We start from the raw sequence: 136,349 nt of genomic DNA, 5'->3' as shown, positions 1-136,349 counted from the left end.
TTCAGCAGACTGTGTTCTTCTATTGTTGTGACTTAGATGACGTTCAGAGCACATTTTATGCCCAATTCATGCAAAACTCCACGTAATCCCAAGGGGTTCACATACTTTTTCTTGCAACTGTATATATAAATAATTATATATATATATATATAATATATATATATATATATATATATATATATATATATATATATATATATATATATATAAAAATATATATATAAAAATATATATATATATTATATATAGAAATATATTCTGAAATATGTTGTATATGGCCACAATTCTACTATTTCAAATATATGGCAGTATATTTGGGGAGAATATTTTTAAAATATATTTCAAATATATTTTTCTTCCATGTGGGTATGAAGTGAATTTTTGTTAACATACACTTTTTAAGAACACCTTCATAAGAGTTCTGTTTCCTCCTCTGGACCACATCCAATTGTTCCCTGAAATATGGATATACTGTATGTGACTATAATAAACGCATCCAGCCTTGTCAACATATGGAATTCTAAATGCAGTCACAGTCATTGTAATCCCAAACACAAGGAACATTGGAGTTAATCTGGTATACTCTGTCCTCAATACATTGTCAGATCTCTATTATCAACAATTCATTCAATATATTTTTTGCCAACTGTTTTGAGGATGGACTTTAGCAGCATGCTGGACAAACATCCCCAGTTTGTTCTGTGGCCACCTTCTATCTTTTTCTATCTCCTATAGCTGTCCCTTCCTTCTTGAGAGCTCTCAGTGTTAGGACCAGGGGCGGACTGACAACTCATGGGGCCTCCGGGCAATAGGGGATCATGGGGCCCCTGTGTCCTTGCCCAAACTCAAAAAAGCCAATGAAAAAGGTACCAGGGGCATCTCATGGGGCCCCCTACTGACCCCGGGCCCTCGGGCAGTGCCCAAGTTTCCAAATGGTCAGTCCGACCCTGGTTAGGACTGGTTCACACCGCCACGATTTCAGGTGCAATCTGGGAATTGAAACTGTACCTGAAATCGGATCTAATGACTGTGAATGTGAGTGCCTTAACATACGCAATTTGGTGCAGCGTGATTTCAAAAGTAGTTCTTGTTTTACTTTTTCTGCAGTTTAGTTCAATTTCACCTACATAGACTACAATAGAAATTGCACTGCAAAACACAATGGAAGACGCAAGAAATCGTTGAGAAATCTTCAGAAAATGTAGCAAACAAAATGCACGATTTTTAGTTGCATCCAGTGTGAACCAAGCCTTAACCTCCCTGGCGGTATTCCCGAGTGTAGCTCGGGGTAAAGTTTCAGTACCACAAGCGATAACCCCGAGCTACACTCGGGAATACCATGCGGCGCTGCTCTGGGATGTCTTCTCTTACCTTGTCCTGCGCTCCTGCGATGTCCCTCCTGCAGTGTCCCCGGGCCATCTCCTCCGGCCAATGCCGGCATCCGTCTTCTGGGTTCCGTTCCCTGCAACGTCGGGACGTACAGGACGCATAGGGGACAGAACTGGTGGGAAATTCAAAAATGTAAAAATTTGACATTTATTAACCACTAGCCTACAGGGCACTTATACCCCCTTCCTGCCCAGGCCAATTTCCAGCTTTCAGCGCTGTTGCACTTTGAATGACAATTGCGCTGTCATGCAACACTGTACCCATATGAAATTTTTATCATTTTTTTTGTGACAGAGCTTTATTTTGGTGGTATTTAATCACCTCTGGGGTTTTTATTTTTTCTTAAACAAACCAAAAACCACTGAACATTTTGAAAAAAAATTTTTTTTTAGTTTTTGGTATAAATTTTTGTAAATAAATGATTTTTCTCCCTCACTGATGTGCACTAATGAGGCTGCAGTGATGGGCACTGATAGGCTGCACTGATGGACACTGATAGGCACTGATGAGGAGGCACTGGTAGGTGGCACTGATGGGCATTGACAGGCATCACTGATGGGCACTGAAAGGCAGCACTCATATATGGCACTGATAGTTGGCACTGATAGGCGGCACTGACTGGCACTGTTAAGTGGCACTAATAGGCAGCACTGATGGGCACTGATAGGTGGCACTGATGCACACTGTTAGGCGGCACTGGCTGGCACTGGTAGGCAGCACTGACTGGCACTGATTGGCAGCACTGTTAGGTGGCACTGACTGGCATTGATAGGTGACACTGAAAGGCAGCTCAGATGAGCACTGATATGTGGCTTTGATGTGGCACTGATGGGCACTGTCAGGTGGCATGGATGAGCACTGATAGCTGGCACTGATGGACACTGACAGGTGGCGATGCTGGGGCTACACAGATCATCAGGACACACTGATCATCAGTGCTCTGATGATCTGTGCACATGTCCCCTCCGAGGAATGACGATTACCGGCTCTCCTCTCCTCACGAGACCACTAGGGAGGTTAACCTGCAATTACATTATGTTGAATTGAGCACATGATAATTATATGCATAGATACAGAATTGAAATATTCCATTAGTCCTTAGACATGACTTTTGATATTTTTAATGGGTATATCTACATGTTTTGTGTGTTTTGGTTTTTAACTAATAACTGAGATTTGTAAAGTCAATGATATCTGTCGGCACCAACTTTTTTCTAGACACGCAGTTTATTTGTGTTTATTCAGTATGAACAATTTTGACTTGGGTTGAGATATTGAGCAAAATCCATTTGTTATATAAGCTTTTTGACTCATCATTTTTTTTAGTGGTGTAGTCCCTCCCCCTTTTGTATACAAATATAAATATGAGACCTGGTAGGATCTGTGCCTTTTTTTTTTGTTAAATATCAAAATGGGTTACACCTACTTGTCAAGCTGAGCCTCCATCATTGAAATCCAATGAATGAAAATGGTGGGCCTGAGACAGTCAGGCTTCGGAGGAAGGCCCTAAATGATGCTGGATGTCCTCCAGCCAGGAAATGAGGTGGGCTCTATCTGACTCGTTGCAGCTTCTAGCGCACACTTCAATAGGCTCACAGTGTGCAGTGAAATCAGAGTAAGTCATTTCAGACTACAAGATTGAAGGGAAGGCTAGAATTTTAGCTTTGATGTTAAATAGGCAACTACTTAGACCTTAGGTCACATATACAGGCGAATCTCAATAAATTAGAATATCATCAAAAAGTTTCACTTTTTGAATTGAATTGCTGAAATAAATTAATTTTTTGATGATATTCAAATTTATTGAGATTCACCTGTACTGTATAAATATATGTAATCTCGCATTGCTGTCATGGGCCCCATTGGTTCATCATTAATGACACCCCACACTGGTGCAGTTGAGGTATATGTGCCCAGGGGCGGACTGACCATTTGGAAACTCGGGCATTGCCCGAGGGCCTTGGGTCAGTAGGGGGCCCCATGAGATGCCCCTGGTACCTTTTTCATAGGCTATTTTGAGTTTCGGCAAGGACACAGGGGCCCCATAATCTCCTATTGCCCGGGGGCCCCATGAGTTGTCAGTCCGCCCCTGTACGTGCCAGTACATGTTTCTTCTACAAACGATGTATTTTTTATAGGTCACAATGACCTTCAAAACACAAACTGCGCTATAAATGTAAGCTACAAGGATCAGGGCCCTCCTATCCCTCTTGTATTGAACTGTATTGTTGCTGTATTGTCTCCCGTTATATTGTAAAGCGCTGAGCAAACTGTTGGCGCTATATAAATCCTGTATAATAATAATATAAATCCTGTATAATAATAATAATAATACTAATATAAATCCTGTATAATAATATAAATCCTGTATAATAATAATAATAATACTAATATAAATCCTGTATAATAATAATAATATAAATCCTGTATAATAATAATAATAATATAAATCCTGTATAATAATAATACTTATATAAATCCTGTATAATATTAATAATAATACTAATATAAATCCTGTATAATAATAATAATATAAATCCTATATAATAGTAATAATAATACTAATATAAATCCTGTATAATAATAATAATAATAATAATGTGAAAGGGAATAAAACAAATAACTTCCTGCCACATTAACCTAAATAAAATAAAATATATAAATCATATGCTGTGAATACAAAATATTAGTGCGGCGCTCTGTCAATCATAATATAATAAACAACTGAAAAGTCCATAAATTCCAGTCCTTTTATGATCACCACTTGAAATGATTCCATTTTCCTAAAATCACCACGTGAATATTCAAAATAATTCTTCAATTGTGCCGTGCTCCCCTTTTAGGTATGCACTCACCAGAAATAATTACCTTCCATTCTCATGGTTGGCATTTGCGCATTTGTATATATAATTCTCCAAAGGACAGATATTCTCTCAGGACACAACAGGAGTTCTTCCAAGGATGGCCCAAATTCTCCAGTATATTAATACCTCTGACGGATACTTTCCACAAACACTATTATTATTATACAGTATTTATATAGCGCCAAAACGTTTGCTCAGCACTGTACATTATAGTGGGGGACAGAACATGAGACAATACAGTAACAAAACAATACACGAGGGGTTCGAGGGCGCTGCTCTTTGGAGCTTACAATCTAGGAGGGAGGGGGTAGAGGTACAGGAGGAAGTGGCTGTGGGGGATGGAGTGGTAGGAGGAGTGGAGGAGATCGGCTGTTAGGTGAGGGTGGGGTAGGCTTCCCTGAAGAGATGGGTTTTCAGGGTGCGCCTAAAGGTGAGGAGGGTAGGTGACAGTCTGATGGATTGGGGTAGTAAGTTCCAGAGGATGGGGGAAGTCCTGGAGAAGTCCTAGGAGGAGGAGACTAGGGAGCTAGAGAGTAGGAGGTCTTGTGAGGAGCGAAGAGTACGGGTTGGGAGGTATTTGGGTATCAGATCGGTGAGATAGTTTGGGGCAGCGTTATAAATGGCTTTGTATGTCAATGTTAGTAGTTTGAATTTAATGCGTTGGGCAATCGGAAGCCAGTGGAGGGAATGACAGAGGGGGGTGGCAGAAGCGGAGCGGTTGGTAAGGTGGATGAGTCTGGCCGCTGAGTTCAGGATAGACTGAAGCGGGGATAGTCTGCGATGAGGTAGGCCGGTGAAAAGGGAGTTGCAGTAGTCCAGACATGAGATAATAAGGGAGTGAATGAGTTGTTTAGTAGAGTCTGGGGTTAGGAACGTACGTATTTTGGAGATGTTGTGGAGGTGGAGCCTGCATGAATTTGCCAGCGATTGGACATTATTATTATTATTATTATTATACAGTATTTATAAAGCGCCAATAGTTCACTCAGCGCTGTACATTACAATGGGGGACAGAACATGTGACAGAACAATACCAATACAATGTGATGCACGAGGGGTTCGAGGGCACTGCTCTTTTGAGCTTACAATCTAGGAGGGAGGGGGTGGTGGCACAGGAGGAGATATCTGTGGGGGATGGAGTGGTAGGAAGAGTGGAGGAGGCCGGCAAGTTAGCAGGGGGTGGGGTAGGCTTCCCTGAAGAGATGGGTTTTCAGGGTGCGCCTAAAGGAGAGGAGAGTAGGTGATAATCTGATGGGTTGGGGCAGGGAGTTCCAGAGGATGGGTGACACCCTGGAGAAGTCCTGGAGGCGGGCATGGGAGGAGGAGACCAGGGAACTAGAGAGGAGGTGGTCTTGTGAGGAGCGGAGTGTGCGTGCTGGGCGGTACTTGGATATTAGGTCAGTGATGTAGTTCGGGGCAGTATGGTGGACAGCTTTGTATGTCAGTGTTAGGATTTTGAATTTGATCCGTTGCGCAATCGGAAGCCAGTGGAGGGATTGTCAGAAGGGGGTGGCGGAGATGGAGCGGCTGGAAAGGTGAATGAGTCTGGCAGCCGTATTCAGGATCGACTGAAGCGGGGATAGCCAGCGGCGAGGCAGGCCAGTGAGGAGGGAGTTGCAGTAGTCGAGTCGTGATATGATGAGGGAGTGGATGAGCTGTTTAGTGGTTTCTGGGGTTAGGAACGTGCGGATTTTGGCGATGTTGCGGAGGTGGAGTCTGCACGAGTTTGTTAAAGATTGGACTTGGGGCTGGAAGGATAGGTTGGAGTCCAGAATGACACCCAGTACTCTGGCCTGCAGGGCGGGTTTGATGGTAGCGTTGTTGGATGTGACGGAGAAATCAATGGGGGGTGGTGTCCGGGCTGGGGGGAGGACAAGAAACTCGGTTTTGGAGAGGTTCAATTTAAGGAAGTGGAGCGACATCCAGTCTGATATGTTGCTCAGTAGGTGTGTGATTCGGGCTGAGACCAAGGGGGTGAGGTGGGGGGTTGAGAGATAGATTTGTGTGTCGTCGGCCTACAGGTGGTAGTTGAAGCCGTGAGAGTGTATGAGTTGGCCAAGGGAGGAGGTATAGATGGAGAAGAGAAGGGGCCCAAGGACAGAGCCTTGAGGGACCCCAACAGAGAGTGGGAGTGAGGGGGAGGTGGTAGCATTATAGGTAACGCTGAAGGAGCGTTGTGACAGGTAGGATGAGAGCCAGGAGAGAGCAGAATCTCTGAGGCCGAGGGAGTGTAGTTTTTTGAGGAGGAGGGGGTGGTCGACTGTGTCGAAGGCCGCAGAGAGGTCAAGGAGTAGGAGCACTGAATAGTGGCCATTAGCTTTGGCGGTTAGCAGGTCATTGGAGAGTTTGAGTAAGGAAGTTTCGGTGGAGTGTAGGGGACGGAAGCCGGACTGTAGGGGATCGAGGAGGTTGTTGTCGTTGAGGTGAGAGCATAGGCGGGTGTAGACTAGGCGCTCGAGGAGTTTAGATGTAAATGGGAGCAGGGAGATGGGTCTGAGGTTGTTCGGGTCATTGGGGTCCAGGGAGGGCTTTTTAAGTATGGGGGTGATGTGTGCATGTTTCAGAGGGGAGGGGAAAGTGCCTGAGGAGAGGGAGAGATTGAAGATGTGGGTGAGGGAGCGTAGGATGGAGGAGGAGGAAGGTCGTAGGAGTTGTGAGGGGATAGGGTCGAGGGGGCAGGTGGTGAGGTGGGCATCAGAGAGGATCTTGGAGACTTCCTCGATGGTAGTAAGGTCAAGGGTGCGGAGTGTGGGGGGAGCTTCAGTATGAGGAATGTAGGGTGGGGTGGAAGAGGAGGTCAGAGCAGTGGTGGGGCCGTGGGAGAGGGGTGATGAGGGGGAAGCTGAGTGAGGGTGAAGGGGGTTGGAGAGAGTTTGAGCAGCGACGAAGTCCCTGCGGGTTATGTCGAGGGGGAGGGGGGATAAGGGGGTAGCTGTGTGAGAGGGGACGGTTTGAGAGGGTGTGTGAGTTGCAGCAATGTCCTTGCGAATTGTGTCAATCTTGTTTTTGAAGTGATTGGCAATCTCAAGGGCAGTGAGTGATGTGCTGGGTGGAGGTGGGGGTAGAGAGAGTAGAGAGTTGAAGGCAGAGAAGAGTCGGCGAGGATTGGAGGAGAGGGCCTTGATGAGGGTCAAGAAGTAGGCCTGTTTGGCAGCATGGAGGGAGGAGGTGTAGGTGCGGAAGGCAGATTTGTAGTGGGTGAAGGCTTGTTGGGATTTGGTTTTGCGCCATAGTCGCTCCAGGGCACGACTTTGTCGTTTGAGGGTTTTGGTGTGATCAGTCTGCCAGGGCTGGAGCGGTCGGGGTCTGATGTTGCGTGTGGTTAAAGGCGCTAGTGAGTCAAGGGCTGTTGAGAGCGCATTGTTGTAGGCGGTCAAAGCCAAGTCGGGGCAGGACAGGGGGAGGATGCGGTCGTGGAGTTGATCAGCTGCAGAGTGGAGGGAGGCAGGGTTAAGGTTGCGGAGGTTACGGCTGGTAGTAGTGTGACATTTGGAGGGGTAGGCGTTGGAGGACGAGGAGATAGAGAAGGTGATCAGGACATGGGGTTGGAAGGACAGATTGGAGTCAAGGGTGAAACCTAGGACTTTGGCTTGCGGGGTGGGACTGATGGTGGCGTTATTGGTCGTGATGAGGATGGGGGGGGGGCGCGGGCTGGGGGGAAAACTAGGAGCTCGGTTTTGGAAAGGTTTAATTTCAGGAAGTGGAGTGACATCCAGTCTGATATGTCGTTCAGTAGGCAGGTGATTCGGGCAGAGCCTGAAGGGGTGAGGCGCATCACATAAAAAATAAAAAATAGAGACCCGACATGGTGCAGTACCACTTAAATCCATTTATTCTCTGCCCGAGAATATTACATACAAGACATATGAATACATCAAGCCCAAAGATATGAATATGTCAGTAATATCGGAGAGGGGAGACCGCACAATGCTCTCACTACTGCCGTTGTAACTTGTCTTTCAGGAATCTTTTCCTGAGAATATAATCTTGTTTTACCACCAACACCTGTCCCCTCCCCAACCTCTACAAGACCTCAATACACAGGGGGGGGTGGCGGAGTTTTGTTAAATAGGTAAGCTTGTCCTTTAACCCTTTCGCTGTCAGAGCCATTTTTGAGTTTTTTGCACATGTTTAAAAAAATTATTTTAGGTCTGAAGAGTCTATAAAACCCCCAATCATTATATATTTTCTAAAAGCAGAAAAAAAAGAGTGGTTGTTCTAATTTTTTACGTCACACAAGGTGGTCCTGGCCAGCTCAGTGGATTGCTTTAAAAAAGTCCTGGATTCTTTCTTGGATACACAGAATATAACTGGATATAACATTTATAGGTAAAGTTGATCCAGAGAATATCCGATTGCCTCTCAGGGGATCAAGAAGGAATTTTTTTCCCAACAGTAGCAAATTGGATAGTGCTTTGCTGGGGGTTTTTTTTTTGCCTTCCTCTGGATCAACTGTGGGTATAGGATTATAACTTTTTATTTTTCGTTATGTTTGAACTGGATGGACTTTTGTCTTTTTTCAGCCAGGCTAACTATATAACTCTCCCGGGTGAGTCCTTATATGACAGCTGTCTCAGCCATCCACATCTCTGGAGTGGGCAATTTGCACAAATAACTTCCTAAGCTGCCAACACCTCGATGCACAGGAGTAGTCTATGTACCTTGAGATCTTTAAAAATTTCTATCAAAGGTAGGGAAAGCCAGATATGGATATCCTGGCCTCCAGGTTCAAAACAAGAATACACAGAATATAACTGGATACTAACATTTATAGGTAAAGTTGATCCAGGGAATATCCGATTGCCTCTCGGATCAAGAAGGAATATTTTTCCCAGCAGGAGCAAATTGGATCATGCTTTGCTGTTTTTTTTTGCCTTCCTCTGGATCAACTGTGAGTGTAGGATTATAATTTTATTTTTTTAATGGTTGAACTGGATGGACTTTTGTCTTTTTTTTCAGCCAGACTAACTATGTAACTGTGTAATTACTACAAAAGTCTAGGAAACGCAACATTTTAGTAAAAACACACTAAAGTGAATTTTAGGGCAAACAAGTGCAATAAATTAACCAGAGTTTTGTTAAAATATAAAAGATGAGGTTGCACCGAGTAAATAGACACCCAACATGTCAAACCTTAAATTTGTGTGTTCCCGTGAAATGACGACAAACTTCAGTATCCTATATTTTCTATAGGCAACGCTTCAAAAGCACCCTGTAGCATGACCCTCTTAGGAGTTGCTGAAGTTTTGGGTCCCCCTACAGTCCTGCACAGCCAGGCAACATGCATTTCCACACAGACTTGCATCCAGGCGACAGGAACCAGTCTTTGAGCTTTTTTTTTTGGATTTTATTAGGGGAATTGAACTTGGATGGGGTAAGGAATATATGGGATGCCCAAAAGGAATGGCAACTGAGGACATCTTGCTGGAAACTATGTACAAGTCTTTTTAACAGCAGAAAGTTATCTTCTTGAAGAGCTAGCTAGCAACTACTGGTGTACCACCCCAGACCCCAGATACTCCTCTATCCAGCTGCTTGAAGGAATCCCTTTGCAGGTGATCAAGTACCTGTCACTTTAAATATACAGTCCTGGGTATCAGCTAATCCAGTTTCCCACTGGAGTGATCCTTCCCCTTTCTGGCCCAGGGGGTTTAGGTCTACTCAGTCAGTCCTCTGTCTGTGAGTTGATGGGTTGGTGGCTGGTCTCAGGTCTTCTGATGGGCCGATCCTTCTCTGCTCACAAAATATAACTATATAGTCCTCCCGCGCTCAGAATGTCAATCTCTAAATACAGCCGCTAACACCCTACCACAGGGCTTGAAATTTCCACTTGCCTGCTCACCAATGGCGAGGGAAAATTATGGTGGGGTCGAGTGTGTCCCCCAGGGCCGTCTTGCTGAGCTCGGAGCTCATGTCAGATCTGTCACTGGCAGTGGGAGCCGTCAGACTGCTCAATAGCTGAGCGCAGTGAAAGCAAAGCAAGGAGTGTGTGCTGTGCTCTCTGCCTCCCCCTAGAGTGCAGTACCCAGATCTGTGAGTGAACAACGAAGTACTGCAACTTTTTATGGGGGGGAGGGTGGTGGTGTGTGTGTGTATGTGTACATGTGTGTATGTGTGTACGTGTACATGTGTGTTTGTGTGTGTCTGTGTATGCATGTACAATTGTACATGTGTCTGTGTGTATGTACATGTGTGTACAATAATTAAACAGTACATGTGTCTGCGTGTTTGTACATGTATGTGTGTGTGTACATGTGTCTGTGTGTGTATGTACATGTGTTTGTGTGTATGTACATACATGTGTCTGTGTATGTATGTATGTACATGTGTCTGTGTGTGTGTATTTCTGTGTATGTACATGTATCTGTGTGTATGCATGTCTGTACGTGCCTGTGTGTGTATACATGTGTTTGTATGTGTGTGTGTACGTGTCTCTGTGCGTGTGTGTACATGTTTCTGTGTGTGTATGTACATGTCTGTGTGTGTGTGTGTACGTGTCTCTGTGCGTGTGTGTACATGTTTCTGTGTGTGTATGTACATGTCTGTGTGTGTGTGTACAGGTGTCTCTGTTTGTGTGTGTTTGTTGGTGGTGAGTAACTCAAAGGCCTGGCTAGTAGCTCAGGACTTGAAATTTTAAGCCCAGTCCTACCACATACCACAATGGACAATAATTAAATAATATAATAATATAATACCCCTACTCATTCACCAAAAAAAAGAGTCAAAAGTAAATAAAAACACAATCACATTTTTTTGAGCACTTTATGAAATAAGTAACATAAACATGTCCCCCAAAGTATATCCATCGTCCTGGATTGGGTGGGACTTTCCTGCATTTTCACCTTTGTCCCCCGATCCCGGTGTACAGGGGCTTTGTCCCACATCACTCGATCTATTCTTTGTATGCTAACTTCCAGCCGAGCAGGACCTGCAGCAGTGTGAACATTTAGCCCAGCCAGGGATTGGCGGGCAAGCCAGTGGGTCTTGCAGCTGCATTGAGAGAGAGCGTGCAGCTGTCAACTCCAACCTGTGATGTCAGGATGGGCGGGGCTGATATACGTTTCAAGGGCTCCTCCCCCTTTGTCAAACAAGCACTGCATAGACAAACAGCTGGCATTTATACAGGGAAGACAGTGACAAAGGGCAGGACCAGGGGCGGACTGACCATTTGAAAACTTGGGCACTGCCCTAGGGCCCGGGGTCAGTAGGGGGCCCCATGAGATGCCCCTGGTACCTTTTTTATAGGCTTTTTGGGTTTGGGCAAGGACACGGGGGCCCCATGATCCCCTATTGCCCAGGGGGTCAGTAGGGGGCCCCATGAGGTGCCCCTGGTACCTTTTTCATAGGCTTTTTTGAGTTTGGGCAAGGACACAGTGGGCCCCATGATCTCCTATTGCCCGGGGGCCCCATGAGTTGTCAGTCCGCCCCTGGGAGGACCAACTGACAACCACTGGTACAGGCCAACTTTTTTTTCTTTTTTTTTGAATAGTGACTCCAGTTGGGCATTAATATGTATGTATAGCCCCCTGTTGCCCTACCTCAAGGTAGCAGGGCGCCCCCTATTGTCAGCAAGCCTCTACCAGTTTACGGTCTGTATAATATTGGGAGAAATTTAACTTCCTGTCCTAGAAGTGCAAAAAGGAAGAAATCTCTGTAAAATAAGTTTTTTTGGCTATACAAACACTTTGATAAGGAAGACACAAAAAAATTATGCAAAAGGATGCAAAATATTTTTCATTAGATGACTAAACTATCTTCCATAAAGGAACGGTATTGTGGTGATCTCAACATTCCGAAGGATAATGTCAGCCGGCGAATCCATATTTAACGTGCAGTTTCAGATGCAGCATTTTTCTAAAAGGCATGTTTACAGTCAATATTACCTTTTATGTGTAGATCTGGAGATAAGGCTACGTGAACCGTGTCTGCAATATTTCCTGCATTGTTTAGGTTTCCAAGGAAATGTTTTGCAGAAACTTGCTTTAAGACGTGTATATCTGTATATCTAACGTCAAAACCATTTTTTATTATTTTGCATGAGGTGATTGTAGATGTATTAGTGCACTTGTGACAGAAACAATTGAGTATTGTCAGTGATACATGTTTTATTTGCACTAACATACAATTTTCTGGAATTTCGGGGTATGTCCCCTTCTTCAAGGTCCGAGCAGTACTAATCACAAAGTTTTAGCAAAATGTTAAAAGAAACAATCTCTAAGGGGGATGGGGGGGAACAAGAAAAAAAAAGAACAGAAAGAAACACACACAAACAAATGTTCACGGCAATGGTTATAAAATTAGGATTAGACTAGAGATAAGACCATTTGGAAACTCGGGCACTGCCCGAGGGCCCAGGGTCAGTAGGGGGCTCCATGAGATGCCCCTGGTACCTTTTTCATAGGCTTTTTTGAGTTTTAGCAAGGACACAAGGGCCCCATGATCCCCTATTGCCCGGGGGCCCCATGAGTTGTCAGTCTGCCCCTAGATAAGACAGAGCAAAAGCAAAGACTGGGGGGGGAAGGGGGACAACACTCACAGAGGGGTCATAGAACTGTTGGATAATGAGTGAGGAATCCCATGTCCAAATTAAGGCCGTTATCTTTTGTATCAAATAGAAATATCTTTCTAATGCCCCGTACACACGATGAGAATATCGGACGAATGATCAGCTGTTTTTTTTCATCTGCTAGTCTCACATTGAAAGTGAAGAGGTTACTAAAGATACGAAAATACTCCTATGAAAGAAAAGAATTTCGAAAGTGATGTCATGTATTGCATTGTATTTGTATTATATTTTCAGACGACTACTGTACTGATTAACCTCCCTAGCGGTCTGATTATTTCAGATTTTTGGTGCTGAAAGCAGTACCATTATTTTGCATGGAAATATGTAGTTTTTTTATTGTAGGCCTGTAATTTTTAGGAATAACTCACTGAAATCTGTCCAAACAAGAGTCTAGTAAACATCCCGGGTAGGATAAAATTTGAAACACGAAATCATAAATTATAATTTAATAAATAATCCTAAAAAATAATAATATAATAATAATACATTTAATTCAATAATATAATCAAACCAAAAACACTGAAATTTGAAATATAGCGCCAAGTTCGCACATCACTGAGTAAAGTCGCAAAATCGTTTTCAGTGTCTGATGAGGAATTTCCCCCACGAATCATTATCACTCAATTCTGCAAGTGGTTCTGATTTACTATCGCTGTTCTCTAGCTGATCTAAACCCGCTTTTGACCTAAAGGGACGCTTTTTGGACGCCATGGACGTTTCTCAGTTTCCAGGCAGAAAGAACAGTCAAAATGCAGGCAGGGCACAGGACAAAGCACTCGGGACAAAATTTATGTGAAATGGTTTGAAACAGCAATGTTTTACTATGTAAAATTCGTTTTGAAAAAAATTACATTATTTTAAAATTTTCAAATTTCCCGCCGGCGGCGGCGCCCGTACGCCCGACATCACAGGGACCGGAACACAGAAACACGGATGCCGGCATCAGCCGGAGGAGATGGCCGGGGACGCTGCAGGGGACACATCGCGGGAGCGAAGGACAAGGTAAGTGCTGCAGGGACTCCCTATGCAGCGCCACATGGTAAGCCCGAGTGTAGCTCGGGGGTTACCGCTTTTGGTACAGAAATTTTACCCCGAGCTACACTCGGGAATACCGCCAGGGAGGTTAAACGAAAATCGTACGATCTGGTATCGTACGAGAAACATTTTTGCGCTTGTCCATTCAGATATTGTCGTACGAATTGTCGTGATCGGCTCTCAAAAGCTGTGTACTAACGATCCGATTATCGGATGATCGTTCCTTGTACGAAAATTTTGGTACGATTTTCTTATAGTGTGTACGAGGCATTAGGCTCCATGTACACTGCAGCTGATAAACTCACGTTTAGGAGCTTTTCTGCATTTGTTTTCAGCAGCCCCTGAACTCTCCCTAATGTATTCCTATGTGTCCATGTACACTTTGTCGTTTACAGGCAGTTGAGTTTACAGTCCTTTTTTTTAATGCACCAAACTTGCGTTCAGTAGTAGATTATATCAGCGTTTAAAAAAATGTACATATTCTTTGTTTTGAAAGTTGATTTTGTGATGTAACTGTTCGTTTTGTAAAACTTGTGATATCCTTTGTTTTTGATGGTTGTTGTACTTTTGTTGATGAACCTGTGGAAAAAAGGAAAAATGTTTGTGAAAATTTTTTTTGATACATTTTAATAAAAGAATTAAAAAAAAAAAGTAGATTATATCAGCGTTTAAAACACCAAATGCTTGTAGACGCGTGTAAACGCAGCTACCTGTGTTTGTAAGCATTTGCATTTTGGAATTTTTTCAACTCTTCCATTTCCAAATGCTGTCCAGAGCCTTTTTTCATCATGAAAAATGCATGCAAAGCGTTTTCCCGGTACTCAAATGGACCCGGTACTCCATATTTTGAGGTTTCGCATGAAAGAAAATATGTTAGACACCGATGCAATAATTTCTGCAGAGAAATGAGCTGGAACACATCCAAACACCACAAAAAAAACCAAAAAGAGCTAATCTCAACAAATACTGCTTTCTCTGCTTCTGCTCTCTCTATTCCTCTCAAAATGTCTGAAATAGTTATTTTTTTTACTGTTTTTCAGTGCATTCTGGGCATTTTGGAAGGTCTCCTGAGGTTATCTTTAAAAATGCTTCTAAACGCATAAATGCGGTATGCAAACGCGGCTAAACAGATGTTTTTTAACCTACGTTTTCCAGCAGTTTCCATCGTTCAGAAGTGTTTTCCAAACGTCCTGTGTACATGGGGCCTTAGTTCAAATGTTTTCCTTTCTTGGATAGTTTTGAAATTTCTTTTAAGAACTAAGATATTGAGGTCTTCCACAGGGGCGGACTGACAACTCATGGGGCCCCCAGGCAATAGGGGATCATGGGGCCCCTGTTTCCTCGCCCAAAAAAGCCTATGAAAAAGCCAATGAAAAGTACCAGGGGCATTTCATGGGGTCCCCTACTGACCCCGGGCCCTCGGGCAGTGCCCGAGTGCTCGAATGGTTAGTCCGCCCCTGGTCTTCCATAGTGTGGTCCACTTGTGCGTAATTGTGTCCCACAGGTGTGCCATCTTCTTTATGTTCCTTGATGGTATGTCTGTGCAAATTCATCCTTGTTTGCAACTCCTGTCCTGTTTCGCCAACATAAGATCCTTTGCTACGTTTTCTGCTGTATGATCCAGAGATATTGAAGATCCCTTTAAAGTGTGTAACACTTATTGATGGATTGATTTGGTAGCACAGTTTGCAGCGTTTTTCATTGCTGGGTTTGCTTCCATTATTTGTGACATCATTATCAGAAGGAAGTTTCCTACTGATTAGTTTATGTCTGAGGTTGGGGGGTTGTCTGACAGTCAGTATTGGTGGTGGCTGGAATATTTCTTTCAGAGTGTCAGGAATGGACTCAGCACTGGTGGTGGGACTCACCTGCCGCGTGGGCTGCAGTACCAGGGCTGACCAGCGGGTGCTCTCAGCAGCCAGAAGCTCACTCCTGCAGTCAGCCAACACCTGGGGCTGATTGCAGGAGGTGTATTTAAGGAATGACCAGGCCTGTGATCAGGGCCTTGGTGTATGTTTCTCATCAGCCCCTGTACCTGGTATCCTGTGTTCCTGCTTATCTGCCTAGTTGCTGACCCTGCTTTGATCCTGACCTCTGCTGACCGTCTCCTGTTGAACCCCTGGCTTGCCTGACAATCCTTCTGCCTGATCCTCTGTACCGCGCTGCCCGTGAGCTACTGAACCCGGCTTGTGACCCTGACTATTCTCTGCCTGCTCCTCCGGTACCTCACTGCCCGCACGTGGCTGACCTGGCCTGCCTGACTACGCCTGACGCTACCCAGATGATCCATCCATCCCGCACGGATCCAGTCACTACTGTCCAAACCTGCCAGCCCCTTCACATCAGGCTTTCCCCCCCGGTACATACCCTCGGCGGACCCCTCTACTACAGTTGGGTGCACTCAGGGGCCACGACCTGGTCTCAGTCCTGCACCAAGTCCATCCCCACCATCAGGGGCTCTGGTTAAAAGGCAGACTGGGGCTTAGACTCTGCGCCCTGGGGAATCCTGGTCTGTGGGTCACTAGAGATCCCGCCGGGCGGTGCCTGACAGTACCTTACGGCCCGCCTGACCATTCCACCTCTCCAGCCCTGACTACGCCTGTGTTCCTGAAGCCTGATACTTCCCTGTGTCAGTCCACACATTTCTGGTCATACCCAGATCCCTAACACAGACTTCCATCCTCTGTTATGATGGGTTGTAAATCTTTGATTATTTTTCTTATCCCTTCTAGTGCCGGGTTGTATGTGGTTACTAGAGGTACACGGTTGTTTGTTTTTTCGCTTTGTATTGGAGTAGATTTTCTCTTCGGGTTTTCATGGCTGTGTTTATGCTGGTGTTGATAGTTTTGTCCTTGGAAGGAGTCTTCTAGTGTCCCAAGATGTTTATCTCAGTCTTTTGGGTCTTAACATATTCGGTGGTATCTGATGGCCTGACTGTGTATGATGGCACGTTTTGTGTGTTGGGGGTGGAAGCTGGAACTGTGGAGGTAGTTGCATCTGTCAGTGGGTTTCCTGTATATTGAGGTGTGAAGCTTGTCATCCCTGATGTATACTGTGGTGTCTAGGAAGTTGACGTGTGTGTTTGAGTATTCCATTTTAGTTTAATTGATGGGTGAAAAGTATTGATCAATGAGTAAAATTGTTTTCACCTTCTGTCTATATGATGAAAATATCATCAATATAGCGATAATATCTGTATGGTTTTTCTTGCATACTGTTCAGGAATTTTTTTTTCCAGGTCAGCCATAAATAAAATAAATTGGCATATTGGGGTGCCATTTTACTTCCCATCGCAGTACCCATACATTGAAGATAGATGTTATTTATTTATTTCAGGTACTTATATAGTGCCATCAATGTATGCAGTGCTTTGCATGTATATATTACATATATACCGTATTTTCCGCTCCATAAGACGCACTTTTTTCCCCCCAAAAAAGGGGGGAAAATGTCAGTGCGTCTTATGGAGCGAATGTAAAGCGGCCGATCCGGTATTTCTGAAAGTAAAAAACGGAAGAACTTCCTGCGCTAAGAATGGGGCCCTATTAACCAAGCTGCTAACACAAACCTCTTTACCAAAATGAGTGAATAAACATAAACATACAGGTGTAGCGCTATCCCTAAGCTAATTAAATATATGCCATACCACTAACTAATCAAAATATATTAGTGTTATATAAATACCACTAAAGTGCAAATCTCAGTGCAATACGTGCAATAAAACTATAAATTATAATAATATATATATTGTGCAATCCGTGTACTGCCAACTATAAATAAAGTGCAATAGTGCCAACACTAGCAAAAATCACTGCACACTTCTGTAAAAATATTGTCCATAAGGAAAAAATGTCCAAATCCGACAAAAAACACACAAATCTTCATGCATGTGCTCACACGTGTCCACTCTATGTGAATCCACAATAGCTGAAGTGGCCCCTCACCTCCTTGCCAAGACCCCACAGGGTCAGCTCACTTTAAACCAGGACACCACTTTGATGACTCACCAGGTCCTCCCCCGCCTCTTACACTTTATCAGCCGCCTCCTCCTCGTTTCATATACGGACAAAAGAACTCATATAGTGTAATACTGTTTAATCATTAAAGATATAGATAAAAACAAATTGCCCACTCACATTTGTTTTCTCACATTACATGCCTTCAATACCCCATGCTGTGAATCTCCTGCATGGGTATTAGATACAGGGATCCCAAATATGGCCGCCACGCCGGAACTGACGTCACCGCGCTCCCAGAATCCTCCTTTGGTACTCCTGTACTGTGTCCGCAGTCTCTGGTCATCTCCTGTACTGTGTCCGCAATCTCTGGTCATCTCCTGTACTGTGTCCGCAGTCTCTGGTCATCCACTGTACTGTGTCCGCAGTCTCTGGTCATCCCGAGTACTGTGTCCGCAGTCTCTGGTCATCCCCTGTACTGTGTCCGCAGTCTCTGGTCATCTCCTGTACTGTGTCCGCAGTCTCTGGTCATCCCCTGTACTGTGTCCGCAGTCTCTGGTCATCTCCTGTACTGTGTCCGCAGTCTCTGGTCATCTCCTGTACTGTGTCCGCAGTCTCTGGTCATTCCCTGTACTGTGTCCGCAGTCTCTGGTCATCCACTGTACTGTGTCCGCAGTCTCTGGTCATCCCGAGTACTGTGTCCGCAGTCTCTGGTCATCCCCTGTACTGTGTCCGCAGTCTCTGGTCATCTCCTGTACTGTGTCCGCAGTCTCTGGTCATCTCCTGTACTGTGTCCGCAATCTCTGGTCATCTCCTGTACTGTGTCCGCAGTCTCTGGTCATCCACTGTACTGTGTCCGCAGTCTCTTGTCATCCCGAGTACTGTGTCCGCAGTCTCTGGTCATCCCGAGTACTGTGTCCGCAGTCTCTGGTCATCCCCTGTACTGTGTCCGCAGTCTCTGGTCATCCCCTGTACTGTGTCTGCAGTCTCTGGTCATCCCCTGTACTGTGTCCGCAGTCTCTGGTCATCCCCCGTACTGTGTCCGCAGTCTCTGGTCATCTCCTGTACTGTGTCCGCAGTCTCTGGTCATTCCCTGTACTGTGTCCGCAGTCATCCATAGTGATTAGTATGTAGAATCCCTGTATAGTAACATCCCTCACAAGGTTGGATTAGCTGCATGTCACAGATCCTTATCATCCTCACCAAACCATAAATACACTGCTGAGGGTGTTACACAGATCATTGAATTCATACTTACAACTACTTTACTTTCAATAATGACATCTATCTTCAATGTATGGGTACTGCTATGGGATGTAAAATGGCACCCCAATATGCCAATTTATTTATGGCTGACCTGGAGGAAAAATTCCTGAACAGCATGCAACAAAAACCATACAGATATCGCTATATTGATGATATTTTTTTTTGTCATCTGTGTCCCTTTAGGCCTCTTTAGGCACACCACTGCTTGCAAATGCTCAGTTTTCTGGCGTAAAGGCTTTTTTTTCCTGATCTAAATGCAGACCATTGTTTTACAAGGTGCTTGTACACACAAGCATGCACTGCATATACTGTAGATTAGTAAAAAAACAGAAGTCTGAGTTGCCAGGCACTATTTTTAGGTGTATATGCGCAAACGCGCACAGATAAGTGCATTTGCCACACTTCCTTCAGTAAATTAAAGCTAGAAGAATTTTTATGCTTGCGTGTGCAAGCCATTTGGAAACGCGGGCATTGCCCGAGGGCCCGGGGTCAGTAGGGGGCCCCATGAGATGCCCCTGGTACCTTTTTCATAGGCTTTTTTGAGTTTGGGCAAGGACACAGGGGCCCCATGATCCCCTATTGCCCGGGGGCCCCATGAGTTGTCAGTCCGCCCCTGGTGTGCATACTCACCAATACACGTGAATATGAGCAAATATGCGCAAGTGATATACAGCCCATCCTAATGTTTTTCTGCATAGAATGTCTGATGCTCATACATCTGTACTGTGTGGAAGATGCCTTAGAGAGATTTCCTTTCATTTCCTGTTCTGTACATGCAACAAGCTGTGAGAGGACATCTCCCCAAAGTGAGGGAAATCCCCTGTTAGGGTATCTTCCTGTTCTATTTCAAATGTCGCTTTATGCATTGACATACCTTCATAGACCCGGTCTGTCCAGACAGTATGGTCACCTGTTGACTTGGCACCATCCTCAGGCAGCTTCACTCTTCAATAAGACACAGAAGTTGAAAAACGGGCAGACTCGATGGATCACTTGGTCTTTTTCTGCCATCACTTTTCTATGTTTCTGTGAATCCAACACAATTTTATTTCAGCTAATTGCAGTACAGTGGATGTTTTTTCCAGTTTAAAAAAACAATGGAGTTGATTTACTAAAATCTGGTGCAACTGTGCATAGAAACCAATCAGCTTCCAGTTCTGGTTGTCAAAGCCTAATTGAACAAGCTGAAGTTAGAAGCTGATTAGCTACCATGCACAGCTGCACCAGATTTTGCACTCTCCATTTTTTTGTAAATTAACCCCATTGACTTTTTTGAGCCCCGTCTTCGCAAAGTACTAACATTGACTGAAAAAAACAAAAAACACCACTCCATGTTGGTTCCCGCTTCCAGTACCATACACACACTAAATTCCAGGTGCTGACCCTATCCGCAGCAGACTCCAATATACAAACATCTGATGGCCGCACATCAAGTAAAATCACCTTTATTTCTTCTTATAGCATATTCCACAAATATGACAGGAATTCAGGACTCCAGCTAACGCGTTTCACGCTCTACCAGTGCTTAGTCATAGCTCCAAGATACACTGTCACATACAGATATATACAGTGCTCAGCATAAATGAGTACACCCCAACAGATTTGTCAGAAAACCTTTACTTTTCTTTCAGAATCAACATTTTCTATGGGACACTCTACTACAAAATAGTCCCACAAATGCGGGCCATTGATTGCAAACACGATTTGTTAATTTGCACACACAAAAAAGTATTTTTTCTAAGAAATTCATTCAAGACCATGTTGCATAAATGCATACACCCCAATGAAAGTCTTAGGAGCAAAGCTACATTTTAGACAACAAAATCGTAATTAAGACATCAACTACAGGTGAGTCTACTTATTCATTAACCCCTTGCCTACCGGGCACTTATACCCCCTTCCTTACCAGGCCAATTTTCAGCTTTCAGCGCTGCCGCACTTTGATTGACAATTGCGCGGTCATGCAACATTGTACCCATATGAAATTTTGATCATTTTTTTCTCACAAATAGAGCTTTCTTTTGGTGGTATTTAATCGCCACTGGGCGCTTTACTTTTTGCGCTATAAATAAAAAAAGTGCAAAAAATTTGAAAAAAAAATTTTTTTTCTTTGTTTCTATTATAAAATTTTTCAAACAGGTATTTTTTCTCCTTCACTGATGTGCGTTGATGAGGCAGCACTGATGGGCACTGATAGGCGGCACTGATGGGCACTGATAGGCAGCACTAAAGGGCACTGATAGGCAGTACTAATGAGGTGGCACGGATAGGCGGCACTGATAGACAGCACTAATGAGGTGTCACGGATAGGCGGCACTAATATGCAGCACTGATAGGCGGCACTGATAGGTGACACTGATGATGGGTACTGATAGATGGCACTGACTGGCATCACTGCTGGGCACTGACTGGCGGCACTGACTGGCACAACCCCTGGGCACTGACTGGTGGCACTGACTGGCAGCACTGCTGGGCTGCACTGGTGGGTGGCACTGGTGGGCAGCACTGGTGGGTGGGCACAGGTGGGTGGCACAGGTGGGTGGCACTGGTGGGCACAGGTGGGTGGGCACAGGTGGGTGGCACTGCTGGGCACATGTAGGTGGCACTTCTGGGCACAGGTAGGTGGCACTGCAGAGTGTCACAGGTGGGTGCACTGCTGGGCACAGGTGGGTGATCTGCTGGGCACAGGTGGGCGGAGCTAGTGGGCGCACTGCTGGGCACAGGTGGGCGGAACTTGCGGGTGGCAGTGCTGGGCACCGATCATCAAGGCACTGATCATCAGTGCCCTGATGATCGGTGCCGATCCCCGCTCTGACAACTGCCGGTTCTCGGCAGTACTTTCCTCACGATCTGACAGTGTGAGGAAAGTGCAGCCGAGAACCGGCACTTGCATTTTCCTGTGATCAGCATGTCATTGGACACCGCTGATCACGTGGTAAAAGGCCGCTGGGATCGGCCTTTTACCACATCACGTGATCAGCTGTGTCCGTAGGACACAGCGATCACGGAGATCGCCGGGTGCGCGCCCCAGAGAGCGCGTTCTGGGGGGACGACATATGACGTCCACCCAGAACTGGCCGGCCGCAGTGAAGCTGTCATTCGGCTATCTGCGGTCGGCAACTAGTTAAACAGGTGTCCAGCAGACAGTGGATTATAAAAGGGCCTGAGAAATAAAATAATTTATTTATACAGGAGAGGTGAAGCCTGCAAACAGATCAGCAAAGCTTTACTTATCAGTCAGAATACTGTAGCAAAAGTGATACAAAAATGGCAAAGATGGAACTGCAACCATCTCACAGAGACGTCCAGGCCACCCACAGAAGTTAACACCTCGACGGGAGCATCTTCTGATGAGAAGGGTTGAAGAAAATCGCCATGCAAGTTCACTGCAGTTAGCTAAAGAAGTAGAAAGCCAAACTGGGGTGATTGTTTTCCATGACACAATATGGCGTACACTGCAGAGGAATGGCATGCATGGGTGTCAACCACAAAGGAAGTCTCTCCTGAAGCCCATGCACAAAACAGCTCACCTAGGATTTGCCAGGGCCCATGCTGAAAAAAAAAAGACTAAAGGGACTTAGGATACAAAATGCTGGTATAGGGTTCCAGCAATGTTACATAAAAGCTATCCGGACGCCAAGAATTCCTGTAAGAGTAGCTGTAAAGAAGCAGATGATACTTTTCTCTATGTTTTCTGGGCTTGCAAAAAATTTGAAAGGTTCTGGGCCAGAGTATGAGAAATGATCAAGAAGCTGACAGAACAGGGCTTGGAGCTAGATGGGCAGTATAGGCATAAGGCCAGGCATGACTGGGTTTGCAGGACAGGATGGAGTAACACAGGGTTAAAAAAAAAAATTAGTCAGCTTTGTTTAAAAGTTTGAGTATCCCGTTTGATTGGAGGAACAAGGGCAGGGATGGTGCGAGGTAGGGTGGGGCCCTGGAAGGGAAAAAGGGGTGGAGCATTTTCCTTAGGGTCAGTCGGAGCTGTTACAGCAGAGAACGAACTTCTCCCTCCGTCCTGGTGATCAAATATCATCAATGGAAAGCTCTATTTCTGTGAAAAAAGGACGTAAATTTTGTTTGGTTATAGCATTGCATGACCGCGCAATTATCAGTTGAAACAGTGCAGTGCTGAATAGCAAAAAAAGGGCTGGTCAGGAAGGGGGGTAAATCCTCAAGAGGACAAGTGGTTAACCATGACCTTTCCTTTTCAATCTGCAGAGCTGTAATGTTCTGCAAAATGCAATACAATATGGCTTCCTGGCAGGGCTTTTTTCTCAGAAAATAGGCACAGGAACTCCCCCCTTCTGAGTCACTTCTTTTCTCCTCCCCCTACCCACCTCTGAGCACCGTTCCTTGGTTCCACCCCCTACCCACCTCTGAGCACCATTCCTTGGTTCCACCCCCTACCCACCTCTGAGCACCGTTCCTTGGTTCCATCCCCTACCCACCTCTGAGCACCGTTCCTTGGTTCCACCCCCTACCCACCTCTGAGCACCGTTCCTTGGTTCCACCCCCTACCCACCTCCCAGTACCAGGACCTTTAGAGAATACAGAGTACCATTTTGTGGTGCTAAATAATTTGTATGGAATTTGTTAATGACAACAAGAAAAGCAGAAAAACAGATCCCCTGCAGCCAGCAGCAATAGACCCTCCTCCAGCAACAACAGACACCCCCCCCAGCAACAATGAACGCCCACAACAAAACACCCCCAACAACAATAGACCCCCCACCCCAGCAACAATGGAACCCCACAACAAAACACCCTCAAAAACAATACATCCCCCCAGCAACAATGGACCCCCACAACAAAACACCCCCAACAACAATAGACCCCCCACCCCAGCAACAATAGGGCCCCACAACAAAATACCCTCAACAACAATAGACCCCCCCACCCCAGCAACAATGGACCCCCACAACAAAACACCCCCAACAACAATAGACCCCTCCGGCAACAATGGACCCCTGCAACAAAACACCCCCAACAACAACAGACCCCCAGCAACAAGAGATTGCCCAGCAGCCAGAAACAATAAACCCCTCCCTCAACAGTAGATCCCTTGCGACAATAGATCCCCACCAGCAACAACAGACCTCCTCAGGAACAATATACCACCATGCAACAATAGATCCCCTCGCAGCCAACAATAATAAACCCTCCAGCATACCCCAGCTCCCCATACATTCAAAGCTGCAGGTGCCGGAACTGCGTCCCCCCCCTTCACGTTCTCACTGAAAAAAAAACCCTGCTTCCTGGAGGTGTTCTGTATACAGATGATGTACATAACACCCCCATAAAATGTTGTTTCCTGCTTGTGTGATTGGCTCAATGATTTTCCCAGAAGTCTGCACTAAGATACAAGTCAGATTTTTGGCATCCCCTGAAACAAAAGTGTCATTCGTGGTGAGATACTCCCGAAGGGAAATCCTGTCTAACCCTAGGTTCACACCTAAGAAATGCAGTACAGTCCATTTACCATGATTTCCTATGGTACCAGAGTTTTCACCCGGTGTGTTTTTTGGAAAGGGTCAGGGACTTTTTTGAATGCAAAAAGTTACATTTTTGGTTCTATAGACTTCAATGGAAATGCTGCAGAAAAGCTTTTTTGCTGAGTATTTGCCGTGTTTTTGATGTGTTGTTGATGTGTTTATGAGGTGTTTTGCATTGCGCGTCTTAAATCTGCCTAGCAACAAGACCAATACAAAAATGAAAAAAAAAAGCAAAATGCATCAAAAGCGTGACAGAAATGCAGCAAAAACGCAGGTGCAAAAAAAAAAAGAAAACGCAATGCAGAAATGGCTCAAATGCCACCTGCATAGGTGTGAAGTTAGTCTAAAGGGCTGCAGACCCTGCCAATTTCCTCATTAGACCCCTTCAGGAGCAGCAAGTGATTTGGAATTATGAAACCAATCCCATACAGACTCACTGTGCACATGGACACAAACAAACAGCTATTTCTTTAGAATAACAAAAGGTAGAAATCTGCAACAGAGTTTAATAAAATCCCTTCAATGCACAAAGATCACCCTGAGGGGTAGGTTTTTTTTTCTCAACAAAAGTGGAGTTATGCTTTAACCCCCCTGGCGGTATTCCTGAGTGTAGCCCGGGGTAACTTTCAGTACCAGAAGCGGTAACCCGCCCCGAGCTACACTCGGGATTACCCTGCAGCGTTGCTCAGGGATTCCCTCGATCACTTACCTTGTCCTGCACTCCCGCGATGTCCCTCCTGCAGTGTCCCCTGTAATGTCCTCCAGCCGATGCCGGCATCTGTCTTCCAGGTTTCGTTCTCTGCAACGTTGGGACGTACGGGGGATGGAACGGCGGGAAATTAAAACATTTTAAAAGTGTCATTCACTAAATACACTAAAATCACATAGTAAAACATTACTGTATCAAACCATTTCACATACATTTTGTCCCGAGTGCTTTGTCCTGTGCCCTGCCTGCATTTTTACTGTTCTTTCTGCCTGGAAACTGAGAAACGTCCATGGCGTCCAAAAAGCGTCCCTTTAGGTCAAAATCGGTTTTAGACCAGCTAGAGAACAGCGATAGTAAATCAGAACCACTTGCAGAATTGAGTGATAATGATTCGTGGGGGAAATTCATCATCAGACACTGAAAATGATTCTGCGACTTTGCTCAGTGATGTGCGAACTTGGCGCTATATTTCAAATTTCAGTGTTTTTGGTTTGATTATATTATTGAATTACATTTATTATTATATTATTATTTTTTAGGATTATTTATTAAATTATAATTTATGATTTTATGGTTCAAATTTTATCATACCCGGGATGTTTACTAGACTCTTGTTCGGACAGATTTCAGTGAGTTATTCCTAAAAATGACAGGCCTACAATAAACAAAATACATATTTCCATGCAAAAAAATGTACCGCTTTGAGCACAGAAATATGGACATAATCAGACCAATATGGAGGTTAAAGTGTATGTATACCCCAAATTTTTTTTAATTCTCATTTTGGATAGACTGAGGAAAGGTTAGAACCCCTGTTAGGTTTTACTGTTATCAGGGACTTTGCTAGAGAGATTCCCTGTCTGGTAAAACATTGTCCCCAGGACAGGAAACAAGGGTAAAACTGCAACAAGGAAACAGACATAAAAAAAGTTTGCAGATACTGACACTGACACAACTGGCGGCCCACAGTCTGCCTGCCAACTGGATGGAGGCACCACAAGGTAAATATACTGGTTTAAAGCATACGTAAACCCGCACCATGCAAAACAACCCATTCAGTTTAAAATAGAAATGAAAGGCAAAACATAGATATAAAAAAACATTATAAATACTTTTTTTTTCTTTTTTGTTTTAATAAGGGATCACATAACCTCTGCATAAGGAGCCTAGAGAGCTGGGGAAGGAGAAACAGCAGTACACAGGTTTTCCCAATCAAATAACTGTGCAGACGTGTCAGCACAAGTCTGATCATTGTAGGAAAGCAGGCTGAGTTCCCATCATAGCTAGAGAACTGACCACACTGTGCTCTCATGCCTAATGTGGTCAGTTTTCGATAAAAAAAAGCATTGGGAATGGCAGGATCACATAACCTCTGCATAAGGAGCTTAGAGAGCTGGGGAAGGAGAAACAGCAGGACACAGGTTTTCCCAATCAAATAACTGTGCAGACGTGTCAGCACAAGTCTGATCATTGTAGGAAAGTAGGCTGAGTTCCCATCATAGCTAGAGAACTGACCACACTGTGCTATCATGCCTAGTGTGGTCAGTTTTCGATAAAAAAAGCATCGGGACTGGCAGGATCACATAACCTCTGCATAAGGAACTTAGAGAGCTGGGGAAAGAGAAACAGCAGGGCACAGGTTTTCCCAATCAAATAACTGTGCAGATGTGTCAGCACAAGTCTAATCACTGTAGGAAAGCAGGCTGAGTTCCCATCATAGCTAGAGAACTGACCACACCATGCTATCATGCCTAGTGTGGTCAGTTTTCGATAAAAAAGCATCGGGGCTGGCAGGATCACCAGGGATTTCACACAAAGGAAGCAATACAAAGAGAACAGGATACATTTTCATACAAGTATGTGATACAGCAGGAACATATCAGGAATATGAAATGTTGGTTGTAACCTGTTCTTTATATTCCTGGCCTCATTAGGGACATAGGTAGGACTACAGCCAAAGATAACAAGATAATAATGAACAGCCAGGTAAATGATAAAACAACACATTCAGCTTTTACTGCAATATTTGCCTTCAGTCCAGAGATTTCCTCAGTAGGTCTTTTTTTCTGCCACTAGATGTCCTCAGTTTGATGGGCAGCATTATTCAACCCACTTTCTCTGTGCCCAGGTGATCCTGGACCCTCCCCCAGCCTGTGATTGGACAGTGAAAGGAGAAGCAGAACAGTGATGAGCTCTTCTCTCTGTCACACATCTGTAATAAGTTATTTAAAGTACAACTAAAGGCAAAACTTTTTCTTTTTTCAGTTTTGGATATAGTGGACAGGGATTACAACACCTGTCAGTTTTTATTGCTGTCTTTTGTCCCTGTTACAGAGACTCACCCTTTCTATTGTCCTGTTTGCCATTTATTATCAAAAGTGAAAGTGAAAATTTTGGGTTGTCCCCAGAACAGTAATAAAAGATAAAATCTTCCAATGGAGACACTAGCTCTGGTGGTAACCAGGGATTCCTTCAGTATGGAGGGTTTTCCTCTTACTTCCTGTTTTAGCTATGGGACAGGAAATGAGGGGAAATATCCCAAATGGGACACTGATAGCAAAAAAACATGGTGTGGCCTTCAGATTAGCACAATAACAGTGTGTGGAGAGCTTCATGGAATGGGTTTCCATGGCCGAGCAGCTGTATCCAAGACTTACATCACGAAGTGCAATGCAAAGCTTCGGATGCCATGGTGTAAAGCACGTACCCACTGGACTCTAGAGCAGGGGAGACGTGTTCTCTGGAGTGGCCAATCACGCTTCTCTGTCCTGCAATTTGATGGACGTGTCTGGGTTTGGCGGTTGCCAGGAGAACGGTACTTGCCTGACTGCATTATGCCAAGTGGAAAGTTTGGTGGAGGGGGGATTATGGTGTGGGGTTGTTTTTCAGGGGTTGGTCTTGGCCCCCTAGTTCCAGTGAAGGGAACTCTTAAGGCGTCAGCATAACAAGACATTTTGGACAATTTCATGCTCCCAACTTTGTGGGAACAGTTTGGGGATGGCCCCTTCCTGTTCCAACATGACTGCACACCAGTGCACAAAGCAAGGTCCATAAAGACATGGAGGAGCCAGTTTGGGATGGAGGAACTTGACTGGCCTGCACAGAGTCCTGACCTCAACCCCATAGAACACCTTTGGCATGAATTAGAGCGGAGACTGCGAGCCAGGCCTTCTCATCTGACATCAGTGCCTGACCTGACAAATGTTCTTCTGGAAGAATGGTCCAAACTTCCCATAGACACCCTCCTAAACCTTGTGGACGGCCTTCCCAGAAGAGTTGAAGCTGTTATAGCTGCAAAGGGCGGGGCCAACTCCACATTGAACCCTGCAGACTAAGACCGGGATGTCATTAAAGTTCACGTGCGTGTAAAGGCAGGCCGACAAATATTCTTGGCAATTTAGTGTAGGTTCCTTTTGAGTTCTGTATTGCTGATCATGTTTCGTTTGGTTATCGCCATCATTATCTCTAGTGCATGTTTGGTAGGATTTAATGACAATATTGATCAAGTATGTATTTTTACATTATTGGCATTTATTTTTTACTTTTATTCATTCCCAGTTCATTTTATTGTGAAAAATAATGTCCTTATTAATTCACGTGTTTAAAAAATATGTTGAATGTTTGGTGGAATTTAGCATTAATATTGACTGAAGCTGGGTACACGCTATGAGAAAATCAGAAGAACAATTCCATATGGGAAACGATTGGACAATTTACTATAGTGCTTTTGACAGCTGATTCCAACTGTTTGCAAAATCTGAAGCTGCAAGCTTGAACATTTTTATCGTACGTGAACACAGCGTTCATTTTTCGCTTAATGTGCACAGTATTTGTACAGAAAAGATTGAATAGCAAAAAATGAGCATGATCAGAAGCAATGAACGACCCGGAAGAAGGTGGTCGCTTACATCATGATATGCACCTTCATGGAATATCGGACAACCGTTCTTCCGATTTTCTCATAGTGTGTACCCCAATTAAATCTGTGTTTTTAATTTATTGGCAGTTCATTTTTGATTTGTGATCATTCCCAGTTCATTTTATTGTAAAATCTACTAGAATGTCCATTCTAATTCATTTTTTAAAAGTATTTTATGTTATCCATCATATCCGTTTTGCAGGCTTTAGGTCTCTATTACTATTATTGGTTATAGTTGAACATTTTTGTAAGCTTTTTCTGTTTACAATGGTTTTTGTTATGGAATTTATATCTTTATATAGTTGATAAACCCTAATATGACTCGAAGAAATATGGGAATACATATATTTTGTAACCACCTCTATATTCATTTGCCGACCATCCTATAGCAGATATATTGCTGGAGGGTGGCCGTTCTGTGCAAAATCACACTCACACCCACACACACATACAGGTGAAACTCGAAAAATTAGAATAACGTGCAAAAGTTCATTTATTTCAGTAATGCAACTTAAAAGGTGAAACTAATCTATGAGATAGACTCATTACATGCAAAGCAAGATAGTTCAAGCCGTGATTTGTCATCATTGTGATGATTATGGCTTACAGCTCATGAAAACCCCAAATCCACAATCTCAGAAAATGAGAATATGACATGCAATCAATAAAACAAGGATTGTACATAGAACAATATCGGACCTCTGAAAAGTATAAGCATTCATATGTACTCAGTACTTGGTCTGGGCCCCTTTTGCAGCAATTACTGCCTCAATGGGGCGTGGCATGGAAGCTATCAGCCTGGTGCACTGCTGAGGTGTTATGGAAGACCAGGATGCTTCAATAGCGGCCTTCAGCTCTTCTGCATTGTTCGGTCTCACGTCTCTCATCTTTCTCTTGGCAATGCCCCATAGATTCTCTAAGGGGTTCAGGTCAGGTGAGTTTGCTAGCCAATCAAGCACAGTAATCCCACGGTCATTGAACCAGGTTTTGGTGCTTTTGGCAGTGTGGGCAGGTGCCAAGTCCTGCTGGAAAATGAAGTCAGCATCCCCATAAAGCTCGTCTGCGGAAGGAAGCATGAAGTGCTCCAAAATCTCCTGGTAGACGGCTGCGTTGACCCTGGACTTAATGAAGCACAGTGGACCAACACCAGCAGATGACATGGCTCCCCAAATCAACACAGACTGTGGAAACTTCACACTGGACTTCAAGCATCTTGCAGTGTGTGCCTCTCCATTCTTCCTCCATACTCGGGGTCCTTGGTTTCCAAATGAGATGCAAAAGTTGCTCTCATCAGAAAAGAGGACTTTGGACCACTGAGCAACAGACCAGGTCTGTTTTTCTTTAGCCCAGTTAAGACGCTTCTGACGTTGTTCAGGAGCAGCTTGACAAGAGGAATACGACATTTGAAGCCCATGTCCAGGCTTCGTCTGTGTGTGGTGGCTCTTGATGCACTGACTCCAGCCTCAGTCCACTCCTTGTGAAAGTCCAACCCTTTTGAATGGCCTTTTCCTGACAATCCTCTCCAGGCTGCGGTCATCCCTGCTGCTTGTGCACCTTTTTCTTCCACCCTTTTCCCTTCCACATAACTTTCTATTAATGTGCTTTGATACAGCACTTTGGGAACATCCAACTTCTTTTGCAATTGCCTTTTGAGGCTTTCCCTCCTTATGGAGGATGTCAATGATGGTTTTCTGCACAACTGTCAGGTCAGCAGTCTTTCCCATGATTGTGATTCCTACTGAACCAGACTGAGAGACCATTTAAAGGCTCAGGAACCCTTTGCAAGTGTTATGGCTTAATTATCTGATTAGAGTGGGACACTTTGAGCCGAGAATATTGCACCTTTTCACAATATTCTCATTTTCTGAGATTGTGGATTTGGGGTTTTCATGAGCTGTAAGCCATAATCATCACAGTGATGACAAATCACGGCTTGAACTATCTTGCTTTGCATGTAATGAGTCTATCTCATATATTAGTTTCACCTTTTAAGTTGCATTACTGAAATAAATTAACTTTTGCACGATATTCTAATTTTTTGAGTTTCACCTGTGTATATATACACGTGACTTTGCACTTCCTGGTGTAGGGGGCGCGCCATTTTTGCTATGATTAGTCACAGCAGAAGCCTATCAATGGGTGCTGGCCAATGGATGAGAGCCAGCACCCCTTGATTGGAGAGGAGAGTGACAAGACATAGCTCTGCCTATGTAAACAAGGCAGAGCTGTGTCCGGTGAGTGGTGATCTGCTGGATTTTCTTTCCCTGCAAAAACAGGGTATACAATCCAGCACATTGCCTAGTAAAATCACCACACTGTGTACACAAAAACACTGGTTAGGCACACGGTTAACCCTTTGATCACCCTAGATGTTTAACCCGTTCCCAGCCACTGTTATTAATACAGTGACAGTGTATATTTTTAGCACTGATCACTGTATTATTGTCACTGGTTCCCACAAAGTGCCAATTAGTGTCAGATTGTCCGACACAATATTGCAGCCCCACTATAAGACGCTGATGACCACTATATATATATACATATATATATAAACATATACATACCATCGTTTGTAGATGCAAACCAATCAATATACGCTTATTGGGATTTTCTTTTTTACTAAAAATATGTAGCAGAATACATTTTGGCCTAAATTCATTAAGAAATTTGATTTTTAAAATCTTTTTTATTGGATATGTTTTAAAGCAAAAATATTGTTTGTTTTTTTTCAAAATTGTCAGTCTTTTTTGTTTATAGTGCAAAAAATTAAAACCGCAGGGGTGCTCAAATACCACCAAAAGAAAGCTTTTTTGTGGGCAAAAAATGACATAAATTTTATTTATGTACAGTGTTGCATAACCGCACAACTGTCAGTTAAATTAATGCAGTGCCATATAGCAAAAAATGGCCTGGTCAGGAAGGGGGATAAATCTTCTTTTTATTCTTATCTTATCGATAACCCTGAAGAACGGAATGATCTATGAGCCCCCATGTTGGTTGTGTCATGATTTCCTAGTATGAACTGGTACCAATGTAGTGCACCCCCAAAAAGAGCTGCTGGTGAATTTGGGCCTATTTCAAGCATAGCCTGGCACACAGCATTTTCAAAATTTTTTCTAAGGCTTAAACATCAGTTTTGAGGTTTCTTTATTTGGTTTTTATTGTGGCACGATGAACTTGGATGGTGATAAGGAGCATGGGACAACCTGAAACTGTAGAAAACTTGAACATGAACGACTTGAGGACTTCTAAACTTCTGTCTGCTGGGAGCACAACTTCTAAAGCTATTGCACAACTTTGGCTGCTCTGTGCAACTCTTGGCCGTATTGCACAACTTCTTGCTGCACTCTCTTAATAAAGTCCCATAGAATCTCCAGTTGCCTGTGACCTGTACTTCACTCAGAGTCCCAAAGAGCCTCACTGCCACCCTTGCAGCAACGGGGTCTCACTCAGCCACCAGGATCATCGGCCTCCTGACGATATCCTCCAAGCTTTTCCTAGTGATGCAGATGTAGACTCACACCACCTCTGGACATCTTGGGCTCTCTCCCACAGCTTCCTCTGGGTTCTCTCCTGTGAGCTCTCTTCTGATCCTCTGGATTCTTCAGCTGGCTTTCTGAATAGGTTCCCCTAGCTGCGACCTTGGTGTCTTCAGGCTGGTTTCCTCCTAAGAATTTTGCCAAGGAGGTCTTCTCCTGCAGATTTGACCCAAGAACACTGCCCTACACACACATGCTGCAAGCTGCCACTGCTGCCCAAGCCTCTGACTATTTATGTGCTCTCCCCCGCCTTCTGGGCTCACCTCCCCAAGGATTGGCTGAGATTCCATAAATATTCAAGCTGCAGACTCTGCCCTCCCTCCAACTATGTTCCAGAAGACTCTGGAAAATAGGAGGGGGGGAAGCAGCAGAGAAGCAGCTGGTAAAACCCTAAGCAACCCCAATCAATCAACACCTACTCCACTGATTCCAGAGGAGCCAAAACTCAATTTGCCTAGCAGCCTACTCTAAACTAGGATGGTGCTACATCAATAATAATAGACTTTGGACTGCTAGACTTTTTTGGTGCCCTTGTTGACAGCAACCTCACCAGAGCGACAGTGCCCTGTCCTAATATGATTGTCCTTTAAATAAATTAAATCCAGTGCCTTGTTTATAACTAAAATATCATGTCCTATTATTAAAGAATTCTCTTTGGGGCTAATCTTTTTTGTTGTGTCCACTACATTTTAAAAGTGCTCAATCCCAATTTCTTGCTATAATAATGTATTTATTGTTTGTACAGTTTATGTGATTTTTAATAAATTATGACTATTTTTCTTTGCCTTCTGCTTTGGTACATGCTTTGGTTTATACCCTTGCATGGTGGTGCTTCGATTACCAAAGAACACAATAGGAATAACAAGAAGAATAAAAATCACTGGCCAATGTAATGTAATAATCTGTGACAAATGGGCTCAGTTTCCCATATTAGCTCAGTTGCCCCATGTTAGTACCACCAGAGATCCAGATTACTGCCACAGATAAAATGCCAAAACATCTATGAATCCATGGAGCTCTTCTAAACCAGCGCTCTCCAAACTGTGGCCCAAGGCCCATATGCGGCCATCTGCTTGCCTTTATCTGGCCTTTGGGGCACTATTCTTACCACTGATACAAGCACTTTTTCTCCTACTGACGCCAAGGATGAAGCACCATTCTTTCCACTGACACCAACAATGGGGCTTTTTCCTCTCGCTGACACCAAAGATAGGACACTACTGCTCCTACTAATACCAAAGATGGGATCCTATTCCTCCCACTGACACCAATGATGGGGAACTATTCCACCTCCTGCTGACCACAGGTGTAATGTCATTTTTTTTTACTCCCAAGCCTGAGGGATTGTTTACTCCCACTGATGCCATGGCATCTTCTACTCCTACTAGCCACAGTCCAGCCCCTCCAAAGTCTGAAAGACAGTAAACTGGCCCTTTGTCTACAAAGTTTGGAGTCCCCTATTCTAAACCAAACTTTGCAATAAAATAGAAGTGAAACTAATTCTTGGCATTCCACTCGTAAAAGTTATTTGTACACAGTTCCTGGGAAGGATATGTGTGTGTATTTAAAGGGTACGTGTAGGTATTCTGCAAAATCTGATCTTATTCAAACTTTTCACCTCGCCCTGGGCCATAGATCACATCAGCTTGTATTACATAAGGTCGTGTTCACTAGAAATTTGTGTTTTCCAGTAACAGACAGAAACTGGTTTCTGCCTATTACTTTTTAGAACATTGACTGTTTTGAACTGATTTATTCTTGAACGCTCTCCACGATCCAAATGTTCTTTGTTCTACTATCATCTTGCAGTACAATAAATAATGCATGATTTCTGAAGAACTACATATGAAGACTTGCTGATAGTGGTAATCATTGGACACATTATTCCTAAGATCAGATGTAGCATCTTCCTAGTATGGGGTAGGCTGGTAGGTAAATTTAGTTGGCTCCACTGCAATCAGAGGAGCAGGAGTTGATTATTCAGGGCAGCTCAGTGTATCACAGTCTGCTGCTCTGATTGATTCCCCTTGTATTTTAGAGGATTCTAGAATCATATTGGAGTGGTAAGCCTGAATATTTTTGGGACTCCAGCCAATTCCTGGGGACATGTGCCCAGTAGGTGATAAGATGGCCCATAAATAGTTTGAGCCCTGATCAGAAGGGGCAGTGTTCCTGGGTCCAGTCCTACTGGAGGAGACCCCTGGTGCAGGATTTTAGAAGAAGCCTTCAGGCAGGGGTGTATCTACCATGAGGCAAACAAGACCTTTGCCTTGGGTGACATTTTACAGGGGGGTGGCGGCAGGGCCAGCATCAGGGGTGTGACAGCTGACACAAAAGGGGGACCGCCTTCAGAGGAGGGCGGAGTGGTGGGTGGATCCCCAGTGTATGCAGGGAGCGGTTGGGGGCCGGGGTCTGCTGGCAGGTCAGCTCTGGTCAGTATTTGCAGTGTGTGCCGGGCTGTGCGGGGTGGTTGAGGCCAGGGGGTGCCAGTGGACGGCTTGTGGAGGAGGAGGAAGAAGAGGACAAGGTCATGGTGGAGGCTCTTTGTACTTTGTTGCAGCTTCCACCGGAGATCCTGGTGGAGATGGGACACAGGCTCAGCCACTGCTTCTGGCACCAGATTCTGACACCATCTGGAGGAGCCGCTGCTGGACAGGTAAGAGCTTGGAGGACTGGTGCTTCCCTATGCCTTTAACGCTGCCTCCCCGTCACTCGGCCCCACACTTGTCCCGCTGCCCTCCGTCTCACTGCCCCCCCTCCTGTACCGCTGCCCCCCCTCCTGTACCGCTGCCCCCCCTCTATTTTTGCTGCCCCACCTCTCCCATTGCTACCCTCCTGTCCAGCTGCCCCCACCTGTCCCGCTGCCCCTTTGTCATTCTGCCCCCACTTACACACTGCTTCCCTCCTGTCCGGCTGCCCCCCTGGCAAACTGCCCCACTCCTGTCCCACTGCCCCTTCCCTGCCTGCTGCCCCCTCCTATTCCATTGCCCCACCTGTCCCGCTGCCTCCCTCCTGTCCTTCTTCCCCCTTGTCATGCTTCCCCCCTCCTGTCCCACTGCCGCCACCTGTCCCACTGCCCACCCACCTGTCCCGCTGTCCCCCTCCTGTCCCACTGCCCCCACATGTCTCACTGCCCCCACCTGTCCCGCTGGCCCCTCCTGTAAAGCTGCCCCCATCACATTGCCCCCTTCTGTTACATTGTCCTCTCCCCCTCCTTTCCCACTGCCCCCCTACCTGTCACACTGCCCCCCTCCTGTCCTGCTTCCCCCCTCCTGTCCCGCACTCCCCCCGTGCCCCGGTCCCTCTCCTGTCACACTTCCCTCTCCCCCCCCCATCACTCTGCTTCCCTCCTGTCCTGTCCTGAAGGGATGGATCTAAAATAGGAAGGCATGGGACAAATTTAGATGGGTTGATTCCGATCTTAGTCTTGCCTAGGGCAGGGGTCTGCAACCTTTAAGACATAAAGAGCCACTTGGACCCGTTTCCGAGAGGGAAAAAAAGACTGGGAGCCGCAAAACCATTGCAACATTTAAAACAAATCCGACACTGCATATATTGCAAAAAGCGCTCTGGTCATGAAGGGGGTTTAAGGGCCCAGTAAGCAAAGGGTTAATCAGGGCCACAGTGTATCGTCATAATCACAATCATAGCCTTAGGTCAGTGGTGGGCAACCTTTTTTTTCAACTGAGCCAAATCTCGCCAAAACCACGATTGAAATTTATTTTGAGAGCCACATTTTTAAAACTGAAAATACATCCCCCATAGTAATTCATCCCCCATAGTAATTCATCCCCCATATAGTAATTCATCCCCCATATAGTAATTCATCCCCCATAGTAATTCATCCCCCATATAGTAATTCATCCCCCATAGTAATTAATCCCCCATAGTAATTCATCCCTCATATAGTAATTCATCCCCCATAGTAATTCATCCCCCATAGTAATTCATCCCCCATATAGTAATTCATCCCCCATAGTAATTCATCCCCCATATAGTAATTCATCCCCCATATAGTAATTCATCCCCCATAGTAATTCATCCCCCATATAGTAATTCATCCCCCATATAGTAATTCATCCCCCATAGTAATTCATCCCCCATAGTAATTCATCCCCCATATAGTAATTAATCCCCCATAGTAATTCATCCCCCATATAGTAATTCATCCCCCCTATAGTAATTCATCCCCCCTATAGTAATTCATCCCCCATATTAATTCATCCCCCATATTAAGTCCCCAAGTCCCCCCTGTGTCAATTCACTTACCTTTGCTCCACGCGTTCCTCTCGCCGTGTTCCCGCGCCGTTCTGGTGTAGCATGAAAATCTGTCTGCTATGAGGATCTGTCCCCCTCGACGTATCTGCGCATGTGCCAGTTTCAGGCATTAGCGGCCGATCGGCGATCTCCAGCACATGCGCAGATACGTCGAGGGGGACAGATCCTCATAGGAGACAGATTTTCATGCTACACCGGTCTTCAGGGCGGACTGTGAGAGGAGCCTAGCGGGAGCCGGATTAAAAGGTCCGCCGGGCCGTAGTTTGCCCATTGCTGCCCTATTGCCTGTCACCTGGTGGGCAGTGTGCTCCGGAGCCGCAGCCAAGGTGAAAAAGAGCCGCATGCGGCTCTGGAGCCGCGGGTTGCCGACACCCGGTCTAGGGCAACACAAAACCAAAATACATCACTGCCTTCAGGAAAACACTGAGGTCCCAGCTAGGCTTAGTTGGGGGGCCTATTTTCAAACTTGAGTCCAGGGATCAAGCTGGGCCTGGAGAAGCTCACTGGAGAGAACCAGGAAGATGTTGGTGGGAAAGAATCTGGTTGTCCTATGGTGGTATGAGCCTCCATCTCCCTCACTAGTAACAGCCTGCTGGACATCGGAAAGAGGCAACCGATGAACCTGTGGCTGTGTGAGTAGATGACCCCAGTGCTGTAAAGTCAGTGACTTCGTGTAGCTTTATTCTCTGGAAGGAAGGAATACAGGCCACTAGCAGCATAGAGATCCTGTGGGACAATTCTTTTTTGTACAGTTCAGCCACAAAGCTAAGGAGTCCTCACGTTATTCAGTACTTCAGTTTATTGGGGTATCCCACACTCCCTCATCCCCATCTAAGTTCTAAGTTCCAATAAAACCCAAAAAGAAAAGACACCCCTTGACTGTTCTTTAAGCCAGTAATAGTGAAGAAATGTTGTGTGCCTGGCTGTGTTCGCTTTATCCGGGGAATGGAACCACGTTCACCAGCGACTCTTTGGGGGTGCGCTTCAACATTATGGAATGACATTATTAGATGTGATTGACAGATCATTCAGAACTCCATACATCATACTATTGGTATACAGTCAGCTTAATAGCCAATGATCCAACTAGATAAATATTAAATGTGTATGTGCAGAATCTATGCATGAGCAAATCTATGAAGGTTTCTTTTAATAGTTCCAAGGTAGTCTAGTGTAAACTAGTATTTCCTCTTCCCTTTGGAATTGATGTGTTCTCGTGAGGCAAAATATATTCCAAGCCCCGGGGCCATGTGTTGGGTCAGCTCCAAGAACAAGAAGTAATTTCATAAGATTTAGTTGGAAAGACAACCCAATAAACTGCTTTAAAGGATTAATTATAGCGATGGATGACACAAAAGTTCTGCAGGTCTAAAGTTTAATTACTCCAAGAACCTGTACAACCTCCATGTAATACATGTGCATATTGATTGTAAAAGCTACTGCAAATATTTGTATCTGAACAAGAAACTTCTGAAACTGCTGGCTGCCTGTGTGACATACTAATCCTCTGGGTTCAATAAATGGGGTGAGCTTTTCCGTTTTCACTGGACACATGCTTTTCCTGCATCATTAATTTGAAAGGTATTGCAAAAATGTAGATGGAAAGTTCTGCGTCCAAGGACGTTACAGCTCAGGACAAAGTTTGGACAAAGCTCAGGACCAGGGGCGGACTGACCATTTGGAAACTCAGGCACTGCCCGAGGGCCCGGGGTCAGTAGGGGGTCCCATGAGATGCCCCTGGTACCTTTTTCATAGGCTTTTTTGAGTTTGGGCAAGGACACAGGGGCCCCATGATCCCCCATTGTCCGGGGGCCCCATGAGTTGTCAGACAGCCCCTGGTGATGCCTTGTTCTACTAGTTATGTCCGCTCAGAGTGATCTGCTCCTGCCAGGCTGAAGGCTCCCTCTGCATCCATAAAACTTGAGAAGTTTCTGGATGATCCCCTATTGCCGGGGGGGCCCCATGAGTTAACAGTCCGCCCCTGCTCAGGACAAAGTTTGTTTTTTGGAGCCTAATAGCATTCGCTAGGCAGCTCTTACCTTAGGTTCACATATTTCAGTGCGTTTTCCAGTTTGCAGAAACGCACTACAGTCCATTTAACATGATTTCTTATGGACCTACTTCACATCTGTGCGTTTTGAAACGGAGCGTTTTTTGCAAAGGATCAGGGACTTTTTTCCTGTGCCAGATTGCTTTTTGCGTGTAAAGGACTTCAAAGGACCCACACCAAAAGCCCAAATATTGCATCTTTGATGCGTTTTGTGTACGGGTGGGTCGGTTTGCCGGTAGGAAAGTATTGACTTTGATGCGACTTGGATACGACTTTGAATGGGTGCGACTTTGATGCAATTTTGATGTGATTTCTTTTTTGTTTTGCTAATAGTAAAGTATAAAAGTTCATGTTGTGCAACGTTGATGCAAGTTTACACTCTTTGGCACTCAAAAAAACATCAAAGTAGTGCAGGAACCTTTATGTGTTCAAAGTCCTAAAGGCATCAGCATAACAAGACATTTTGGACAATTTCATGCTCCCAACTTTGTGGGAAGAGTTTGGGGATGGCCCCTTCCTGTTCCAACATGACTGCACACCAGTACACAAAGCAAGGTCCATAAAGACATGGATGAGGGAGTTTGGGATGGAGGAACTTGACTGGCCTGCACAGAGTCCTGACCTCAACCCCATAGAACACCTTTGGGATGAATTAGAGCGGAGACTGTGAGCCCGGCCTCCTCCCCCGACATCAGTGCCTGACCTCACAAATGCTCTTCTGGAAGAATGGTCAAACCTTCCCATAGACACCCTCCTAAACCTTGTGGACGGCCTTCCCAGAAGAGTTGAAGCTGTTATAGCTGCAAAGGGCAGGGCCAACTCAATATTGAACCCTACGGACTAATGCAGGCCATAGACGGTTCGTTTATCGGATGATTTTTCATCCAAGAAACGAAACATTGTTCGTTTTGTAAACCGATGTTGCCACCAATGATTGCGAAACATGCCCATTTTTCACAAATTTAACAGCATGACCGATAAACGAAATGAGGAGGAACCACGAAAATCGGCCAATGCTATTGCCTCACTAACAGTGCGAAAATCGGCCAATTATTCTTTCAGACGAAAAATCGGCCGATAAACGAACCATCTATGGCCTGCATAAGGCTGGCCATACATTATACAATTTTATGTCCAATTTATGTCCAATTTCCTTTATATTCACCTTCAACTATGTAGTGCAAGAGCCTGCCTAATTGGATACAATTGAAAGAGTTGTTAGGTTTAACCTCCTATTATATAGTTTTTGGTAAATCTAAACCAAAAAAAGAAAATTGTATCATGTATGGCCAGCCTTAGACTAGGATGCCATTACAGTTCATGTGTGTGTAAAGGCAGGCATCCCAATACCTTTGGCAGTATAGTGTGTGTGTGTCTGTGTGTGTGTATAAATATATATATATATATATATATATATATATATATATATATATATATATTTCATGTCAACAGCACCATATATAGAAATATATTTACTGAGAAAAATGGTGACGTGTTCAATACTTATTTTACCCGCTGTATTACTGCTCAAAAAAATTAAAGGAACACTTTTTAATCGGAGTCTAGCACCAAGTCAATTAAACTCCTGGGATATTGATCTGGTCAGTTAAGTAGCAGAGGGGGTTGTTAATCAGTTTCAGCTGCTTTGGTGTTAATTAAATTAACAACAGGTGCACTAGATGGGCAACAATGAGGTGACCCCCAAAACAGGAATGGTTTTACAGGTGGAGGCCACTGACATTTTTTCCCTACTCATCTTTTCTGTTTTTCACTAGTTTTGCATTTGGCTAGGGTCAGTGTCACTACTGGTAACATGAGGCGATACCTGGACCCTACAGAGGTTGCACAGGCAGTCCAACTCCTTCAGGATGGCAAATCAATACATGCTATTGCCAGATGTTTTGCTGTTTCTCCCAGGACAGTCTCAAGAGCATGGAGGAGATTCCAAGAGACAGGCTGTTACTCTAGGAGAGCTGGACAGGGCCATAGAAGGTCCTTAGCCCATCAGCGGGACCAATATCTGCTCCTTTGTGCAAGGAGGAACAGGATGGGCACTGCCAGAGCCCTACAAAATGACCTCTAGAAGGCCACTGGTGTGAATATTTCTGACCAATCAGAAAAAGACTTCATGAGGGTAGCCTGAGGGCCCGACACCCTGTAGTGGGCCCTGTGCTCACTGCCCGGCACTATAGAGCTCGATTGGCATTTGCTATTGAACCCAGAATCTGTGGAGAACATTATGCTGCCTGTAACATGGTTCAGCATGACCGTTCTGGTGGTGGGTCAGTGATGGTCTGGGGAGGCATATCCATGGAGGGACCCACAAACCTCTACAGGCTAGGCAATGGCACCCTGACTGCCATTAGGTATTGGGATGAAATCCTTGGACCCATTGTCAGACCCTACGCTGGTGCAGTGGGTCCTGGGTTCCTCCTGGTGCATGAAAATGCCCGGTTTCATGTGGTGAGAGTATGCAGGCAGTTCCTGGAGGATGAAGGAATTGATACCATTGAATGGCCCCCACGCTTGCCTGACCTAAATCCAATAGAACACCTCTGGGATATCATGTTTTGGTCCATCCGACGCCGCAAGGTTGCACCTCAGACTATCCAGGAGCTCAGTGATGCCCTGGTCCAGATCTAGCAGGAAATACCCCAGGACACCATCCGTCATCTCATTAGGAGCATGCCCCAATGTTGTCAGACATGCATACAAGCACATGCGGGCCATACAAACTACTGAGGACCATTCTGAGTTGCTGCAATGACATTTCAGCAAAATGGACTCGCCTGCTGCATCATTTTTTCACTTTGATTTTCTGGGTGTCTTTGAATTCAGTCCTCTGTAGGTCGATCATTTTCATTTCCATCAAACGATGGGACATCCTTACATTCCTAACACATTACCCATCCATATCTGTATAGATACCCAGCAGGAGATTTTTCCCCATTGAGATCTGATGGGTTTTCAAAGTGTTCCTTTCATTTTTTTGAGCAGTGTGTGTATGTATATAAATACAGTTGTGTTCAAAATAATAGCAGTGAGTTCAAAAAAGTGAATAAAGCTCGAAATCCTTCTAATAGCTTTTATTTCCATACACACAAATGCATTGGGAACACGACACATTCTATTCCAAATCAAAACATGAAGAAAAATAGATCAAATTTGTGTTGTTCCTCTAAAAAAAGTGAAGAAAAGTGAATATTAGACTGTTCAAAAAAAAATAGCAGTGCTTGTATTCTTCTTTACAAACTCAAACATTCACTATATAAACTGAAAAATGTTTGAAGATTTTGCTTTCCTTTGAATGACTTCATGAATATTTGGTTGTAGTCGCACTGTTTCTGAGAACTGCTGTACATCTGTGTTGCATGGAGTCACCCAACTTCTGGCACCTGTGATCAGGTATTCCAGCCCAGGATGATTGGACTACATTCCACAGTTCTTCTCTATTTCTTGGTTTTGCCTCAAAAACTGCATTTTTGATGTCACCCCACAAGTTTTCTATTGGATTAAGATCCGGGATTGGGCTGGCCACTCCATAACGTCAATCTTGTTGGTCTGGAACCAAGATGTTGCACGTTTACTGGTGTGTTTGGGGTCGTTGTCTTGCTGGAACACCCATTTCAAGGGCATTTCCTCTTCAGCATAAGGCAGCATGACCTCTTCAAGTATTCTGATGTATTCAAACTGATTCATGATCCCTGGTATGCGATAAATAGGCCCAAAACCGTAGTATAAGAAACATCCCCATATCATGATGCTTGCACCACCATGCTTCCCTGTCTTCACAGTGTACTGTGGCTTGAATTCAGTGTTTGGGGGGCGTCTGACAAACTGTCTCCAGCCACTAGACCCAAAAAGAACAATCTTACTTTCATCAGTCCACAAAATGTTGAGCCATTTCTCTTCAGGCCAGTCAATGTGTTTGTCAGGGATCACGGCAATGAATGGCTTTGCGCATGCGCAGAGCACCGATCCATTCTAGCCGGCGGACACTAGGACCTGGACGGCGGCGGCCGTGCATGCGCACTTGCGATCGTGGCCGCTTGCCTGGCACCAATGGCAGGGCGCACTATTTAAACCTAGGATATATAGAAAATCAAGCGCAGGGTGAAAGGAATGATAACAAATAAATAAATAGATATAATTGAATAAAATTAGATAAAATCTAGCTGCTGGCATAAAAGGTCACCTCTAAAACCTAGCAATAATGTGTCAAAATAAATCAATCAATGCAGCGCTAATAAAATTGCATAAATGACAATCTCAAATGTGTCAGATATAAATAACAATATCAGATACAAGTAGTAACTGAAAAGTCCCCAGACAGAAAATACAGCACTGGGAAGGATTCCGTGACTCCTGTGATGGTGGAAATGAGTATAGATATACACTAACCAGATGTCGATTGCCCCGTTAAGATATAATTCAGCGGCTGAGAGGCCATCTTCATGTTTGATATTGCTGTAAAGTGCAGAGACATCAGCCATAACCAAGAATGAAGGGTTAGATAATTCAATGTTTTTGATATCGACAAGGACCTGTTTAGAATATCAAAAAAGGCTTCAGAGAGCATTCGGTCTCCATGCATTACCGTCAATTTCATCATAGGAATCTCTGTTCTCTCCGGTTTACCGGTATAGATATTATTCAACACTGGAGAGGGGTCAACAAAAAGAGGGCAGTCCCTATGTTAGAGACAAAGTGGATATATTTATTACGTACACAGTCTCCACATGGTCTAAATAATAGATTTAGACATTACCAGCTTTATAGACACTAGCTAATGCTGCCCCCTACCTTTTTATTTCTCCTTTGTCCCTATTACAATTTTGAATGACACAGGGCGCATGCGTGCCGAGTGTTATTTAATGGACCTGTCTCTTCATACACACTCCCTTTGATAATGTGTACAGCACACGAAACGCGTCAGAGAGTGCCCCTTAGTGGACTTTCATGCTACTGCACCACATGGTTTGGTTAATACAGCCGGCGGCCATCTTGGAATATTTTATATGTGGGTGTACTTCCTTTTATGCCTATTACCATTAATATTAAAGTTACTGCACTATCAGAAGCTTTGTCTGGGGCTCTGTTTTCTCCATGGGAGCCCCACTCTTTGAAGGTCTACCTGGTTCCTGCCCATCTGATGTCTGATGTTTGGGATGAATACCCCCTCTGGTGGCTGAAGTTGGCATCCCGGGAGGCCTTTGATGTTTTTCCTGATGTATGACACCTGGTGGCTGAGGCAGAGATGACTGCTATCCATTCCAGTGACTCACATCCAGAGTACCAGGAGTAGGTCTTATATACTCCATGCGCAAGCATTTCATCTATCTGGTTAGTGTATATCTACTCATTTCCACCATCACAGGAATCACGGAATCCTACCCAGTGCTGTATTTTCTGTCTGGGGACTTTTCAGTTACTACTTGCATTTGATATTATTATTTATATCTGACACATCTGAGATTGTCATTTATGCAATTTTATTAGCGCTGCATTGATTGATTTATTTTGAGCACTATGTAAACCTGCCCTGCACTTACACTCATTGCCGTATGGTCTTATTCCTGTGTTCCTGTATTCCTGTTGTTTGAGATTCGTTGCTGACCTGCCTGGACCTGACCTCTGCTGACTTCTCCTGCTCTGACTAGTTTGACCTCTCTTTTGGATATCCCTACCTGATCTGAACTACCCCGGCGAGTGACCTGGCTATTCTTCTGCCTGCTGCCTTGTACTACGCTGACCCCTCTGTTACCGCCCTGGCCCGTTTGACCACGCTCATCCATCCTGCACGGATCCAGCCATCCCTGCTTCCGCCTTCTGCCTCTTCACGTCAGGCTCTCCACCTGCACAGACCCCCGGCGGATTCCTCTACCACAGACGAGTGTACTCAGGGGCCGCCATCTGGTTCCAGTCTGCTCCAAGTCCATCCCCACCATCAGGGGCCCTGGTGAACAAGCAGGCTGGTGCTTAGACTCCGCGCTCTGGGGAATCCTGTCCTGTGGACTGCTAGAGGTACCGCCAGGCAGTTGCTAACAGAACCATACGACCATGACAGAGCCTGGAAGAGGGCCATCCCTACTCGGAGACATATGTCAGCATTTGACGGCACTTACGCAAGCCGTCAAAACGCTGCAGGAGGGCTACATACATCTAGGGGACCGGATCCAGACATTGGCCGCACCAGCAGCCACATCCCAGGGCTCGGGTGCTCCTTCAGCAACCGGAGAACCCTCCGAACCGCACGACCAGGCAGTAGTTACGTTGCCCCCCCGCCGGAACCTCGTGTGCCATTACCGGAGCGCTTCAACGGGAATCGAGTTAAATTCAGGGCCTTCCGGAATGCCTGTCAGCTGTACTTTAGCCTGCGGCCCCGGACTTTTTCTACGGAATCGGTGAAGGTGGGGTTTGTTATCTCCTTACTCCAGGACGAGCCTCAGGGCTGGGCTCACCAGCTAATGGAGAACCATGATCCTCACCTGGAGACCGTGACCAACTTCTTTGATGCAATGGCAGTACTATAAGATGATCCGCAGCAGGCAGAATCGGCCCTGTACTCCCTCCGGCAGGGCCGCCGGGCAGCGGAAGAGTACACATCAGAGTTCAGATGCTGGATGGGGGACACCAAATGGAATAATGCCGCATTATGCCACCAGTTCCGCATGGGTCTGTCGGAGTCCCTTAAGGATGAACTAGCCAGGGTGGGCCTACCTGACTCCTTGGAGGATCTCATCACCCTGGCCATACAGATTGACCGCAGACTGTGGGAACGCAGATTAGAGAGGTCTAACCCAGGGTAGAGACCCACATGGGTACTTCCCCGTTCTCCTAGCAAGATTCCATCAGGAGGAAGCCGGAACTTGATACCTGAGGAGATGCCTGAACCAATGCAGCTCGGGTTGGCATGACCAGCACTATCAGTGGAGGAACGCCAAAGGCGACGGGCACTCAACTTATGTCTCTACTGCGGGGAGGCAGGTCACATGGTACGTTCTTGCCCAGAGAAACGGGGTAAGTGTGATGCCATCTTTTCCACTGTATCCTCTAAATGTGGTAACCATGCTAATTACCTAGCTGTACTCATTTCCTTTCAGCTGCCTGGAAGAACTGTGTCGGCAACGGCAATTATTGACTCTGGGGCATGTAGTTGTTTCGTAGATTTAGAATTTGCCAGCCAACAGAGGATCCCCCTTTCAAACCAAGGAACGGGGGCTTAATATCTTCTTGGCTGACGGGTCACACATCAAGTCAGGGCTAGTGGACCGGGAGACCCCACCTGTCTGTACCACGGTGGCTAACCATCATCGGGAGTTCCTCCGTTTGGATGCCATTGCATCCCCCCTGTTCCCAGTAATCCTGGGACTCCCTTGGTTACGGGCACACAATCCCCAGATTGATTGGGAAACTGGATCTATCCACTTCCCATCATCCTACTGCCAGGATCATTGTCACGCTCCGACCACCTTGGCTCCTCAATCTCTCCTGTGTATTGACGGGGACGCCGAGCTCAGCCAGGTCATTCCCCTGGCCTACCACGACTACTTGGATGTATTTAGTAAACGGCGGGCTGACACTCTCCCTCCTCACCGAACCTATGACTGCCCCATTGACCTCCTACCTGGATCTGAGATTCTTTTTGGACGAATATTCCCCCTATCAGAGCGGGAATTGGGGGTCCTCAAGGAATACCTAGACGATAGCCTCCAGAAGGGGTTTATCCGCCCCTCCACATCACCTGGCCGGAGCAAGAATCTTTTTCATGGAGAAAAAGGATAAGTCTCTAAGGCCCTGTATTGACTATCGAGACCTAAATAAAATTACCATAAAGAATCGTTACCCCTTTCCTTTGGTTCCAGAACTACTCCAAAGACTAAAGACAGCGGTCGTGTTCACCAAGCTAGATTTGAGGGGCGCGTATAACTTGGTTCGCATAAGGGAGGGAGATGAGTGGAAGACCGCCTTCCGCACGCGTTTTTGGCACTTCGAGTACCATGTCATGCCCTTCGGACTGTGCAATGCCCCGGCAACATTCCAACACTTTATTAATGACGTGTTCCGAGACTATCTGGACGTCTTTGTGGTGATTTATTTGGACGACATTCTGATTTTCTCCCCTTCTCTTGATGACCATAGGGGTCATGTCAAAAGTGTATTGGAACGGTTGCGCCAACATGGGTTGTATGCTAAAGCTGACAAGTGCAGCTTTGAGCAGCGCAGCATTACCTTTTTGGGGCTGATTCTCTCCACCACGGGGGTTGCGATGGATCCCCAAAAGGTATCGGCAATTTTAGAATTGCCGATACCTACGGACAAGAAAGGCGTACAACGCTTTATTGGATTTGCAAACTTTTACAGGAAGTTCATCAAGAACTTCTCGGGCCTTGTGTCTCCCATTACCCAGCTCACCAAGCAGGGGATCCGTTTCCGGTGGACACCCGAGGCCCAAGCAGCCTTTGAGACTTGAAAGGAACTATTTACTTCTGCCCCGATCCTTAGTCATCCTGACTCCTCTCTGCCTTATATCCTGGAGGTGGACGCTTCGGAGAAAGCAGGAGGGGCCATTCTATCCCAGAGAAAAGGTGCCAAGGAGCTGATGCACCCAGTGGCATTCTTCTCAAGGAAACCTACGCCTGCAGAGAGAAACTTTGACATCGGAGACCGGGAACTCCTGGCTATTAAAACAGCACTGGAGGAGTGGAGGTATCTGCTGGAAGGCGCCACACATCCAATCCTGACTTTCACAGACCATAAGAAACTGGAATACTTGAGGACAGCCAAACGTCTGAGACCACGCCAAGCAAGATGGGCACTCTTCTTTTCCAGATTTGTGTTCCACATCACGTACAGACCCGGGTCCAAGAATACAAAGCCCGACGCTCTATCACGTATGTTTGAGAACCCAGAAGGAATCCCCAAACCCGACACTATCCTATCCACGGGAAACTTTCTCGCCCTCCAAACAGAACTACGCTCTAGATTACAGACTGCATCCATGGGAATGCCAAGCCCTCTACAGAGCAAGGAGGGTCTCTTCTGGAAAGAAGGGCAAATTGTGGTACCTGAGGAGGTCCGAACCCTAGTTCTGGGGCACTGTCACGATCACCCTCTGGCAGGCCATTTTGGAACTGCAAAAACCTTGGAACTACTCCAGCGGACATTCTGGTGGCCAAACATGGCGAAAGATTGCGAACTTTACGTAAAGACATGCGCCACGTGTCAGCGGAATAAGCCCACCAGAAGTAAGGCCTGGGGCTTATTACGACCATTGCCCATACCGGATTGACCATGGCAGATGATCTCGATGGACTTTTTTGTGGAGCTCCCATCATTCCAAAGCCATTCAGCGATTTTTGTAATCGTTGATCGATTATCAAAAATGGCCCATTTGCCACTAAAGAGTACGCCTTCGGCTATGGAAACGGCACAGATCTTCGTAAAAGAAGTAGTCAAGCTTCATGGGATTCCAGAAGACATCGTCTCGGACCGGGGGGTCCAATTTACGTCAAAAGTCTGGAGAGCATTATGCGAAGTCCTGGGGATCAAACTGTCCCTTTCATCGGCCTACCATTCACAGACGAATGGGCAGACAGAAAGGACAAACCAGACGCTGGAGCAGTACTTGAGATGCTGCACGTCTTTTCTTCAAAACGACTGGCTGGCACTCTTGCCATTGGCGGAGTTCACGTATAATAACACAAATCATTCTGCTACGGGGCAATCCCCATTCTTCGCCAATTACGGGTTTCACCCCACGTTTTTACCTGACCTGATTCCGGAAAGCCCGGTTCCGGCTACACAGAATATGCTGGATTTTTTCTCTGCCAATAACAAGGTACTTCAAGAAGCCATTACGAAGACACAGGAGGACAGTAAGAGGGCCTTTGACAGGAAAAGAAGAGGGGAGCTAAGCTTGCAACCAGGGGATCAGGTCTGGTTAGCCACTACCAATTTGAGGTTGTGTTGTCCCTCGAAAAAGCTGGGGCCGAAATTTATGGGCCCATTCCGGGTGAAACGAAGAATCAATGAGGTGGCATACGAGTTGGCACTCCCAGGAACCTTCAAGATTCACCCAGTGTTTCACGTTTCTACTGAAGCCAGCAATGCCAGATCCCTTCCCGGACCGAAGGTCCAGGCCGCCGGAACCTATAACCATCAACGAACAAGAGGAATTTGAGCTTGAGGCAATTAATGATTGCAGGAAAAGAGGCGGCCAGACACAGTTCCTGATCAAGTGGAAGGGCTATCGTCCTGAAGAGAACTCATAGGAACCGGCCCACAATGTTCACGCCCCTAGACTGGTCCGGGAGTTCTATCGTAGCCACCCATGGGGGAGAGATCGGTTGGGCATCCGGAGAATGCCCGTTGGGGGGGGGGGGTAATGTCAAGGATCGCGGCAACGAATGGCTCCGCGCATGCGCAGAGTGCCGATCCATTCTAGCCGGCGGACACTAGGACCTGGACGGCCGTGCATGCGCACTTGAGATCGCGGCCGCTCACCTGGCACCAATGGCAGGGCAGGGCGCACTATTTAAACCTGCCGCCGCATGCATTCACTGCGCATGCTTGGCTTTCCCACAATGACGCGTGACATAGGGCGCATGCGCGCAGAGTGTTATTTAATGGACCTGCCTCTTCATACACACTCCCTTTGATAACGTGTACAGCACACAAAACGCGTCAGAGAGTGCCCCCTATTGGACTTTCATGCTACTGCACCACATGGTTTGGTTAATACAGCCGGCGGCCATCTTGGAATATTTTATATGTGAGTGTACTTCCTTTTATGCCTATTACCATTAATATTAAATTTACTGCACTATCAGAAGCTTTGTCTGGGGCTCTGTTTTCTCCATGGGAGCCCCACTCTTTGAAGGTCTACCTCAGGGGTCTCCAAACTATGGCTCTCCAGGTGTTGAGGAACTGCAAGTCCCATAAAGCCTTGCAAGACTGACAGCCAGCCACAGGCAAAACTCCCAGAGGTAGAGGCATGATGGGACTTGTAGTACTTCAACAGCTGGAGGGCCATAGTTTGGAGACCTCTGGTCTACCTGGTTCCTTGCCCATCTGATGTCTGATGTTTGGGATGAATACCCCCTCTAGTGGCTGAAGTTGGCATCCCGGGAGGCCTTTGATGTTTTTTCTGATGTATGACACCTGGTGGCTGAGGCAGAGATGACTGCTATCCATACCAGTGACTCACATCCAGAGTACCAGGAGTAGGTCTTATATACTCCATGCGCAAGCATTTCATCTATCTGGTTAGTGTATATCTACTCATTTCCACCATCACAGGAATCACGGAATCCTACCCAGTGCTGTATTTTCTGTCTGGGGACTTTTCAGTTATTACTTGTATCTGATATTGTTATTTATATCTGACACATCTGAGATTGTCATTTATGCAATTTTATTAGCGCTGCATTGATTGATTTATTTTGAGCACTATTTACACCTACCCTGCACTTACACTCATTGCCGTATGGTCTTATTCCTGTGTTCCTGTATTCCTGTTGTTTGAGATTCGTTGCTGACCTGCCTGGACCTGACCTCTGGTGACTTCTCCTGCTCTGACCCCTGGCTAAGTTTGACCTCTCTTTTGGATATCCCTACCTGATCTGAACTACTGGTACCGACCCCGGCGAGTGACCTGACTATTCTTCTGCCTGCTGCCTTGTACTACGCTGACCCCTCTGTTACCGCCCTGGCCCGTTTGACCACGCTCATCCATCCATCCATCCTGCATGGATCCAGCCATCCCTGCTTCCGCCTTCTGCCTCTTCACGTCAGGCTCTCCACCTGCACAGACCCCCGGCGGATTCCTCTACCACAGAGGGGTGTACTTAGGGGCCGCGACCTGGTTCCAGTCTGCTCCAAGTCCATCCCCACCATCAGGGGCCCTGGTGAACAAGCAGGCTGGGGCTTAGACTCCGCACTCTGGGGAATTCTGTCCTGTCGACTGCTAGAGGTACCGCCAGGCGGTTGCTAACGGTGTTCTTTGGCAAATTGTAACCTCTTCAGCACATGTCTTTTTTCCAACAGTGGGACTTTGCGGGGGCTTCTTGCAGATAGCTTGGCTTCACATAGGCGTCTTCTAATTGTAACAGTCCTCACAGGGAACTTTACACCTTCTTTCATCTTCCTGGAGCTGATTGTTGGCTGAGTCCGCGCCATTTTGGCTATTCTTCTATCCATTCGAATGGTAGTTTTTCGCTTTCTTCCACGTCTTTCAGGTTTTGGTTGCCATTTTAAAGCATTTGTGATCACTTTAGCTGAGCAGCCTGTCATTTTCTGCACTTCTTTATATGTTTTCCCCTCTCCAATCAACTTTTTAATCAAGGTACGCTGTTCTTCTGAGCAATGTCTGGAACGACCCATTTTCCTCAGAATTTCAGAGAGAAATGCACTGTAACCAGCATGTACAACATTTGCTGCCTTCCTTCCTTAAATAAGGGCAATAATTGCCACCTGTTCTTCAAAGAATGAATGACCTCACTAATAGAACTCCACACTGCTATTATTTTGAACATGCCCCTTTCAATGAGTGATTCAATGACACAGAATCAGCAGCATGCATGTCATGACTGTTGGGTCTGTTGGATTTCTATTACTCTACTACACCTGCTAGTAAATTATTAGCCATGTAGAAATATCATTTCTACCAAAAACAGTGATTGATCCGGTTAGTGATGTCTGACTGCTATTATTTTGAACACAACTGTTTATATATATATATATATATATATATATATATATATATATATTAATATATATATATATTTTTTCACAAATAAATAACATTTCCTCACTTCTTTTTTTTTTTTCAAAAAATGCCACAAGTACAGGATATTTTCCTGTACTTGTGGCATTTTTGGAAAAAAAAAAGATTTTATATCATCCATAAATCCAGTGTGCTACAGTTTTTGACTTTGCTGGTCTGAGTTCCCAACTAGAGACGTCATCAATCTTCTCACCATGTGCATACATTTAATTTTTTCCTAGAAAAACATTAGTGCTTCCTTGACACTCAAAAGCCTGCCTACACACTGTGGTGTGTATTTATAGAAAAGAAAATTGCTGGAAAAATGTGAAAGCCTTCGTCCATCTTTGATGAATGTAGGCAGTATTTTGCCTAGTGATCTCTTTATTGTCAGCTCCATCTAGTGACCATAATGCGGTATTGCAGTTTTTTTGCAAGATGGAGTTGACGATTAAAGAGGTCACTGTAATAAGAAAATTGTACCAGAATTTGTCAAGGATGGGTGAATGCTTTCACATTTTTCCAGTTTTTTTATAACTAGACCCTTGTGTGTAGAGACATGTCTTGCAGTTTTATCTTATTATGGGGGGGGGGGGTTGCCTAGCTAGATCCTCAAAAGTAATGACAGGACATGATCTAAAGCAGCCTTTTCAACCAGGGTTCTTCCAAAGGTTACCATATGTTCCTTGATCAATGAGCAATTTCTGCCTCTTAGTAGGGTAACCATTGACAGCCAGGGGCGGACTGACCATTTGGAAACTCGGGCACTGCCCGAGGGCCCGGGGTCAGTAGGGGGCCACATGAGATGCCCCTGGTACCTTTTTTCATAGGTTTTTTTGGAGTTTGGGCAAGGACACAGGGGCCCCATGATCCCCTATTGCCCGGGGGCCCCATGAGTTGTCAGTCCGCCCCTGTTGACAGCATTGATCTTTTTAGCTATCTGTAAGGGGGGATTCTTCCCAATGACCACCAGTGTAAGGAGTCTCCTTCCAAGTGACCATACCAATAGACTTATTTCAAGAATTCCTCCATGCAGGGCTGGGACAAGGGGTGGGCACAAGGGGTGGCTGCTCCGGGCGCAGAGGGGATTTAGGTGGGTTCTACTAGAATGGGTGATTTGAAGGGGGCGATTTGTGTTAGGAAGGGGGATTTTAGGGGGAGGATATGTGATAGTAGGAATGATTGGGGGGATTTGTGCTAGGAGGAAGAAGTTGTTTTGTGTTGTTGTTGGTGGTGGCGGTGGGGGGGGGGGGGTTTTGTGCTGCTGGGAGAGTGGGATTTGGAGGGAGGGGATTTATGCTCAGAGGGGAAATTAGAGGGGTAGAGGAATTGTGCTTGGAGGGGGGGGGGGGGGTTAGGGAAGGAGAGGATTTAAGATGGGAGGGGGTATTTGCACTGGAAAAAGGGGAATTATTTTGAGGGGAGAATTTTGGTTTGCAAATGGAATTTGTGCTTAGGCGGTTTGTAAGTGTGAAGATTAATGCTTAGATTTTTTATATTTAACTTTTTTTTTGGGGGGGGGGCATATAATGCTCATCCATTTTGGGGGAAGGGGGTTAAAGGAAGAGCAGCACACTCATGGTTTTGCAGTATTATTATTATTACAGGAACTTATATAGCGCCATCAATTTACGCAACGGTTTACATATATTGTAGTACATCACATCAGTCCCTAACCCTCAAGGGGCGTACAATCTAAGGTCCCTAACTCACATTCATACATTCACATACTAGGGACAATTTAGACAGGAGCCAATTCACCTACCAGCATGTCTTTGAAGTGTGGGAGGAAACCGGAGGACCCGGAGGAATCCCACGCAGGTTGAGGGAGAGCATGCAAACTCCGTGCAGGTAGTGTCATGGTTGGGATTCAAACCAACGCCACTAGTGCTGCCAGGCAGAGGTACTAACCACTTAGCCACTGTGTTGCAATATATAAGTTACTCATCCACTCCCTTATTATATCTCGCCTTGACTATTGTAACTCCCTCCTCATTGGCCGACCTCATCGCAGGCTATCCCCTCTTCAGTCTATCATGAATGCTGCTGCCAGACTCATCCATCTTACTAACCGCTCTGTATCTGCCACCCCTCTCTGCCAATCCCTCTACTGGCCTCCACTCAGTGTCCTCCACCCCTCTCTGCCAATCCCTCCACTGGCTCCCAATTGCCCAGCGGATAAAATTCAAAACACTGATGTATAAAGCCGTTCATAACACTGCCCCTAACTACATCACCGACCTGGTCTCTAAATATCACCCAAACCGTACTCTCTGCTCCTCGCAAGACCTCCTACTCTCTAGCTCCCTTGTCTCCTCCTCCCAGGATTTCTCACTGGCTTCACCCATCCTCTGGAACTCCCTACCCCAAGCTATCAGGCTATTGCCTACTCTGCACACTATTAGGCGCACTCTGAAAACTCATCTCTTCAGGGAAGCCTACCCCGACCCCGGCTAACTACTGGAATCCCCTACTCCCCCAACCACTCCATCCCCCACAGCTAATTACCTCTTGTACCACTATCCCCTCCCTCCTAGATTGTAAGCTCCAAGGAGCAGGGCCCTCTAATCCCTCTTGTATTGAACTGTATTCTTACTGTACTGTCTCCCTCCATAATGTAAAGCGCTGAGCAAACTGTCGGCGCTCTGTAAGTCCTGTATAATAACCATATGACAGCTAGGCAGCTAACATTTTCAGAAGAAGATTAGCAATGACAACGTCTTTATTTCTCTCAGCACTGGTTTCCCTATTATTTTTTTTTTGCTAGTTTTGGAAATTGTAGAGATGGATTCCTGTCATTTTTTTGTCCCACTGGGGAGATTTGCCTTTAGGAAGTTAGAAAAAATCTCTCCAAGTCAAGTTGGATATCGCCTTTTGTTGTGAACAGGACAGGTGTCACCCTTGGAAGATTTCCCGTCAACTGTAAAATGTTGAATTTCCCATACCCTTTTGTGCCAGTGACAATAGTTACCAGGACGGAAAGAGACAGAAGTTCTAAACCTTCCCCACTCCATCCAAAACAAAAAAGTGTTGGATTTAGATAAAGCATAAATAATTTTTTTACATTTGTATAGAGCAATGAGGGGTTAGAGACACTGCCAGGTTTTTATTGTTGTCTGTGTCACCGTTAGGAAGATTTACTCTCTGATTGTCCTAAACACCAGGAATAAAAATGGATAAATCTAAAATTTTCTTTTGCCACCAGAACAGGAATAGAGGGGATACGTGTCCCTGTGACAGCTAACAGGGGAAGTTGCACATATTAAGAAGATATCTTCTCTCTTCCTGTTGGGTCCACATATAATACTACCCCCTTAGGGGGCACTAACGATTTGGTTCCCCCTATAGTCCTGCACAGCCAGGCAACACATATTTACTCCACAGATTTTTGGATTTTACTAGGTGTATTGAACTTGGATGCTTGGCTACTAACATTTATAGGTAAAGTTGATCCAGGGAATATCCAATTGCCTCTCGGAGAGATCAGGAAGGAATGTTTTGCCTTCAAGGAACAAATTGGATCATGCTTTGCTGGGTTTTTGCCTTCCTCTGGATCAACTGTGGGTATAGGATTATAACTTTTTTATTATGGTTGAACTGGATGGACTTTTGTCTTTTTTTCAGCCAGACTAACTATGGATGGGAATGAGGGATACATGGGATGCTTAAGCAACTGTTAAACTGAGGACAACTCCCTGAAACTATGTAGAAGTGCTCAGAAGGGTCTTCCTTCTTGGAGAGCTATCCAGCTTCTCCTGGTGTACCACCTCAGACCCCAGATGAAATCTACTCTTTAGCCAGCTGCTGAGGAAATTCCTGGGCAAGAAGACCAAGAATCTGCCACCTTAAGATTAGCAGTCCCAGATAGGGGGTTAGTCATGTTTTCTACCCGAATGCCCTTTCCCCATGTCTGGCTCAGGGGGTGTGGGATTACTCATTCAGTCCTCTCAAGCAAGTATATGGGTCTGTGGCTGCCTTCAGGCCTTATGCTGGGCTGGCTCCTTTCCTGCCTCCCAGGCTGTCCTCTCTCAGAGGATGGTGAGGCTGAGAGATCCTCCCTTCCAGCTCCTCCACCTGTAGGTAGGGCCCTCTCTTGGACCTCCTCCAAGGCTCCACACTCCATCCTACTCACTCCATCTTCCACCTGAACTCTCCTGCTGCTGAACAGGTTCAGTGACTCTTAAGGGCTGTACTGACCCCATGCCAAACCTGCTGCTTGAGAATTGGCTAGGATCCCCTAAGAGTGCAGACCAGCTCCTCCTCACCCCTGCCCACTAAGTTCTAGAAACTTCTTCTAGTCTCTAGAACTTGGGGAGGTATCAGTGAGCTGATCTGCAGAGCCTCCCAGCCCTGGCCCAAATTTGGCCCTCTATTTCTCCCTGGCTGCTACTCAGCCTTCTAACTAAGAAAAAACATTCATCTAGCTCCCCCTAGCTAACTAGGAGGGTGCTACACACAGGACAGGATTTGAAAGGAAATCTCCCTAATGAGATGCAGTTGGCAAGGAAAAAACTGACTACGGTCCTAACCCTTCCCTATTCTATCAAAAATGAAAAAAAAAAGCTCTGGCAATAAATACATTGTAAAGCTGAACTCCAGACAGAAAAACGTTCATTTAAATATTACATTTAATGAAATATGTGTTTACAAAACCCAGATATTGCCTTATAAAAGTAGCAGTGAGCATTATCACATTGCCTGTGCACAAAGCAGGCCTGTGGAAGGGAGCCAGCAGCCTCCTTCCACTACAGGCTGCCTGCAGATACTACAGGAGGGGGCGTAGACAAGACCAGTCCCCCTGCACATAGAGAGAGAGCAGCAGTGACCGGTCTGTATTACAGGAAGCTCCTGCACAGAGGTAAGGTCTCACACAGGATTACTGCACAGATCTGGAAGAAATACAGGAAGCACCCCGAGATTCAAGGAAGGATACACAACAAATGTATTTAGATAATATTTGCTTATCCCAGACTTCAGCTTTAATATATTTGGAATCTGTAGTGTTTGTTATGCAGCCAATATTATAGTTAATTGTCTTTTTGGATTTGTTACACAATGAGTCAGCTGTTGGAATATATCAGTCCTGGCTACATTACCTCCACTGGAAATATCTTCATTTCTTCTGAAAACATCACCAAGATTTGCAGTTTCAGTTTTATTTGCTTTTGGCAAACGTACAAAAACGTTTGCCAAAAACAGTCAGCACAGATCAGTAGGTCACAGATTTGCATCAGACCTACCCTGCATTACTCATCATTACATAATCATCACTCATCACTATATATATATATATATATATATATATATATATATATATACAGTATATATATACACACACACACACAGTGTATACAGGGGTTGGACAATGAAGTGGAAACACTACATGATTTGCAGATGTGAAAGTGACTTGAAAGTGGAAGTGATATAGCATTCTTTTGCTTCCGCTGTGTGATGAGACACCAAGCTAACAGGCGGGAAGCCTCACTTTCGTCATTCACTGCGTGTGCTGCTAGTAATACGGAGTCATGTCAGAGCTTACTAAGCTTCAAAGATGGCAAAATGTTGGTGCCGCTTAGCTGGTGCTTCTGTGACTGTAGCAGACAATTTATTTGCCGTGTCGCAAGGTACCGTACCAAAGGTTATGATGGCATATACAGTTTCTGGGAAAGTGTCGTCTGATAAACAGAAGTGCGGTCAACATGGTCAACAGACTGAAAGAGACAAAAGGACATTGCGCAAGATTGTGACCCGAAAAAAGAAAACAACTGCTGCAAAAGAGACTGCAGAGCTCAATCTCAGTCTTCACAGGACTTAGTCTCCCCGGGACTGAGATTGAGCTCTGCAGTCACTTTTCCAAGCCTACAACACATGGGGAGTGATTTACTAAAGCAAATGAACAAGTGCAGGAATAAATCATCAAATGCATCGTGTGTCCTCATAAAGAATTTGGTTGACCATCCATCCCTGAACCTGAATGTATCTGCTCATACATGGGTGTGTGGTCTTAGCTGGCTGTGCACATTGAATATCCAAAATTAAGTCTGATTTTGTATCTTTCCTATATGGTGCATAGTACAGTATTCACCAGTCCATGTTACTTGAAAAAAAAAAAAAGTAAATGTAAACATTGTTGGTTATGTGTTAGAGAAGACACTAGTAGCTTGTGATGAGGCAGAACTTGGTTTACTTGTGTGGCTTAAGTTGCAAACATACAAAACATTTCAGTAATCTGTAACAGCAGACAACTTAGTTATGAGAGAGAGAGAGAAGAGAGAGAACCAACAAGTTTACAGATATGCACAACTGGTAATCTTAGTGTACAGTGCCATCTACTGGTCAAGTGATATTAACACACAATACTGTATATAGTACATGCTATTGCATTCCCAACAAACATGACAAGTTTACTAAACAATGAATGTGAATTTATCGAGCCAAACAGTAGGTCGAAAGCCCAGTACATTTTGCAAGTCTAGGGGCCCTGCCATAAGCTGGAAGGTCTTTAGTTCCAATTTAGTTTTGTCAGGTAGTCTGTAGACAGCCCAAGCCCTGTTTGCTACATTATTAGGCTTCCCCCTAGCCCAAGGACATTGTCTGCTCCTAAGGGTGTTCTCCAGCAGACAGAATAAGATGGTACAATTGTATGGTTTATGAATAATTTTCTGCCCTGGCCACTCACTGAAGGTTTTCTGCCATTGATTTAGGTCAAGTAAGAGGATAAACATTTGGGCTGATCTTCTAGAAAGGTCCCTCACTCCTAGGCTTTGTCTTCAGAAGATGTGTGTGTGTGAAGGGTCCAGAGGTCCTTGTCTTTCTCAGGCCTACTGCCTGGGGAGGGTAACAGCAGACATCTTGGTTATAAGAGAGAGAGAGAACCAACAAGTTTACAGATATGCACAACTGGTAACCTTAGTGTACAGTGCCATCTACTGGTCAAGTGATATTAACACACAATACTATATAGTACATGGTGTTGCATTCCCAACACCCCTTCTCAACGGCATGTGAATAATTATATGACATTTAGTCTCTTTTGTAGAAAACAATGATGTTCCCTTCGGCAGAGGTTTGGTGAGTGCGTCTGCAGTCATCTCCTCTGATGGGCAGTACTGGATGTCGATAACCCCTTGTTCTTGCATGTCTCTGAGCAGATGATATCTTACATCAATGTGCTTGGTTCTTGAGTTAATCTTCTCAGAGTGTGCAAGCTTTATGCATCCCTGGTTGTCTTCAAAGATGGGTGTGGGTTGTGACATATTCAGTCCCATGTCTAGTAGAAGTTGACGAATCCGAATAGCTTCTTGACATGCATGTGCTGCTCCTATGTATTCCGCTTCAGTTGAAGAGAGTGCAACAGTCACTTGTTTCCGACTAGACCAGCTTATGGTTCCTTGTCCATACTGGAAGATGTAACCACTTGTAGATTTGCAGTCAGTGGTGTCTCCAGCCCAATCGGCGTCCACATATCCAATCAGTTTTGGGTTTGTCGATGCTGGAAGTCGCAGCTTCATCCGATTTGTTCCCTTTAGGTACTGCATTACCCTCTTTACTGCATTTCAGTCGCGTTGACACGGTGTTGCGACTTTCCTGCAAAGTATTCCCACTGCTAGGGCAATGTCTGGTCTTGTCACGGTGACGATGTATAGCAATTTTCCGATTGCCCTGCGGTAATAATCATTGTTAGGTAACAAGTTTTCTGTTCCATTGTTTTTTGGATAATCTGGTTTCATTGGTGTTTTTGCTTCCTTTGCATCTTGCATGTGAAACTGTTCTAACATTTCTGTAATTTTCTGACTTTGGTTAAGAAGATAGCTTCCATCCTCTTCCCACTCTAGTTGAATTCCTAGGTAGTGAGTAATGTTCCCCAACTCTTTAATTTCAAAATTTTGTTTCAGTTTGTGAACTATTTGGTCATAGTCCCCTTCTTGTTCAAAACACGTCAAGATGTCATTGACGTATATTAGGATGTATGTCCATTTGTTCTCTTGATTCTTTGAATACAGACATGGATCTGCTTTACTTTTTGAGAACCCTTCCTTTCTGAGTATTTCATTCACTTTTTCATTCCATGCTCTCGCCGCTTGCTTGAGCCCATAGATGCTCTTTTGCAGTTTGCATACAAGGTTCTTTTCTTTCTCAAATCCTGCTGGCTATTCCATGTACAGATCCTCCTTGATGTCTCCATACAAAAAGGCAGTTTTAATGTCTAGGTGCTTTACTTGCATTCCCTTTCCGGCAGCAATACTAAGGAGTGTCCTTATGGTGGAATGTTTCACAACTGGAGCAAATGTCTCATCGTAATCTTCTCCAAATTTCTGGGAGTATCCCTTGGCAACTAATCTTGCTTTGTATCTATAGATGTTTCCTTCTGTATCATATTTCCCTTTACAAGTCCATCTGCTTCCGATGGTTTTTGCGACCAGGAGGGAGTTCTGTTAGTGACAAGTTTTATTTTCTTGAAGTGATTTTATTTCTTCTTCAGCTGCTTTTCTCCACTGATCGGCTTCCCTTCTCGGCAAAGTTTCTATCTCTTCCCAGGATGTTGGCTCCTGTGTTTGATGTGTTTTAGCAGCGTATGATAACCTGCGGGGTGGTATCCCTTTTGTCATTCGAGAGGATCTTCTGATTTCTTGTTGTTCAGTGGGTTCTATTGGATCGTTGATTGTAAGTTCCACTTCTTGTTCTGGCTCTTGTCCTGCTTTGCATAAATCAGTGTCTCTTGCCGATTCAGTGTGTAAATCCTCTCCACATGTTGCAAGAATTGTATTATCTGGTGCTTCATTTTCATCAAAATAAACACTGCGGCTTACTGTGACCTTGTTGGTCTTTGGACAAAGGATTCTATATCCCTTACTCTGCTCACTGTAGCCCACCAGAATGCCTTCTATGGCTTTGTTCTCCAACTTGGAGCATTTCTGACTTGGAATGTGGGCATATGCTTTACAGCCAAACACTCTGATGTGTCCTACGTTAGGTTTTGATCCATTCCACATTTCATATGGTGTACTCTCAATAGCTTTTGATGGGAGCCTGTTTTGTAGGTATGTTGCAGTCATTATTGCCTCCCCAGTATTTGTTAGGTAAGGCAGCGTCCAAAATCATACATCTGGTCATTTCTACAAGAGTGTGATTCTTTCTTTCCGCTTTGCCGTTTTGCTCAGGAGTGTATGGTACAGTTGTTTGGTGTATAATACCTTGTTTCTTTAGGTATGATTCCATCTCTTTATTCATATATTCCCCTCCATTGTCAGTGCGTATTATTCCAGGTTTCCTTTGAAACTTGTTGCTTGTCATAGCTACAAACTCTTGAAGTTTTTCTAATGTCTCACTTTTGTGCTTCATTAGATACGTTATTGTGGACCTGGAATAATCGTCGATGAAAGTCAGAAAATATCTGTTCCCGCCAGGTGTGATAGTTTTCATTGGTCCGCACACATCACTGTGTATCAGTTCCATGGGTTTAATGGTTTTACTTTGACTGGTCTGTGGAAGAGAGGTTCGGGTGGCCTTTGCTTTGATGCAACATGTGCACTTGCTGCGTGTGTGGCAAGGCAATATTTTCATGTCTTCTGATAGACCTCTCTTTGCAAAGTCCTTTATAGCTTCTGGGTTTCGATGCCCCAATCTTCTATGCCACAGGTGGATGCACTAGTCATGTGGGTTATGAGTTGCCGCATTAGCCTTCTCACTTTCAGTGACGATTTTGTACAGATGTTCATTTAATCTTCCTCTTGCTAGAGTTTGCTTTCCATTTTGAATTGTGCATTCATTACCTCTGAACTGGACAGCGAGTCCATTGCTTGCAAGGGTTTTAACTGATAGGAAGCTTCCTTCTAGGCTTGGAACATATAGAACATTCTTTACAAGGATGCTCTGCTTACCCCCTGATGGCGTTTTGCAGTTCAGAAATCCCTGACCTTTACCTTCCGCTGTAATACTGGGAAACCATTTGCTAGGAAGACTTTATCTTTTACACCAAAATCAATTTCTGTGAAGAATGTCTCGTCGCTTGTCATGTGACTTGTTGCCCCTGAATCAATGTACCATCCATGTAAGGTACTATTCTGAGTCACTTTAAAGGTACCACTCCATGATGCACTTTTATTTTCTTTCATGACCGCTTTAGCTCTTTCTCTTGTGGGTAGCTCCCGCTTTCGCTGCTCAGCTTTCCAGATTGAACAGTTCTTTCTCAGGTGACCGGCCTTTTTGCAGCAAAAACATACCCTGGTTTCTTTGCTTTGTCTTATGCCTTCATGCACCTTCAGAGCTGCCTCTGGTCTCTCGTTCTCTTCACTATGCAAATTTTCCTTTCTTCTGCTGTATTCATCAATTAATTTTCCCTCAACATATTCTAGCGTCAGTTTCCGGTCTAGTTTCTAGAGCATTTATAAGGGCACTGTATGATTCTGGAAGGCTGCATAGCAGTAGTCCCACAACATGATTGTCTTTCATTTCTTCACCTATTGCACCCGGCTGGTCCACAATTTCTAGCATAGCATTTACATGTTCACGCATTTCCGGCCCTTTTTCCAGCCTCATCTTATACAGATATAGTTTACTGTTTAGGTTTGCACGTTCATGCAGTTTTTGTAATGCAGTCCACATACCTTTAGCTGTGTTTTCTTTCCTTATATGAATGAGTTGATCGTCCTCCACTAACAGGCTTATGACTGGTTTTGCTTGCCTGTTTTTTCTGTCCCATTCTTCCGGGTTGTCATTGGGTCTGTATCTAGTACCTGCCACAAGTCATCTTCGGATAACAGCATTTCAAGCTTAAACTTCCATAGCTGGTAGTTGGTATTGTTGAGCTTTGCTATTATAAACTTCATATCTGAAGCACTTGCCATCTTTCAGTGAATTGGATACGGCTCTTGTTTCCTCACACAGGATTTGGTAGGATTGTAAATGCAGCACTTACTTGCTTGTAATTTTCCTTTTTCCAGTGTCTGGAGCTGGGCCCATAACCTATTGGTTATGTGTTAGAGAAGACACTAGTAGCTTGTGATGAGGCAGAACTTGGTTTACTTGTGTGGATTAAGTTGCAAACATACAAAACATTTCAGCAATCTGTAACAGCAGACATCTTGGTTATGAGAGAGAGAGAGAAGAGAGAGAACCAACAAGTTTACAGATATGCACAACTGGTAACCTTAGTGTACAGTGCCATCTACTGGTCAAGTGATATTAACACACAATACTGTATATAGTACACGCTGTTGCATTCCCAACAAACATGACACGTTTACTAAACAATGAATGTGAATTTATCGAGCCAAACAGTAGGTCGAAAACCCAGTACATTTTGCAAGTCTAGGGGCCCTGCCATAAGCTGGAAGGTCTCTAGTTCCAATTTAGTTTTGGCAGGTAGCCTGTAGACAGCCCAAGCTCTGTTTGCCACATTATTAGGCTTCCCCCTAGCCTAAGGACATTGTCTGCTCCTGACTGCTTCTAAGGGTGTTCTCCAGCAGACAGAATAAGATGGTACAATGGTATGGTTTATGAATATTTTCTGCCCTGGCCACTCACTGAAGGTTTTCTGCCATTGATTTAGGTCAAGTAAGAGGATAAACATTTGGGCTGATCTTCTAGAAAGGTCCCTCATTCCTAGGCTTTGTCTTCAGAAGATGTGTGTGTGTGTGTGTGAAGGGTCCAGAGGTCCTTGTCTTTCTCAGGCCTACTGCCTGGGGAGGGTATAGTTCCAGAGAGGTCCTTACCTTTCTCAGGCCTATTGCCTGCTGAGGGTATAGTTCCAGAGAAGTCCAGTTCCTGCTTCTCTGGCTTGTTACTTGGGAAGGGTATAGTTCTAGAGAGGTCCAGTTCATGCTTCTCAGGCCTACTGCCTGGGAAGGGTATAGTTCCAGTGAAGTCCAGTTTATGCTTCTCTGGCTTGTTACTTGGGAAGGGTATAGTTCTAGAGGGGTCCAGTTCATGCTTCTCAGGCCTACTGCCTGGGAAGGGTATAGTTCCAATGAAGTCCAGTTCCTGCTTCTCTGGCTTGTTACTTGGGAAGGGTATAGTTCTAGAGAGGTCCAGTTCATGCTTCTCAGGCCTACTGCCTGGGAAGGGTATAGTTCCAATGAAGTCCAGTTCCTGCTTCTCTGGCTTGTTACTTGGGAAGGGTATAGTTCTAGAGAGGTCCAGTTCATGCTTCTCAGGCCTACTGCCTGGGAAGGGTATAGTTCCAATGAAGTCCAGTTCCTGCTTCTCTGGCTTGTTACTTGGGAAGGGTATAGTTCCAGAGAGGTCAAATTCCTGCTTTTCAGGGATGAAGAGGGATAAAGTCTGATATAGTCACGTGGGCGTGATGTAACGTATAAGGGGCTTGGCTCTGGGCAGACATGAATAGTGAGTTCAGCTGACAACAAGTGAAGCCTGCATCTGATGATTTTATGGCATTTTATTCATTTACTACATGTGAGTGTATTACTGCTTCTTAATACATTTTTAGTACATAGGAATGTGTGACCTCCATCACCCTTAAAGGGACCGATCCCTGGCTCTGGTTTGGCAATCTATTGAAAGCTCAAAGGTGTTTGATTACTATCACATAGCTGTGGATTGAAAAAGTGAAGAATCCCTTTGCCTTTTTGATATCATAAAGTGCATTTCCATGTGTTCTGAGGTGAGAGTTCTGTGAGCACTGAGATGGCACTATATGTTATGTGCATTGTTTTACTTGTTGATGTTTGGGGATATCAGCACAAGAAGAAAACGCAGGAATTATGGAAGAATCTTTATTACAAATTGATTGATTTTACATAAATGGACTCATTATGAACGTTTTATTCAGTTATGTCACTCTTTTATTTTTTGTAGCTATTAGTTAGCAGCGCTACATCATTTATTTATTTTTATAAGGAGGAAGAGGTAAGGAGGAAGCTGGTCATGCAGGATGTGGCTGAAGGAGACTAGTTCCTCTTTTAATTCAGGGTGAACTCAAAGTTATCAGCTACGTACATTGCTGAATTACATATATTAGAGCTGCTCTACCTGCTAATGGGTTTGTATCAGGGGCTGACTGACGACTCATGGGCCCCCCGGGCAATAGGGGATCATGGGACCCATGTGTCCTCGCCAACACCTAAAAAAGCCTATGAAAAAGCCAATAAAAAGGTACCAGGGGCATCTCATGGGGCCCCCTACTGACCCCGGGCCCTCGGGCAGTGCCCGAGTGCTCAAATGGTCAGTCCGCCCCTGGTTTGTATTTCCGTCCATCCAGTCCTAAGGCTAGGTTCACACCTACCCGTACTGTGTGAGGTTGTTGCGGGTGCAGGAATTGCAGCTGTTCCCCCAAACACCCGCAGCCAAATCACGCTGCTCATTCATTCTTGATGGTATCCCAATGCATCTCAACATGCATCACGTTTGCCGGTGCGGAAACCACAGGGAAATCACATGGTCAAAAGCACCTTGCAATTTCCCTGCTGCCATGTTTTGAAAACGGTGCATGCACTTTTTATCTGTGGAAAACGCATTCAAATGAATGGTCTGCCATGCCTGCGCAAATGCACCTTGGTCACCTCTCCACCTCCTGCCTGGACAATCGGAGGAGCAGCAGCAACAGTAGAACACTCCCCTGCTTACAATACTTTCAGCACCTGAATGGCTACCCAATGCAATAATCCTTCTCTTCCAATCAGGGTTCTGCTGTACATGGGAATTACAGGAAGCTGGTACCAAGACAGATTAAGGTACTTACTTTAAACATACTTTAAATTATTTTTTTCAATGAAGACATATTTGCCTCATTATATATGTATGTATGTATGTATGTACAGTGAAGGAAATAAGTATTTGATCTCCTGCTGATATTGAATGTTTGCCCACTCACAAAGAAATGTTCAGTCTAAAATTTCAATGGTAGGTGTATTGTAACACTGAGAGACAGAATAGCAACAAAAATTCAAAAGAAATGCATGTCTAACACATGAGGGAAATAAGTATTTGATCCCCTATCATTCAGCAGGATTTCTGGTTACCAGGTGTCTTTCATACAGGTAACAATCTGAGATTAGAAGCAGTCCCTTAAAGGGAGTGCTGTTAATCTCATTTTGTTACCTGTATAAAAGACACCTGTCCACAGGAGCAATCAAACAATCAGATTCCAAACTCTCCACCATGGCAAAGACCAAAGAGCTGTCCAAGGATGTCAGGGACAAGATTGTAGACCTACACAAGGCTGGACTGGGATACCAACTTATCAAGCAACTTAGTGATGCAATCATTCACAAATGGAGGAAACACAAAACAACTGTCAGTCTCCCTAGGTCTGGTGCCCCATGCAAGATCTCACCTCGTGGAGTGTCAATGATCATGAGAACAGTGAGGAATCATCCCAGAACTATACGTGAGGATCTTGTCAATGATCTCCAGGCAGCTGGGACCACAGTCACCAAGAAAACAATTGGTAACACACTATGCCGACAAGGATTGAAATCCTGCAGTGCCCGCAAGGTCCCTCAACTCAAGAAAGCACATGTCCAGGCCCATCTGAAGTCTGCCACTGAACATCTGAATGATGCAGAAGAGGACTGGTTGAAAGTGTTGTGGTCAGATGAGACCAAAATCGAGCTCTTTGGCGTCAACTCAACTCGCTGTGTTTGGAGGAGGAGGAATGCTGCCTGTAACCACAAGAACACCATCCCAACTGTCAAACATGGTGGTGGAAACATTCTGCTTTGGGGGTGTTTTTCTGCTAAGAGGAAAGGACAACTGCACCACATCAAAGGGTCGATGGACGGGGCAATGTACCATCAAATCTTGGGTGAGAACCTTCTTCCCTCAGCCAGGGCATTGAAAATGGGTTGTGGATGGGTGTTCCAGAATGACAATGTTGGCCAAGGCAACAAAGGAGTGGCTCAAGAAGAAGCAGATTTAGGTTCTGGAGTGGCCTAGTCTCCAGACCTTAATCCGATTAAAAATCTGTGGAGGGAGCTGAAAGTTTGAGTTCCCAAACATCAGCCACCAAACCTTAATGACTTGGAGATGATCTGCCAAGAGGAGTGGGCCAAAATCCCTCCTCAGATGTGTGCCAACCTGGTGGCAAACTACAGGAATCTTCTGACCTCTGTGATTGCCAACAAGGGATTTACCACCAAGTACTAAGTCATGTTTTGTGAAGGCGAACAAATACTTATTTCCCTCATGAACATGCAAATCAGTGCATCATTTGTTAGACATGCATTTCCTTTGAATTTTTTGTTGCTATTCTGTCTTTGTGTTACAATACACCTACCATTCAATTTTTAGACTTTGTGAGTGGTCGAACATTGAAAATCAGCAGGGGATCAAATACTTATTTCCTTCACTGTATATATATATATATATATATATATATATATATATATATATATACAGTACTCAGCATAAATGAGTACACCCCAACAGATTTGTCAGAAAACCTTTTCTTTCCTTTCAGAATCAACATTCTCTATGGGACACTATACTACAAAATACTCCCACAAATGCGGGCCATTCATTGCAAACAAGATTTGTTAATTTGCACACACAAAAAAGTATTTTTTCCTAACAAATTTATTTAAGACCATGTTGCAAAAATGAATACACCCAATGAAAGTCTTGGGAGCAAAGCTAAATTTTAGACAACAAAATCCTAATGAACAAGAATTCAACTACAGGTGAGTCTGATTATTCATTAAACACGTGTGCAGCAGACAGTTGATTATAAAAGGGTGTTGCTTAACAAAGAAAACTGCTTCCCATTTCATACTATAAGCAATGGCACCACATGGAAGAGAAATGTCACAAGGCCGGAGAAAGAAAATAATTTCTTTACATAAGAAAGGTGAAGGCTATAAGAAGATCAGCAAAGCTTTACTTATCAGTCAGAAAACTGTAGCAAAAGTGATACAAAAATTTAACAAAGATGGAATTGCAACCATCTCACAGAGATGTCCAGGCCATCCATGGAAGTTAACATAGGAGCATCTTCTGATGAGAACGGTCGAACAAAATCGCCATGCAAGTTCACTGCAGTTAGCTAAAGAAGTAGAAAATCAAACTGGGGTGATTGTTTCTAGTAATATAATACGGCGTACACTGCAGTGGAATGGCATGCATGGGTGTCGTCCACGAAGGAAACCTTTCTTAAAGCCCATACACAGAAAAGCCTGCCTAGAATTTGCCAGGGCCATGATGAAAAAGAAGAAGACTACTGGGACTCTGTACTCAGGAGTGATGAGACCAAGACAGATGTTTTTGGAACTGTTGGCTTCAAAACTGTATGGCGCCGCAAAGGTGAGGAGTACAAAGGAAATACATGGTGCCTACAGTGAAACATGGTGGTGGCAGTGTCCTTCTGTGGGGCTACATGAGTGCTGTTGGTGTTGGGGAGCTGCATTTTATTGATGGTTTCATGAATTCACAGATGTACTGCTCTATATTGAAAGAGAAGATGCTACCATCACTCCATGCCCTTGATCCTCCTGCACTTTTCCAACATGACAATGATCCAAAACACACATCTAAGGCCACTGTTTTATTTCTGAAAAACGGTGAAAGTGATTCAGTGGCCAAGTATGTCTCCTGATCTGAACCCAATCAAACACCTATGGGGACTTCTGAAGAGACAAGTTGAACATCACTCTCCATCCAGCATCCAGTCTCAAAAAGAGGTCGTTCTTGAAGAATGGAAAAAAGATCGATGTTGCAATGGGTCACCAACTTGTTCACTCCATGCCTAGAAGACTTGGTGCTCACCTTACAAATCATGGAGGTCATACAGAATACCAGATGTAGTAGTTTTTGTTGTGAGGTGTATTCATTTTTTCATCAACTAATCTGAGTAAAACTGAAGATTTTGTAATCTAAGTCATATTATTAACCTTACTTTCATGTAATGAAACTCAGTTTTGTCCAAATTTTGGAAATTGTACTTGTGTTCATTGAGATATTGATTAAAATAATACTTTTCAAAGGGGGTGTACTCATTTATGTGGAGCACTGTGTGTATGTATGTGTGTGTATATATATATATATATATATATATATATATATATATACACACAAATAAAGGGAGAGAGAGCTCGGCTTTAAAAAGAATCCATACTAAGAAAAATATACCACCAACTTGTAGCAAGCGAAGTCATGCATCTTATCATGCCTCCATGCTAAAAACAATTTAATATAATGTATAAAAGTGTAATATATCATGTCCCATTCTTTGGGCCTGATTTACTAATGGATATTATTCTGTTAGTCAATCCTTCTCAGATGCTGATATTTATGTTTGATCCTTGCACAATTGAATCATTTGCCTGTGATAGGTGCACAGGCTACAATGCACATAAATGGAACTTATTAACAAGGTGCTTTGCTATAAAATGTAAGGTGCCGTGTTTGAATATACACTAGTTAAACTAGGGTTTAATACATTTTTATTATGTTTTCACTGTCTTTTAGGTCTGTTGAAACACTGTTAGCATATCAAACACTAAGGAGTTATAGCACTACCTCCTTAGGTGTTTCGGAGTCTTGGGTCCCCCCCATAGCTCTGCTCAGCCAGGCAACACACGTTTTCTTAACATCTGCGCACTGGAGCCAGTAAACAGTCCTCATGGTTTTGTGATTTTATTAAGGGGTTTAGAACTTGGATGGGGTTGAGGGGTGTATTGGATACCCAAGGAAGCTGTGAACTATGAGGACAACTCCTTAGCAACTATCTACGAGTCCGTGGACAAACAGTCTCTCGAGCTCTCCGGTGTACCTCCTCAGACCCCATATGAATCCTCCTCCTCACCCAGCTGCCTGAGGGTATCCCTGGGCAAGGAGACCCAGAAACTGCCAACTTAAGAAACAGTCCCAGATGGGGGGCTAGCTGGGTTCTCCACCTGACTTGTGAGTGTTTGGTTGAGCCAAACCTCCAGCCCAAACATGTGGGGTGCCAGCTCACTACTCAGCTGGAGCCTTGAGCAGCAAGAGGTCACATTTAGTTGTGGTTATAGAACCTCTGCTAAATGTTTCCCTTCCTACTGCAGCTGGAGGCTTGGCTTGACTGAGCACCAGGGGCGGACTGACAACTCATGGGGCCCCTGGGCAATAGGGGACCCTGTGTCCTTGCCCAAACTTGAAAAAGCCTATGAAAAAGGTACCAGGGGCATCTCATGGGGCCCCCTACTGACCCTGGGCCCTCGGGCAACGCCCGAGTTTCCAAATAGTCAGTCCGCCCCTGCTGAGCACCCATTAGTTTGTCTGTTCACCAAACCTCCTGAAAAATGGATGAACCTGGGGCTCATCCTCAGAAAGCACAGGGATCTCCATACACGTTGTGCACAGTTCTGACAGTCTCCTTACATAGTTACATAGTCTGGCTGAAAAAAGACAAAAGTCCATCCAGTTCAACCATTAAAAATATATTAATTCATCTTCTGGTCGAATGTTCTAAGTCTACAGTATTAGGCTATTTTCTCTGCTGGTTGAATGTCCTTAAAGCTATTTTCTCTTAGGATCAAATGTTCGGGAATGTTATATTCACCCAACAAAATTAAATCAATAGAAACTGACTGAGATATTCATATTGTGAATTCTTTTATACATAGATCCTCAAGGGTTCTAGTTATAAACTAGTTAATGTGACTTTCACCAAACATTCTCTGGTGGAGAATCAATCACCATCATTTGTGTATTGCGGTGCATTGCACTGCACTAGTGATCCCATTTAACCACTCCCCTGCCGCCCATGGCAGAACTACTGCTACAGGGCAGCAGGGCTGCGCAAAATCACATATATATACATAATTTGCATTTCCAGGTAGGGGGCGGGGACACGCGCACACGCATGCGCTGCCCTATCCGTGCCACAATTGGCTGCTACAGATGTCAATCACAGGGTCCCGGGCAGAGATTCCCCGCCGGCACCCGGCAATGGCTGAGAAACAGTGAGGGCTAGTTCAAACCAGATGCAGTTCAGTACGCTTTTTTTCTGGATCAAAAATGCATGCACAGTGTTTTCCATGTGTTCCAATGCCCCTAGTTCATACCAGTGCAGTCAGTACCAGTCAGTTTCCGAAGCAGAAAAAAAAGTAGAATGTACAGCATTTTTTCTGCACAGAACCATACACGGGAAACTGCATCAAAAATGCACTGGAACTGCGTGTGGTATGAACTGTAAGCAAAAACGTATCCGGAAGGTATCCAGAGTGCGTTTTTGTAGTGTGAACCTAGCCTGACAGGTGAGAGATCTGTGTGTAAACAATAAAACAACAAAGGTCTCTCTCCTGCCAGCAAGGATATGCTGTTGTGTATTTCTCTGCACTGCAGAGCAATACACAGCAGCATGTCTCCCTATTAAAACACACACAGCACATGATGTTAAACAGCACACAGTTAACCCTTTGATCGCCCCAGATGTTAATCCCTTCCTGCCCAGTGTCATTAGTACAGTGTCAGTGCTTTTTATTTTGCTGATCACTGTATTAGTGTCATTGGGATGTCAGTGGCAGTTAGTCAGTCACCCCCCAGTGTCAATGCCAGCCGCAGTCCCACTATAAGTTGTTGATCGCCGCCATTAGTAGTATAAAAAAAAAATTCCGGTATATATACCGCCATTTGTAGACGTCATAATTTTCACGTAAACCAATTAATTTACACGTATTGTTTTTAGCAAAGACATGTAGCAGAATACATTTTGGTGGAAATTTATGAAGAAATTTGTTTTTTAAAATTTTTTTACTGGACATGTTTTATAGCAAAAAGTCAAAAATATTGTTTTTTCAAAATTGTCAGTCTATTTTTATTTATAGCGCAAAAAATAAAAACGCAGCGGTGCTCAAATACCACCAAAAGAAAGCTCTATTTGTGGGAAAAAAGGACATACATTTCATTAATGTACAGCAATGCATGACCGCGCAATTGTCAGTTAAAGTAACGCAGTGCCGTATTGCAAAAATGGCCTGGTCAGGAAGGGGTGGGCGGGGTAAATCCTCTGGAGGGCTAGTGGTTAAAGTGAATAGGCCTCTCAACACATGAAAATGTAGTGTTTTGTATGTTACTTGTATGTAAATGATTGTGTGGCACATATTGGGCACTGCGGCACATGCCAGAGTGAGAGCAATAATCCCAGGTCCAAACTGATGAGCTGTAAAGGCAATTAAAGCGTCACCTATTGATAATTTTGGGTAACATCATTTCTGGCCATTTTGTGGGCATGGACAGTTGTAAGGCCTGGCACAAATCTCTTCACTCCACACAAACTCATCTTTTATTTTGTCCAAAAAAAAGAAAATAATGGTTATTAAATTATGTTTTTTGTAAAAATTCATTTTAGTGTACTCTGTCCTGAAATTTTGGATTTGATAAACAGTTGCACAAATATCATGCAACATACAAAAATTGCAACTGCTATCCATTTATTGTACGTGACCTTTGTGTTCAGAAAATATATCATGACCCGGGGGGTTAAAGACATTTTCTAGGCAAAAATCCAGATTTTAACATGTGTGTGAAAAAAAAACAACAACAACACTCCTTTCATAGATGGACTTCATTTAATACATACATGTACTCTGAGCTGGATTTATCTGTGCAGGGACAGAGTTAGGGGAGTTAGGGCTCCCCCACAATCACATGTATGTAAAGCAGCCTGAGCCCCAGGGAGGGGAACCCCCCCTGTCCTTTGTGTGGGACTGAGCGAACTCCTCCTCCCACCCCCGCACACATTACATGCACTGTACACAGCTGAGACACAACACATTATTCTCAGCAGGAAGAACAGACAATCGTTTTCTCTGGAAGTGTCAGTGTCACCTCCTGCACAGCCACTACAAATACAGGTGCAGGGTATTCACCCGACTACACCGCCACAGCATGAGAGACGCCGAACCAGCCCGACCCCCCCAACCCAGGTAGTGGGACATGTCACCGACTCTTTGTGTCTGTCTTTGTGCACCACATCGGGGGCATCCAGCCTATTCCGGGGCTTTGTGTCAGGATTGGGGCTATCTATCTATCATCTATCTATCTATCATCTATCTATCTATCTATCTATCTATCTATCATCTATCTATCTATAATCTATCTATCTATCTATCTATCTATCTATCTATCTATCTATCATCTATCTATCTATCTATCTATCATCTATCTATCTATAATCTATCTATCTATCTATCTATCTATCTATCTATCTATCTATGTACCATCTATCTATCTATCTATTGTATTATTATTTGTTCACTTATATTTTTATGTCTTATATTATTACATATTTATATTATGTTGTTATTTATTTTTATATTGATATTATGTGACCTATTCTCCATTTTTTGTTGTTTCTTGTTTTTTCTATCTGTATTTTTTAACCTACTTCTTTTTTCTATATATTTAGATTGCGTCTATCATCTATCTATCTATCTATCTATCTATCTATCTATCTATCTATATCGACTTATATTAGTTAGTTATGTATATTAGTTCAAATATATTTTATATCTTGTAATATTGCAATTACAATATTATTTATATATTGACATTTTACAGTATATTTTTCCATCCTTCTTTCCCCTTTTTTTCTTGTTTCCTTCTAATTTTATTTTATATCTTATGATTTTACATTAAAAATATTATTTACATTCAAAATGATAATTTTTTGAGACTTTCTTTCTTTCTTTCTTTCTTTCTCTCTTTTGCTCCCTTTTCTTCTTTCTTTCTTTTTCGCTTTCTTTCTCTTTCTCTTTCTTTATTTTTTTCGCTCTCTCTTTCCTTCTTTCTTTCTTTCTTTCTTTCTTTCTTTCTCTCTTTCTTTCTCTCGCTTTCTTTCTTTCTTTCTCTCTTTTGCTCTCTTTCCTTCTTTCTTTCTTTTTCTCTTTTTTTCTTTCTTTCTTTCTTTCTTTCTTTCTTTCTTTCTTTCTTTCTTTCTTTCTTTCTTTCTCTCTCTCTTTTTCTCTTTCTTTCATTCTTTCTTTCTTTCTTTCTTTCTTTCTTTCTCTTTCTCTCTTTCTCTCTTTCTCTCTTTCTCTCTCTCTCTCTCTCTCTCTCTCTCTCTCTCTCTCTCTCTCTCTCGCTTTCTTTCTTTCTTTCTCTCTTTTGCTCTCTTTCCTTCTTTCTTTCTTTTTCTCTTTTTTTTCTTTCATTCTCTCTCTCGCTTGCTTTCTTTCTTTCTTTTTACCCATCATCTATCTATCTATCTATCTATCTATCTATCTATCTATCTATCTATTTTATTAGTATATATATATATATTAGTTCAGATATATTTTATGTCTTGTAATATTAGAATACCAATATTATTTACTTATATATTGACATTCTACAGTATACTCTTCTTTTCTTCTTCTTTCATTCTTTCTTTTCATATTCTAAAGTACACTCTTTCTTTCTTTTTCTTCCTTTCTTTCTTTCTTTCTTTCTTTCTTTCTTTCTTTCTTTCTTTCTTTCTTTCTTTCTTTCTTTCTTTCTTTCTTTCTTTCTTTCTTTCTTTCTTTCTCCCGTGTCCATCCAGATGCTGTCAGCATCATACGCACTATAACAATAATGGCTGGTGCAGGTCTTGTTACCAGTCCCATCAGTTTTTCTTCCCTTTGTTAGCCAGTTGGCAGAATCTGGGAGACTCTATACTCACTTGCCACTCAGATTGCCTGGCAGGTTTCAGATTGTCATTTCATGTCTGAGTAGATAAGAAACCAGTTGCACTTTCAAACACAGATACAATCTTCCTTCAGCATCTGTCTGGACAGCACTTCTATAAACACGAGCGCTTGGTTTAGTTGGATTAGGGTATGCTCATTCATGTTTGTGGGTATGCTTGTCATAGAACATGGTGGTCATGTTTGGATGAACATTACAGTGTTTCAAAACACATGAAAAAAGTGATATATTGCATATTACTATTCCTTATCCCTGGGTTCACATCTAAGCGTTTTCTGCAGCGTTTTGCAATTTGCAGAAACGCAGTACAGTCCATTTAACATGATTTCCTATGGGACAGGTTCTGATCTCCGCATTTTCACCCAGTGCATTTTTTGGAAAGGGTCGGGGAAAGTTGCATTTTTGGTTCTGTAGACTTCAATGGAAACGCTGCGGAAAAGCATGTGTTTAAATCTGCCTAGCAACAAGAAGAAAAAAAAAACACAAAACGTGGCAAAAACGCAGGTGCAAAAACGCAAAACGCAATGCAGAAATGGCTCAAATGCAAACTGCATACGTGTAAAACTAGCCTTAGACATGGTGGCTGCACTAGGTTTTTTTGGGAGCTTTCTTCCTTTATTTTCATCTGGATCCTGCCAGTAACACACTTCCTGTCCTATGGTGACACTATACTGAATAGAGGAGAAGTGTTGTCTCCCTAGGACAGGACTAAATATCACCCCCCTTCTCCTCTCCTTAACATCAGGCAGAGGTGTTTTGTAGTTCACTGGGATAGCCGGAAATAATGCTAACTAACCTTCTCCTCTCCTTAACATCAGGTAGAGGTGTTTTGTAGTTCACAGGAATAGCCGGGAACAATGCTAACTAGTCTTCTCCTCTCCTTAATATCATGTAGAGGTGTTTTTTATTTAACAGGGATAGCCCGGAACAATGCTAACTAACCTTCTCCTCTCATTAGCATCAGGTAGAGGTGTTTTGTAGTTCACAGGGATAGCCGGGAACAATGCTAACTAGCCTTCTCCTCTCCTTAATATCAGGTAGAGGTGCTTTGTAGTTCACAGGGATAGCCGGGAACAATGCTAACTAACCTTCTCCTCTCCTTAACATCAGGTAGAGGTGTTTTGTAGTTCACAAGGATAGCCGGGAACAATGCTGGCTAATCTTCTCCTCTCCTTAACATCAGGTAGAGGTGTTTTGTAGTTCACAGGAATAGCCGGGAACAATGCTAACTAACCTTATCCTCTCCTTAACATCAGGTAGAGGCGTTTTGTAGTCCACAAGGATAGCCAGGAACAATGCTGGCTTAATCTTCTCCTCTCCTTAACATCGGGTAGAGGTGTTTTGTAGTTCACAGGAATAGCCGGGAACAATGCTAACTAACCTTATCGTCTCCTTAACATCAGGTAGAGGTGTTTTGTAGTTCACAAGGATAGCCGGGAACAATGCTAGCTAATCTTCTCCTCTCCTTTACTTCAGGTAGAGGTGTTTTGTAGTTCACAGGGATAGCTGGGAACAATGCTAACTAACAGTCAGCAGAGGCAGACAGCACAGGATCAACAGGTATTTGTTTGCACTTATTGAACAGATATAAGAAATAATATATTTAATAGACCGAAAGGGAGGTTTATTGTTGGGGTGTATGTTATTGTTTTTTTTTTATTATTCAGGTACTTCTATAGCGCCATCAATTTATGCCACGCTTTACATATATATTGTACATTCACATCAGTCCCTAACCCTCAAGGGGCGTACAATCTAAGGTCCCTAACATACATTCATACAAGGGCATCCCTAGGGTTGGTGTCACCCGGTGCAGTAACACTTGGTGACACCCCCTCCGACGATCCCCACAGAATGGATTGGATCTGTGGATTGAGCACAATGGATAGGACTCTGATCCCTTATGCTCAATCCGCAGATCTGATCCATGCTGTGGGGATCGTCGGCTTGCTTTACAACTTACCTTTTCATGGAGCGGGTCCGGTGTCACCCCGTATAGGTTGCATGCTGACGACACCCGCAGGATGGATCTGATCTGTGGATTGAGCATAATGGATAAGAATCCAATCCATTATGCTCCCCAATCCGCAGATCCAATCCATCCTGCGGGTGTCGTCGGCATGCAACCTATACGGGGTGACACCGGACCCTCTCCATGAAAAGGTAAGTTGTAAAGCAAGCCGACGATCCCCACAGCATGGATCGGATCTGCAGATTGGACTCTGATCCATTACGCTCAATCCGCAGATCTGATCCATCCTGCAGGGATTGTCGGCTTGCTTTACAACTTACCTTTTTATGGAACGGGTCCAGTGTCACCCAGTGTGGCGTACACCCCCCACACCTAGGGACACCCCTGCTTTCATACATATAGTAGGGCCAATTTAGACAGGATCCAACTGACCTACCAGCATATCTTTGGAGTGTTGGAGGAAACCCACGAAGGCACAGGGAGAACATGCAAACTCCAGGCAGGTGGTGTCGTGGTTGAGGTTTGAACCAACAACCCTAGTGCTGCCAGGCAGATGGGCTAACCATTTAGCCACTGTGCATACACTTCAACACTTATGCACTGAGCAACCCCCCCCCCCCAGAATTCTGTTGGCTCAGGGGGCATCAACACAATTCCCAGTATTCTCATTTATTTGGCCAGACTAGAACAAATTTACCCTTCTCTGTGGGTAAATATATATAGGAATATATAAGGAATATATTTCAAATCAATTTATATATTTGGGCAGCACAGTGGCTAAATGGTTAGCACTTCCGCCTGGCAGTACTAGGGTCATTGGTTCAAACCCCAGCCACAGCACCACCTGCCTGGAGTTTGCATGTTCTCCCTGTGCCTGTGTGGATTTCCTCCCACACTCCAAAGACATGCTGGTAGGTGAATTGGCTCCTGTCTAAATTGTCCCTAGTATGTGTATGTATGAATGTGAGTTAGGGACCTTAGATTGTACACCCCTTGAGGGTTAGGGACTGATGTGAATGTACAATATATATGTAAAGTGCTGAGTAAATTGATGGCTCTATATAAAAACCTGAAATAAATAAAATATTTACGCTGTAACAAGCAGGGCCCTCTGATCCCTCCTGTATTAAATTCTATTGTAATTGTACTGTCTGCCCTTCTGTTGTAAAACTGTTGGCTGCCATATAAATTCTGAATAATAATAATATTTACCAGTTTTACCTAATGTTTGTCCTTTTTCCTCTTTTGTCTTTGAGTTTTGATCTTGTGCTATCTTGCATTAAGTAATGATGGCTGACTGGGCCAATGTAGACTTTTCTCCCTCAGTGAAGTGCCCATTACTATAGAACAGCTGGAGCGGACAGTATAGGAGAACGGCGGACTGCGCCATTTTGAGATGGCAATGTTGTTTTATGTTGTGGCGAAGGTCAGAACAAGGTCTATGAGTCCCTGGTGTCACTGCAGTCGTAGATCACACTCCTGGATCAATATTGGCCAGCTGTATGCCCTTAGAGAATTTGGAGCAGTGATTGTCAACGTATGAGCTAAAGGGGGCCCCAGTGCGGATCCTGACATCACCAAAGGGCCACACATAATGTTCAATATATGTAATGCTTGAGAGGACTGTCAGAGACTGCAGAGCTAATAGAGGCAATGAGGGTCAGAGAGTGAGGACAGGATTTATTGTTGGCTGCGAATATGCTGCAGAAGACAATCCAAAACTGGGACCATGTTACCTGAGGCTGGTAGAGATCAATGCATTCACCCTAATCAGGCTCCATGCACACTAGCAGGTTTTTTTTTTAGGTTCAAAATGCTGGAGAAAACGCTGAAAAATAAATCTGCTGGTAATTATTATTATTATTATTATACATTATTTATAAAGCGCCAATAGTTCGCTCAGCGCTGTACATTACAAAGGGGGACAGAACATGTGACAGAACAATACCAATACAATGCAAAACATGAGGGGATCGAGGGCCCTGCTCTTTCGAGCTTACAATCTAGGAGGGAGGGGATGGTGGCACAGGAGGAGATAGCTGTGGGGGATGGAGTGGTAGGAAGAGTGGAGGAGGTCAGCAAGTTAGCAGGGGGTGGGGTATGCTTCCCTGAAGAGATGGGTTTTCAGGGTGCGCCTAAAGGAGAGGAGAGTAGGTGATAATCTGATGGGTTGGGGCAGGGAGTTCCAGAGGATGGGTGACACCCTGGAGAAGTCCTGGAGGCGGGCATGGGAGGAGGAGACCAGGGAACTAGAGAGAAGGAGGTCTTGTGAGGGTAGCATTTTAGTAGCATTCAGAAGTGTTTAGGAGCATTTAGGAGTGTTAGCATTTTATTAGTGTTTTTACAGTACATGTAGAGGAAGAAAAAAAAAAGCTAAAAAAAGCAACATTCTTGTAGCATTTAGAAGCATTTTTAGGAGTGTTTATGAGCATTTAGAATAATTTTTTTTTCTGCTCAAAAATGCTTAAAAAAACGCTGTATAATAAACACTGGTAATAGCGGTTTTTAATAGCATTTTAGTAGCTTCTTAGTAGCGTCTAGGAGCGTTTTAAAGTAGCATTTTTACAGTACATGTTTTATTTTCTGCTGGAAAAACTCTCCAAAAAACTCGACAGCTCCATACACCCTAGTGTTTTTATAAGTGCAAAATATACTTTAAAAAGCGCTGGATAAAAAACAGTGGTAATAACGTTTTTTATTAGGATTTTAGTAGCTTCTTAATAGCATTTAGTAGCGTTTTAAATTAGCATTTTTACAGTACATATGTTTTTTTTCCGCTGGAAAAACTCTCCAAAAAACTCGACAGCTCCATGTACCCTAGTGTTTTTATAAGTGCAAAAAATGCTTAAAAAATCACTGGATAAAAAACACTGGTAATAACGTTTTTTAATAGCTTTTTAGTAGCGTTCAGAAGCATTTAGTGTTTTTTTTTCTGCTGGAAAATTGCTCCAAAAAACGCTTTGGCTCCATACACCCTAGTGTTCTTAAAAGTGCAAAATATGCTTTAAAAAACACTGGTAATAATGTTTTTATTAGCATTTTAGTAGCTTCTTAGTAGCGTTTAGGAGCGTTTTAAATTAGCATTTTTACAGTACATGTGTTTTTTTTCTGCTGGAAAAACTCTCCAAAAAACTCGACAGCTCCATGTACCCTAGTGTTCTTATAAGTGCAAAAAATGCTTAAAAAAATCGCTGGATAAAAAACACTGGTAATAAAATTTTTTAATAGCATTTTAGTAGCGTGCAGAAGCATTTAGTGTTTTTTTCTGCTGGAAAACTGCTCCAAAAAACACTTTGGCTCCATACACCCTAGTGTTCTTACAAGTACAAAATATGCTTTAAAAAACGCTGGATAAAAAACACTGGTAATAGCGTTTTTTATTAGCATTTTAGTAGCTTCTTAGTAGCGTTTAGGAGCGTTTAAAATGAGCATTTTTACAGTACATGTGTTTTTTTCTGCTGGAAAAACTCTCCAAAAAACTCGACAGCTCCATATACCCTAGTGTTCTTACAAGTGCAAAAAATGCTTTAAAAAAATCACTGGATAAAAAACACTGGTAATAACGTTTTTTAATAGCATTTTAGTAGCTTTTTAGTAGCGTTCAGAAGCATTTATTGTTTTTTTCTGCTGTAAAATTGCTCCAAAAAACACTTTGGCTCCATACACCCTAGTGTTCTTACAAGTACAAAATATGCTTTAAAAAACGCTGGATAAAAAACACTGGTAATAGCGTTTTTTTATTAGCATTTTAGTACCTTCTTAGTACCGTTTAGGAGCGTTTTAAATTAGCATTTGTACAGTACATGTGTTTTTTTTCTGCTGGAAAAACTCTCCAAAAACCTCAACAGCTCCATATACCCTAGTGTTTTTATAAGTGCAAAAAATGCTTAATAAAAAATCACTGGATAAAAAACACTGGTAATAGCATTTTTTATTAGCATTTTAGTAGCTTCTTAGCAGTGTTTAGGAGTGTTTTAAATTAGCATTTTTACAGTACATGTGTTTTTTTCTGCTGGGAAAACTCTCCAAAAAACTCAACAGCTCCATACACCCTAATGTCTTTATAAGTGCAAAAAATGCTTTAAAAAACGCTGGATAAAAAACACTGGTAATAGCGTTTTTTATTAGCATTTTAGTAGCTTCTTAGTAGCGTTTAGGAGCGTTTTAAATTAGCATTTTTACAGTACATGTGTTTTTTTTCTGCTGGAAAAACTCTCCAAAAAACTCGACAGCTCCATATACCCTAGTGTTCTTACAAGTGCAAAAAAGGCTAAAAAAAAATCACTGGATAAAAAACACTGGTAATAACGTTTTTTAATAGCATTTTAGTAGCTTTTTAGTAGTGTTCAGAAGCATTTAGGTGTCCTTTTATGACACAGAGAATAGCTGCGATCCAACGGATCTCAGCTATTCTCTGGCCATTCACAGTTTATGACACTCAGGAGATCAGCGGAGATCATGTCAGCCCTTCTCTGGAGATCTGTGTTCTCCCTCCAGATTCTCCAGCCCAGAGCTGGAGAATCGGAGGGACCGCAAACTAAGCAGAGATAATTTACCTCTGTTTAGTAAACTGATCTTTTACTGTAATCTCACAAGATTATAGTAAAATCAGCCATTTTTCAGAGTTTGTAGACCGTTCTCCAGCGTTTGGAGACCGTTCTCCCTTCGTTCGGAGAACTGCTTCATAAACTGCATTCACAGGAGAACTGTGTTCTCCGAGAATGCCGGAGAACTGAGCAGCGATCTATTACCGCTGGTTCATACACGGACACCTTAGTGTTTTTTTTTCTGCTGGAAAATTGCTCCAAAAAACGCTTTGGCTCCATACAGCCTAGTGTTCTTACAAGTGCAAACAATGCTTAAAAAAATCTCTGGATAAAAACACTGGTAATAGTGTTTTTTAATAGCATTTTAGTAGCTTCTTAGTAGCATTTAGGAGCGTTTTAACTTAGCATTTTTACAGTACATGTGTTTTTTTTCTGCTGGAAAAACTCTCCAAAAAACTCTACAGCTCCATACACCCTAGTGTTCTTACAAGTGCAAAAAATGCTTAAAAAAACAGTGCTGTGTAAATTAAGGGCGCTATATAAGTACCTGAAATAAATAAAATAAATAAATAAAAAACACTGGTAATAGTGTTTTTTAGTAGCATTATAGTGAATTTTTAGTAGCGTTCAGAAGCGTTTTAAATTTGCATTTTTACAGTACATGTAGAAGGAAAAAACTAGAAAAAAGCTGTTGGGAACATTTTAGTAGCGTTTAGGAGCATTTAGTGGTTTTTTTTTTCTGCTGGAGAAACGCTCCAAAAAAACTTTACAAAAACATTTTTTTTTCTGCTCCTAGACGCTGACACTCAAAAAATCCAATCCGATCCTGAACGCTAAAAACAGATGGATGGGGATCTGTTCCTCATCTGTCTGTTGGATCGGATCGGATGACAGGCAGGTGGAAATAGACAGGCAGGGTCCAGGGAGACCAGATATAGTGAATGCAGGGTCCTGGGAGACCAGATATAGTGAATGCAGGGTCCAGGGAGACCAGATATAGTGAATGCAGGGTCCGGGGAGACCAGATATAGTGAATGCGGGGTCCGGGGAGACCAGATCTAGTGAATGCGGGGTCCAGAAAGACCAGATATAGTGAATGCGGGGTCCTGGGAGACCAGATATAGTGAATGCAGGGTCCTGGGAGACCAGATATAGTGAATGCAGGGTCCTGGGAGAGCAGATATAGTGAATGCAGGGTCTGGGGAGATCAGATATAGTGAATGCGGGGTCCTGGGAGACCAGATATAGTGAATGCAGGGTCCTGGGAGACCAGATATAGTGAATGCAGGGTCCTGGGAGACCAGATATAGTGAATGCAGGGTCCTGGGAGAGCAGATATAGTGAATGCAGGGTCTGGGGAGATCAGATATAGTGAATGCGGGGTCCTGGGAGACCAGATATAGTGAATGCAGGGTCCTGGGAGACCAGATATAGTGAATGCAGGGTCCTGGGAGACCAGATATAGTGAATGCAGGGTCCGGGGAGAGCAGATATAGTGAATGCAGGGTCTGGGGAGAGCAGATATAGTGAATGCAGAGTCCGGGAGAGCAGATATAGTGAATGCAGGGTCCGGGGAGAGCAGATATAGTGAATGCAGGGTCCTGGGAAACCAGATATAGTGAGTGCAGGGTTCGGGGAGACCAGATATAGTGAATGCAGGGTCCAGGGGGAGCAGATATAGTGAATGCGGGGTCTGGGGAGACCAGATATAGTGAATGCAGGGTCCTGGGAGATCAGATATAGTGAATGCGGGGTCCTGGGAGACCAGATATAGTGAATGCAGGGTCCGGGGAGACCAGATATAGTGAATGCAGGGTCCTGGGAGACCAGATATTGTGAATGCGGGGTCCAGGGAGAGCAGATATAGTGAATGCGGGGTCCAGGGAGAGCAGATATAGTGAATGCGGGGTCCGGGGAGAGCAGATATAGTGAATGCAGGGTCCTGGGAGAGCGGATATAGTGAATGCAGGGTCCTGGGAGACAAGATATAGTGAATGCAGGGTCCAGGGAGACCGGATATAGTGAATGCAGGGTCCGGGGAGACCAGATATAGTGAATGCAGGGTCCGGGGAGACCAGGATAACTGCCTTTGCCTAAAAAAACCCAAAAACCGTCAGGGCTGACAGCTCATAGGTTCGATTTAAGGGCCCATGCTCATGAACACATTTGCCCGTCCAATATATCAAATGGGTATATTTCATTTCATTCAAAATCAATGACAGGCTGAGATAGGCGATGCCTGTGCAGCCATCTAAGTGATACTCCTGTACAGGGCCGTATGCGTACCTGGGGTGTCTGCTCTAAACGCAGCCTTTCTGGGGGATAGATCACAGTGTGAGCCCAGGGCAACCAATCAGAAATCATCATTTAGCCGAGGCAGTATGAGCTAGCAGTGTGTGGCAGTTAGCCCGCGGTGGTGTACGAGGGTCCGGATCTAGTACGGAGGGCTGTTTGGAAAGACACGGTTTGTGCAATGTCTCATATTTGCAGATCTGTAGAATTCCCCTCTGTGTGACCTCTACAGGACAGACAGGACACGGGAAATATCTGCGATTTCACCGAAAAGCCATTTCCCTTTTTCTTCAACACAGACAGCAAGCTGGCTTATCTTCCAACCTCAGAGGACTCGGCTTCTCGCTGGTCACACAAACACATCTAACCACATCTGTGTGCAATACATGCCACGTGTGTGAGCCCGGCGTCAGACAGAAACAGTGACATGCGTGTGAGGCAGAAACAATGATGTGTCTGAGACAGAAACAATGACATGCATCTGAGACAGAAACAATGACATGCGTCTGAGACAGAAACAGTGACATGCGTGTGAGAAAGAAACAATGACATGCGTCTGAGACAGAAACAGTGACATGCGTGTGAGAAAGAAACAATGACATGCGTCTGAGACAAAAACAGTGACATGCGTCTGAGACAGAAACAGTGACATGCGTCTGAGACAGAAACAGTGACATGCGCCTGAAACAGAAACAGTGACATGCGTCTGAGACAGAAACAGTGACATGCGTCTGAGACAGAAACAATGACATGCGTCTAAAACCAAAACAATGACATGCGTCTGAGGCAGAAACAATGACGTGTCTGAGACAGAAACAATGACATGCGTCTGAGACAGAAACAATGACATGCGTCTGAACCCGAAACAATGACATGTGTCTGAAACCGAAACAATGACATGCGTCTGAGGCAGAAACAATGACATGCGTCTGAGACAGAAACAATGACATGTGTCTGAGACAGAAACAGTGACATGCGTCTGAGACAGAAACAATGACATGCGTCTGAGACAGGAAAAATGACATGCGTCTGAGACAGAAACAATGACATGCGTCTGAGACAGAAACAATGACATGCGTCTGAGACAGAAACAATGACATGCATCTGAGACAGAAACAATGACATGCATCTGAAACCGAAACAATGACATGCGTCTGAGACAGAAACAATGACATGCATCTGAAACCGAAACAATGACATGCGTCTGAGGCAGAAACAATGACCTGTCTGAGACAGAAACAATGACATGCTTCTGAGACAGAAACAATGACATGCGTCTGAGACAGAAACAATGACATGCGTCTGAGACAGAAACAATGACGTGTCTGAGACAGAAACAATGACATGCGTCTGAGACAGAAACAATGACATGCATCTGAGACAGAAACAGTGACATGCATCTGAGACAGAAACAATGACATGCGTCTGAAACCGAAACAATGACATGCGTCTGAGGCAGAAACAATGACATGCGTCTGAGACAGAAAAAATGACATGCGTCTGAGACAGAAAAAATGACATGCATCTGAGACAGAAACAATGACATGCGCCTGAGACAGAAACAATGACATGCGCCTGAGACAGAAACAGTGACATGCGTCTGAGACAGAAACAATGACATGCGTCTGAGACAGAAACAATGACATGCATCTGAGACAGAAAAAATGACATGCGTCTGAGACAGAAACAATGACATGCGTCTGAGACAGAAACAATGACATGCATCTGAGACAGAAAAAATGACATGCGTCTGAGACAGAAACAATGACATGCGCCTGAGACAGAAACAATGACATGCCTCTGAGACAGAAAAAATGACATGCATCTGAGACAGAAACAATGACATGCGCCTGAGACAGAAACAGTGACATGCGTCTGAGACAGAAACAATGACATGCGTCTGAGACAGAAACAATGACATGCATCTGAGACAGAAACAATGACATGCGCCTGAGACAGAAACAATGACATGCGCCTGAGACAGAAACAGTGACATGCGTCTGAGACAGAAACAATGACATGCATCTGAGACAGATGCACTTTGTAAAGAGTACCCACACAGGTGCAAGGAATAAAAATGAAAAATAGCATTTTTGCTTGCAGATGATTGGATAACGGAAATCAGCCGAGTTCCACCAAGTTAAGGGTCCTTTCACACGGGCATTCCGTATGTCCGTTTTTCATTTTTCAAAAAATGGATGTAAACGGGTGAGAAACGGATGAAAAATGGATGTAAACGGGTGAGAAACGGATGAAAAATGGATGTAAACGAATGAAACCCTCAGTTCACATCTGTGTGGGTGGTGGCGCTGTGGGACGAGCACAAATGCCTGGAGCCGCACCACCCGCACAGAGAAATGCGGACCCGCAGGTGGGTGCCATTCATTCTAATGGCACGCCACCCGCACTAATAATCGCACCCGTACTGGAAACCTTGGTTCCTGCGTGGGCTGCGATTCCCAAAGTAGTGCAGAAACTTCTTCCCTGCATGTCCTGGGGCATGGGAGTCCATTCACATGAATGGGATCTTGTGCCCACGCAAATCACAGCCCGCATGACCCAGACAGATGTGAACCAGGGCTTAAACGGATGAAAAACGGATGTAAACGGATATGAAAATGGATGAAGTCTTGATCTGTTTAGCTGCAATTTTGAAAAAAAAAAACCCAAAAAAGTGACTGAACTGATGAAAAAAAGAATGCCCGTGTGAAAGGACCTTTAAGCCCCATGCACACTATGGTTTTTAAAGCTCCTAGAAGCTGTTATTAGCATTTTTTTCTGCTCCTAGAAGCTAAATAGTGTTCTCCTACGTGTCCATGCACACTACTTTAGGATATTAGCATTTTTTGAGCTTCAGTGTCTAGGAGCAGAAAAGAAATTGTTTTTACTACGTTTTGGGGAAATGAGTGCAGCTGCACTTTCAAAGTACGCAGTCTATTTGCCTTTAACCCCACTGGCGGTATTCCCGAGTGTAGCTCGGGGTAAAGTTTCAGCACTACAAGCGGTAACCCCGAGCTACACTCGGGCTCATCATGCAGCGTTGCTCAGGGAGTCCCTGCAGAGCTTACCTTGTCCTTCGCTCCCGCGATGTGTCCCCTGCAGCGTCCCCGGCCATCTCCTCCGGCCGATGCCGGCATCCGGCTTCCGTGTTCCGGTCCCTGTGACGTCGGGATGTACGGGCGCCGGAACCAGCGGCAAATTTGAAATTTTTAAAAAATTTCATTTTTTAAAAAATTATTATTATATAGTAAAACATTCCTGTATCAAACCATTTCACATACATTTTGTCCCGAGTGCTTTGTCCTGCGCCCTGCCTGCATTTTTACTGTTCTTTCTGCCTGGAAACTGAGAAACGTCCATGGCGTCCAAAAAGTGTCCCTTTAGATCAAAAGCGGTTTTAGACCGGCTAGAGAACAGCGATAGTAAATCAGAACCACTTGCAGAATTGAATGATAATGATTCGTGTGGGAAATTCGTCATCAGACACTGAAAACGATTTTGCGACTTTGCTCAGCGATGTGCGAACTTGGCGCTCTATTCCAAATTTCAGTGTTTTTGGTTTGATTATATTATTGAATTAAATTTATTATTATTATATTATTATTTTTTATGATTATTAATTAAATTATAATTTATGATTTTGTGTTTCAAGTTTTATCATACCCGGGATGTTTACTAGACTCTTGTTCGGACAGATTTCAGTGAGTTATTCCTAAAAATTACAGGCCTACAATAAAAAACTACATATTTCCATGCAAAAACATGTACCGCTTTCAGCACCAAAAATCAGAAAGAATCAGACCGCCAGGGAGGTTAATAAATCAATCCCATTGAGTCAACTAACTTAGTTTGAAAGTTCCTAAAATGTCATCTAGACCTGCTACTTGAATGGAATCCTGGATGTATTAACCAGTTGCCTGCCGGCCCATAGCAGATATACTTAATTATACAGGATTTATATGGCGCCAACAGTTTGCTCAGCACTTTACAATATAACGGGAGACAATACAGCAACAATACAGTTCAATACAAGAGGGAAAGGAGGGCCTGATCCTGGGAGTTTATAATCTAGGAGGGAGGGGCTAGTGGTACAAAAGGTAACTGTGGGGGATGGACTGGTAGGAAGAGTAGAAGATTCCATTATTAGCTGAGGGCAGGATAGGCTTCCCTGAAGAGATAGGTTTTTAGAGATCGCCTAAAAGTGAGCAGAGTAGGCGATAGTCTGATAAATTGAGGTAGAGAGTTCCAGAGGATGGGGGAAGCTCTGGAGAAGTCCTGGAGATGAGCATGGGAGGAGGAGACAAGGGAGCTAGAGAGTAGGAGGTCTTGCGAGGAGTGGAGAGTACGGCTTGGATGATATTTAGAGACAAGATCGGTGATGTAATTTGGGGCAGATCACATACATGTCTGGAATTTCTGGGTAGGGGGATATAGCACAAGCCGTTCAGCAGGCGATGATTTATGGCTGGGATTTGCTGATCGGCCGAGCGAATGACAGAAGAGAGCTGGGAGTAAAAACAGGTAAAGCAGGGAATAAAAACCGTCAGATTGCTTAGTAAAAACTGCACACAGTAAATATTGTTAGGCACACAGTTAACCCTTTGATTGCTCCAAAATGTTAACCTTTCCCAACCAGTGTCATTAGTACAGTGGCAGTGTATATTAGTAGCACCGATCACTGTATTAGTGTCACTGGTGATGTCAGTGTCAATGAGTTCCCATAAAGTGTTAGTGTCAGATTGCCCCCCGCACTATAAGTCGCTGATCGCTGCCATTACTGATATAACTACTATGAGGAAAGATTAGAGGAACTGAATTTATTCTCTCTTGAGAAGAGGAGATTAAAGGGGGATATGATCTCCATGTATAATACATAAGGGGGGATATGATCTCCATGTATAATACATAAGGGGGGATATGATCTCCATGTATAATACATAAGGGGGGATATGATCTCCATGTATAATACATAAGGGGGGATATGATCACCATGTATAATACATAAGGGGGGGATATGACCTCCATGTATAATACATAAGGGGGATATGATCTCCATGTATAATACATAAGGGGGGATATGATCACCATGTATAATACATAAGGGGGGATATGATCTCCATGTATAATACATAAGGGGGATATGATCTCCATGTGTAATACATAAGGGGGGATATGATCTCCATGTATAATACATAAGGGGGGATATGATCTCCATGTATAATACATAAGGGGGGATATGATCACCGTGTATAATACATAGGGGGGGGGGATATGATCTCCATGTATAATACATAGGGGGGGGGGGGGGATATGATCTCCATGTATAATACATAAGGGGGGATATGATCACCATGTATAATACATAAGGGGGATATGATCTCCATGTATAATACATAAGGGGGGATATGATCACCATGTATAATACATAAGGGGGGATATGATCACCATGTATAATACATAAGGGGGGATATAATCTCCATGTATAATACATAAGGGGGGATATGATCTCCATATAAATACATAAGGAGGGATATGATCACCATGTATAATACATAAGGGGGGATATGATCTCCATGTATAATACATAAGGGGGGATATGATCTCCATGTATAATACATAAGGGGGGATATGATCTCCATGTATAATACATAAGGGGGATATGATCACCATGTATAATACATAAGGGGGGGATCTGATCTCCATGTATAATACATAAGGGGGGATATGATCTCCATGTATAATACATAAGGGGGACATGATCACCATGTATAATACATAAGGGGGATATGATCTCCATGTATAATACATAAGGGGGATATGATCTCCATGTATAATAAATAAGGGGGATATAATCTCCATGTATAATACATAAGGGGGATATGATCTCCATGTATACTACATAAGGGGGATATGATCTCCATGTATAATACATAAGGGGGATATGATCTCCATGTATACTACATAAGGGGGATATGATCTCCATGTATAATACATAAGGGGGATATGATCTCCATGTATAATACATAAGGGGGATATGATCTCCATGTATAATACATAAGGGGGGGATATGATCTCCATGTATAATACATAAGGGGGGATATGATCTCCATGTATAATACATAAGGGTGGATATGATCTCCATGTATAATACATAAGGCGGGATATGATCTCCATGTATAATACATAAGGGGGGGGGGGATATGATCTTCATGTATAATACATAAGGGGGGATATGATCACCATGTATAATACATAAGGGGGGATATGATCTCCATGTATAATACATAAGGGGGGATATGATCTCCATGTATAATACATAAGGGGGGGATATGATCACCATGTATAATACATAAGGGGGGATATGATCTCCATGTATAATACATAAGGGGGGATATGATCTCCATGTATAATACATAAGGGGGATATGATCTCCATGTATAATACATAAGGGGGGATATAATCACCATGTATAATACATAAGACTTTACATATATATTGTACATTCACATCAGTCCCTAACCCTCAAGGGGCGTACAATCTAAGGTGTATGGATTTTCCCGAATTCAGTTTTTTTTCCATCTTTCTCTTGAATTTTGAATTGAATTTTCTCATTTCTACAGTCAAAAACTAACATTGATTTGACCCCCTTAACCATTAGAAAATCGAACCAACATTCCGAAAACAAATATTTTCAAACAAACTTTTCCTGGCGTCTGGCCAGTTTTAAATGCATGGTGCACTTACACAGTCGGGGGACCCCTCCCTAGATTTATATCGACCTTACCCTCATTGTATGCCCGCAAAGCCTAGGTAAGGATGATGTGTCTTCTTGTATGATTCTGCCTGCTTTGCACACCCCAGGAATCCTCCCGGAAGGATGTGGACATCACACCCAGCAATGCGGAAGAAGGGGGTAAGGTAAGTACAATTCAAACTTTTTTATTTACAGGTACCTTGTACACCTACCAATGGCAGGGCCGTGCCGCCATGGAGGCAAAATGAGGTGCCTACCTTAGGTAGCAGTCACTGAGAACAGAGGGGAGGATTCACTAAAGGCAAATAGACTGTGCACTCTGCAAGTGCAGTTGCTCCAGAGCTTAGTAAATGAGGCGAAGCTTCACTTTATAAAGAATATTCAATCAAATACAAGCCGAATAGAAAAAAAAAAGACAGCATCTTTGCTTGCACACGATTGAATGATGGAAGTCAGAAAAACTGCCCATCGTTTACTAAGCTCTGGAGCAACTGCACTTGCAAAGTGCACAGTCTGTTTGCCTTTAGTAAATCCACCCAAGAGTGTCCAGTTCAGTAATACAGGTTACTGGTGACTGGGCACCCTCCTGCACCATAACAATCAGTACAGCTCAGCTGCCTGCATCCTGGCAACCAATGACATACAGCCTCACAGGTTGATAGGATGCTGGAGGCTGGGCTGTCTTCCGAAATTTGAACTTCGAAATGAATAAAATAGAAAATAAAAGAATAGAATTTAATAGATTGTAACGAGCAGGTCCTTCTGTTTCCTCTTGTACCAAATTGTATTGTAACTGTAATGTTTACCTTCATTTTGTAAAGTGCTCCACAAACTGTTGGCGCTATATTATTATTATTATTATACAGGATTTATATAGCGCCAGCAGTTTGTTCAGCGCTGTATAAATCCTGTATAATAATAATAGACAATAAAGGAATAGAATAGAAAATAAAAGAATAGAATAAAATAGCAAGAATATAGTTGTCTTCTGAAATTTGAATTTTGAAAAGAATAGAATATAATAAAACAGAAGAGAAAATAGTAACCAGCACATAACAGAATAGAAATTAAAAGAATAGAATAGAAAAGAATAGACTAGTATAGAATAGAATAAACTGAATAAATATAGCTGTCCTCCAAAATTTGAATTTCGAAATGAACAGAATAGAATCAAATAGAATACAATAAAAAATAATAGAATAGAAAAAAAAGAATAGAATAAAATAGAAAATAAAAGAAAAAATAGAAGAGAATAGAATAAATATAGCTGTCTTCCAAAATTTGAATTTCAAAATGAACAGAATGGAATAGAATAAAATAGCAAGAATATAGCTGTCTTCTGAAATTCGAATTTTGAAAAGAATAGAATATAATAAAACAGAAGAAAATATAGTAAACAGCACAGAACAGAAAGTAAAAGAATAGAAAATAATAGACTAGTATAGAATAGAATAAATTGAATAAATATACCTGTCTTCCAAAATTTGAATTTCGAAATGAACAGAATAGAATCAAATAGAATAGAAAATAATAGAATAGAAAAAAAAAGAATAGAATAAAATAGAAAATAAAATAATAGAAAAGAATAGACAGAAAATAAAAGCATAGAAAAAATAGAAGAGAATATAATAGAATAAATACAGCTGTCTTCCAAGATTTGAATTTCTAAATGAACAGAATGGAATAGAATAAAATAGCAAGAATATAGCTGTCTTCTGAAATTCGAATTTTGAAAAGAATAGAATATAATAAAACAGGAGAACATATAGTAAACAGCACAGAACAGAATAGAAAGTAAAATAATAGAATAGAAAATAATAGACTAGTATAGAATAGAATAAATTGAATAAATATTGCTGTCTTCCAAAATTTGAATTTCGAAATGAACAGAATAAAATCAAATAGAATAGAATAGAAAAAAAAAGAATAGAATAAAATAGAAAATAAAATAATAGAAAAGAATAGACAGAAAATAAAAGAATAGAAAAAATAGAAGAGAATAGAATAGAATAAATATAGCTGTCTTCCAAAATTTGAATTTCGAAATGAACAGAATGGAATAGAATAAAATAGCAAGAATATAGCTGTCTTCTGAAATTTGAATTTTGAAAAGAATGGAATATAATAAAACAGAAGAAAATATAGTAAACAGCACAGAACAGAATAGAAAGTAAAAGAATAGAATAGAAAATATTAGACTAGTATAGAATAGAATAAATTGAATAAATATATAGCTGTCTTCCAAAATTTGAATTTCGAAATGAACAGAATAAAATCAAATAGAATAGAATAGAATAAAAAAAAGAATAGAATAAACTAGAAAAAAAAATAATAGAAAAGAATAGACAGAAAATAAAAGAATAGAACAGAAAAATAGAATAGAATAGAACAAATATAGCTGTCTTCCAAAATTTGAATTTCGAAAAGAAAAAAATGGAATTGAATAGAATAGAATAGAAAATAATAGAATAGATGAAAAAAAGAATAGAATAAAATAGAAAATAAAATAATAGAAAAGAATAGACAGAAAATAAAAGAATAGAATAGAAAAAATAGAAGAGAATAGAATAGAATAGAATAAATATAGCTGTCTTCAAAAATCTGAATTTCGAAATGGAATGGAATAAAACAGAATAGAATAGTAAAAAAAAGAAAAGAATAAAATGAAAATTAAAAAAATAATAGAAAAGAATAGAAAATAAAAGAATAGCATAAAATAAAAAAGAGTAGAACAGAATAGAAAAAATACATTAGATTAGAACAGAATAAAATAGAAAGAATATAACCGTATTTCAAATAGAATAGAACTAGCTATTCTTCACAATACATTTGGATCGATTTGGTATTTTCGATTTGAATTTGATTCGAATACTTCAAATCCATTGAAAAATTTTTGATTCCAGTTGAAAATGAATAAACGAAACAAAACGAAGTGAATTTTGTTACGACTGCAACAAAATGAAATTAGTAACTTAATGAATTGATCAGAAATGAAACACATTTATCTGTTCTGCCCATGTCTACCATTGACTTCTATTAGGTTGTGCTTTTTTGTTGCATTTTCTGAAAAGACACCAAAAGTCCTGCATGACGCATCTTTGGTGCGCTTTCAGGAAACGCACGACCTAATGATAGTCAATGGGACCGCGGCTAAAACGCAGGTAAAGTGCAAGGAAACCATGCATACCGCCGTGCTGTGGCCCTAACACAGTGCATCAGTGTCCCGGACTATCTATGTACACTTCGGCCAGTTTGTAAATGTGTGGCAGATCCAAAACACAGGCAGCCAACTTTTTCTGGATCCCCCCAGACTTTAATAAATGGGTCGCACATGTCACAGTAACAAATGGAGAATGGTGATGTCCAAATCTAGTTCTCAGAAAAGCAGGAAACCCGAGAATATCATTCAATAGGAAAACACCTGGAAATTCATTTCCTCTCCGTCTGTCATTGACTGACAACTTATTTTTTGTAGGCAGTTAAAATAATATATGACCGGCAGAGACATGAATTGAATGTCCAAGAATACAAATGCAAATACCCAGAGATTCTGTAAAGTAAAATATTTGTAAACCAGATCACTCAAATATCTTATATGCTGTAATATGTTAAATCTGCAGCTTTGACCACTTGCCTACCACAGGCACTTTCACCCCCATCCTGCCCAGACCAATTTTCAGCAGTGTCTGGCACTGATAAGTGGCATTGATTAGTACTAATAGGTGACACTGATGGGTGCTGATAGATTGCATTGATAGGCAGCACTGATGGGCATTGACAGCCATCACTAATGGGCTCTGATATGTGGCATTGATGGGCACTGATATTTGGCATTGATTGGCACTGATATGTGGCATTGATGGGCACTGATAGGCGGCAGTGACTGGCACTGATAAATGGCACTGATAGGTGGCACTGATAGACTGCATTGATAGGCGGCACTGCTTGGCATTGATAGCCATCACTAATGGGCACTAATAGGCAGCAGTGACTGGCACTTATAGGTGACACTGATGGGTACTGATAGACCGCACTGATAGGCGGCACTGATGGGCATTGACAGCCATCACTAATGAGCGCTGATATGTGGCATTGATGGGCACTGATATTTGGCATTGATTGGCACTGATATGTGGTATTGATGGGCACTGATAGGTGGCAGTGACTTGCACTGATAAGTAGCACTGATGGGTACTAATAGACTGCATTGACAGGCGGCACTGCTGGGCATTGATAGCCATCACTAATGGGCACTAATAGGCAACAGTGACTGGCACTTATAGGTGACACTGATGGGTACTGATAGACTGCACTGATAGGCGGCACTGATGGGCATTGACAGCCATCACTAATGGGCGCTGATATGTGGCATTGATGGCCACTGATATTTGGCATTGATTGGCACTGATATGTGGTATTGATGGGCACTGATAGGTGGCAGTGACTGGCACTGATAGGTGGCATTGATGGGTACTAATAGACTGCATTGACAGGCGGCACTGCTGGGCATTGATAGCCATCACTAATGGGCACTAATAGGCAGCAGTGACTGGCACTTATAGGTGACACTGATGGGTACTGATAGACTGCACTGATAGGCGGCACTGATGGGCATTGACAGCCATCACTAATGGGCGCTGATATGTGGCATTGATGGGCACTGATATGTGGCATTGATGGGCACTGATAGGTGGCAGTGACCTGCACTGATAAATGGCACTGATAGGTGACACTGATGGGTACTGATAGACTGCATTGATAGGCATCACTAATGGGCAATGATATGTGGCATTTATGGGCAGTGATAGGCAACAGTGACTGGCACTAATAAGTGGCACTGATTGGCACTGATAGGTGACACTGATGAGTGCTGATAGACTGCATTGATAGGCAGCACTGATGGGCATTGACAGCCATCACTAATGGGCACTGGTATGTGGCATTGATGGGCACTGATTGGCGGCAATGATAGGCACTGAAAGGCTGCACAGATGGGGCTGCACTGATAATCAGGGCACTGATGATCAGTGTAGATGTCCCCGTCTGAGGAATGCTGCTTCCCGGCTCTCCTCTTGCGCTGTCATTGTTAGAAGAGGAGTGCCTATAACCAGCATTTCCTGTTTACATTTGACAGCTGATCACAAGGTAGAGCCTACGTCATTGGCTCTTCACCAACATTGGTGATCCGCTGTGTTCAAGAGACATGGCATACCACTGATCGCTCTGCTGCACACCCCCTGGGGACGCGCATGCGCAGCTAGACTGGGAGGTCGTTATATGATGCCCTCCCAGAACAAGAGAGCTCCCGCCCATCCATCATTTTCCTATACACCGGGTGGGAGACGGTTAAATAAAGGAATACCTGGTGATCCTACCATGAAGATTCAGGCACTTCCTGTTATAGGATGACAACTGTCCACCTATTCTGCCAATACCATAGTCACTATCTGATCAGCAGCATTGAGACAGAAAAAAAGGAGGAATAAAGGTGACAACACTCTGACAGTTTCCTAATTTTTCTCCTGTGTTGTCACCCTGTCATATGCTCTCCATGGTGAAAGCTACAGTTGGTCCACTATTATCATTATCAGTAAACCAGTCCAGAGCAATGATATCCAGCCAACACTGGAGAGAGCGTTCCATGTAGACAGAGGCTGATGCAGATGGAGGAAAAGAGGAGCACTAAGGTACAATAAAAGATGGGAAAAATAGAAAACAATATTCTAAAAAAAAATGGCATTTGTCAATGATCATGGGTGACCTCAGGTTAGACCTGAACCTGCCGCCGTGCGATTCTTCACCCTGCAGCATCATGTAGCAAAGGTCCTCCAATTATCGCCATGTGGCAGTTTCCAGCGTCCTCCAATTATCGCCATGTGGCAGTTTCCAGCGTCCTCCAATTATCGCCATGTGGCAGTTTCCAGTGCCCTCCAATTATCGCCATGTGGCAGTTTCCAGCGCCCTCCAATTATCGCCATGTGGCAGTTTCCAGTGCCCTCCAATTATCGCCATGTGGCAGTTTCCAGTGCCCTCCAATTATCGCCATGTGGCAGTTTCCAGTGCCCTCCAATTATCGCCATGTGGCAGTTTCCAGCGTCCTCCAATTATTGCCATGTGGCAGTTTCCAGTGCCCTCCAATTATCGCCATGTGGCAGTTTCCAGTGTCCTCCAACTATCGCCATGTGGCAGTTTCCAGTGTCCTCCAACTATCGCCATGTGGCAGTTTCCAGTGCCCTCCAATTATCGCCATGTGGCAGTTTCCAGCGTCCTCCAATTATCGCCATGTGGCAGTTTCCAGTGTCCTCCAATTATCGCCATGTGGCGGTTTCCAGTGTCCTCCAACTATCGCCATGTGGCAGTTTCCAGCGTCCTCCAACTATCGCCATGTGGCGGTTTCCAGCGTCCTCCAATTATCGCCATGTGGCAGTTTCCAACGTCCTCCAATTATCGCCATCTGGCGGTTTCCAGCGTCCTCCAATTATCACCATGTGGCAGTTTTCAGCATCCTCCAACTATCGCCATGTGGCGGTTTCCAGCGTCCTCCAATTATCGCCATGTAGTAGTTTCCAGCGGCATCGGGCTGAACTCAGAACCTTAGATCATCCCTATTCACGATACTCAATGCTGCGTTATCCATTTAGGGTTTTCATTACCACTTCAGCTACGGAAGATTTACCCCACTTCATGACCAGGCCATTGTCAGCTGCACTACTGCTGACAATTGCACGGTCATGCAACACTGTACTAAATTAAATTTAGTTCATTTTTTAGAGCTTCCTTTTGGTGGTATTTGATCACCTTTGGGTTTTTTTTATCTTTTGCGTTATAAACAATAAAAAGACCACATTTTTTTTGCTATAAAACATTTCCCCCCAATTTTTTTTTTGAAAAAACAAATTTCTTCATAAATTTAGGCTAAAATGTATTCTACTACATTTTTTCTTTTCATTCAGCCCACTGGCTGCCCAATAAAAAAAAAATAAAAATAAAAAATCAATGACCAGCTTTAGGCCCCATGTACACGGGACACTTCTTAACCCCCCTGGCGGTATTCCCGAGTGTAGCTCGGGGTAAAGTTTCAGCACCACAAGCGGTAACCCCGAGCTACACTAAGGAATACCTTGCAGCGCTGATCCGGGATCTCTTCTTCTCTTACCTTGCTCCTGCGATGTCCCCCCTGCAGCGTCCCTGGCAATGTAATACGGCGGATGCCGGCATCTGTCTTCTGGGTTCCGGCCCCTGCGACGTCGAGACGTACGGGGGGCGGAACTGGCGGGAAATTTGAAAATGTCAAAAAGTGACATTGAATAAATACACTAAAATCACATAGTATAACATTCCTGTATCAAACCATTTCACATACATTTTGTCCCGAGTGCTTTGTCCTGTGCCCTGCCTGCATTTTTACTGTTCTTTCTGCCTGGAAACTGAGAAACGTCCATGGCGTCCAAAGAGCGTCCCGGCTAGAGAACAGCGATAGTAAATTAGAACCACTTGCAGAATTGAGTGATAATGATTCGTGGGGGAAATTCGTTATCAGACACTGAAAACGATTTTGCGACTTTTATCAGTGATGTGCGAACTTGGTGCTATATTTCAAATTTCAGTGTTTTTGGTTTGATTATATTATTGAATTGAATTTATTATTATTAAATTATTATTTTTTATGATTATTTATTAACCTCCCTGGCGGTATGAATATGTCAGGAATTTTGTACCAAAAGCAGTACCATTTTTTTGCATGGAAATATGTATTGTTTTGATTGTAGGCTGTAATATTTAGGAATAACTCCCTGAAATCTGTCCGAACAAGAGTCTAGTAAACATTCCGGATATGATAAAACTTGAAACACAAAATCATAAATTATAATTTAATAAATAATCATAAAAAATAATAATATAATAGTAATATATTTAATTCAATAATATAATCAAACCAAAAACACTGAAATTTGAAATAGAGTGCCAAGTTCGCACATCACTGAGCAAAGTCACAGAATCGTTTTCAGTGTCTGATGATGAATTTCCCCCACAAATCATTATCACTCAATTCTGCAAGTGGTTCTGATTTACTATCGCTGTTCTCTAGCTGGTCTAAAACCGATTTTGACCTTAAGGGACGCTTTTTGGACGCCATGGACGTTTCTCAGTTTCCAGGCAGAAAGAACAGTAAAAATGCAGGCAGGGCACAGGACAAAGCACTCGGGACAAAATGTATGTGAAATGCTTTGATACAGGAATGTTTTGCTATGAAATAATCGTTTCAAAAAATTTTTTATTTTTTTTAAATTTTCAAATTTGCCGCCAGTTCCGGCGCCTGTACGTCCCGACGTCACAGGGACCGGAACACGGAAGCCAGATGCCGGCATCGGCCGGAGGAGATGGCCGGGGACGCTGAAGGGGACACATCGCGGGAGCGAAGGACAAGGTAAGCTCTGTAGGGAATCCCTGTGCAATGCCGCATGGTAAGCCCGAGTGTAGCTCGGGGTTACCGCTTGTGGTCCTGAAACTTTACCCCGAGCTACACTCGGGAATACCGCCAGGGAGGTTAAATTATAATTTATGATTTCGTGTTTCAAGTTTTATCATACCCGGGATGTTTCCTAGACTCTTGTTCGGACAGATTTCAGTGAGTTATTCCTAAAAATTACAGGCCTACAATAAAAAAAAATACATATTTCCATGCAAAAAAATGTACCGCTTTAAGCACAGAATTATGGACATAATCAGGCCGTTAGGGAGGTTAACAAAGGAAACTGACTGCTGGAAAACGTAGGTTAAAAAAGTCTGTTTAGCCGCGTTTACATACTGCGTTTATGTGTGTTTGCGTTTAGAAGCGTTTTTAAAGATAAACACAGGAGGACCTCCCAAATGCTCAGCATGCACTAAAAAGTGGTAAATGAATAACTATTTCAGACTGTTTCAGAGAAATACAGAGAGTAGAAGCAGAGACAGCAGTATGTGTTGAGATAATTAGGTGTGAGTTGCTCATTAACATCTCTTTTTGTTTCCAAGGGTGGGAAAGGTGTCTGGTGGAGGGAGTCATTAAGGCCACCTGGCAGGGGGTCTTTATGAAGAATTTGAGGTGTGAATGGTCATTAACATATCTTTTGTTTCCAAGGGTGCGAAAGGTGTCTGGTGAAGGGAGTCATTAAGGCCACCTGGCAGGGGGTCTTCATGAAGAATTTGAGGTGTGAATGGTCATTAACATATCTTTTGTTTCCAAGGGTGGTAGGACCTCTCCCACCCTTGGAAACAAAAGATATGTTAATGACCATTCACACCTCCAATTCCTCATGAAGACCCCCTGCCAGGTGGCCTTAATGACTCCCTCCACCAGACACCTTTCCCACCCTTGGAAACAAGGTCATTACAATGTGTGACAAGCTTGGTAGGAACATCCTGTGTTCAGTGTTTTGTCCTTTTGAGTACCTTGAAAGCGCTGTGCATGTGTTCTTCATGATGAAAAAAGGCTCTGGACAGCATCGGGAACTGGAAGAGTTAAAAAAAATTTCAGTCGCAAACGCTTATAAACGCGTTTAGCCACATTTTGCACTTGAAATGCTGTTAAAATCTGTCACGACCTGCGGTCGCCACCCACCAACAGGGCGACAATCGCACGACCGCGACTAACAGTAATACGTCACGCCCACGGCGTCAGACCCCAGACCTTCTCACCAAACTCGTGACCGAAGGACCAGCCGATCTAAAACCACGGTGTGACGCGCGTAACAAGGCCACACTCAGCTGCACCCTACACAGCGATTGCCCAGCTAATGGTCTACAATCTGTGCCTGCAGCCTGAATGCGCTTGTTACTGGGTCGGGTTAATTACGCAACTAACCCTCTACTGCCACCACCACTTTTGTCGGAGACTGGGAAACTCCCGTTATCAAATATACACTATAATGATTGAAATATTGATCTATATAGCACGGCCCGCAGACCTGCTATACAGAGATTTAACAAACAGTAGCGTCTCTTCAAAGGCAGGAATTCGTGAATTGCAAGTAAGCGCTTAGAAACAGTTTAACACTTTCAGAAAGAAAGATTTATTACTAAAAGCGTCAGATGCAAATAAATATTTACAAAGAGATGTCACAAAAATATATATATATGCATATAAAGACACAGCAAACATAGAATAGCGAGGGAATTACAGGGTAAGTTACTTGCCTTGCCTGGTTTTAGCAAATTCAAGATGCAGAGCAGAAAGGTTCTTTGATCTCCTCTGTTACAATGTTACCTCGGAGATCTGTGTGTGTGTGTATCGTGTGACAAGCTCTAACTCTCTTGAAAGTCCCTCTCAAAGGGGAAGGGGCTCTGACTACACCTTTTGGGAGTGGTCATTGGGAGATTTTAAACTGAAACTGCCAGCTCATGTCCCATGATATGAACCATACAGTTGACTTGAGGACTGTGCAATTACTTATCTTGAGTAAGATGGGGGAGGAAGTACACTTTACAGCCTTTATGGACAGCTGGCCTCTGGATGCAGGATGTCTTAACCTGGTTGTTCCACCCCATCTGCCAGGAGATAACGTTTGCCTCACAGGAATGCAGGGGGGGGTGTGAGGAATGATTTGAGGAAGGCCTCAGACAGAACACGAAAAAGAGATTGTAAAGGGGGACTCTGCTCCAACAAGGATGAGCAAGTTTGCCACAAAATCGACTGCTGAACACAAGTTTTCCGCATTCAAAAAAATGACTGTAAACTCAAATGCCTGTAAACGACTGTAAACAAAGATGTGTGCATGGACACATAGGAAAACATTAGGGAGAGTTCAGGGACTGCTGAAAAAAACGCTGAACATCTCCTAAATGTGAGTTTATCAGCTGCAGTGCACATGAGCCCTTAAGGTGCACTTTAATTGTGGGCAGAAATTAAAATGTGTTAATTGAGCGAAGCAACCCATAGTCCCTTTATGGAGATCCTTTATGTTGATGATGGTACTGCTCATAAATAAAGGAGCTAAATTAAAAATGAACATCAAGCATTCCCCCTGCTGCAGTCGGTGCTGCCCTAATTGCTGCTGATACATGCGTCCTGCAATTTGTCGGCACATGGGTCATGCAGGGATTGTGCAGAGACTACTAGAGCCTAAAATTAGCTAGCCGTCTAAGTGGCTGCTTATCTGAAAGTAAATATTTTCATGCAGAGTGGAGGATCCAATTCATAGAGCTGGTGTGCAGATGTGAGTTGGCCTACAAACGTACAATTTTTTCCGTGTCACCGAGCCAAGGTCCTGATCGTCTCTGCAGATGTGCTGCATATGAATGAACAACAGCCCTGCGGTTTGAAGGAGGGAGGGGGCGGCAGTCATGAACCACAAAAAATGATGGTGCAAAATTATTTTTTTTTAGGATGGGGCTTATAAAGCAAAAGGAAAAATATTAAAACCAATAGATTGGGCTTTTTATTATGAATGTTGGATATCCAAAATTGACATGCCCATCACACTTGTGCTGCTGTAAGGGATACAATGTAAGAAAAAGTTAGAGACAAGTGTGTGACGCGGGTTCCAGCTAATAGTATGAGAGGATGGGGGTGAGCACTTGTTTTTCTGGGATTGGGCTCAGTTCATTCTATATTTGGCTTTGTTACTGTAGCACTACCCCCTTAGGAGTCGCTGAGTTTTGGGTCCCCATGAGCTATGCACGGTCTGGCAATGAGAATTTTCCACACTTTTGAACACTAGTGTCAAGGAACATTCCTTGAGTTTGGTTTTGTGCCTTTATTAAGAGGTTAAGAACTTGGATACGGTCTTGGGGTATATGGGATGCCAGAGGCACTCTGTAACTTGAAGACAACTCCTTAGCAACTATGTACAAAATGCTGATAGCAACAGTCTCTTTTTAGAGAGAGCACTAGAGGCTCTTTGGGGTACCTCCTCAGACCCCAGATGATTCCTCCTCTTCACACAGTTATCCATGCACAAGGGGGGCCAGAAGCTGTCAATTTACCACAAGCAGTCCTGGATGAGAAGCTAGTTGGGTCTTGCTTCTGACTGCCCTCTCCCCTTATCCAGCCCAGGGGGTGTGAGAGTACTCACACTGTCCTGTCCTGTCAAGTTGGTGGCTGCCTTCAGGCCATTCACTGGGTTGGCTCCTTCCCTGCTGCTCAGGACGTCCTCCCCAGGGGATGGTGGTACAGTGGAGAGAGTCTTTTCCAGCAAGCTGCCTGTAGCCTGCCTCCCGGGCTCCACACTCCAGCCTTCCCAACTCCATCTTCCACCTGACACTGCAGACCTCTCCCAGAATCTGCACCATTTGAGGGTTGGCTTGATCACCATCCCCAGCCTCCTGCCAGGTAATTAGCCAATGTTCTTCAAACGTGCAGATCTGGGCCTCCTTTTTTCCTCCAGAAAGCTCTCAGATTTCTGGAAAGGTGGGAGGGCTCCAGAAGCCCTGACCTGATAGAGCCTCCTAGCCTGTATTGAGGTGAACCCCTGCCTCACTCACAGGCTGACTCATCCCAGGCTGCTACTCAGGCTCTGCCTAAAAAAGAAAAAACAAACAGCCTATCTAGCTAACCTGGGGGGCATTACATTACATTCTGTAGCGCCACCCCCAGCTGGGGCCACTGGTAGATGACATTCCCCTAAGGTTGCCCTTACCTTGCAAGCCTCCCGACACCTCTGACACCTTGGGTTCAGACATACAGTAGTTCACAAAAGATATTCAATGTAAAGGGAATCACAGTGAATCAAACAGTGATTACCAATAGGCCCTGAAAGAACCTATGAGCTCAGGTATAAAAAGAAAGAGGAAGACCTTTCTGTGTCAAGCTGCTCCCTTAAAATCCTGATGCCACGGGCCCAGAAAGGACCAGCACAATTTATAAGAACTCAATATGTGGACAGTGCAACAAGCAATTCCTGCAGTGCTTTTGTGTGGTCACATGATCTATCTCCATTCTGGGGCATCTGCAGGGAAAGTTCTTTGGGGGGGCTTCTGTTACTCTACTGATGTCTGCTCTCTATAGTATGAATCTGTGTCTGCACAGCCCTCATTGGTGCTGTACCAGTCACATGACTAAAAAAAAGTAATTTCAAAAGAGCAGTTCAAATTAAATGTATTATTAATATAAAAAAACAGTTTTACAGCTCCCTATAAATCTTTATTGAACATGAATTGGTTATTTGTTGTGCATTAATATGGTGTAGGCGGAGTCAAAGATGATTGACAGTAGCTTTCATTTTGCTCAGACAGCATCTGCATCCAAGGCCCTTGTTTTTACTCTACAGGTATTAGCAATTGCATTTCATATATTTAATACTGATTTATATTAAAACTAATCTTTTTTTAATTGATGAAATCAAGCAGCATACTATATACCCATAGTTTTTAGCAATAGGAGGATGTGCAGGAGGAGGGAGGCAGGGGAGTTTCATTTACCGCTGTGTACAGTGGGGCAAAAAAGTATTTAGTCAGCCACCAATTGTGCAAGTTCTCCCACTTAAAAAGATGAGAGAGGCCTGTAATTGGCATCATAGGTAGACCTCAACTATGAGAGACAAAATGAGAAAAAAAATCCAGACAATCACATTGGCTGATTTGGAAAGAATTTATTTGCAAATTATGGTGGAAAATAAGTATTTGGTCAATATGAAAAGTTCATCTCAATACTTTGTTATATATCCTTTGTTGGCAATGACAGAGGTCAAACGTTTCCTGTAAGTCTTCACAAGGTTGGCACACACTGTTGCTGGTATGTTGGCCCATTCCTCCATGCAGATCTCCTCTAGAGCAATGATGTTTTGGGGCTGTCGCTGGGCAACACGGACGTTCAACTCCCTCCAAAGGTTTTCTATAGGGTTGAGATCTGGAGACTGGCTAGGCCACTCCAGGACCTTGAAATGCTTCTTATGAAGCCACTCCTTCGTTGCCCGGGTGGTATGTTTGGGATCATTGTCATGTTGGAAGACCCAGCTACGTATCATCTTCAATGCCCTTGCTGATGGAAGAAGGTTTGCACTCAAAATCTCACGATACATGGCCCCATTTATTCTGTCCTGTACATGGATCAGTCGTCCTGGTCCCTTTGCGGAGAAACAGCCCCAAAGCATGATGTTGCCACCCCCATGCTTCACAGTAGGTATGGTGTTCTTTGGATGCAACTCAGCATTCTCTCTCCTCCAAACACGACGAGTTGTGTTTCTACCAAACAGTTCTATTTTGGTTTCATCTGACCATATGACATTCTCCCAATCCTCTTCTGGATCATCCAAATGCTCTCTAGCAAACTTCAGATGGGCCCGGACATGTACTGGCTTAAGCAGGGGGACATGTCTGGCACTGCAGGATCTGAGTCCCTAACAGTGTAGTGTGTTACTGATGGTAGCCTTTGTTACGTTGGTCCCAGCTCTCTGCAGGTCATTCCCTAGGTCCCCCCATGTGGTCCTGGGATTTTTGCTCACCGTTCTTGTGATAATTTTGACCCCACGGGGTGAGATCTTGCGTGGAGCCCCAGATTGAGGGAGATTATCAGTGGTCTTGTATGTCTTCCATTTTCTAATTATTGCTCCCACAGTTGATTTGTTCACACCAAGCTGCTTGCCTATTGCAGATTCAGTCTTCCCAGCCTGGTGCAGGTCTACAATTTTGTTTCTGGTGTCCTTCGACAGCTCTTTGGTCTTCACCATAGTGGAGTTTGGAGTGTGACTGTTTGAGGTTGTGGACAGGTGTCTTTTATACTGATAACAAGTTCAAACAGGTGCCATTAATACAGGTAATGAGTGCAGGACAGAGGAGCCTCTTAAAGAAGAAGGTACGGGTGTGTGAGAGCCAGAACTCTTGCTTGTTTGTAGGTGACCAAATACTTATTTTCCACCATAATTTGCAAATAAATTCTATTCAGATCAGCCAATGTGATTGTCTGGATTTTTTTGCTCATTTTGTCTCTCATAGTTGAGGTCTCCCTTTGATGCCAATTACAGGCCTCTCTCATCTTTTTAAGTGGGAGAACTTGCACAATTGGTGGCTGACTAAATACTTTTTTGCCCCACTGTATATGCCTACATGTGTGACTGTATAGTCACATAGGCTGCACAGATAAGAAATAAGAGGAAATGAAGAGCTCAGAATTGAACTGAAACTGGAACATGCTCAGTAGATGACAGCAGCTGGTATACACAATCTCAGATTGCAGTGGGGAAGTTGGGAGGGACAGCTGAAGGCAGGATCAACCAAGTATAATTCACTCTACACAAAACAAATACTTTAGTGGCTTTGTGAAAATGTACATTCTGTTATATAGAATGTAATGAGAGGTTTTTATAGTCTATGTTTAACCGCTTCCCGACCGCCCTATAGCAGAAATACTGATACAGGGCGGCACGGGTGCGCAAAATCACGTGTATATACGCGATAGATAGATAACTAGATGGTAGAGCATGGAGAGCCCACTGAGCTGCATGCATTCCATTCAATATAATGTGTGCATATTCAACAAATGGTATCCTATGTACCGCATATACAGTTAGGTCCATATATATTTGAACACAGGCACAATATTCATACTTTTGGCTCTGTATGCCACCAGAATAAATTAAAATGAAACAATCCAAATTAGTTTGGAGTGCAGACTTTCAGCTTTAATTCAAGGGGTTGAACATAAATATCAAGTACAAATTTTAGGAATTGCAACCATTTTTATACACAGTCCCTCCATTTTCAGGGGCTCAAATGTAATTGGACAAATGAATATAATCATAAATAAAATGTTCATTTTTAATATTTTATTGAGAATCCTTTACTGGCAATGACTGCAGGAAGTCTAGAACCCATGGACATTACCAAAGACTGGGTTTCCTCCTTTCTGATGCTTTGCCAGGCTCTATCTGCAGCTGTCTTCAGTTGTTCTTTGTTTATTGGTCTTTCTGACTTTAGTTTTGCTTTCAGCAAGTGAAATGCATGCTCAATTGGGTTGAAATCAGGTGACTGACTCGGCCATTGCAGAATATTCCACTTCTTTTCTTTCAAAAGCTCCTGCGTTGCTTTTGCAGTATATTTTGGATCATTGTCCATCTGTACTGTGAACTTTGCTGCATTTGGCTGAATCTGGGCTGACAGTATATCTGTAAACACTGCAGAATTCATCCGGCTGCTTCTGTCTTCTGTCACATCATCAATAAACACCAATGACCCAGTGCCACTGGAAGCCATGCATGCCCATGCCATCACACTGCCTACACCATGTTTTACAGATGACGTTGTGTGCTTTGGATCATGAGCTGTTCCAAGCCTTCTCTTCACTTTTTTCTTCCCATCATTCTGGTACAGATTAATCTTAGTTTCATCCGTCCAAAGAATGCTTTTCCAGAACTGGTCTGGCTTTTTTAGATGTTTTTTGGCAAAGTTTAATCTGGATTTTCTATTCTTCAGGCTTATGAATGGTTTGCACCTTCTGGTGAACCCTCTGTATTTGCTCTTGTGAAGTCTTCTTTTGATTGTAGACTTTGACAATGATATGCCCACCTCCTGGAGAGTGTCCTTCACTTGTCTGGATGTTGGGAATGGGTTTTTCTTTACCATAGAGAGGATCCTACGATCATCTACCACTGTCGTCTTCCATGGGCGTCCATGCCTTTTTATGTTGCTGAGCTCACCAGTGCGTTCTTCTTTCCTCAGAATATACCAGACTATTGATTTGGCCACTCCTAATGTTGCTGCTGTCTCTCTGATGGATTTGTTTTGCTTTTGAAGCCTTACAATGGTCTGTTTCACTTGCATGAACAGCTCCTTTGAACGCATGATGTGGGTTCAAAGAAATAGATTCCAAATGCAAATACCACATTTAGAATCAACTCCAGACCTTTTATCTGCTTAAATGATGAAGAAATAACAAGGAGTAACCCACACCTGGCCATTAAACAGCTTTTGATTCAACTGTCTACTTACTTTTGGTCCCTGGAAAAAGGGGGGATGGTTACTCTTAAGAACTGTAATGCCTAAACCCTTCCTCCAATTTGGATGTACATACCTTCAAATTAAACCTGAGAGTGTGCACTTTCAGCTCATATCCATATATAACTATAGCTTGAACATGTTTTGGTAAATACCTGAAAAAGTCTAAAATTGTGTCAAAATACTGTATACTGTATATATGGAACTAACTGTAGGTCCAAAAAGAAAGAATGAGGCATAGATACTCTTACTCTTTCTTATAAATGAGAAGTATGGTCAAAGCTATTTTGGCCATTGTTATCTTCTGTGTAACAGGAGTGCACATAGTTCTTCACTCCTGTGCCCTAAATTCAGCTGACAGTAGGCTGAGGCCCACTGTCAGCTGACGTCACAGCCAGTCCATACTCTGCAGGGATCCCGACAATAATGTCAGGATCCGCCCAGATGCCTGAATGGCAGCTGGCTCAGCATGCCGCTGAGAGCCTGAGCCAGTGGCTCCCATGCCCTGCACAGCCTGGCTCTCCAATGAGCGGTGGAGGGGCAGAGCAGAGAGGCAGTGACTGACAGTCACTGCTCACTGCTCACTGAAGATCAAGGACTGAGAAATCAATGGTCATGTGATTATTATTATACAGTATTTATAAAGCGCCAATAGTTCGCTCAGCGCTGTACATTACAATGGGGGACAGAACATGTGACAGAACAATACCAATACAATGCAAAACATGAGGGGATTGAGGGCCCTGCTCTTTGGAGCTTACAATCTAGGCTGATGTGATCGCTCAGTTCTCAGTCTAGAGCTAGAGGGGGGGGCAGCTGCAGCATCAGATTGATGCTGCTTCCACATTAGAGAGTATGCAAGGTTTTTTTTGTAATCTTCTCTTTTAAGTATTTGTAACATGCACATGGAACAATAAAAACACCCTATCAGGCATCCATGCTCTATCTTAAGTTCACAAGTTTACCTGTGGCTCATCCTTTCTTCTTGAATTTATACATTTGAATAAAAAATTCCTTTAATATCTTCTGCCTCCTCTCTAATCAATGACTTGTTTACTGCAGGGTGGAAAAGACTTCAAAAGAGGAACCAGAATCGGAATCTATCAGTCTTGAAAATTCCTTCCAGGAGCCGAGAATGGTGAGACAACAGATATGGCCTTGCGGTGGGACATGCCATGCCAGGGAGATCCTACAGAGCCTAAATATCTATAGACAATGCGGAATTTTTACAGATGTGGTTCTCCAGATAGAAGATCAGACATTTCCCTGCCATCGAGGCGTACTATCAGCCAACAGTTCTTACTTCAGAGCCATGTTTGGAGGAAGCCTCAAAGAAAGCAACCTTAGTGTTATCAACATTCAAAAAATATCAGCAAGAATTATGGGCTGTCTGTTGGACTTCATGTATGGTGGGAACCCAACGATCCAAGAAGATAATGTGGAAGAACTCTTGCAGGCCTCAGATCTTCTCCACATCTGTAGTCTAAGAGATGAGTGTGTGAAATTTTTGGACAGTCAACTAGATCCTTCCAACTGTGTTGGCATCATGAAGTTTGCAGACATGTTCTCAATCCCTTCTCTCTCCGAGAAAAGCAAAAAGCTGGTGCTGGAAGGTTTCGAGGAGGTCTCCTGTCACGAGGAGTTCCTGCAGCTGAGCAAAGAGGAACTGACTGAGTATGTGTCCAATGACGACCTGGTGGTGAGTAAAGAAGAAGTCGTCTTTGAAGCTGTCATGAAGTGGTACAAAGAGAATAAGACCACTGGAACTAAAGCTTTGAAGGATCTTCTGGAACACGTGAGGCTGCCTTTGCTGGACCCTGCTTATTTCATGGAGAAGGTGGAAATTGATAAGACCATTCAAGGCTGTCCAGAGTGCTTCCCTTTGTTGCATGAGGCTCGGATGTTCCATATTCTTGGGAATCCAGTCAACTCGATCAGAGCAAGGCCAAGAAGGTAATGAAATAAAGACTTTTTTTTGCCTTTCATCCTGTCTTTGTGTTACATTAACCTAAACTTATATAGGCTTTTTTGATGTAAATGTTTTTGAGGCTCCACTACATTATTCTCACTACCACTCACATGTAGTCTTGAAATACTCTACGGTATGTGGGCTTGTGCCACCAGCTCTGTATTACAAAGGTGGAGGCTGGCACTAACCTCACCCAGAGGCACTACTAGTTACAAAACTATACATACCACTGCAAATGATACTGCAGAGGAACACTGTGCCCCAGAATAAGAACTCCTGTGGCTTTGAGTGTCACTTTGTGCTTAGTCTAATGCAGGGGCTGACTGACCATTTGGAAACTAGGGTACTGCCGAGGGCCCAGGGTCAGTAGGGAGCCCCATGAGATGCCCCTGGTACCTTTTACATAGGCTTTTTTGAGTTTGGGCAAGGACACAGGGGCCCCATGATCCCCTATTGCCCGGGGGCCCCATGAGTTGTCAGTCCGCCCCTGGTCTAATGTCATCGTCGAAGCGGTTGTGCACAATTATCCTTTAGTAACTAAGAAGAAACCCTCAAATGTGTTGAATAGAAAAATCAGCATTAACAAAAATAAAAATAAATATATATATATATATATATATATATATATATATTATATATATATAATTTTGTTTAGAAGGTGTTTTTCTTAGGCAGGGTGGGGGATGTTTGGGGATTTATGTTGTATATTTTTTCTTTTTTTGAGCATTTGTTTGCGATTTGTGCTACTTTTTTCCATTATTTTACTGCAAATAAAAAACATAGACTATTAAAACTAATAAGGCACAAGAAAAAGTCTATGGCATATGTTACTCTCAGAAATCATTTAAAGCCCATTCTACCCTTAACAATCACCAAAAACTATCTGCTTTTCTTATTCCCCATTGTCTCCAATGCATTTCACCAAATGATGATATGTTGCTGAATTTTTTTGATTTTCGATAATGGGGGAAATTAAAAATCTAAATTTTGCTTATCCCTAGTGTTCAGTCACTGAAAAATTTGGAAATACTATAAGTTTTCTTTTTCTTACACTTTCTTGCAGATTTGCAGACTTGTCGGAAGCCATCGTGATTATTGGCGGTTGTGATAAAAAGGGTCTTTTAAAGTTACCCTTTACTGAATGTTACTATCCAAGGAGTGGGCAGTGGAAGCCTCTTGCCAGCATGCCAGGATATACCAAGTCTGAATTTGCTGCCTGTACATTAAAGAATAATATATACATCTCAGGTAAGTGCTCATTCTGCTTGTCTACAAACCGTACAATTCAAGATACAGTACGCTTCCATCAATGACCAAAATGAGTATGAAGGAAATGGTTGAGTTTTTTTGAGTTGGTATTGAATTTTTACTTTAAAGCGTATCTTCACCCTGTAAAACTTTATCTCTTCGCTCCACCCCTCCTCTGGTCCTCAACATGGATTAAGAGGTTTTTTTTTCTCCTTTATTTACATTTTTTTTTTAGGACAAATTTCACTCCCATCCCCACAGGACCTTTTTTTTTTTTTTAATTTAAATATTTATTTGTTTTCAAAATATAGCAATATAAATATTTCCAACACAAGAAACAATAAAGTACAACATAACAACTTTCTTCTAAAAACACTTATTGCATATCATTTTCTCCCCTTAACCCCCTTCCCTCAACCCCCCCTCCCTCCCACCCCTCTTCAATAAACCCCTGACATCTGTCCGATTCCCATCTTTATTCTTATTTACGGAGTGACTTCTTTCTTCTTTGCTCTAAATTCCTCCCATTTCTTCCATTTTGTATTATAAACCTCCATCCTGTCTTCCTGTATATAATATAATTTCTCCATTCTAACAATCTGATCCACTCTGTCTATCCAGTCATCTACCTTCGGTGCCTCAACTTTACGCCAAAACCTAGGTATCAATCCTTTAGCTGCATTTAAGTAACACTCTATACCCATATCTTTAAATGTTTTCATTGATATTTGTGTGATATGAAAAAGGCATATTTCAGGGTCCAAACCAATCTCAATTTCAGTGATATTCCTAATTTGATTTATAACCTTTCTCCAATAAACTTGTATTTTTGGGCACCCCCACCACACGTGATACGTTGTGCCCTCCTCTCCACATTCTCGCCAACACCCAGGTTGTTTCTCCCCACTCATTTTGTGCTCTACCATCGGAGTGATATACCACCTACTTAAACATTTATAGTTCAATTCCACCTCCCGCATGCTAACATTTCCGTGTACCATTCTATATATTTTTCTTTGTGTATGTTCCTCCCACTCCACCCCCAAATCCCTTTCCCATTTTTCTATATATCTTAATTTTACCTTACTATCTAAATCAGTGAGAATTTTGTATATTTTAGCAGTGCCGTGTTTCCCATCACCTCGAATTTCATAAAATTTCTCAAATAAATTCCAATCCTTTCTATTTCTAAGGGGCTTCGTCAGTTTCCCCACAAATTGTTTTAATTGATTATACCTCCATATGTCTATCTTAGTGAAAATCCCTCCCTCTTCCCTTTTCAAATCCTCTAGTGTTCTTAAGTTTACCCCCTCCATTACGTCTCTCAGCTGAGCATCTTCTTTCTTAACCCATTTACCCGTAATTTCCTCTTTACCTGGGGGAAAAAACTCTGAATTTCTCAGTGGCATTAACAGTGAATTAAACTCCCAATTCCTTAGTTTGTGCAATCTATCCCATTCTTTCAAAACAATCCTAGTGTATGGACTTGTGCTCTCAGCTAATTCTCTAAACTGTGTTGACACCCAAACGATCCCACCCAAATCTTTCCCACTAAGTGTATTTTCTATTGTAGCCCAGTTTTTACTCTTTGTATTGTGTTTCCAATCAAAAATTCTTGATAGGATCACTGCTCTATAATATCTTTTGAGATCCGGCATTCCTACCCCAACCTTTTCCTTATTTCTACTCAGCACTTCATATGATACTCTAGGTTTTTTATTTTTCCATATATATCTTGTTACCATTTGCTTAATTGTTCTAAAGTATGTCCCTGGGAGTTTAATGGGAATCATTTGGAGTTTATACAAAACCTTAGGGAGAATTACCATTTTTATTAAGTTAATATGACCTAACCACGAAGGATTTCCTCCTCCGATTCTCTTCAATTCCTCCCTAATCTCATTTAACAATGGTATATAATTTGCTTTATAAAGATTTTTCTGTGAAGAAGTAAGTTTCACTCCCAAATATTTTATTTCTCTATCTTTCCATATAAAGGGGAACTCTCTCTGTATCATTTCTTTTTCACTCTTTGGAAGATTTATATTTAATATCTCTGTTTTACTCGGATTAATTTTTAAGTTTGCCAATTCTCCATATTCTTTCAATGTTTTCATTAGGTTAGGAAGCGTTATCCTGGGGTTACCAATATAGAACAATAGGTCATCCGTAAATGCGGCAACCTTATGCTCTATCTTTCCTACGTTAATTCCCTTTATATCTATATTTTTCCTGATTGTTAATAGCAAGGGTTCCAATGACAAAACAAACAACAATGGGGATAGTGGGCAACCCTGTCTAGTTCCGTTTGTCATTAAAAAAGATTCTGATCTCTCTCCATTTACCATTATCATCGCGGAAGGCCCTTCATACAATCTTCCAATCCATCTCCTCATCCTGTTACCTAGTCCCAAAGCCTCTAGCGTATCCATCATGAAACTCCAATTAACCCTGTCAAATGCCTTCTCCGCGTCTATTGATAGCAATAGTACTGGATTCTTTCCCGTTCGACTTTTCTGAATAAGCATCAGGGATCTCAACCCATTATCTCGACCCTCCCTTCTGTCAGGGTCCGCCGCGGCTCCGTCCCCGGCGCATGCGCAATAGCGGCAGCTCACGCCGGGACACAGGCACCAGATCCCGGCGGGCCGCGGCTGACAGGAGGCCGCGCATGCGCAGTAGGAGCCGCGGGCGCGCCTCGGGCGACCAATGACAGCCCGGGGGCGCGTCCTGGGCGGCCAATGGCAGTGCAGGGCGCGATATTTAAAGATGCCCTGCACTGTCACAAATCGCCGCAAGGTCTGATCTGTTACCTGTGTTTCCTGTGATTGTGACCCGGATTGTTTGACGTTCTGCCTGCTCCTGCCCTGACCCGGATTATCTGACTACGCTGCCTTCCCCTGTGATTGACCCGGATTGTCCCTGACTACGCTGCCTTCTCCTGTCCCGACCCCGGCTTGTTTGACCATTCTGCGGACTGACCCCAGTAACTGACCCAGCGTGCGACCTGACAACTCTCTGCCTACTGTCTCGGTACCACGCCATTTCCCACGGTGACAACCGCCGGTTTATCCTGCCAGGTCCTGCCGGCCTCCTCACATCTGACTCTACTCTGTCCTACTTCTATCCACGGAGGCTCCCTCTGCCACGGGTGGTATTGCTCGGAGGTCGTGACCTGGTCCTGGTTCTGCTCCAAGTCCATCCCCACCATCAGGGGCCCTGGTGAAAACACAGACCGGGACTTAGACCCCACGCTCCGGGTGATTCCGCCTAGTGGGCTGCCAGAGGTGCCACCTGGCGGATCCGTAACAGTACCTTGCGTCCATGACAGAGTCAGGAAGAGGCCCGGCCTCCCTGGAGGATATCTGCCAGCATCTGGCAACCCTAACCCAAGCGGTCCAGACTTTTCATACCCGATGCTCCCACCTTGAGGACCGCATGGAGACGTTAGTCACCCTTACATCCCCGGCACAGAGCCCGAGTCCCGCAGCTTCTCCTGGGGAATCACCTGCTACCCCAACTCCCGGAGCAGGGGCCACACCCCCTACTCCTGAACCCCGCGTTCCCTTACCAGAACGCTTCCGTGGAGACCGAAGCCGCTTCAGGGCTTTCCGGAATGCGTGCATCCTGTTCTTCGACCTGCAGCCCCGCACGTTCACGTCCGAGACCGTCAAGGTGGGGTTTATAGTCTCTCTCCTTCAGGATGAGCCCCAGGATTGGGCTCATCGCCTGATGGAGAATCACGACCCCCATCTTGATTCCGTGACTGAATTTTTTAGAGCCATGGCCATACTATATGACGACCCTCAGCGAGCTGCTTCCGCAGAGTCCACCTTGTACTCTCTGCGGCAGGGTTGCCGGGCAGCCGAGGAGTACGCGTCTGAATTCAGACGCTGGATGGGGGACACCCGATGGAACAATGCGGCATTATGTCACCAATTTTGCATCGGGCTATCTGAGTCACTCAAAGACGAGTTAGCACGGGTAGGCCTACCTGACTCCCTAGAGAAGCTAATCGAGCTGGCCATACAAATTGACCGCAGACTGAGAGAACGCCGGCTTGAACGAAGCAACCAGGGTCAAAGGGCGGCTTGGGTCCCATCAAGGGGATTATTCCCCCCCACAGGAAGCACTACCCAGAGCTCGGAACCTGAGGACACCTCCGAACCCATGTAACTGGGACTGGCTCGGTCCACATTATCGGCCGAAGAACGTCAGAGGAGACTATCACAGAACCTCTGTCTGTACTGCGGAGAAGCTGGCCACCGGGTGCGCTCCTGTCCTACGAAAAAATGTAAGTCCACTTCTAGTTTTTTTCCGTTATCTGCAGAAAGGGGTGATCAGTCAAGTTATCTGGCAATACCGGTGTCTTTACAGCTCCCAGGAAGAACCTTGACGGTGACAGCTATCATAGACTCGGGGGCATGTAGCTGCTTTATTGATCTCACGTTTGCTCACCAGCAAGGTATCCCACTCCAGACCAAGGAAAGGGGGCTGAACATCTTCCTGGCGGATGGGTCTAGCTTAAAATCGGGAGTGGTGAATCAGGAGACACCCCCTATTTTCGCCTCAATGGCTGATCATCACCAGGAATTCCTCCGTCTGGACGCCATCGCGTCCCCCCTTTTCCCGGTCATTCTGGGGCTTCCTTGGCTGCGAGCCCATAACCCCCAGATTGACTGGGAGAAGGGAACCGTGCAGTTTCGGTCCACATACTGTCTGAAAAGTTGCCACGTCTCAGGGCCCGTGGTCCCCCAATTACTCCTATGCATGGATGGGGATACAGATCTGTACCAGGTTATTCCCCCGGCCTACCACGACTTTCTGGACGTGTTTAGTAAGCAAGGGGCAGACACACTTCCCCCACACCGATCTTACGACTGTCCCATAGACCTCCTGCCCGGATCTGAAATTTCGTTCGGCCGTATTTTCCCTTTATCGGAGCTCGAGTCAGGAGTTTTGAGGGAATACATAGACGAAAACCTTCAGAAGGGGTTTATTCGCCCTTCCACGTCCCCAGCCGGGGCCGGGCTATTCTTTGTAGAGAAGAAGGACAAGACACTGCGGCACTGTATGGACTACCGCGACCTGAATAGGATCACGGTGAAAAACCGCTACCCGTTACCCCTGGTTCCCGAGCTCCTCCAGAGGTTAAGGTCCGCAATGGTTTTTACTAAGCTAGACTTACGGGGGGCCTACAATCTAGTTCGTATCAGGGAAGGTGATGAATGGAAGACGGCCTTCCGTACGCGATACGGACACTTTGAATACCTGGTCATGCCGTTCGGGCTCTGTAACGCTCCGGCCACCTTCCAACATTTTATAAACGACGTGTTTCGTGATTTCCTTGATATCTTCATGGTTGTCTATTTGGACGACATCTTAATCTTCTCGCCCTCTCTGGAGGCTCATCGAAATCACGTGATGCGGGTGTTGGAACGTTTGCGCCAACACAGGCTATACGCCAAAGCAGACAAATGCTGTTTTGAACAGCATAAGATCACATTCCTGGAATTGGTTCTCTCCCCCGCGGGGGTCGCGATGGACCCCCGGAAAGTCTCGGCAATCCTGGATTGGCCGATACCCACCGATAAGAAGGGCGTGCAGCGTTTTATCGGTTTTGCAAACTTTTATCGAAAATTTATCAAGAACTTCTCCGGACTGGTCTCCCCAATCACGCAACTGACTAAACAGGGGATCCGCTTTAAGTGGTCTACCGAAGCACAAACTGCTTTTGAAGTTCTCAAGAAACTTTTTACCTCTGCTCCGATACTCAGTCATCCCGATTCTTCTCTCCCATACGTGTTGGAAGTGGACGCCTCAGAAAACGCGGTAGGAGCGGTCCTGTCTCAAAGGAACGGCACCAAGGAGCTGCTACATCCTGTAGCGTTCTTCTCCAGGAAATTGACACCTGCCGAGCGAAACTACGACATCGGAGATCGGGAGCTCCTGGCCATAAAGACCGCCCTGGAAGAATGGCGGTACTTGCTGGAAGGAGCTACACACCCCATCCTGATATATACCGATCACAAAAACCTGGAGTATTTGAGGACAGCCAGATGACTGAAGCCACGCCAGGCGAGATGGGCTCTTTTCTTTTCCCGGTTTACCTTCCACATAACCTATCGACCTGGCTCTAAGAACACTAAGCCGGACGCGCTGTCCCGCATGTTTGAGGACCCCGACGATACACCAAGACCTGACACGATCCTACCATCCGGAAACTTCCTCGTCCTACAGACGGAACTCCGCTCCAAACTTCTTGACGCTTCCGTGGGACTACCAGCGCCGCCTGGGAAGCCTCTCCTGAACCGTGAAGGGTTATTGTGGAAGGAGGGTCGGATCGTAGTACCCGAAGGAGTCCAAACCATGGTCCTGGGCCACTGCCACGACCATCCAATGGCGGGCCATTTCGGAGTTACGAAGACCCTGGAACTTCTGCAGCGCTCATTCTGGTGGCCAAACATGGTCAAGGACTGCGAGCGCTACGTTCAGACTTGTCCTACCTGCCAGAGGAATAAACCCTCCAGAAGCAAGGCCTGGGGATTGTTGCGCCCGTTGCCAGTTCCAAAGAGGGCCTGGCAAATGATAGCCATGGACTTTATTGTCGAACTCCCACCATCTCAAGGCCACACTGCCATATTTGTGATTGTCGATCGCTTCTCTAAGATGGCCCATTTCGTACCCCTGGAAAAGACACCATCCGCGCCGGAAATTGCACAAATATTTATCAAGGAAATAGTTAGACTACATGGAGTTCCCGAGGATATAGTATCAGATCGGGGAGCCCAGTTCACTTCAAGGTTTTGGAAGGCCTTGTGCGAAGCATTGGGAATCAAGTTGTCACTCTCGTCCGCTTACCATCCCCAGACCAATGGGCAAACAGAGAGGACCAACCAAGTATTAGAGCAATACCTCCGATGCTACACGTCCTACCTACAGGACGACTGGTTGACGCTGTTACCGTCAGCGGAATTTGCCTACAACAACTCGAACCACTCCGCTACGGGGCAATCCCCGTTCTTCACCAATTACGGTTATCATCCAACATTTCTTCCCGATCTCATGCCAGAGAGCTCAGTACCAGCATCTCAAGACATCCTAAATTTCCTTTCGACCAATAACAAAACAGTTCAGGAGGCCATCACGAAAGCCCAGGAGGACAGCAAGAAGGCATTTGACAGGAGGAGAAGGGGGGAACTGGCGCTTCAACCTGGAGACCGGGTTTGGCTGGCCACTGCCAACTTGAAGATGCAGTGTCCATCAAGGAAATTGGGTCCGAAATTTGTTGGCCCGTTCCAAGTCAAGCGAGTCATCAACGAGGTGGCTTACGAACTCGAACTGCCGGAGTCTTTCAGGATTCACCCGGTGTTTCATGTGTCTCTTCTGAAACCAGCCGCATCGGACCCTTTCCCGGATCGGGAATCCAGGCCTCCTGAGGCAGTCACCATAGGTGAACAAGAAGAGTACGAGGTAGAAACGATTCTCAGTTGCCATAGAAGGGGAGGCCAGACGCAGTTTTTGATAAAATGGAAGGGTTATGGTCCTGAGGAAAACTCTTGGGAACCCATCCAGAATGTTCACGCTCCCAGGCTCATCCGGGAGTTCTTTCGTGGCCACCCGCGGTGGAGAAATCAGTGGGGCTCCCGGAGGGTGCCCATAGGGGGGGGCAATGTCAGGGTCCGCCGCGGCTCCGTCCCCGGTGCATGCGCAATAGCGGCGGCTCACGCCGGGACACAGGCACCAGATTCCGGCGGGCCGCGGCTGACAGGAGGCCGCGCATGCGCAGTAGGAGCCGCGGGCGCGCCTCGGGCGACCAATGACAGCCCGGGGGCGCGTCCTGGGCGGCCAATGGCAGTGCAGGGCGCGATATTTAAAGATGCCCTGCACTGTCACAAATCGCCGCAAGGTCTGATCTGTTACCTGTGTTTCCTGTGATTGTGACCCGGATTGTTTGACGTTCTGCCTGCTCCTGCCCTGACCCGGATTATCTGACTACGCTGCCTTCCCCTGTGATTGACCCGGATTGTCCCTGACTACGCTGCCTTCTCCTGTCCCGACCCCGGCTTGTTTGACCATTCTGCGGACTGACCCCAGTAACTGACCCAGCGTGCGACCTGACAACTCTCTGCCTACTGTCTCGGTACCACGCCATTTCCCACGGTGACAACCGCCGGTTTATCCTGCCAGGTCCTGCCGGCCTCCTCACATCTGACTCTTCTCTGTCCTACTTCTATCCACGGAGGCTCCCTCTGCCACGGGTGGTATTGCTCGGAGGTCGTGACCTGGTCCTGGTTCTGCTCCAAGTCCATCCCCACCATCAGGGGCCCTGGTGAAAATGCAGACTGGGACTTAGACCCCACGCTCCGGGTGATTCCGCCTAGTGGGCTGCCAGAGGTGCCACCTGGCGGATCCGTAACACCTTCCTCTAACGAAGCCCACCTGATCCCCATGTATCCAATCTGGCATTAGATCCCTCAACCTATTCGCTAAAACCTTTGCATACAACTTCGTATCTGTGTTCAGCAATGATATCGGTCTATAACTTGAGCACTGGGAGATATCTTTACCTTCCTTATGAATCAAAACCACCTGGGCCTGTAGGGATTCCTGTCTCATCTCAATCTCTCCTCCCAACGCATCCATATATCTCTTTAATTTAGGTAGTAGTAAGTCACTATATTTTTTATAGTACCTCACAGTATACCCATCTGGGCCCGGGCTTTTCCCCGACTTAAAGCTTTTTAATGCTGTTTTTAGTTCTTCCTGTGAGATTTCAGATTCTAAGGAGTTTAATAGTTCTTCACTTAATTTTGGTAATCCTGCATTTCTTAAATATTCTCTTCTTTTCTCCTCATTTACCTTTTTGATCTTATTTGTAGGGTCGTTGGGGGCAATATTATATAATTTACTATAGTAATCCTTAAAAACTTTTGCGATTTCTTTAGTTGAGTGGACTAATTCTCCCTTAAAATTTTTTATTTTATCTATATAGTTTCTATTTTTTTTCTTCCTCAGAGTTCTCATCAAATATTTTCCCGGTCTATCTCCCCATCTATATCTTTCACCCGTGATTTTATGAATAATTCTTGTTTTTTCTTCCTCCAATACTTTCTCTAATTCTTCCCTCTTTTTTATCATTTTTTCTTCTATCTCTTTCGTTATATTACTTTTATGTAGGAGTTCCAATTCAGCTATTTCCTTTAAGAGCTCACTAATCCTTTCTCTCCTTTTCTTTTTTTTCTTTGTCCCAATCGCAATTAGGATTCCTCTGATATATACTTTATGCGCCTCCCACACTGTAGCCCTTGATACATCTCCCGTTTCATTTTCCTCAAAAAATCTCCCTATCTCCTCCCTAATTTTCCGTTCAGTATCTTGATCCATGAGAAGTGCCTCGTTCAACCTCCATGTCAGTCCTCTCGACGACCTCCCTCCCCATCTTAATTTTAACGCAACAGGGGCATGATCTGAAAGGGTCATTACTTCTATCTTAACACTAGACAAGTCTTCGATGAGCCGATGGTCTATCAATATATAATCTAATCTGGAGTATGTTTTATGAGCGTTAGAATAAAAGGTATAGTCTCTGTTTCTGTTGTTTACTATTCTCCAACTATCCACCAATTGGCTCTCTCTCATCACCTTCTTCAATATTCTCATCGACTTGTTTCCCTCTCTCAGCCCTGTAGAAGTTGTGTCTATTTGTGGATCCATACATAGGTTAAAGTCTCCTGCCACTATTAAATATCCCTTAGAGAAATCCATCAATTTCTTCAGAACCCCTTTCAAAAACATCTCTGGCTTCCTTTTAGGACAGTATATATTTGCTAGCATACACTCAATATCTTGCAATTTGCCTTTCAAAAACAGAAACCTCCCATCCGGATCGGTATTCCTATCTTCTAGTTCAAACCTAACATTTTTTGCAAATCCTATAGCCACCCCCTTCGCTCTCTTAATTGGGGAATCCGCATAATACCAAACCGGATGGTATCTAGATTTCAACTTAAGATTTTTTTTTTAACTCAAGGTGCGTTTCTTGCAAGAATACTACTGAGGCCGCTCTATGCTGTAGTTCTCTAAATAACCTAAATCTTTTACTTGGGCAGTTCAGCCCATTTACATTATGAGTTATAAACTGTATTTCCTCCATCTTTTGTTTATTTGTCGTCTTTCTATTTTACCATCTCCTTTCTTCTTCCATTTCCCTCTATCTCTTCTTTTATGCCAGATGTCAGTTTTAAAAAACCCCTCTCCCCCCCCCCCTCCAATTCCCACCCTCCCTTCCACTTTAGGCCTATAACTTGCCTTCTCCCCTCCTCCTCCCTCCCGCCCACCCATTTTAGGCTTGTAGTTTGCCTATAAATCTGTTGAGGATCTAAACCCTTCATAGATTTTGTACCTTGGGGTTGAGCTCCTCCCATGGACGGCCTCTCCCACCTCCCACCCCCCCAGATGCCCCTTGTCTATTTCATAAACTCAAGAAGGTTCCACTAAGATGTACTTCCTTCGGGCGAACAGGAAGTAGGGAGAAAGAGAGAAAGAAAAAGAGAGAGAGAGAGAGAGAGAGAGAGAGAGAGAGAGAAAAATACTCCTCTATCTTCCCCTCCCAATTAACTGCCAGTCTTCCTTTACTCTAGCGCCACTATCTCCTACCTCCTCCTCCCAACCAGAAATTTCTATAGTTTGCAAATCAAGTCTATTACAAAAGTCTCTTAAATCCTCAGGAAATCTCAAGTAGGCTGTAACTCCATTCTTCCATCCGATTAGACACTCAGGAATACCCCATCTATAGTGCACATTTTGTTTTTTCATTTTCTCTAACAGGGGTTTCAAAGATCTTCTTCTCCTAAGTGTCTCTGTTGTCAAATCTGCAAATATCTGTACATTTATTTCTCCATATTTAATATTTGATCTTCCCTTAATCTTTCTCCATATCTCTTCTTTATCACACATCTTTTGGAATTGGACAATTATGTCTCTGGGTTTCTTTTCTCCATTTCCATGTTGGATCCTTCCAATTCTAAAAACCTCTTCCAGATTCACCTGTTCTGTTTCTGGTCTATCTCTTATGGAGTTTAAGATTTTACAGATAAAGTCTCTCACTTCCTCTTTCTTCACGGACTCCGGGATACCTTTTACCCTAAAGTTCTTCCTTCTTTCCCTGTTTTCCTGTATTTCCATCCTATACAACAGTCTTTTTTGCTCTTTCTTAATATCTTTTGTCCTTTTTTCTAAGCCAGAGATTGGGCGTGATTTTTAATTCTTTCCTCTGTCTCCTCCATCCGCAATAGTAGCTGCCCTAAATCACTCTGTATGATTGTCAGTTCTTGTTTTATTGTTTTTTCTAGACTTTTGAACATATCTGCCATCTCTTTCTTATTTGGTACTTGCAGTTCACTTTCCAGATTTTTCCTCTCCACATTCTCTAATATTTGTTGGCTATTATGCTTTATTCCTAGGGAAAGTCTCGGGCTAGCTTCCAAGCTCATTTCCAGCTCACTTTTATCACCGATATCTTGAGATCTTTCTGGGGTCACATTACCTTGAGACGTATATTTTTTTATCGTGCCTACTTGGGACCCCTTTAGCCCACTACTTTTAACGTTTTTATTCTTCATCTCTTCTGTGGGTTTTATTCAATTAAATACAGGAACCACCTTGGTTTAACAGCTACAGACCAGGTATCTAGGTTTCAACACGTGCTTATTTTCCACTTTCCCACTGTGCTCTCCTTCTTCTTGCAGGGCTGCTAGTTACTTTTATACTTAATCTTCCCCAGGGAGTCTACCCCTCTTCAAACATACAGTCACCATATAATTACAGTTTGCTAGGTATTGCTGCTCACACTCACCCTCTAGTTGCTTTTCTTCTGGTGAGGCAGCCACGAGCCACCAGCTGCTAACTTCAGCTTCCCACTGCTCTCTTCAGGGGGACTCCTCTGGATCTTCTTCCCCAGACCCTACTCCCCTGTGTACAAGCTCAACACACACGGGGAGTGGGTCATCCACTACACGAATGTCTTCTCCTGCAGGTTTTGCAAGGGGGGAGCGAGAGGGGGGGAGCGAGCCGGCGTCTCCACTCTCACTTCAGATGCCGGCCGGCTTTCTCCCCTTCCCAGTAGTGCTTTGCGTTTTCCACGTGTCTGTCTGCTCCGTGACTCCCCACTCTCCCAGCAGCCCCGCACGTTAGTCCGGACCTCCTGCAGCAAGCCCCGCCGTCCAGCACACCCTCCTCTCTCCACTCCCGGGCCGCTGGACCCGCTCCAGAGCCGTTGCTCGTGGGTAAGTCCCCGGGTCTCTCTTTTGCTGGCATCTGGGGTGGTGTAGGTGATTCGGAGAGCACCCGCTCCGTGCTCTCCTACGCCGCCATGACAAGGCTCCTCCCCCCCCCGACCAGTCATCACATCATTCAATCCCATCCCCACAGGACCTAAGCGAATGAGGTGTACTTTCCTCCCTTTGCCTCCTGGGGTATGCACGTCACATATCCCAGGAGGCATAGCCTTTCATTCAGCAAAGGAGGATGGGGTGGACCTATTGGTACATCATTGAGAGGTTTGCCTGTTGAATCTGGACCAGTCATCAGCCTATCGATGACTTTACAGGCAACCATCGCGGCACGGGACCTAGCATTGCCAGAAGAGAAGAAGTTCTCAGCTAGACTGCGCTAGATCTGCTGGGTGGGTGAGTATGCTGACTCACCTAGGGGTAGGCAGGGGTAATTAAAAAAAAATATGGAAGGGGGGAGAGTGAATATCCACTTTAAAGTGGAACTATATTAAAAATAATAAAATAAAATAAAATTGCGAGCTGGTTGGATTTTTATTGCAGAAGAAACATAGCACGTCTGTTGTGCAGTAAAACAAACTTACCTGCCTGTTCTTAATCTTCTTTACAAAGTGCATTGAGTGTAGTGCACATTTTTCGGCATGCCATGGTGCCAGAATGTACTTTTTGCATTCACTTCGGTTACATCACTCTATCCAAGGCTATCAAGATGGCTGAGGATCCTGAACCCGGAAGCCGACTGGCTAACGATATTGGCTCTGGTGAGGGAGTAGAGTATAAGACCACTAAAAATCTATAAATGCATTTTATATGTAACTTTTACGTTTCAGTTTTCATTTTTACTTTACAAATTATATCATTTTGATACTAGATGGGGTCAACATCCAATTTTGAATATCATAGATACCCTTCCTAAATTGTCGACAGCCAATTTTTTTTGTTGCGTAAGGAAGGAATTAGTTTGTCAGTCTTGATTGGGGAGATTCTCTTTACTTCTTGAGCTGGAGATGCAACAAGAAGCGAAATCTCACTAAAGCAAGAGGACCTCAGCTATCAATGGTTCTCACTGGAAGATCTCCCGTCACCTTCTGTTCCATTGACTAATGTAAAATTTTGAATTTCCCATCACATTGTCTACTAGTCCCAGCAGGGACACATACAACAATAAAACCCTAGCAGAGGCTGTAACCCTGTGTCAGGAATGGACTTGCCAGTGGTGGTGGGACTCACCTGCCTTGTGGGCTGCAGTACCAGGGCTGGCCAGCGGGTGCTCTCAGCAACCAGAGGCTCACTCCTGCAATGAGCCATCACCTGAGGCTGATTACAGAAGGTGTATTTAAGGAATGGCCAGGCCTGTGATCAGGGTCTTGGTGTATGTTTCCCATGAGCCCCTGTACCTGCATCCTGTCTGCTTCCTGCCTGATCCTGATTCTGCTTTAATCCTGACTCTGCATGAACTCTGCCTGTCCTGACCTCGGCTATTCCTGACTACCCTTCCGCCTGCTCCTTGTACCTTGCCTGCCCATTTGCTACCGACCCGGCCTGCCCGACTACGTTTAGTATTGTTCCTATTGTTATCTGTTGGAGGTTTGGTTGCTCTGTGTTTATGTTTAGTCTTGCACTGCGTTTATGTATTGTTTAGTCTTTAATAAATTGTGTTGTTTATACTATACCTGGAGCCTGTGTTTCCCTGTGTCAGTCCACACATTTCTGGTCATACCCAGATCCCTAACACCCTGTAAGGTATAGAATAAGAGGTTGTTCTAAACTATGTGATCTCCATTGTTGTCCTTCCTCAGGTGGACATATTAACAGTAGTGATGTCTGGATGTTCAACACTCAGCTCAATGCCTGGATCAGAATTGCCTCGTTAGCAAAGGGCCGGTGGAGGCACAAAATGGCCATTCTGAACGGAGAGGTAGGACATTTTAAACATTTTTTTTTAGAAAGTAGGAAACCCATTATATGGATTGAGGAAGCAGAAGGCATTGACTGCAACAAACTTACCTTCCCTATTCACTACAGACATGGACTGCTGGCAATGAGCAAATTCAGAGTAGTAATTTCCTTGACATCTTGGTGACGGCCCATTCATACTTGAGCGGCGCCAGGTACTGTGGTAATGTGAACACGTCTGTTTAGTGTGTATTGCCACAACACACAAGTATGAATGGGCCCTCTAAATCTGGAATGCTGGGGTCTAGGCTTCTCCACTCTAGCAAAATGTTTCTTTTAATGTTGGAGAGATTCCCCCTCACCTCTTGTGTTTGTGACAAGGTTGTCACTGTCACAGGAAAGGATGGAAGCAGGGGCGGAGTGACAACTCATGGGGCCCCCAGGCAATAGGGGATCATGGAGCCCCTGTGTCCTTGCCCAAACTCAAAAAAGCCTATGAAAAAGGTACTAGGGGCATCTCATGGGGCCCCGGGCCCTCGGGCAGTGCTCGAGTTTCCAAATGGTCAGTCCACCCCTGGATGGAAGTTTCTCCCCATCAAGACATAAAATGTAGCATCCATCCTATCTAAGCCCGTACAACTTGTCATGCGACTTTGGACAGACAGGGGTTGATTTACTAAAGGCAAATGGGCTGTGCACTGCAAGAAAATAAAAAAACTGCATTTTTGCTTACACATGATTGGATGAAAGAAATCAGCAGAGCTTCACATTTATAAGAGCTTCCCCTTGGATAGAAAGCAACTGCACTTGCTGTGCACAGTATATATACCTTTAGTAAATCAACCTCAAAGAGTTGCATGATAAGTTGCATCCCTTGTATTTCAATGGAAGCCGTTCAAAGCGATGCGACTTAAAGTTGCAGCGACTTTAAAAAAGGTTCCTGTATTACTTTGATATGACTTTCATGCGCCTCGTGTGCCATAGACTACAATGTGAACTCTCAAAAGTTGCATGAAAGTCACATCTTAATGGTATCCATGCAACAGTTGTGCAGCAGTCAAAGCCAAAGTCATCAGCCAAAGTCGCATCCAAGTTGCACCAATCCAAAGTTGCATCAAAGTTGCACCAAAGGTCACCGTGCTAAGTTGGAATGAAAATCGGAACAGTTTGAGTCGCAAAAGTGTGAATGGAGCCTGAAACAAAATTTTACTTGATGTTTCACTCAACAAAACAAAAAACAAAAAAAAAAAACACTGGAGTTGATTTACTAAAATCAAAAAGACTGTTCACTTTGCAAGGGATGGCAGAGCTTAGTAAATGAGGTGAAGCTCTGCTAACTTAACTATCACCCAATTATGTGCAAACAAAACTGCTGTTTTTAATTCCTTACAAGTAATGTTTGCAAAGTGAAATTTCGCCACATTTACTAAGCTTTGCGGAAAATTCCCTTGCAAAGTGAACAGCCTATTTGCCTTTAGTAACTCAACCCTACTGTCTTCACACGTCTTTGCATTGCCTTTCAGCTGCAGTGAAAGTGAATGGCACTGTGTGTGACCACAGGGCTGCGAATAAGGGGGTACCACCAGTCCTCCTGTACAGGGCCCAGGCCAGCAGGGGAGGTCCAAGCAGATGGGTGTATCGGATCTGGGCAGGGAGACTGATTGGCAGGTTGGGGGGTGTACAATTACTGGAACCGATCCCCTGTATGGCTCTTTCTGCAGCAGCTGAGCCATACAGGGGATCAGTTCCAGTAATTACCCCTGCTCCCATCACTCTCCTTGTGCACCATATGTTTTCCCCTGCTGCCCAGGCCCCCCTGTGTGCCATTACCCCCTCCTCCTTCCCACTGGCAGCTGCAAGCACACAATAGGATCCTTCAGGATGGAGAGAGAGGGAAGGGTAAGGTAAGTATGTCATATTTACCAGCCCCTTCCTTTTCTGAATGAACAAAATGAGCGATCAGTACCAATCACTCACTGTGTTCATTCATAACTGAAGCATAGTAAATGGCAGTTTTTGGGGCTGGGCTGTCAGATTGGCTGTATGGGGCCCTGTGGTTTCTAACAGCAGCCCTGTGTGACCATACAATGTTTGGGCAGTTGCAGCATTTGTTCTTTATGCAAGAGACATACGAACTTCTGAAAAATTCGATAAGTTGTGGTTTGGCTTAACTTTTTAAACATTTCTTGGTATTTCCATTGAAGTCAAGGCAATTCTAACCTGTCTCCGAAAAAGTATGTATTACAGAGCATCAAATAATGCAAAATTGTGTAGAATGGTTGGGAAAGCCTGAGCCATCTCTACCGAAGATAGTAAGGAGAAAGGGTGGGATTTGGTAGCACTGGCACCCGGGTTAAAGATGCAACACCAAAACTTGGATTTAACCAGAGCATCCGAAATAATAAAATCTGGCACTTGCATAATTTTTAGGGGTTGTTTTACCAGCAAGTGCCAATACTTTCGGCCAAGTACTTGCCAATACCGAGTACCGATACCTTTGCGGTGTGATCTGAGCCCATACCAAATGACTGGGCTCAAATTGCACTGCAAAGAATTGTAAGCGATTTGAGCAAGAATGCAGTGCGATTCCTGTCTGACACCCCGGTCACATCAGGGCCGATTTTGAAATTGTGCGACTTACAGTGAAGTCATACAATTTTAAAATCGGCGACCTGCTGATTTCATTGCGATTTGCATGACATCCGACACAGACGTCTATACAAATTGCAGCAAAAGTAGTATTCCACCCTTGGATGGATCGGTGACTGGCGATAGGAAGTGGGCAGATATGCTTCAGAGGGTCATTTCATCCAATGCTGGTTTGCTGCTTACTTCTGGTGAGTGCATAATGGTGGAGGAGTAACATGGAAGTCACGGGGGTCACAATCATTTTTTGGTCACCATTTGATCACATCACTGTCTGGTTATTTGGTCAAGTTCTTTTTTGGGACACATCACAGTGGATCAATTGCGTCCCAGTCATTCCTATATTGGACATTCTGTACTGGTTATTTATTGAATTGTTTGGTAACACATTTATACCTATTTCATATATTCTAGCGCCGCACCATTTGTTCATATGCAACAAAAGTAGTGCATGCACTACTTTAGAAATCGGTGCGGCTCCGACCAAGTCGAAACCGCATTGATATGACCGCTCTAATAGCGGACAATAGGGTGCGACTTGACATATGATTTGCAAGTCGCATGGCATGCAAATCACACATTCAGTTTCCCGCATAGCTGCTGTGTGAACCCAGGCTTGTCATAGTGACCTTGAGCCTGAGCTCACACAGGAGCGGTGCCGGAAACGGCAAGAGGGGTTCCAGCACCTCCAGCTCCTGATCCGACTGTGGACATCAGCGGCTGTGACTTCGGATCCTCCTGCCTCGGCCATGGGTCTCTTCCCCCAGCCTTCAGGGGTTCCAGCCATCCACTGAACCACTTCCCTATCCTCCCCGGTCCTCTTGTACCAGATTGCCGATCCCCTGCTGTCAGACAATGAAAAGCCGCTTCACAAGTCCGGAGATTTTAAATCCCTGCGGCTTTCTCTCCTCTCCTTGCAATGCTGACAGTATGGACTATATGGATTCTAATTGGTCAACACCGTCACATGGGTGGTTCTAACCAATCAGAAGCCATCTAGCCCGTACTGTCAGCACTGCAAGGAAAGGAGAGAAAGCCGCAGGGATTTCAAATCCCCGGACCTGTGAAGCGCGTTTGTTGTCTGACAGTGGGTAATGGCAATCTTGTACAGCGAGACTAGGGGGGATGGGGAGGTGGCCCAGTGGATGGCTGGAACCACTGGAGGCTGGGGGAGAGAGCCATGGGAGAGGCAGGAACAGGGGCGGACTGACAACTCATGGGGCCCCCAGGCAATAGGGGATCATGGGGCCCCTGTGTCCTTGTCCAAACTCAAAAAAGCCTATGAAAAAGGTATCAGGGGCATCTCATGGGGCCCCTACTGACCCCGCTTTTCACAAGGTGGTATAGCAGCGCCTAACAGGCACTGAGGATATGCTACCACTCCTGCATACCTTTATTTACAGGTATTTTTCATATGTACAATTTTTCAATGCAGAACCTTACTGCAACTGTGAGACGAACGCTTTCGGAAGTATTCAGCTTGCAGTTGCGGTGCAGCCCCATTGAACTCAATGGGCGTGCTTGACAGGGGGTGCCACCTGTCAGACTCTACACCCCAAATTAAAAACGCCACGGCCGCAAGCCTCTTTTGTATTGTTTCATTTCAGGAGGGTGGCCAGGGGGAGCAAAACCATGGGTTAGCTGCCTGTTTTTAATGTTTAGTTAGAGCCAGTTCACACTACTTTCAGTTGCTTTTTTTCTGCATCCAAAACGCACAGAAAGTAGGTTATATGGTTGTCAATGTCATAGTTCACATCAGAGCTTACAGTTCCAGTGCATTCCAATGCAGAAAAGAAGTAGAAGTAGAACAGGCTGCATTTTTTCTGCACAGAACTGTACAGGAACATGGTAAAATGCATCAAAAAGACACTAAAACGCACTGGAATGCACATGTCGCTATTTAAATCAAAGAAAAAGAGAGGGGGAAAATGAACTGGAATGCTTAAAAATGCACTGGAACACTTCACAAACGCATCAAAAACACACCAGAACACGCCAAAAACGCGTCAAAACACGCATGCAAAAATGCATCTGGACCGTTTCTATATAGTGTGAACAGGGCCGGTTCACACCATAGAAAAGCATAGAAAAGCAGTCCAGATGCGTTCAGGATGCGTTTTTGTATGCATGTTTTTGACTCATTCCGGTGCATTTTTTATGCATTCCATTTTTCCCCCTCTTTCTTCTTCAGTTTAAATAGGGACGTGCTTTCCAGTGTGTTTTTGGTGCGTTCTGGTGCGTTTTACCCGTTTATCTGCCCGTTTACGGATGAAAAATGGACACCCATGTATTTCTATGGACTAGCGGATGTAAACGGATGATCGTCTGTTTACATCAGTTAATGTCCACGTCCGTTAACATCTGTTTTTTTTGAATGTAAGAAAACCCTATTTTTCTTCCATAAAAAAAAACAGAACGGATCAAAAACAGATGTAAATGGACAAAAACAGATGTAAACAGATGAAAAATGGATGTAAATGGACAAAAACAGATGTAAACGGATGAAGAATGGATATAAACCGATGACAAACTGATGTAGGATGGATATAAACCGATGACAAACTGATGTAAACTTATGAAAAACGGATGTAAATTGATGAAAAACTGATGTGAACTGATCTGTTTTTTCGTGGAAAAACCGTGACTGAACGGATGAAAAAAACGAAAGTCCGTGTGAAAGGGGCCTAACGTGGGATGATCACATAGTGCGATTTGGGGCTCTTTCACACAAATGTTCTGATCGGGTCCGCCTGCCTGTTTTTCCGGCGGGCCCGATCGGAACCTCGATTCAACTCTATGGAGATGTGTCCGTTTACACCCGCCGACATCCAATCCAATCCGCCAAAAAGGGACAGATAGGGATCCAATTCCCCTTCCGTCTGTCGGACACACAGTCTGTTTTCATCCGACCGCTGTGCAGCAGCGGAGCGAACACAGAGCAGTCATCCGCTTGATCAGCGGGGATCAGTGGAGAGATCCCCCACTGAGCAAGCGGATCCGCTAAACGGGTCCGCCCCGTGTGAAAGATCCCTAATATACTCCCTGAAAATACTTTGGGAGATAACAATGTATATTTAGCAATTAGCTTTTATATCCCGGTCAGGGGCGGACTGACCATTCGAGCACTAGGGCAATGCCCGAGGGCCCGGGTCAGTAGGGGGCCCCATGAGATGCCCCTGGTACCTTTCATTGGCTTTTTAATAGGCTTTTTTGGGTGTGGGCGAGGACACAGGGGCCCTACGATCCCCTATTGCCCGGGGGCCCCATGAGTTGTCAGTCCGCCCCTGATTCCGGTCGTCTTTCTAAATGTGTTGATTGTTCAAAAGGGATCTATTTTCCTTGCATAATAAACAAACAATGAATGTATCCCACTTTGATTTCCTAGATCTACGCTGTTGGTGGCTTTGATGGAATGAAAAGGTTGTCCACGGTGGAACGCTACAACACATTCTCTAACACCTGGATCCCAGGAACTCCCATGTTGGAAGCTGTGAGCTCCGCAGCAGTGGTGACCTGTATGAACAAGCTCTATGTCATTGGAGGAGCAGTAGAGGATTATGGGAACACAGACAAGGTGCGAAGATCAGTTCTATAAAGGCCACCAGGTTCTCCACTCCCAACATAAGCAAATTGATTGACAATGTCTGAAGAATACCAGTTTTATATGGATTTAGTAAGCTCACATATACTGTATCAATGAGTGATACCAATCTTACAGGGATTCCCAGTGGAAGATATTCCCAATTGTAAAAAGTTGGATTTCATGACACTTTTGGTCCCGTGACATTGGCCACCAGGACAAGCCTCCATTCATTGCTCATGTGTTCCAAGTGAATGCTTAAAACATGCACACATCTGCTGTTCCTTAGCCTGTGGTCAATATCTCCAGATCAGCAGCATATAGTAGTTTACAAAAATGTTGTCAGATCCTTGTAATATATACTTGAAACTTCTTTTTTTAACCAAGTTGAACTTTTATTTCTTTCCAGGTCCAGTGCTACGATCCTGAAGAAGACAAATGGGCTTACCAGTCTGCATCACCCTTCTCCCAGAGGTGTATCGGTGCTGTTGAGTTGGATGAAATGATCTACGTTGTTGGGGGTTTGTTGAGCACAATATTCAAATACAACCCAAAATCAGATGAATGGAGTGAAGCCGCCTCCCTGCCCAGCGCTCTGGTGAGAGTACCATCTGTCATTTATTTAACTAATAATCGTAGGCATTGGTTTTGTACATACTGTAGCTACATTGGTCCAGCTTGTACCAATGTAAGTAGGCATAGAACATACCTGGAAGATCTCCCTGGAAGATCCGCCTGGAAGATGACTTTGGAAGATCCTCCTGGAAGATGCCCCTGGAAGATCCTCCTGGAAGATGCCCCTGGAAGATGCCCCTAGAAGATGACTCTGGAAGATCCTCCTGGAAGATCCCCCTGGAAGATGCCCCTGGAACTCACTGAAGTAGATATCACTACTGCAGCGATCTCCACTTGCTCCTGGGTCCTGTGCTGAGCGACTGCACCTCTGCTTACTGAGCACAGGAGCTCGGCCACCCAACATGTTCCCAAGGGGACAGAAGAGTTCTCTGCTTCTGCATTAGCTATATACCTATACTGAAGCCGTCATAATGTAGCAGTAGGTGGACACAGAAGCATATTTTTCACAGGGTTGGTTGCTGGTTTTTTTAATTGATCATCTAGTACAACACAATAATTAAAAACTGTTAAAGTGATTGTAAAGGCAGATTTTTTTTTTCACGTGCTCTGTGCAATGGTTTAGCACAGAGCAGTCCCGATCCTCTTCTTCTCCTGTCCCTCGCCAGTGCTTCTGGCCCCTCCCTCCTGCCAATTGCCTCCATAGCAAGCAGCTTGCTATGGGAGCACCAGAGCAGGCTCGCACCCGAGCCGCTGCTCTGTGCATCCATTCACATACAGATGCGGCTTGGCCCCACCCCCATTCTCTCCTCATTGGCTCACTGCCTGTGATTGACAGTAGCGGGAGCCAAAGTTTCAGCCACTGAAGGGGGGGGGGGTCCTTTTAAAATGGAGGATCTAATTGAAGCCCACAATTCAAGCAGGTAGGCATTGTACTTGCAACTGCATTTTTTTAAATCTTACCCCCAGGGGAGTATTTATCACAAGGCAAACAAGGCAGCATTTTTCAGGGGGACACAAGCAGCATGGGGACCAGGTGGGATCTGAAAGAGGCTGCGGGCTGCTTGATGGTGTATGCAGAGCCCCGACTCTCGTTCCCGGGGATGTCCAGAGCTGTGAAGGGGAGTGTCTTTCTCTCTGTTACTGGGAAGGGGGTGTGTTGGTCGGTGTCAGGCTATCTCCGCCGGGGGACGTCTGATTTTTGTGTGGCCTAGGGCAGCAAAAAACCTAAAGACACCACTGCTTACCCCCACTTTCCTGTTATAGTAGCTGTGCAGGTTGGTTTATTATGAGTGCACAGTTCATTAGGTAAGAAAGGCCGAGGTACTCATTAATCGGCACACACAGGCAGACCTGGTGAGAAACGCCCTCCTATCTTCCTCTACATTTGGATATGTAGCACCCTCTTAATGCAGCTAGGGGGAGCAACACCCCAATGGTTAGTCAGGAGCTGGTTAGCAGCTCAGGTGTAATAGCCACACTCTAGTCAAATTGTGGTCAGGGCTGAAAGTATCTGCAGGCCAGCCCCTCTGAAATTTCCCTCTGCTCTGAGGATTTCGGAGGAGGGCCTTGGAGGCAGTGGGTGGATCTGAAAAGTGGTTGGCTACACTCTTGAGGGACCTCAGCCAATCCCCAACAGAAGGCTTGGCAAGGGGCTGAAACTTCCTTAATAGTATAAGAGCCTACTCAGTAGGGGGAGGAGTGATGGGGGAGTGTGGAGAGTCAGGTATGAAGATGTCATGCTGGAGGAGGAAGGCTGTCAGGAGGCCTAGTGAGATGGGGCTTGCCTGAGAGTCTGTGAGTGAGTACACCTGCGCTCCCTGGGCTGGGCGGATAGGGGAAGGAGCACTCTAGTGGGAAACTAGATTAGCCCCCTACTAGTGACTGGTCACCTCGATTAAAGGGACAGGAGCCAGATTCCCTGCTCAGGAAGAAAGTCTCCAGATTGCTAGGTGAAGAGGAGTTCATCTAGGGTCTGGGGTGGTACAACTAGGAACTGCTAGCTAGCACTCCAACAGAGACTGCATCAGAGAGGAGAAGCTTGTGAATAGTTCAGGAAGGTGTCCTCAGATTGCTGGGTGAAGAAGAGTTCATCTAGGGTCTGGGGTGGTACAACTAGAAACTGCTGATGGCTAGCACTCCAACAGAGACTGCATCAGAGAGGAGAAGCTTGTGAATAGTTCAGGAAGGTGTCCTCAGATTGCTGGGTGAAGAAGAGTTCATCTAGGGTATGGGGTGGTACAACTAGGAACTGCTAGCTAGCACTCCAACAGAGACTGCATCAGAGAGGAGAAACTTGTGAATAGTTCAGGAAGTTGTCCTCAGATATCGGTTCCCTTGGGCATCCTATACCCCCTTACCCTATCCAAGTTCTAATTCCCTCAATAAAATAACGGAACCAACGCCCAAGGACTGATTTCTGCCTCTGAATGCAAGCTTTTGTGGAAAATGCTGAATGACTGGCTGTGCAGGACTATAGGGGGACCCAAATTCATCAGCAATCCCTAAGGGGGTAGTGCTACAGATACTTTGAATGAGGGGTGTGGCTGTTACTCAGCTCTGCAAACACAGAGCACTGGAGTAGCAGAACAAGAAGCTGCATTTTTCTTTAGGCAAAATGGTATTTGTAAGCAAAAATCAAATGTGTTATCAGATTTTTCTTTCGCTAATTAAAACAAAAATTCTGATTTGTAGGAGAGCTGCGGAGTGACCGTTTGCGGTGGGAAAATTTACATCATGGGCGGACGGGATGAAAACGGAGAAGGAACCGAAAAATCTTTTGTGTACGACCCGAAAACAGGACAAGTTAATGTGGAGCCCCCTCTACAACGCTGTACCAGCTATCACGGCTGTGTTACCATCTTACACAGGCCAGAGCCATAATGTGTTATTTAAGACCCTCATCCCGTGCCAAAAACACAGTGACCTCTGGTTTACGGACTTACTAAAACTGTAAATGTTATTTTCATTGATAGTCAATGTTTCCCAAGCCGATAGGTGCATCTATTTTGGTATGTACTCATGTGCAGATTATAGACAGGTGTGTAATGTACACCATTTTGTTGTACTATTATTTTATATAGAAATTATTTGTGCTGTGTGGTATTGTCAGAAGCGTGGTAAGGTTGGGCATTTATTAAAACCAGAAAATCGTGCAATCCAGTGGCAAAGAATTGGATCAAGCAACTGTACTATGACACAGAAAACTGAAGAGACTGTAAAAGGCCGAATACACTATTGTAACTGGCCAGGAGATTCTTTTCAACACGAGGAGTGAATACGGAGAATATTCAAATTCTGAAAGAAACAGTGCTGGTTTTCTGCACAGAATTTTATTGCATTTTGTTCAAATGCCCAAAAATGAGAGACAACCGCAGAATGAACAAGCTGCATGTAATCTGATCCTTGTGGGTAATCAGTTGTTTTAATAAATTTTAATGTTTTCCTGGAGCCTGATAATGATAGATAAATGGCTATCTAGAAGGACATGACAGCAAATGACACATCTGGAACTCGTGAATTCTGGCCATGTTTTGTCTGATATGTTGATTTCCTATGATTTCCAGCTCCATCTAGTGGCTAATACTGTATTATGGCCACTACATGGAGCCAGGGCCATGGATAAGGGGGTACCACCAGTCCTCCTGTACGGGGCCCAGGCCAGCTGGGGAGCCCAGACGGCTGGGTGAATTGGATGTGGGTAAGGAGGGTGATCAGCACAGCGGGGGGGCAATTACTGGAACTGTTCCCCTGTATGGTTCCCTCTGCAGGAGCTGAAAACTGGCTCTTTCCTCTCTCCCTCCCGCTGATTTTTAGCTGCTGCAGAGAGCCATACAGGGGATTGGTACGAGTAATTTTCCCTGTACCGCACCCATCACCCTCCCTTTGCCCAGCCCCCCCCCCCGTGTGTCCCCACCCCCTCAGTGCTGCCAGCTTCCCTCCTCTCCTTACCATCGGCAGCTACAAGCACACTACAGGAGTGGGGAAGGGTCCGGTAAATATGTCATATTTACCAGCCCCTTCCTTTTTTTAAATGATCACAATGATTGATTAATACCAATCACTCATTATGTTCATTCATAAATGAGGCATAGTAAACAGTTTTTTTGGGGGGGGAAGGGAGACCTGTTGACTGTATGGGGCCCCGTGGTTTCTAACAGCAGCCCTGCATGGACCTGATGATCATAGGAATTCAACCTATTAAGCAAAATACGGCCAGAATTTGAGAGCTAGGTGAATACTTGTGACATTTGTCCAACTAATTTTTATACCCAGATCCCATAAGTTGCAGTATTTTCCAAAGATACTTTTTTCATGATATGCAGTGGTTTTTTATAAATGCCCTTCTAACATGTTCATCCTTATAGCCACTTAGAACATTGCAGTCTGTCATTTAGCGTGTTTTTTTTAATTTTATTATTATGTTATAATGCGTGTTAATATTTTTTTTATGTATTTGTGGAACTTTTCTTAACTGTGTGCTTTTTGGATCGATGTGCCATATTTTCTACTTTTCGACGCTGCCATGGCTGGACTATGGAGTGTGAACCTTTGTGCTGTCTATTTGTGTGTCGCATTGTTCCCTGTGCAGCCATAGAGCTGGTGTGCAGAGGAATGTGCTGTGTCAATCATAGACTCAACATTAAAAATAAAATATAGAAAAAGTATTCTTTCTTATTTACTAATCCATGTAGACCAGCAGTTCTCAACCTGTGGGTCGCGACCCCTTTGGGGGTCGAACAACCCTTTCACAGGGGTCTCCTAAGACCATCGGAAAACACATATTTCCGATGGTCTTAGGAACCGAGACACCGCTCCTCTATCAGTTTCCGGCGGGTCCGCCCACATGCAGATACGCCCACATTTCCCTGGACGCGATGTGTGCGCGGGATGACATGCCGCCCCTGTCCTCTGGACACATCCCCGGGATCACTCAACAGCTCCGCCTCCTCGCTAGTGATTGGCCGCCGGAACTATAGCTCAGGAGAGGCACACAGGCGGCCAATCACCGGCGAGGAGGAGGAGCCGAGCAGCAGCGTGAAGATCAAAGAAGATCGAGCGAGGGAGCGGCCGGAGAAGGAAGACAGCTGACAGGTAAGTGTCTGTAGCTTGCAGATGGTCCTGCTGCAGCCAGGTATGCTGGCTGTAGATGGGAGAGGGAGGGAGCAAGTCCAGGCTGGAGCAGGAGTCAGCAAGGTAAGTATCATTGGTGTCAGTGGGAGGAATAGTGCCCCATC

At 44.1% G+C, this 136,349-nt stretch overlaps 1 protein-coding gene across 1 annotated transcript; it reads left to right on the top strand.

The window, feature by feature from the left end:
- Positions 1-72,486: 72,486 nt before the first annotated feature.
- On the top strand, positions 72,487-135,779 carry LOC149461619 (kelch-like protein 35). The gene is made up of 7 exons (XM_089677996.1): positions 72,487-72,693; positions 107,970-108,860; positions 109,940-110,124; positions 124,217-124,335; positions 130,345-130,533; positions 130,949-131,137; positions 133,807-135,779. Exons 1-7 carry the CDS (start codon positions 72,512-72,514, stop codon positions 133,993-133,995), a joined length of 1,944 nt encoding a protein of 647 aa, XP_089534122.1. The 5' UTR covers positions 72,487-72,511; the 3' UTR covers positions 133,996-135,779.
- The last annotated feature ends 570 nt before the right edge of the window (positions 135,780-136,349 follow it).

Source organism: Staurois parvus, unplaced genomic scaffold (genome assembly GCF_062004578.1).
Source record: "Staurois parvus isolate SC_StPar_1 unplaced genomic scaffold, SC_StPar_1.0 ptg000196l, whole genome shotgun sequence".
NCBI lineage: Eukaryota > Metazoa > Chordata > Amphibia > Anura > Ranidae > Staurois > Staurois parvus.
Note: the sequence above shows the minus strand (reverse complement) of the source record. Positions and strands in the feature narration are given on the sequence as shown.

What these genes read in the sequence shown, in the direction of transcription:
- LOC149461619 (XM_089677996.1), top strand. Translation starts at nt 72,512, where the DNA reads ATGCACTGTACACAGCTGAGACACAACACATTATTCTCAGCAGGAAGA. An exon ending in GAATAATATATACATCTCAG is followed by an intron (nt 110,125 to 124,216) that starts GTAAGTGCTCAT and finishes GTCCTTCCTCAG; the next exon opens with GTGGACATATTAACAGTAGT. An exon ending in TGGCCATTCTGAACGGAGAG is followed by an intron (nt 124,336 to 130,344) that starts GTAGGACATTTT and finishes TTGATTTCCTAG; the next exon opens with ATCTACGCTGTTGGTGGCTT.